Raw genomic sequence first — 141374 nt, forward strand, 5'->3', positions numbered from 1 at the left:
AAAAAATAAAATTAAGCCCTGGTCTGTTTGGCTCAATGGTTAGAGCGTCAGCTTGTGGACTGAAGGGTCCTGGGTTCGATTCCGACCAAGGTCAGGTGCCTCGGTTGCAGGCTCAATCCCTGGCCTGGGTCAGGGCGAGCGCAGAAGGCAACCAATCAATGTTTCTCTCTCACATCGATGTTTCTCTTTCTCTTTCTCTTTCTCTCTCTCTCTCTCTCTCTCTCTCTCTCTCTCTCTCTCTCTCTTTCTCTCCCTTCCACTCTCTCTGAAAAGCAACGGAAAAAATATCCTCAGATGAGGATTAAAAAAATAAAATATAAATAAAATTAGGGTGCTGGTTGGATAGCTCAGTTGGTTAGAGCATCATCCAGATACACCAAGGTTTGGGGTTCGATCCCCAGTCAGGGCACAAACAAAAGTCAACCAATGCCCTGGCCAGTGTGGCTCAGTTGGCTGGAGAGGATTTTATCTGGATGGAATTGTTCCAGCTTTCTCTTCTTTTCCAACTCTTGCTTTTCTTTATTTCTTCTGAAGTTGCTTTTCATCTCCTGTCTAGGTGACTGAGCTGCTGGCTCTTCATCAGTCCTCAACATGGATCTGTTTCTCTTTTTTCTGTCTCTTCATTTCTGGAAAAAGAAAGCTGAGAGTAAGGGGAAGATGAGACCAGGAGCCCCAAATCTTCTTCCTCATGGATGGGTGTCTCATGCTCTGACAAGTGACCTCTTCAGGGAAAACATGGCCAGAGGCAGCTGCAACCAGAGAGAACACACAGGCAAGAACTGCCCACAGGGAGAGTGTGAGACCCTGGTGTGGAGACAGCCTTCTTGGGAAGAGCTTTGAGCACAAGAGAGAATTTGGGAAGGGGCCCAGAGGCACTAAGAAAATCAGAGGACCTTCATCCTGTGTCTCCATGTGCCATGCACGAGACTTGAAGAATCAAAAGGGTCCAGGCTCACTGTAGTGAGGAGAACTCTGAGACGCCCCCTTCTTGTCAGTTTTGGTCAAGATGGTCACTCCTGAAGACTGGAAGCATCTCAGTAAAGCTGTCTGGGTTTTCCCAGGGTAGGTCAGCCCAACCTACCCAAGGATCCTTGGAGGGAGATGGCTGTTTAATAACTTTGATGGGCCCAGTGCCTGGTCACCATGACCTATCCTGCTGTTAGGAAACTTTGGGGAACTTCCTCTCTACCCAAACCTCCTTTTACAACCCTCAAGGTCCCATACACTGTACCTAATGAAACTTTTATAGATTTGCCCCCACAATTGTGCATTTACATATATTGTCTCTTTTGCCCGAATGCTGGCCCCCATTTTTCTCCCTAGAAAACTCAGATTCTTTCCTCTTTCAAGACTTAGTTCAAAGGTTACATCCTCTCTGAGGCCTTCCTTGAGACAATTAGTTGCTCCTTTTCTTTCGTTTCCCTAGAACTTAATTTTTCCATTCTCTCCTCACTGTCCACATCCATTTGTCTGTTTATCATGTATCTACACCATTAGACTAGACTGTGAGTACCCAAAAGCAAGGATCATTCCTTAATTGTCTTGGTATCCTCCAAATTTTGAAATTTGCTAAATACTCTTTAGGTATTTGTTGAGTGACGATATAATGTACTCAGAACTAGACACCTTGAGGTATATATAAAAAAGTCAAAACAGCCCTGGCCCAATAGCTCAGTTGGCTAGAGCATCATCCTAATGCACCAAAGTTGTGGGTTTAATCCCTGGTCAGGGCACATAGAAGACTCAACCAATGAATGCATAAAAAAGTGGAGCAATGTTTTTCTCTCTTTTTATCTCCCTTCTTTTCTCTCCAAAATCACCCTTTTTCTCTCTCTAAAATCAACTAATAAATTTAAAAAAATTTAAAGGATTTAAGCCTTAGCTGATTTGGCTCAGTGGTTAGAATGTCAGTCAGCCCTTCTACTGAAGGGTCCCAGGCTCGATCCCTGGCCCTGGTTGGGGCACATGTGGGAGGCAACCAATCGATGTGTCTCTCTCACATCAATGTTTCTCTCTCTCTCTTTCCCTCTCTCTCTCTCTCTCTCTCTCTCCCCCTTCCACTGTCTCTGAAAAGCAATGGAAACAAATATCCTGGGGTGAGGATTAAAATTTTTTTTTAATTTTTAAAAATCAAAAGGATTTAAATATATATATAAATAAACAAATAAGTCAAAATATAACATTCAGCCCTGCCAGGGTTGCTCAGTGGTTGAATGTCAACCTATGAACCAGGAGGTCATGGTTTAATTCCCGGTCAGGGCATATGCCTGGGTTGCGGGCTTAATCTCCAGTGGGGGATGTGCTGGAGGCAGCTGATCGATGATTCTCTCTCACCGTTGATGTTTCTGTCTCTCTCTCTCCCTTTCTCCCTCTCTGAAATCATTAAAAACATATAAAAAAAACAACAACCATGCCTGGCTGGGCGTGGCTCAGTGGTTGAGCATCGACCTAGGATCCAGGCAATCGAGGTTCAATTCCTGGTCAGGGCACATGCCCGGGTTGTGGGCTCGATCAATGACCCTCTCATCATTGATGTTTCTGTCTCTCTCCCCCTTTCCATTCCTCTCTCTGAAATCAATAAAGATATATTTTTTTAAAAAATAAAATAATAAAATAATAAAATAAAACTCATGCTCTTAACCATTATACTTTGGTATTTAAGACAAATTTTGTACAATAGTTTATACCATCAGTGTTACAGAATGATATAATAAGACACAATATGGATCAATTCAAAAATAAAAATTTTTTTCAAGGAATATTTAATAAAGTAGATAACATATGGTTTTCTAACATGTATTTTTATATCACAGAAGCCAAAGCAAAACATCCTGTGCATACTAGGTGAAAACGGCCTGCTTATTGTGCATACACTGAGTGCAATTTAAAAAATCTCTGTAATTATAGTTTCAGACTTTGGAATTTGAATAAGTGGTGCAGGTGTTCTCTCCTTTCCTCAAAAAATAAAATATTTAAATGAGGTTATTAATTGTCTTGTACATATAATAATTGCAAAAGAAGTTAGACAAGAGAAATATATGTATGGCCTGAGGTAGCCAGTAAAAGTGTTGCAAAGATAAACTTGAACTGAACTGGGCCCTGGAGAGTGGATCAGAGGGAGGGAACCAACGTGAATGTACCTCCTGAATAAGCACTGTATGTACATGGTCTCATCTGATTCCTCACAGGAACCTGTGATGGAAGCCAAGGGGAAACTGAAGCTCAATGAGCTTGAATAATTTGCCAAAATCCACACTGCTAAGTGTTGAGCTGAGACTCAAACCCAGATCTCTCTTCCACTCCATACGACCTCAGGTTGGTGGATAGGGCCAAGGAGAGTATTCTGGTGGAGGGGAGCAGCAGGAGCAAAGATAGGCTGGAATAAACAGGATGCCTGTGAAAAGGAGGAAATAAGTAAGCATCAGGCCTTCTATGCTCTAAGGAGCAGAGGGCGGGACTTCCTAGGCAGCTCTGCCCATTGCAGAGGATTGCAACAGGATAGGGTGAGGGTAGGGGTTCTGGGGTTCCTGGAAGATGACTGAAGCCCATAAGGCTGGCACTGTGCCCAGTGTGTGGCTAAAACTGGCCCTGCCCAATATTGCTGGGGTGGGAGAGCCATGGCCTGAGGGCTGGTTCCTGGAAGTCTAGCCACCATCCCCATCCCATGGCTCCCCAACTCTGCTGCATTCTAGTTCTGGTTCTCTCCCAGAATCAGGGTGCCCACTGGTTTTAGCTCTGTCCCAAGCATCTCTCTATCAATCTGGCTTCCAGATAGGCTATCCTCAGTTCCTCAAGCCCCTGAGGCACTCTGGCCTCCAGGTTTCTGAGCATCCATCTTTAAATCATAACAGAGTCACTTTCTTATTGATTTCATTTTATCTTCCCAACAACTTCACTAAATAGGTATTATCATCATTATCTCCATTTTTCAAATTCAGGTCTTAAAATTCAAGATTTCATCCTCTCTCATTCTACTATATACCATGCAACCTACTTCTCTCTCTAGATTTAGAATCAAGGGGTTATTTCTTCTGCATTATTCTGGACTCATCTATCAGCCTTCATCTATTTTGGTTCCAGTGCTGGGCTCTGCTAGCAGGGCATAACTCTTAAATGCCAGGCCTGGGAACCTCAGTCCTGCAACTCTCTGGACTCTTGACAGCAGCAAGCTGTTTTGGCCTGAAAGTGGGGCTCAGTATCCCCTCAACTCCTCAGTTAATCCTCTAAGAATTCTTATCTATGGAAAGGAACTTCCTCAAAGACTTTTCTATCTCATCCATACCCAAACTAGAGCACAAAGGGAAAATAATGGGTGGTCTAGGAGGTCTGACTCTACCATCTGGGCCTCAGTTTATATCCCCTCTTTCCCCAGCCACTTACTTTATTAAGAGGGGCCTCACTATTCCCTGGTCCCAGACCCCCTCCACCACCTCCTCCTGCCATCCGGGGTAACCGCCATGCTCTGCTGCCTAGGATAACACCCACCCCTCCCCTTGCCCCCTGTGGCTGCCTCCCCTTTCCGTCTGTTGAGAGAGGAAGCCAGGGGGTGGCGGGTGCAACACTGCAGGGCACTGATAAAGGGACAGCCTTTCCCCCGCCCCCTGGGGCCACTGCGGTCAGACCAGCAGGCAAGCAGGCAAGACAGCCAGCTCCTTCTGGGACCCAAGGGCCCTCCCCTGGTTCCACCTCTACCCGCCCTGCCCTACTCGGGAAGCTGGTTGCATAACCCATTAGGGTGTTTGGCAACTTTGCTTGTGGCTTGACCTGATGCTGGTGGTGGTGTGCACACGCTTTGGGGTGAGGGTGGGGGTGGATTGAGCAGGGGTGACAAGCAGTCAGTCTTTTGGGGGTGGGTGAGTAGTATGGATGGGGAATGGTATAGCAGTAAAGATATGTGGCCACATTCTTCTCCATGTTCTGTCTGCTACCTTTGCTGAAGTGGGAGAATCTTGGGGGATAAGAAAATCTTAGGTATCACAACTTGCCAAGCCACAGGCACTATCTTCAGGCTCCTAATGCCCTGTTAATCTTACATTAAGCAAAGGAGACTTAAGGTAGAAGAGTGTTGACTCTGGACACGAGAAATCTGAGAGGAGGGGTCTAAAGGAACCATTCTCACCCCAAGGGCTATAAGCGTGTTCTGGAGACAGTACGCAGACTGGGAACTGCAGTAATGGCCTCTTTTTACAGGAGGGCAGTGAGGGTGAGGCAGAAGAGTTACCTCCACCTGTCTCTCCTTGCCTGAATGAAGGCTGCCTGTTCACTTAGCTCAGCCTACATGACTGTGTCTGTCCCCCTAATAAGTAGTAAACTGCTTCAATGCTTCAAACACTTCTATGAATGCCTGTTGCTTACAGGATGAAATACAACCTCCCTAACTTGACTTTTAAGACACTTTACAATCTAGCGCCAAACTTCCCAAGTTTATCTTCTACTACATCTTACCCCTACACCCCACCCTAGTAAACCCAAAGTACTATGCTGTGTTTTATATCTCTGTGCCTTTACACCTTTGCGTGGAATACCCTTCTCCCCTTCTCTGCCTGGTGAACCCCTAGTCATTCTCCACAGCTCAGCTTAATTTTCATCCCTTCTGTGAAGTCCTCTCTGAATTTCACCAGGCAGAAATTCAGCTTCATAGCACTTTATATAGACCTAATCAGTGTACTTTCCCCAACTAAGCTATGAATGAGGACATGGACTATGTCATATTCATCTTCGTGTTCCTGGAGTGTGAACCTCAGTAGACAGTCAATAAATATTTGTTGAATGAATGAATGAATGATGAGGCTTGTGTATTCATAGTTGTATCTGCAATGCCACAAACTGTGTCCTAAACTGGTAGTTTTCATTCAATAAATGTTTGTTGACTAGCTGTAACTTTATCGTTATTTAATCAGCCATAAGTGTGACTATCACCACCCCTAACCCCCTGTGAGGTGCCCAAATAAAAGTATGCAGGTGAGAGAGCTATATCTGAATGTGCGAGTTTGTGACCCAGATTCATGTCTGAGTCATCAAGAGATTCTGAACCCACATGTAACATGCAGTGAAGCCATGGGTCACCTCTTGTCCTACATAAATCATACATGTAGAATCATGATCTCCTGGGATAGAGATGGAATTCAAAACATTTAACCGTGGGTTTGGCATAGGCATTGATAAATCCCACACACATGGGCTGCAGGGAGGCTGTAAAGAAGTGGTATTGCATTGCCTCGTGAATTGCTTGGTTGTTTCTGGGTTGTGGGGGGTCCTGAGAGAGTACTGGGGTGGCTGATGTAGTGGTGGGGAACATTTGGAGGACTCTCAGCAGCTATTCTTTATCAACTGGGACAGAACATTTTCATTGTTTCAACAGTGAACACAATCCTATCAGAGAATACTGGCTGAATGCCAGACCTACCTTGGGGTGGCATCTGTTTGCTTCCTCCGTCTTTAACTGTTTTCAATTTAACTTGAGCACCATAAGGAAAAAATAGAGAGAGAGAGAAAAAGTGTAAGCTGCAGCTGTAAGGACTGAAGCTAGACATAAGAAGGACTTTCCTTAGAGCTGAAAGCCACTAAAAGCTAAGAGGAAGCAAGATTCTTGTCTCCTAGTCTCTGGAGAGAGATCTGTTTGGCCTGGGACTTGGGTTGTGTGTTGGAGGCAAAAGGATGAATGAGTAACTTCCAGGGGTACTTACTGACCTGATACACAGCTGCTGTGGGTGCTGTGGGGGATAGACCTGATATCCTACACATAGGTCCTGGCCTGTCCAGGGTATGTGGCTGCCATGTGGTTGGGGTGCCTGGCAGAAAGGAGGACAGAGGGCTCCTGGGGTCCCCTTTAAGGGAGGTGAATAATGTCCCTGCTGGGTGCCCCCCCCAACTCCCCCCAGACTGACAACAAACCTGGCCAAGAAAGAGGCCTTTGTCCTAGGACATCTGAGGCTGTAGGGGGAGGGGAGAAGGCTACAGGTGAAAGGACACATCAAAGCAGCCGGCTGCCTCTCCCTAAAATAGCTCCCCTACCCTTTCCCAGAACCCAGGCTTTCCTTAAATAAAAGCAGTGCCCTAAATGCCCACCTGTCTAAACAGCTGGAACACTAGAGACCTGGCCCTTTTCATCAGCTGCCTTCCATCTTGCTATGACTCAGTTTCCCAGTCCCTAGGAGAGTCAAGAGAGCAGAAGGAAAGAGGTTACAATGTGTATCAAGTTTAGAGGTCACTTCGGAGTAGACCATCAGCTTGGAATTCACCATCTGCATGGGAGAAACACAGACCTGGCTGGACTGCTGGGCTCAGAAGGAGGGATGGGAGAAGCTTGGAGCCATGTGTGCCCCTGCTGGCCGGGATCAGGGTGGGGGTGGAGTGTGGGCAGAAACCACACAGGGCTCAAGTTTCCTCTCTTGGCCAGAAGGGGCAGGAGGAGAGGAGGGCCACGGGGAAAGGGGAGGGTTGGAGGAAGGACGAAGAACTCCGGCTGAGGGCTTCATAGAGGAGGCTGGTGCACCGCCCAGCAGCTCCCCATGCTCAGTGCGAGCCTCCAGACTACGCGCACAGCAATGGCCAGGGGGCGGGGCACAGGCCTCCCAGGTTCTCAGAGGTAGCAAGGATCCTCACGAAGGAGGTGTCAGCCCAGGCCCAGCCTCCCCAGAGACAGCACCCGGAGCCTCATCTCTCTCTGCACCCTGCTTGGACCCTACCACAGGTGCCTGAGGGGCCGGGTGGGAGAGGGATTTTAGTGGGATCCAGGGACAGGCTGGGGAAGTGGAGGAGGGAGACAGAAAATACCCAACTTTTAGCATGTTCTTTAGCGATCTCAGACCTTCCCAGATTGCCCCTGGTTTAGGAATTTGACATCTTTAGAAACTCCTCTGGGAGAAGACCTGGATGACTTCTGGAGTGTTCTGAGATCCTTGGGGTGAAAGGCTATGGATGGGGACCAGAGAGTGGTCCCCTGAGGCACCCTTGAGGAGCTGGAGTGTGACCCTGAGTGACCCTTCAGCAGACTAGTTGCCCTGGGGAAGATAGTAGACTCTCAGGTGCATAGTACCGGCCTTTCTTCCCTCCATGTCATCTTGCTGCCCCGTCCAGCTGCCTAGTGAGGTTTGGTGGAGGCTGAGGAATTGAACACACGGGATGCCTGGATCACTGGGAAGTGCTGTGCCAGCAAGATGCGGGGGTGGGAGTGGGGGATACTAGTACTCGCCTCCCTTTGCTCCTTCTCTTCTTGAGCACTAGAGATCAGCTGGAACTGGAAGGGAGAGGAAGGCATCCCATCCCTAGTGTGGTTCCTTCCAACTGGAAATATTGGCAGCAGAAAGGGAGTGGGCAGGGAAGCAGTAGAAGAGAAGAGGGGCTGGGGCTGGGACTCTCTAGTCATTGGCCCCCAAAGAACTGCAGTTTGGGGTCTAAGGACCAAGTGACAGAATGGCAGAAACTTGTCCCTCTTTCCCTAGTTCCCACACACCTATCTGAGTTATGTGTGTCCCCAGGAGATTGAATCTCACTCTGATAAGCTCAATCTCTCCTTTTCCTCCATTCCCTTTGTTTCTCTCTCACCTTCGTGGCCCTCTCCCTCTTCAGGGATCCTTTCTAATCTTTCTAAGTAGGTTGCTCACTGGCCACTCCACACGCCAAGTTTCACTGATCTCTCTTCATTCTTTCACTGCTTCTGTTGACACCTGGAAAGGTGGAGTGGTCTAATAAGCCTCAGAACAGGGTCCCAGAGTCAAGTGCCCCCTCCACCTCGTCAAGGCAGTTAGACACCTGGGACAGCAGTTGAGGACAAAAGCCTTCCTCTCCCCAGCATCTCTCCCTAAATGGTCCTCATCCTGTATCCTTAAGCAAAATGCCCCATGTCATTCTGTGTGTACACAGGGACTGTGATAAGATCTTTCTGGGTAAGAACATCAGGATGAGTATAAAGAGGGTAGATTATAGTCCGTGGAGATGGCTCCAGTCCTACCTGATACACAATGTTGGGGAGTAAGATGGCTGTGTGACTGCAAAGTGTGGGCTGAACTGGGAAATGAAACTGATTATTGTATAAGAAAAGGGACACAGGGAGTCCTGCTCCACTTTCCAGGTATCTCTGTAATTTCTGCACCATTTGTGACATTCTTTTGGATCCAATTCTGACTATACCCTCTTCCTTGATTTATACCACTGGCTGCTACCCCCCTGGTGATCCTCAGCAGGGTAAGCTCCTAAGACTCAAAAGGGCCTATGCCTGGCATATAGATGACCACCCATCACTGAGTGCCTAGGGAAAAACATACTCCTCCCCTTTGGCCTAGTGCAAACTTGCCACTGTATCAGAAAGCTGATCCAGAGGTTCTCTTCAACTCCCCCTTCCTCACCTTCTTGCCTCCCTCTGCTCCCCTTCTGGATTCTCATTTCCCTGTCCTAGGGTGAGGGGGAGATTGAGCTCCTGGTCTTCGTGAGAAGGAGCTGCTATCTGTCCAGTCTTAGCTACTGGGGCAGTCAGAACCCAGTGTTGCCTGGGTCAAAGATCTGAAGCTAAGAGAAGACGAGAGATCACTTGCCAGGCTCCTTTCTGGCATTGTGTTTTTTCCCTGTAAATCCATATGGTTGGACTAATTCAGTATTTCTCAAGGTTGAGTGGACCTCTGTCATCAGAAATACCAGGGCACTTGTTAAAATGCTGGTTGCTTGGGTACCTGCACCTATGAATTCAACTCAGCAGGTCTGGGGTGGCTTTCAGGATTCTGCTTTTACCAGTACCCTGGGTGAATGGTGCACAATAAAATTTGTGACTGCCTGAGCTAGACACAGTCTACTGCCTCTCGCAGCAAAGAGGCTTTTCAGTCCAGTTTCCATTAAATGGAAGAGACTGAATGAAGCAATTTGCCCAAGGTCATGCATCTGGAAGGCCAGAGAACCTTTCTCCTGCCTCCTAGGGCAGGATCTTTGTACTGCACCTAAGAGTCAGATCCAGGAAGATAAAGGAGGGATAAAGGGTGGGGGTAAGTGGGTGTGTGAAGGACTGTGAGGCAAGAGCCATTGTCCCTGCCCCATAAACCCCTTCTCCATTCACTTTGCCTTTGGGCAATTTCCTCCAGAACCTGGGTGGGGGAGGGTGAGTTTCCGGTGTTGAAATGGCATCCTGGACAGACATAAACACCCCACCCACTCTGTCCACTGGCCAAGGGCCTGTGTCTGTACCAACTCTCAGCTCTGGGGATGGCAATAGAACAAGGGGTTAGGGTCAGGAGCTAGGGGAGATCCTCTTTCAAAAGGATATTGCAGTTCTCACTAATTATGTTGTGAGACTCAAAGAGTGGACTCCATACCAAGTAGCTGTGATAGGCCATCCTGTGGTAATTTATGGTCATGCAATTTGAAGTCATTCCCTCTATCCTTTGTTCTTCTATAAGTTTCCCCTACTCCTAGCCTGCCTGTTTTTACTTATATGGCAGGAGAGGAGTATAGTGCCTGGCCCTAAGATTGATCAAGAGGTCCCTGCCAAATCTACTTGGAATTTCTTGCTGAAGGCGGGGAGAGCAGATGCAGGGAAAGATGGGTGTCAGAGAATAGGAAGGTAGGATGAGGAGAAGGCTGACAGAGAGAAGATGAAGGCAGAGGTGAGAGTTTGCTGAGAAAGTTAAGCTGTCCAAGCATAAAGGGACGTCCAACACCCGGTTCTACAAATGAGGAAACAGGCTCAGAGAAGTGCTATGACTTGCCCAACATCACACAGCTACTTTGTGTCAGACCTGAAATTAGAGCCCAGATCAAAAGAAAAGGGGCTGGATGGGAATGTGTATTCAAGGCTCTAAAGATATATTTCCCAGAAGAGAAAAGAGACTGAGATCCCACAGAAAGAACTGATGATGTAGACCACCATTATTAAAGGCTTGGGGTATCCAGACGGAAGAGCAGGATGGGAAGGCGCCTGGAAGGCAATATAGGCTAGCAGACTCAGTCAGTAGAGGTTCCAGACCTGACTGTTATTTACCAGCTTGGGTTTCAATTTCTGAATGAACCTTATAGGATCTTTGTGAAAATCAATCTTACAAACAAACGCTCGTAAAACACCAATACAGTTCTTGACAAAAGTTTAATAAGTCTTTGTTACAGTTGTTATATTACCTTAGAAGAGGAAAGATCCCTGGCTGTGGGTTGGGGTATGGCCAAGATGACCCTGTGGGAACACAGGGAAGAGGTTCAGTGACTCCAGAGACCATTCCTCCTCTGCTGTTTGCAGCTGATAAACCTCTTATCTGCCCCAGGCAGGAGAGTCCAGGGCCAGGATAGGAGGAGAGGGCAGGGCTGCTATCAGCCACCAGGCCTGGGCCATATCTCAGAGAAGGGGAGGGACTGTCTGCTTGGCTCTTCCCACAACACACTCCTTGGGGATCCCCAAGTACTCACTCTCATCTTGGGTAGTACAACAGAGGAGGAAAGTAGGAGTGATCTCTGATATTGCCCCAGAAAATTGGGGGGGAGGGGGTTGGAATCCAGAAGACATGACGTCTGCCCCAGCCAGTGATACTGTTTTGGGGAGAAAGAAGTAAGGTAAAGAGAACGCATCTTGTCCAAAAAAAAGGTTAAGACCTAATGCGCTCCCCAAGGAACTGACTACAGCCATAGCAGGTGAGGTGGAGATCACATCACAGAAAAAGACTTTCTAGCTTAAGGAGTTGGTTGATTAGTTCAGCATGAGTGGAGGGGATGAGGTCTCTTATTCTTTCAGGTGACGTTGGAAGGAGTCTCTCTATGGAGGTAGGCAGGACAAAATTGCTGACCCCTAGCAGGAGAGCTCTAACCCGCATTTCTCCTTTGACACAGGTTGTAGGGGCCATTTGGGCTTTGGGGGACCCTGGACCAGGCCCTGGCCCAGTAGGATGCCCCCGTGTCCTCCCCAGCAGAGCAGGAACAGGGTGACACAGCTGCCCACTCCGGAGCTGGGCGAGATGGAACTGACTTGGCAAGAAATCATGTCCATCACTGAACTGCAGGTGAGTGGAGTTGGGGGTGGGGGGCTGAGGGAAGGGAAGAGTAGAGAAGCAGAGTCTAGCTGGGACTGAGGCAGGGGGTTGGAATAAGGAGGGCTCAGGGTCTCAGACTGGAAATGTTCCAGACACTGAAAAAGAAAGGGCTGGAGTAGGAGGGAGATCTGGATGTTAGACTAGAAAACTAAGGGGAAGGGGGTGTGGAAAAGCAGGGGACAGGAGTGGTGGGGAAGGAAGGATCTGATTGGGGGTGTAAGCTCTCTCAGCAGCCACTCTGCTCACATCTCTCTACCCCACCTCCTGCCCCGCCTTCCCTTTCTCACCTTTTCTTCTGATCTCCCTCTCCTCCAATCCTGCTCATCTTCTTCCTTCATTTTCTCCCCCTGCCCTCAGCAACTGGGCCCCTTTTCCCCCAGGTAGCTGAGCAGTAGTTCAAGGGCCTCAGGAAGGGGGGGTCAGTCTATGCCGGGGTCCTCTCCTCGGGCTAGTTGGACAAAGGGGTGTCTGTTGACCTAACAATAATGTCTTTGTCCCCAGCTGGGCTAAAGCAGGGTGGCTCCCCAATGTGGGTTGGGGGCCCTGTTTCTAGCATGTTCTCTCCTCCTCTCTGCACCTGGGCAGGGACAGAGGGACTGAAGAGTAGAGGGTAGAACTTGTGCTGGCTCCCCAAGGTGCTTCTTAGCCCCCAGACCTGGCTCTGTGCCTGCCCCCTTTTGCTCCCCTGCCACCACGCATGGGCCCTCAGGATCTGCCCTAAGCTCTGCTCCCACACAGCAGCTCCCTCTGCTGGGCAGCCAGGGCATGGCCAGGACCTGAACTTGACCCTTTGACCCTAGATAACCACAGCAAGAAAGGGTTCTGAGGGGTCATCTTGGATAACAACTCCTTGTCTTCCTGAAAGAAATAAAGAAACATGAGCCATTTCAACCCAGTAAGAACTCCTGAGGAGGAGGAGAAGGAGCAGGAGGAGGAGGAGGAGATTCCATAAATGTTCGTTCTTTCTGAAATCTGACCTCAGTGACATCCATTCCTGTTTAAGCTACTTTCTTCTTGGAATTGTTATATTGCAACTTTACAAGAAGCTTTCAATGATTTTTAGCACCTTTTTGTTCGTTTGTTATTATCTCACTGGGTCTTTCAGAAGGAAGGACCCGGCTTGGTCCTGAGAGAGAGCTGCTTCTCTTCTCAGCATGTCTCCAAATCTCTTTATGTCTTTTCTTGCAGGGCCTAAATGCTCCAAGTGAGCCAGCGTTTGAGCCTCCAGCTCCAGCCCCATACCCTGGGCCCCCACCACCCTCAACTTACTGTCCCTGCTCAATCCACCCGGATGCTGGCTTCCCCCTTCCTCCACCACCTTATGAGCTCCCAGTACCCTCAACTCATGTCCCAGACCCCCCATATTCTTATGGCAATATGACCGTACCAGTCTCCAAGCCACTGACCCTCTCAGGTCTGCTCAGTGAACCCCTCCCAGACCCCTTAGCCCTCCTTGATATTGGGCTGCCAGCAGGGCCACCCAAGCCCCAAGAAGACCCAGAATCCGACTCAGGATTATCCCTCAACTATAGTGATGCCGAATCTCTTGAGCTGGAGGGGACAGATGCTGGTCGGCGGCGCAGTGAATATGTAGAGATGTATCCGGTGGAGTACCCCTACTCACTTATGCCCAACTCCTTGGCCCACCCCAACTATGCCTTGCCAACTGCTGAGACACCCTTAACCTTAGAGCCCTCCTCAGGTCCTGTGCGGGCCAAGCCCACTGCACGGGGGGAGGCAGGGAGTCGGGATGAGCGTCGGGCCATGGCCATGAAGATTCCCTTCCCTACGGACAAGATTGTCAACTTGCCGGTAGATGACTTTAACGAGCTATTGGCTAGGTACCCACTGACGGAAAGCCAGCTGGCACTAGTCCGGGACATTCGACGGCGGGGCAAGAATAAGGTGGCTGCCCAGAACTGTCGCAAGAGAAAGCTGGAGACCATTGTGCAGCTGGAACGGGAACTGGAGCGGCTAGGCAGTGAGCGGGAGCGGCTTCTCAGGGCCCGAGGGGAGGCCGACCGGACCCTAGAAGTGATGCGCCAACAGCTGACTGAGCTGTACCGTGACATTTTCCAGCACCTGAGGGATGAAGCTGGCAACAACTATTCCCCTGAAGAGTATGTGTTGCAACAGGCTGCTGATGGGGCCATATTCCTGGTGCCCCGGGGAACCAAGATGGAGGGCACAGACTGAGCTGCCCAGAGGGGTGGGCCTGGTGATGGAGGTTTCCTTCATTCCCTTCTGATAAAGGTAATCCCAACCCTGAGGCCCAAAAGAGGACAACAGTGAAAAACCTGACATTTGTTAGGTGCAAGGTGTGTTCAATGAAGCTTGCCTTGAGACAAGTATGTGAGGGAAAGGCTGGAATCTTTCTGTGATTCAGCTCCCCAGGTCTCCAACCTCCACCTCTTGTTTGAGCTTTGGTATATATAAAGCACTCTACAGAAATAGCCTTCCACTGTGTCTTCCTTCTCGAGGGAGGGTGATGAGCTGAGCTTTCCTCGGAGCTCATTTCTTGGTGATGGTGGGGAGGGAATCCTGCCAAGCTCATTTCTTTCCCCTAAAGCTCTGTGTAATAGTGGCACTCACAATTTTGGCTCTATCGGTGTGCAATCTACCATCTTCATCTTCCCTTTTAGAGCCAAGGGCCATGAATGATCTGAGGAACCCCACTCTCCCTGGTGGTCTTCTATTTATAGAGCCGGGATTGCTGCCAAAGCTGGCTAGACCCTCTATGCAAAGTCCCTGAGGTTTATTTAGGCTCCTCCTTTCCTCAACAGTTGGAACACAGAAAAACCTAGAATGCCCACAGGCTTTTTTTCTATTCCCCTCCTGTGTACTTCTGTAGGACTCCCACAGCCTGGGGCCTGATGTGCCAGAGCTCCCTCAAAAGATAGAGCTACTCTTGATTGGAATGAATTTGATTGGACATCAAAGTTTCAGGGGATTTCACACCCAAGTCTGGGTAAAACTTGCTCCACAGTGGAGTACCATATGCATTTTGGTGAAATTTTCCTTCTTTAAAATTTTTATTCATTTGAGAGAGGGGAAGGGAAAAATAAACACCAACCTGCCATTCCACCCACCCATGCATTCAATGGTGGATTCCTGCATGTGCCCTTACCCGGGGTCTGCAACATTGGCTCACTGGGACAATGCTCCAACCAACTGAGCTACCTACCTTGCCAGGGCCTGTGAAATTTCCTATCTCCCTGGATATGTTAGACACTACCCAATTCTTGTCTCCCCCACCACCCCCTTTCTAGATTCTTGAAGACCTAAGGACTTTTAGGTATATACACATACAAGTTTTTTCAATATTATTTTCTTGAGACAGAATTTTTCAGATGTCACATCTAAGTTCTTGACACCACACCTTCATCTCCTCGGAGTTGGGTGGTTCCCAATCTTCTCAGGAACTGAACCATACCAAGTATTTATTTGGTTATTTTGCTTCTATTTATACTTCAGCTTTACTAGCTCAGTTCCAATGGGGAAACCTTACTTCCAGGTTCTGATAGACACTTTTGAGACAAAAGCAGAAAAGTGATAAAAATACATGGAACTTTCATACCTACATTCTGAAAAACATGCCCAGGTTTAGGGAACTGAAAATAATGTAAAACTTTCTATTCCTAATAGATTTGAAGACAGTCCAGACAACTAGTCAACTTTGTTTTCTCAAAAAATTGAACATGTGGGACCAAATTGTAAAGTGCAGGGCCTGGGGTTATCTGTTCAGAAATTTATTAGTCCATCCAAGGCACATCACACAGATTTTTCCATTCTAACCAGGCTCAAAAAGATTAATTCTGAGGCAAATTTAGACATTTAGTCAACAAATATTCAGCACTTAAGCTCTAGTTCTAATTGGAGACACTGAACCGGACAATGCTGTGCTTATAGACATACATTGCCATGGAGAAGACCATCATATACATTGTTTGGTATGTGCCTAAAGCAGGTGGAAACTGGTTTTGGAGAGTGAACTGGGTTGTGAGCCAGTTTGCAAGAACTAGAACAGCAGTTGAGCATCGACCTATGATCCAGAAGACTAAGGTTTGATTCCCAGTCAGGGCACATGCCCAGGTTGTAGGCTCGATTCCCAGTAGGGGGTGAGTGCTGGAGGCAGCTGATTAATGACTCTCATCATTGATGTTTCTCTCCCTACCTCTCTGAAATCAAGATATGTTTTTAAAAAACAGGGTAATTAGTTTGCTTGAGTCTATTTCCTCTACCTTCTATCTGTAAAGCATCAAAATATACAACACAATAGGTCTTTTTTTATTTTTAGAGGGAATCAATGTGAGAGTGTAACATTGATCTGATGCCTTCTGCATGCCCCCTACCCAGGATGGATCCTGCAACCCAGGCATGTGTCCAGACTGGGAATCGAAACTGCCAACCTTTTGGTGCATGGGACAAAGCCCAACTGGGCCACACTGGCCAGGGCTAAAATTTTCAATAATGCTTTTAGCTCTTAACCAGTGTCACCTCAATAAATTAAAAAAAAAAAATGTACTTAGCAAACTGATAGCCCAAGTTGTCCTAGCCCACCAAATGATTGTGAGAAACCACACGTATTAACTTCAAGTCACAAATGGAGATTCTTATTAAGTAGCAAGACAACTTACTTATGGAATCACATATACCTCACTACCTGCCACCCCTCCCCTTAGCTAGATTAAAATTAAGGTGGTAGAGGGAAAATGTTGAGCATTTGCTAAAATTGTCTAAGACAGACAGCCAATATATACTTGTTCAAAGATGATACCCACTATCGTCATTAGAACTTAACAGATAAGCAGAGCTCTCAGAAGAGACTGAACGGGACAGCTCTGGCTTTCACAACCTGACTCTCTTGCCAGGAGAGCTAGTAAAAGGGCATGTTCAAGTGGAGCAGTAACTAACAGCTTACTTCTAACAGAGTTAAGATTTAGCCCTGCAGTGAGAGCTGTTTCCAGATTTTACTACACCATGGTGCCAAACCAGTTCCCACAACCCAATCCTTCCTCCTTGACCTGAATGCCAACCCGGGGTCATCTAAAGCATTTACATAAAACTGCTGGGTTCAAAATGCAATGACTATTTACACAGGGCCCTGCTCCTTTAGGTTGACCCTGCTAGAGAGTCTTCTGGTTTAGCAGACACCTGGTATACCTCCTATATTTATCATTTTCAAACTTGAAGGGTACAGTATCAAGTTTACTGTAAGGATCGTGAAAAGAGAAAAGAAACAAAGACAAGTTAAAATCATTTTATTAAAAGTCCATTCATAAAACGGAATGACTAATTCAAGCTGTAGCACAGCTAATGAGAACTGCATGGCAGTGAAAATGAAGTACACAGTGGCTCAGATAAAGGTTGTCCTCATAAGGATGTTCCTGCAAAAAGGAAAAAAGGCTATGAAGTATTTACACAAGCAGGTGAAAGACTCCCCTTTTCTTTACTGGGAACCCAGTTGCTCTATTAACTGATTTCTATTAGATCAGGTTATAGTCTTTTTGGTTCTGAGGCAAAGACTCATTCTCTTTACTTTGGCAATACCAATCACTCTTGCTTACCATTACTTTATCAAAATTTACCTTTTAGCCATGAGCTTGGATAGATGTTTCTGTTTTTTAAGACAGTTGGTAAGCCTGTAGTAGCAGACAGACTCCTCCCTAGAAAAGCAAACAATCTTTAGAACTAGCTTTTCTCTGAGACCAAGTCCCATCTCAGGCTAAACCCCCACCCCCCCATTAATGGTCCACCCACCCTCCCACCATCATTTTGGGGAAGATTCTAATTCTAATGCATTATTTTGAGCCATTGTTTTAAGGAAATGGGTCAAAGAAGGCAGGAAATGAAATTAAAGGACAATTCACAGTAGAGACAGTTAAAGTGCTCATTTCCTTCAATTGGTATCCACCAAGACTAGGGTGTCAATTTAAAACAATCCATCTCCAGAAAAACCAAGTTCAGCTTAACTGGACTAGTTTTGGCTCAATATATTAAGGAGAATATAACAGAAAACTGGATTTTAGGTAACTATATGGATATGTAAGTAAAATCTGTTCTTACCTACCAGCATAGCAAAAAAACCTTTCCTCCTGGTTCTGACTGCTAGTCCTAAGAGTCAGGTGTGCCTTACTTTGTCTGCCTCCTTCCTTGCGATGGTCACTGAAACTTCACTCCCTCCTAGCTTTCATGGAGCGTGCCGTGGCCTGCCCCTGGCTTATCTGTACTCCACATACCACAAGTGTCTACTCTCAGCTGTAGAGTGTCTGAGCTCCGAGCCATTCGCGCTATACTTGCTAGCAGTTCCTAGTAGCTGAACATCTCTCCTGGATCTTTAAAGGCATTGTCAGGAATCCTGAGGTATCTGCAAACTCCCTCAATAGTTAAGGTTCCACCTGCCATTGCAAACTCAGCCAATATCAAACCCATGGAACTGTATCATCCATCCATGCTTCCCCACCCACCTCCACCTCCCACCCACCACCCCCTACCCTCCCCCCACAAACTTCCAAGTAACACACCCATGGGATGAAATACAGTCCTAGTGGTAAACAAATCTCTATGCTACTACGTAGGTACAATGGCACTGAAATTGAAGGTATCAAAGGGAGGGCTCAAAAGAACCTATGTACAAGTAACAACGACTAGATATTAAGTAACTGTTAAAAGATTTAAAAATCATTTTCTATACAATTAACATTTTAGGATGGTTGTGTGATCTTGTGCCATGTTTAAAGGAAAACTGCAGTTAGCTTGTTTGTAAGCAGTATGGTTCCTCAACATGTCCATAGTTTTTATCTCCAAATAGGAAACTAGTGTTTAAAATCTATAAACCCCTATAAAGACCCACCCAATCAGAATAAAGTAAACTGCAGTTTTCCTTTAATGTAAACCTGTTTTTTGTGTAGAAATAAGAAATTCTTACTGGTGCTGGTCAATTTTAAAAAATGGCTCCCAAATAATTCTAATCTGTGAACTTTTGGGGTGGCATTAGCCAGCAGCTAGTTCCTATTCTTTGGCAAAGTTTTGAACTTGAATTGTGATAGAAGCATTCAACATTATCAGGGGTAGTGGGTAGGGAAAGTCCAAAGCTCTGCCAGTCCCAAATCCATACAGTTGTCATTCCATTCAAGAGGATATTAAATCGTTTATTGATTACACATGATAATGGATGATACACAAGCTTCATACCCATCTATATTTTTATCTGGTACCATAATTCAATTTAGATATATTGCATAGGATGTGCCAACAATCATTAATAACCAAATAAACTCCATGACTCTGCTTGGGTGACCCTTTTAATGGTGAACTCCAGGCCACAACACAGTAACTGTCAATTCAACTACACCAAGGTTTCTGAAGACAATGGCTTCTGTGCCCAAGCAGGTTGTAAATAAATTTCAAATGGAACCTGGCATCACCCTGAAGGAATTCTAACTTCACACTGTTGGGGTAATTTACCAAGATGGCTTCAGAGCAGACTAACTTTACACAGCACATTTAAAAAAAGACACATTTATTCAGCGTCATGATCAGACTATTACATTTAGCAATCAACAGCATGGGTGCAAAAAAAAAAAAAAAAAAAAAAAAAAAAAAATCTACATTAAAACCCTTTGTTGGAATGCTTTACACTTTCCACAGAACAGAAACTAAAATAACCTGTTATACAATTAGTCACAAATACAGTCCTCGAGTTTTTTTGCCCATTCACATGAGTATTGTCTAAAACATGTCTTCTTTGTAGCAGCTAGGCCCTGCCACCACTGTGCTTGGCTGAGTTCACAAATCTGTTGTAACCTGTAGCTTCCCTGTCACTTCTCTGGCTCTCCTCTCCTGCTAAGCTTTGTTTCCTGTTGAACAATATGGAATAAAGTTGTTAATCTAAACATATTAAGACTTAAGGCTACAATCCAATATCAAGTTGTTTCCCACAAATTTTGCTGATCTGATTATTAACTTAATATCCACAATTTTACTGAAGTTATAATGTTAACTATGTTGCACTGCTTAGCTACATTAGGGTTACTGGGTTCATTATCAATTATAAAAATTATGCCAAAACACAAAAAGGTGTTTACTTACCTGGCAGTAATTAAAACCTTCTGCCACTGCCATAGCTACTGCTGCTGCTGGAACCGCCATAGCCACCTAAGAATAAGGTTTGTTTCTTTAAACTTTTGGAAATACCAACAGTAATGCTTTTATATTTGAGGCAATAAAGTTTAAATCTGAGTTTAAGCTTAGATGATGTTTTCAACCAGATTGCAAATTACCAGTCGCTTAAATATTCAGGTTTTAAATTATCACCCTTTTATTACCAGTACTAGTTTATAAATACACTTAACCCTGTAATACTAAATACACACACACACACACACACTTTACCTTGGTTTCGTGGTTTGGCAAAGTATTGACCTCCACCACCATAGGGGCCAGAGCTTCTGCCTCCAAAGTTTCCTCCTTTCATAGGTCCAAAATTTGAAGACTGATTGTTGTAATTACCAAAGTCATTGTAGCTTCCGCCACCTCCAAAATTGCTTCCTAGGAATGGAAAGAGGACCTTTATCTGTTACTTGAGAAAGATGATTGTTCTGAGATCTATTTACTGTTCAGAATGGGAAAAAAAGTTGCATGACCTGCCTTCCTTCCTCCCAAAATCTGATGGCTCCAATGTTTATTTTTGCATTTCATCTTTTCTGGGTAAGGCATTCAGTTGAATGATCCAGTATTTTAAAAAATGTACCCAACTCACCATGACAACACAGAGCATATTCTCTAGCCTTAAAGGCCTTTATCCACCTAGGGGCACTGCAAACACATGCTGGATACATCAACTAAGTGCCTATGGTCCCAAAGAAGTTAAGACACTACACATCCTACTAGAGCTAATCTAGTTCCATTTGAAGATACCACTATTCACTTATCCAACTATTTGGGAGTGAGGCGGCCCCAGCTTAAAGCTAGGAGGTAGCATAGCAAGCCCATTAAAAAGTACCATGCAGTGTACCACACAATGCTTTAAGAGCACCTAATCCCTACATGGGCATAAAGTCTACAAGACTAATCTAGCTACTGCACCAAGTACCTGGATCACTGGATACCTACCACTACCACCGCCAAAGCCGCCTCCGCCTCCTCCGTTGTTATAGCTGTCATAGCTGCCACTCCCGCCATAGCCACTGCCCTGGTTTCCATAACCCTGTCCACCACTTCCATAGCCTCTGCTTCCTCCAGAGTAACCAGGGCCGCCTCCTCCATAACCACCTACAAGAATACAATTCTTCTCAATAAGACAAAAGTATTCAACAATCAAAATCTACTTAAGCTTAATGGGCAATAGCCTGCTTGCATCATGCTGTTATGGTCAGAGTTTAGCTTGTCATGCACTAGATGCACTCAAGTTTTAGTCTCTATCAACCTATTCTACAGGTCACCAAAAAACTTTTCACCTGTTTATTCCCAAACAAAACCAAACCACAATACTTACCATCATTACCAAATCCATTATAGCCATCCCCACTGCCACCATATCCACCACCACCACGGCTGCCACCAAAGCCACCTGTAAGAAAGCAGAATTTTAAAGCAGGTTTGAAGTACATAAATTGCATACGAACAACAAACAGCCTCGTGAGTATAAGCTTTAGGAAGTAGTTCCTGTACTACAAAAATGATTTCCATACCAGACTTTAACTTCTCGTTAGTGAGAAGCCAGAACTACATTTGGATAAAATGTAACTTTGGAAACATTGACCAGTAGTTGCAATACCGCCACAGATTGCATAAAGGACAAACCATCAGAGCTAACTAAATTACAAGCTTACTATTAATTGGTAACAGTGAAGGGTATAATCAAATATACCTCGACCACTGAAGTTTCCTCCACGACCAAAGTTGTCATTCCCACCAAAACCACCTCCACGACCACCTCCGAAGTTTCCAGAGCCACTTCGACCTTAACGGGAAAAGTTTAAAGTGTTAAACCATACAGACTGGAATTGGTATTTAAGGTTTAATAAACACAATAAACCCACCTCTTTGGCTGGATGAAGCACTAGCCATCTCTTGCTTAGATAGGGCTTTCCTTACTTCACAGTTGTGGCCATTCACAGTATGGTATTTCTGAACTAAAAAATTTGAAGATAAAAAGAACAGTATGTATCTCAGAATTTAGAACACAACCCAGATTTCAGAACCCTTAACAAATGTGTCATCGGATACTCACTGACAATCTTGTCTACAGAATCATGGTCATCAAAGGTTACAAAAGCAAAGCCTCTCTTTTTGCCACTGCCTCGGTCTGTCATGATTTCAATCACTTCTATTTTCCCATACTGTTCAAAATAATCTCGTAGGTGATGTTCTTCAGTGTCTTCTTTAATACCACCGACAAAAATCTTTTTCACAGTTAAGTGGGCACCAGGTCTTTGAGAATCCTAAGAAAAAAATTAAATTATTCATTATTACATTAGCAAAAATCTATGCCAAAATTAAGATCAAGGTTTGTTACCATCCCCAATGTGAAGTCCACCTGGTGGCACACTTCCAAGTGACTAATGGAAAGAAAAAAAAAATCACTTACTTCTCTTGAGACAGCCCTCTTTGGTTCCACAACTCTTCCATCCACCTTGTGTGGCCTTGCATTCATGGCTGCATCCACCTCCTCCACAGTGGCATAGGTGACAAACCCAAAGCCTCTGGAGCGCTTGGTGTTTGGATCTCTCATCACCTGAGGTGCAATTCATTTAATACATAGTAAGATCCCCAAAGCCCCTGTCATTTCCACCGTAAAGAAGGTTAACAGAAAACTTTATACTAGCCCTTTACACAAAGCCCTTCAGTTTTCCAATACCCATCTAGTGTAAATTTATCAAAAGGGAGGTTTTTAATCCCTTAAACCTACACCTTCCCTTACAAAGTTATTTGCAACTGTAATACCGTAAATATCCACAAGCATTCAGACAGGAACTATAGCAAGCCAAGAAAGTCAACTAGTTCCATTGCCCTTTTGTCTCTTCCAAGCCTTACCACACAGTCTGTGAGCGTTCCCCATTGCTCAAAATGGCTCCTCAGACTCTCATCGGTTGTTTCAAAACTCAAACCTCCGATGAAGAGCTTTCGCAGCTGTTCCGGCTCTTTGGGAGACTGGGGAAGGAGAGGGGGGAAGCGTTAAGAGGGTCTATAACGCAAAACACCTCTCACTTAGGAAAAGCAAACTAGACAGCAACTTATGTAGCACTTATTGTTCTTTCAGGTCTCAGCAAGCCACGTGCTTCTCCTCCCCCCCCCCATTGGGGAGATGATAGGTTCGGGGCTGGGAAAACGCTGGCGCATGCGTCCCTACTCTCCCTCCCTCCCCACGCACGCGCAACAAAAGGACTAAGCGGGAGGGGTCCATCGCCAGTAAGAGACTACAGCTGCTTTTTAAGAAACTCACTTACTGAGACAAGGGGGAAAAACCGATTTAATGTGCCTAAGAGCTTCACTGGGAGGAAAGAGCGGCGTGATAACTAAGGATTGCAGGACGGCGGCCTCATGGCCACGACGAGGACAAAATGGCGACCTGAACTTCGGGAGGGGTAGGCCCTGGGCGCGACCAAAGAACTGCCGAATGGACCGTGCAAGTAGCCAATCCAATATGCATCTCATCGCACTCAGGAATGTGCGAGAAAGAAAATTAAGCTGGAGAGAGTCTTACCCACCTCTGACTTAGACATGACGACTGCGGGAGGGGAGACTCCAACGATGCTTATACGGCGGCGTCCACCAGCAGAAAGGAGTGATCTATGGAACGTATCTACCAGCCTACCTTCGGCCTCGCTTTTTTATCCCGCCTCCGCCCTTGCAGCATTGGTAGACTCCGCCCCTGAATAGCTCTGATTGGACATTTGAAATACTTTCCTGCTACTATTGGTCTGTGGTGCCCCATTGCTGTAACGTCATCATTTTGGGCGTTCTACGTAGTGTCTACCCCTCGGAGTCCATTGGTTCCCAAGTTATGTTATTCTTAACTAGTCTGATTGGCTAGCCAACCAATCATTCATGCCTGAACGCACCGAGGGCATTTAAATAAGTTTTTAGTCTTCCACCCTTCGAATGTTACATTCTACTCAGTTGTCGGAGCATGAGTAATACTATGTATCAAAAAAATAGAATGTGACAATTTTATTTTTTGCAACAGCCGCCTGAACTCGTGTGTAGTAAAATGGCGAGTTTACGCAGGCGCATTAAGAAGTTCCGCCTGGCTCAAGGAACACGTGAAATGGCGGGCGGAGACCGCGGCGAACCTACGGCGCCTGCGTAATGGCGGGAGTTGTGCCCCGTTTTGCGCAGGCGTAATGGGCGGAGAAAAGGTCTGGTCCCAGGATTGGTAGCGCAGGCGCAGGGAAGGATCCGTTTTGGCGGGCGGTTGGCGTTGCGCAGAAGACGGCGGCAGCGGTGGCTTGTGGTCCGGCCTCATCACAGAGGAACAGGGAAGACATTAGCGTGAGTGATCGGTCTCGATCCTGGGTAAGTGGCGGACAGTCTTGCCTACCCATATGATGTCTTCAACTGACTCCAATTGGGCCCGTTATTGTGTGAAATGAATGGACCGCGGGGGTGGGGGCTAGTGAAGGGGGAGCGGTGGGTCTGGCCAACCAATGGGATAACAGGGGCGGATGTTTTGTCCGGGTAGGTTCTGTGGAGCTTTGCCACTGAAGAGTTTGACTGGCAAGCGTATAGGCCAATCGGATTTTTCTTTAGCTGCAGACTGATCGGTCCTTGGGCCATCGGAATGTGGGAGGCGGGTTTTCTCTTCGTGAGCAGCGTCTCACTGAGCCAATGAGCACGAAGCGCGCGGTAGGTTGGGCTCCTCCCAGAGGCAGCGGTTTGACTCCAATGGGGAATGAGGGAGTTGGGCGGTTAAGTGGATGGACCAAATCCGGAGCCAGTAAAAGGACAACCTATGGAGAGCGCTCGGCCGGGTTGTCCAATCAGCGCTCCAAACGACAGAGGTCTTAAATTTTGGGTGGTGGTGAAGGGTATTCAATGCCTGTGATGGCGCGTCGGGGTGGATATTTTGTCCAGGATGACTTCTTTAAAGAAGCCTTTAGGCCTCCATCCCATAAACCTCCCGGGTAGGGAAATTGTACGTTTGCTCTTGTGTACCTTGAGTTTGCCATTCCCCCCCACATCTGTACATCCCACCATCCATAGGTTTTGAAGGAGCAAGGGAAGTCTTTTAACTTTGAGAACTAGCTTCTTTAGGAAGACTGACTTGAAATGTTAGAACTAGTGGTATAAATCTCTACTGTCGTGAAAAGGAAAGGCATCCGGAAAAAAATCTACGTAATGCATATTTCCACGGACAACTCGATATTTGTAAATCCATAGAGAAAGTTTTGGAAAGCTGCGTAATACAGTGGGATCGAGGAGGCAGATTGGATCGCTAATGTTTAAACTTTTGCAGGGATAATAATAATTCGTGATTAATATTAAATTAAAAAGTGAGCAGTTTTTTGTGCTCCTATTCATAGTCACGTACTTCTCACCACCATTCTCCTTACACCTTGAAGGAGTGCTGGTTTTCCCTTAGGAACTAAGGCGATTCTCTGTCTAAAAGTATAAATAAATAAGTAACTCTTTGAATACTTAGTACCTGCTAGGCATCATGCTAAGTGCTTTAGAGTCTATTCTTTGAGAAACGTTTTCCATCGTATATGTCTCTTTACACCGTTAAAGAGTTTCTAATCCCCTCTTTTTGCTGTTCCTCTGAGGATATCTGAATATGGATAAGAAGGAGGGTGATATTTAGGGTGTGGATGGCAGGAGGGCTCATCCATCACCTGGATTATTCTGTTGCCTTTTGATTATATTTCCTTCAAAGTGTTTATTTTACTTGCAGTCCACCTCCTGTTGGTAATGCCCATTCTGCTTATTCCAAGATTTTTAGTAAAATATAGAAATTTTCATCACATTTAGGCTATATCAGAATAAACACTGTTCTATTCATTTATTTATTTAGGGCAAGGGGAAAATGTTCAAATACTGTAATAAGTTCAGCTACATATAAAATACCCTTATGATTAGAGGCCTTTCTGATATATAAAAGACAGATGATTTTAGTTGAGGCTATAGTGAACAAAGGAGGGATTTCTATGTTCTCTGGCGCTTGTAAAAGGACAAACTTATTTAATATTTGGTTATAAACTATTAGTAGGTATGCTAATAACAGCCGCTTAGTTTATAAAAACTAAAGGGACATAGGTTAAGGATATCTGTCCCTAATTTATTTAGGTTTGAAAAGGTAACAATCTTGGCCTACAGGGTTTCTCAACCTCAGTACTATTGACATTTCTGGTAGAATGAATGCATCTCACCTCTCCCTACCCCCTTTTGTGACATTCAAAATGTCTTCAAAGATTGCCAGATGCCCCAGAGGATGTTGGAGCAAAATCTCCACCAGTTGAAAACCATTGATCTAAAATGACAGATGCTGGCCCTAGTCCGAGTGGTTCAGTTGGTTGAGTGTCCTCCAGTGCACTGAGGGGTTGCCGTTGATTCCTGGTCAAGGCACATACCCACCCAGGTTGCAGATTCAATTGGGGTGTGTATGGGAGGCAACTGATGTTTCTCTCTCCCTAACTCTCTAAAATCATTAAAAACATATCTTCAGATCAGGATTAAAAGAACAGGTAAAATAAAATGACAGATGCTAGAGTTGATTTTCTTATCAAAATCTTTAACCAATTGGAAATTTGAGGGAGAGTATGGGTGAAGTGTTTAGGAAGTGGCCTTTGGTAAATGGATCACTAAATCCTAATGATTATCTCTTCAGATATAGAGTGATCTTGTTCCATTGGATAAAGGGAAAATTTCATTAAGTTTTTTACCACTGATTGCATCTTATGTTTGGCTTACAAAAATAACGGCAAATATGTTTTCTGAGAAGGTAGACTTGCTTCAGATGCTTCTTTCATTTCACCTGAGTTAAGTCTCTTTACTGGGATTCGTTTGGATCATTGTCTCAAAGTTTTTTTGACCTTGATCCTCAGTAAGACACTTTAAAAATATATATATATATCTTTATTGATTTCAGAGAGAGGAAGGGAGAGGGAGAGAGAAACATCAATGATGAGGGAGTTGTCATTGATTGGCTGCCTCCTGTATGCCCTACTGGGGATTGAGCCCACAGCCCTGGCATATGCCCTGACGGAGAATCAAACCTCAATCTCCTGGATCCTAGGTGGATGCTCAACCACTGAGCTATGCCCAGCCGGGCAGAAACACATTTTATTCTAACGCTGTGCACACAAGGAAACAAGTTTCACTGTACAAGTAAATGTGCAAAGCACTGATGTTTTTTGCCTCTACAGTACACTATTTCATTTTCTTAAAAACAGTTCATTTTCTACTGAACTGATTTCACAGCTGTGTAGAGACCCACAGTTTAGAGAGAAAAAGAAAAACAACTGATCTGTAGAATAGGCAACCAAATTATGCCACCTTTGTGGATTCCTCACATCTCCAGCCACAGCTTGGATTTATAAACAAATTAATCAGTGACCTCTTATTTGATGTCTTTTATATATTTTAATTAGAAAGATTTCAGGATTTGAACATAGAGTTTTTGGTTTACTGTGGTATGCAAGTAAAAATTGCTTGTTTTATTGTGAATTCTCTTGCAATGTCAGTTAATAGGTCTGATGAATATTTCTCTGGTGGGGAAATTTTAGTGGGTAATTTTTAATTGATGTTCTGAGAGTATCACATTGAAAATTCAAATTAGACTTTCTTTCTTGCCTTTTAAAAAAAATACTGATTTTTTTTTTTTTTTTCATGAAACATCAATTTGTTTTTTTACTTATTTATGCATTCATTGGTGGATGCTTATATGTGCCCTGACCTAGGATCAAACCTGCAACATTGGCGTATCAGGACAACACACTAACCATCTAAGCTACCCAGCCAGAGGTTTTTTTTCTTGCCTTTGGAATACCTGACTTGGTTGATAACAAGACAAAATGTTGAGCCTATGTTACAAAAATTAAATATCAAACACTTGTGCTTATTCCTTAGAGATGTGCTGTTGCAGCAAAACCTAAAAGAGAAAATAACACATCTTCACTGAAAACCAATCAGTAGATGAGCAGAATGGTGGTTGAGGAAAAGAAAGAACAAACCTCTGAAGTGACTGGATTTTTATATGTCTAGGAAAGTTCTGTGGTTTTCAGAGCCCTGACAGTAGCTCAAAAAAGAGAGAAAGGTGTCTAGGGTACAAGGTTTCTGAGGAAGACAACTACTTTTTGCTTTCATTGAGGTACAGTATTTTAGTTAAACACATAGACATGGCATGATTTATTTATCATATTGGAATAGCCCATTTAACAGCCCTTGGTAAAGCATTTCTTTCCTTTTTCATTCTTCTACTTGCTCTACTTTTATTTCCATTCACCTTACATGAAATTGCGCCTAAAGCTGTGTACTGTGGATATTGATTTTAAAAAGTAATAAATTATAGTGTGAAATATCATCAAATGGTGAAATATCACTTGTAACTGACTCAATCAGTATGGCTGCTATTTACACATTGTTATTCATGAACTTGGACTCTGGGGCTGTCATCTTTTTTTCCTGACGTAATCTTTGATTTTCCTTCGCTCCTTGTAGAGGATGGCTTTAGCTGATTATTGTACTATGGGAAGGAGTCCAGGTCATCCTGAGAAGAGTTGGCTTGTGCAGAGTCCAAGATGCAGATTTGTTGGATTTCTGTAAGCCACTTGAAGCCACATATTCATTTCTGATGACAACTTTACACTTCTGTTGGCAGAACACCCACAGTGACAACTGTTGCCTATGTTTAGTCTGTCCAGCAGCTCTACCAGCTAACATGTTTGGGGGAAACCTACACTATTTTTCTTAGCAGCTATGTAAATAGTAAACCTTTCTGAGTTTGTCCTCAGATTTGCCAATATTTTGGCTGAACTGCATCCTGTGATTGCCTCAATTTACCCTTTGAAATGAGGGATTAGAGGTTTTAGGCAATCTTTGGGTCACTTGAAGCACACTTCCTTTTTGGATCAGTAGTTTTATATATGTCCAGTTTATGATTAAAAAATTTTTATTTCCCCTGTGTGTTTGTTTTGGTTTTTGGTTTTTGTCTCCCCATGTGTTAGTTTCTTGTCACTGCTGTAACAAATTGCCACAAACTTGGTGGCTTCAAACAACAGGAATTGATTCTCTCATAATTCTGGAGGCCAGAAGTCTGTAATTAAGGTGTTCAGCCCCTTCTGGAGGCCCTAGGGGAGAGTCCTTTCTTTGCCTTTTTCAAATTCTGGTGGCTGTCAGCCTCATCTTGTGGCCTCATCTCTCTTTGCTCTGTCTTCACATTCTCTGTGCATTTGTATCAGAATTCCTTCTTCTGCCTCTTTTATAAGGATACATGTGATTACATTTAGGGACCATTTGGATAATCCAGGATAAATTCTTTCACATCTTTTAATCACATTATTTGCCACATAAGGTAATATTCAGAGATTCTAGGGATTAGGGCATGGATATCTTTTTTGGAGCCATCATTCAGATCAGTACACCAAGGATCTCTAACTCCTATCCAAATGAATTTTACCTAATTCAAAAAAGAAAAGGTTACTTAGAGAGAGGCAAATGGGGGGAGGGGTTCAGGAAAACCTGTTTTGTTTTTAATTTTAATTTTTATTTATTTTTTAAAAATATATATTGATTTCAGAGAGAGGAAGGGAGAGGGAGAGAGAGAGAGAGATAGAAACATCAATGATGAGAGAGTCATTGATCAGCTGCAGCCCGCAACCCGGGCATGTGCCCTGACCGGGAACCAAACCCCGATCACCTGGATCCTAGTCGACGCTCAACCGCTGAGCCACACCCGGCCGGGCTATTTTTAATAAAAAAATGTTTTTATTGATTTTTTTTTTTTTTTTTTTTTTGAGAGCGAGAGGAAAGGAGAGGGAAAGAGAAACAATGATGTGAGAGAGAAACATCAAATGGTTCCCTCCCGTACACACTCCAACTGAGGGCTGAACCCACAACTTGGGCATGTGCCCTGACAGGGAATCGAACCAGCAACCTTTTGGTGCACAAGACAGTGCTCAACCAGTTGAGCCCCACCAGCCAGGACAGGAAACCTGGGTTCTTAATTTCTGCCATTAAGTAATGATATAGTAACCTTAGGTGAGCCATTTGTCTTCTTTGGTCCTTAGTTTCTTCATCTTATATGGAAGAATTTGGGTAGGTGATAGCTAATAGCCTTCTAGACCTAACACTTTCATGAAGTGACTCCTAAAATGTCTTAAAGTTTGCTTTTGAAGTTAGTAATTTTAAATGCAAAATCAACTCATCCAATATTTTGGGTCAATGTAGTTTTGTGGTGTGGTCTTGCCTAGGACTTGAGAGCCAGAAGATTGAGTTGTTGGCTCATTGTCAGCTCCCTGGGGTATTATTAACACAGTATAACAAACCTGTACTTGTTAATTGTGTGTGATTTTTCTAAAAAGAGAATAATGGACTAGCTGGGCCATTTTCTACTTTAATGCTAATGAGGCTGTAGACTTTGTAGTCTGGATTTCCTTTCTAGTAAGAGTAGTTTGTCAAAATTAAACACTGACAGGTTTTTCTATCTGAAACTAGGTCATGGGGCTAGTTTTAGATTTTTTTTTTAATCCTCACCCGAGGATATTTTTTCCATTGCTTTTCAGAGAGAGTGGAAGGGGTGGGGTGGAGAGAGAGAGAGAGAGAGAAACATCAATGTGAGAGAGACACATCAATTGGTTGCCTCCCGCACTGGCCCCAACCAGGCAGGGAATCGAGCGTGCAACTGAGTTATATGCCCTTGGTCAGAATCGAACCTGGGACACTTCAATCCCTGGGCCCCTTCAGTCCTTGGGTCGACTTTCTAACCACTGAGCCAAACCGGCTAGGGTTAGAATTAATTTTTTAAAAATATATCTTTATTGATTTCAGAGAAAGGAAGGGAGCGAGAAAGATAGAAACATCAATGATGAGTCATCATTGATCGGCTGCCTCCTGTACACCCCTTACTGGGGATCGAGCCTGCAACCCGGGCATGTGCCCTGACTGGGAATCGAACCTCGATCTCCTGGATCCTAAGTCGATGCTCAATCGCTGAGCCATGCCCGGCCAGGCTAGAATTTTTTTAAATATATTTTTACTTTTGACAGTATTACATATGTCCCCCATTTCCCTCCCTTTACCCCTCTCTGTCTACTCCCCAGGTCTTGCTCACCCTATTTTCTGTATCTACGGACTGTAATTTTAGAATTTTTGATATGCAGTTTTATTCTTTAATCTTATTGAGCCCCTGTTCATTGCTAGGAAGAACACTAGAAAGCATGGGGTTAACTGTTGAAAGGACTATTTCAGGATCAAGTTTTATAACACACTCATGTATTTCTTCATGGAGAGGAGGAACCAAATTGAATTAAAGTATTTTCCTGATTGTAATCTACATTTCTTAGAATTAAGCAAATTTTTATCTGAGCCAGCAGGCATAATTTAATTATGTCGGAATAAAATGCCCTGTGCTAAAGAGTTCAACCAACAGGTTAGGAACTCTATCTTAAGTTTGGTTTCTGAGGCAAATACTTGAACTTCATGTACCTTGTTTCTCATCAGGGCACATGGAGTAAATCAGTAAGACTCACTTACCTCAGATGGAGTTGTGGAGTGTAATATACTGCTAATTTGTTCAGTACTTTACAACAATAAATTATATCAAAGAATCTGATAAAACATAGGCAAACCTCATTTATGTAAATAGTTAGAGACAAGCATAGATAAAACTTACAGATAGTTCAGAAAATATATTAAAGTTATTTTTAACTTCCTCTATCATCAAACATTTTACCTTGTGTTTCCTGTATATTTTCCAAAGTGTTTTCTTGTTTTTCCAAAACAGACATGAGGTAGGTAAGGGAAATAGATAACACTAGGTTAGATGATAAAGGGATCAATTCATCAAGAGGACACAACAATCCTAAGTTTTGCACAACTAATAATAAAGCTTTGAAATGTATGAAAGAAAAAACAATAGAACTGAAAAATATACATCTGCAATATGTTAAACAGCACACTTCTGAGTAAACCATGGGTTAAAGAAGAAAAAAAAGTTAGAAAATATTTTGAACTGAATAAAAATGATAACATGACATACCAAAATTTGTGAGATGTAACTAAGATAGTGCTTAGAAACTTATAATATTAAGTGCTTCAATTAAAAAAGCAAAAAGGTTTAAAGTTAGTGACCTGTTTTTCTGTCTTAAGAACCTAGAAAAAGAAGAGCAAATTAAACCCAAAGTAAGCAGAAGAAAGGAAGTAGTAAGTAGTTGATGAAGTATAAAAAAAAAAAACAGTAGAAAAAATCAGTAAAATTGAAAGTGGGTGTTTTGAGAAGATCAGTAAAATTAATATAGTTGTACCTCGGTTTTCAAACGTCTCAGTTGGCGAGCATTTTGGTTTATGAAGGCTGTAAACCCAGAAGTAAATGCTTCGTTTTTCCAACACGCCTCGGAAGTCGAACGTGCCACACCACTTCCACCAAGTGCAAGATCCTGAGGCCTAGCTGTCGGCTGTGGATCCCTCGGTTTTCCAACGTTTCAGAACCTGAATAGTCTTCCAGAACAGGTTACATTCGAAAACCAAGGTACCACAATAAACCAAGTCTGATCAGGAAGAAAAAAATGAAGATACAGATTACTAGCATCAGGAATAAGAGAAGGGACATCATTACTGATCCTACAGACATTAAAACAGTAATAAGGGAATATTATGAACAACTATGCCAGTACATTCAGTGTCTTAGATGAAATGAATCACCTCCTTGAAAGACAAACTACTAAAGCTCACTTCAGAATACAGAACTTCACTAGCCCTCTTAAGGAAATAGAATTTATAGTTAAAAACTTTCCCACAGAGAAAAGTCAAGCCCAGATGGCTTTACTGGTGAATTTTAAGAGACAGTTTAGGAAGAAATAATATCAATTCAACACAAAGACTTCAAGAAAATGAAAGAAGAGGCAACACCTAAAGCATTTGTTATTTTTAGCTTCACCTACTATCAGACATTTAACTTCTATTACTTTACATTTTTAAAGAGTTTTCTAGTTTTTTTCTCACACAGCACATCTGTGAGATAAGTAGGGCAAATAACTAATACCTGTAAGGTTAAGTGAACTGCCCAGTTCAACCTTTCAGTGATTTAGTTGGAACAGGACCCACAGCTTATTCCTAGTCCTTATACATATATTTTTGTAATATGTTTTTATTGATTTTAGAGAGAGGGAGAAAGTGAGAGAGAGAAACATAAACATCAATTGGCTGTCTCCCGCATGTACCCCGACCAGGGATCAAGCCAGCAACCTGGGCATGTGCCCTGACCTGGAATCAAACAGGCGACTTTTCGGTGCACAGGAATAACATTCAACCAACTGAGCCACACCAGTTGGGGTCCTAGTCCAGATCTTGCCATTGTTAACAAGTTACCTCTTTAGTAGCATTTTTATAACAACCTTTGGAGACAGGGCTAACCACTGACTTATCCAACGACAAACTGTTAGACTCCTCAGCCATTGAGTTGAAGACTGGGCTAGGCTCAGTGCCCCTGCAATGCTTGACACTAAGCCCTCAATAAATATCCCATAACCAAGCAAATAATTTTAGAGCAAAGATAAGAATTACTATATTAATCATCCATTTGGTATAGAATCTGAATCAGGATTGTAGTTGGAAACTAGACAAAAAGAGAGGAACATATTGTCTTCAGTAACACATCAGAATGCTCGGTGGAAGAGCTGGGTGGTCTGAGATTGGCCATCCCTTTAGCCGTTTATCTGATGGTGGCCTTTCTTTGCATTTAACTATCAATATATCTGAAGTGTAGAGCACACTTTTATGATATTGTGGCATAGTAACTCATACTTAAATGTCAATATAGATACTTGCAAAGATCTACAAGGTTCAATAATTTCTGGTGTGGGTTTGTTTCTCCTGTCATCACCCATTATGTATTTTTTTTTACAGCTTTTAAATTGCCACAGAGAGAAATTGTTCAGGATCATAATAGATGGCCAAGGAGCTGCCAAGGATACTGTTGTATGGGATGGGAAAAAGTTCAATACTGGCTTGATTTTATTTATCTAAATTGTAGGCTATGACTTCAATATAATTCATGTTGCAAATATACCAAGGTAATGGCAAAGCACAGAATTATGCCATATGTTGAAGGAATGCTCTCTTTTACTCCCTGAAGTTTTATAATCTGAGATATCTTTCTTATTCCAATTGTATAAAACCTTTTTTGTCAGCATTTATTAATCAGATTTTAGCATATTGATTTAAATTCTAATACCATCTCAACTGTTAAATTAGAGATATTTTAGAAATTTTAGTTATGGGTAAGCAAATTAATTTTTATATCTCTTGAATGTCTTCACTAAACTTAGATTATGAGAGAACATAAATTGTCTGACATAGTGGAAACTCTTCATTAAAATAGAGTATTTGTTGAAATGACCTGAAGGGTCCTTTGTAACCCTTAAGTTGCTGATGTCCAAAATCTATACAACTAGATGGTGCCACGGTAAGCACCAAGTCTTAATTTTATGGCTGTTTGAAAAATGCTTTATGACCATAATTTTATTTGGGGGTGGATACTAGTTCTTTTAACGCTTCCATATTTTGTGAACATGCTCTGCTAAAGTGGTATGTAAAAATCTAAGACTCATGGTAATGTACTCAAACATGGCTATTACTCATTTTTCTTAAGGTTTGTTTATGATGAAATCTCCAGGTTCTTTATGAAAGATGACAGGATCTAGTTCATGCATCGTCACATTTAATTAAGAGAGGGTGGGTGTGAGATTTAACACCCACCTGAGGCCGTGGTGCTTTGAGATGAGTTCGGTACATTCCAAGGATAGAGTTGTTGGAAAGTACCATCTGGAAGACATTTGCCCATAGTGCTGCCAAATTCTACTTTCTCATAAATCTTGGTATCTAACCTATTGCCTAGTGATGGTTTAAGTGTGTCCTAACTGAATTTAACAAAACTGACACTTGAGAGAAGAAATTCGGTAGATTTTAGTAAAGGAAAAACACAAGTTCCACATAAAATTATTATTTTGTGGGAATGTGATCTGGTAATGAGATATCAAGAATCTGTGTGTTACTGCTAAATATACCAGTGAACCAGATTTCCAGCTTCAAGCAGTTCTGAGCGTTGCTGTAGTACGTATTCATTTGTATTTTTTAATGGTGGTCAGATCTTAAGAGGACAGTGCAGCCAAATAAAATTTATAAGGCAGCCTTTATCTCCATTTATGATGTATATGTTTTAATCTAAAAGAAAAAAAAGTCCCTTTACTCCCTTCCTCAGTGGAGCAGGAGGCTTGGATAATCAACAAACAGGATACTTGGCCCCAGGATCATTCTATGACTGGTTGAAGCAGTGCCTTGGCCTGATTTTTAAAAGATCGCAAACTGGACCTGTGCTAGCCAAAGGGAGAACATTTCTTCCATCCTCTCTATTAATAAAGTTTGTGTTGTCTATATGTGGCTTGTTAATGATAGGGGAGTTAATGACGACAGTTAATCTTCCTTCTCAACTCTTTCCTAATCCAAGTCTCTTAAATAGACATTTAAAAAGCTTTTAACTCCTCTTGAATTGGGTGCTCATGGGCTTTTGGTGGAGGTGGAATGATAGTTATCAGCCCATTTAACAAACCTGAGATTGCCAGGACAGCTGTAATGTGCATCTCTATGCTATGTTTTTGTTAAAATGCCGCATGGCTGATACTTTGGAAATCATAAATCTAGTGGAAGAAAACAACTTTATAGAGGGTATTTTAGTTTTATGCAGTACGCGTTACAAACCTGAAATCACTAGTACTTATAGATCCTAGAGAGCAAAGAATATAGACCTGATTACAATGGTTTTGTAAGTTTGGTTTCTTTTCATGTTTTGTTACAATAAGGCTAGCTAGAGGACACTTTGAAGACAGTGCTGTAGCTGACAATATAATCTTTACCTAAATCACTAGCCTTCCCCATGGGCCTTGGGGGAGAAATGGGAATTTCTCAACCTGGGCCTAGTGAAGTCACTCATCAGTGGCATATTTAATTAACACTTATGATAGGGAGCTTTGCATATACCCTCATCCTCTCCTACTCTTTAGAATGGCTTTTTTTTTTTCTTTCCCCTGGAGAATTTTACCTTCTGAGTAGGCTTGTAGAAGTTATATCAAAACTCTAAAATGAAGAGAGAGTTTATTGATTATGCATTTTGACAGTTGGTCTGATTACCACCTCCAAATAGTTTAGTGGGTAGTTCAGTGAAGCAACTTACCAGTTATTTTCCATTACTTTTAAAATAATACAAGAAAGCTTAGAGAAAGATTTAGAATTGTGATATATATCTATATGCTTCTGCTTGTAAGCAGTAATGAAAATAAAATTTGCCACACCAAGATCTAAGAAAAGCCACCAAAACAGCTGGCATTGAAAAGGGTCTGGAGGGACTAGAGCAGAGCCTGAATTGTACAGAGCAAACAGATATCAGAGACCCAGTGTGGGTGGTTCTGTGGTTCCAGGATTGATTGGTTAATGCAAATGTTAACCATCATCTGTTCTGGATTTCCCCAGCTTTCCTCTTTAATTTCTGGGGATTGGCAGTTTTAACACGTTTTTTCTTTTATCCTTATGATGTGTGGGATTTTTTTGTTCCTCTCCTCTTTCCCCTTCACTTCCTTACTTCCCCCCCTTTTTTCCCCCTGGAAGATTCATCTGTTAAAGGCCTCTCCTGTCATCAACTTGGAATGTGGGTTCTGACTGTGCCTGACTTCAATGCTCTTTGATGTTTTTCTAAGGCTGACTCTCACCAGATCCCTGGGTTAGGTGTCTTCCGTGGCACTCAGAGGCCTGTATGGTGAATTTGCCTCGTATCGTTGATATGAAGGGTTGGTGGGGCCTGCTCTTTTCTTGTATCCTTATGGGCAGTTAAATTGTTGGAATCTATCTGTAGATGTTGATAACTTTAACAGAGAGTTCCTGGGTATGTTCAAGAAAGGGGTAAGAGCTGTTACGCCTGAAAGACTCTAGAAATTTGAGAAGCTACTCACCCCTTCCCATGGAGATTTCCACAAGGATAAGGTTGCGCTCAGAGGCTCATCCTCTCTTCCTCCTGCATGGTATCAGGATTCTACCTTAATCACTCCATCATCCTGCCAGCCTTGTCTCATTTCTCATACTGGAACACTCCCTCCTCCAGCTCAGTGTGAACCACCAGTCGTGATGCTTTATCTGGTCCAGGCTCTAGCCCTTAAATTGTCTGTCTGGCTTTGTGTTTCATTTGACCCTAATACACTGGGTCACACTGTCTAAAAGAGAATTATGTCCCCTCCAGTGTCTGAGTGCATTTCTCATTTCTTACTGCTGCTCCTGAGCAGATCTGTAACTTCAAGGTTAAGATAAGACACATTCCATCAGAACTATGTCGTCATCCTTGCCAGCTTCTGATCTGTGACTATCCAGGAGATTTACAATACAATTGCATGCCATTCTTTACAGAATATTATGGTTAGACTCTGACTCCTGGCATCAGGCCCAATTTGATTTGTCAGCTGTTACAAAACCCATTTCCTAAAGAATAAGGGACCTCAGCCATGTGCCCTTTAGTCAGGTCTTAAGAATGGGAAGGAAGGAATTGATCTGACTCTTTATTCCCTGCTGTTTTAGGGAGAGGGGTGGACTCCAGAATATTTTTTGTCCCTTTCCTCCTTGAATTCACTTTTTTCCTAAAGTGTTAGTGTTGCTCTCATTCTTTCCTGTCCTTTATTCCTTCACAGAATTACTATTAGTCTTTTCATTGTCATCTCCTATGCTTTTCTGAGTTTTAAGGCATAAGAATAAGTATTTTACCCTTGAGATAGAACGTATCTGCCTATTCCCTGAAGGTTTATTAGTTTACCATTGCTTAACTGACAGGGACACTGTTCCTCCTTTCTTGCTGTCTAACATGTTGACCTGCAGGAGTTACTGCATGTGATATGGTTTAACTGCTTAGGAATTTGGAAGGTCATATTTCCTGCTGCTGTTGTATTCGGCCCTATAATATTTTTACAAAAGCTTCTCTTTAGGGGACTGAACAGCTCTTTGGTTTCAACATAAACTCACTCTTTCCCTAGGAGGTAGGCAGTGGAGATTTATTTGGCCCATTTTAGTGATTCTGGGGTTAGATAAAAAATTTACTCAAGATCACACATGGCAAGTTAATCACAGAATCAGAACTCTGATCTAATTCTTTGGCATTCTTTTCAAATACCAGTTAAACAAAAATTTAGCTTCCATGGCTTAAAGTTTTTTTAAAAGAAAAGGTTTATCAGGCCATTGCTAGCAGGAAAAAAAAAAAGAGACCGATCTTGGGGTATGGAGTCTAAACCACCAGCAGCATGGCTAGGTAGGATAGACAAAATGTCCACTGTCCTGGAGTTTTGCAAGCATTTTTATGTATCAGGTAGGGAGGAGAAAGATGTAATTGTTCTGAAAGGATTTATATTAGCTATAGACAAAGGGGGTGGGAGAAGGTGAAACAGGCTAGTTCTGGGATAGATGCAATCGCAATAGAGTCCTTAAAGAGGAAGTGTCCCCTCTTGTGGTTAACTATGGGCAGCAGATTGGAAAGTTCATGTGTAAATAAGATGTGTAGGCTTCTGGGATTCTGTGGTGCCTGGCTTTATTTCTCTTGGATAATCTCAGAAATAGCCACCTGGAAATTAATCCTAAATTCCAACAGATACATATAGGAAATGTGAGCAGTTTTTTGTCAGAGCTAGCCCACAGCTATTAACAGACTAATGTTCTCTCTCTTTCTCTCACTCTCTGGCTGCTGTAATTTTAATTTAGAACATCTCAGGATATTTTTCTTATCATCCCTTAACTCTGAGAAATTGAAAAAAAAGGCAGGAAAAGTAAAAAAAGTAAACTTTTACTCAGAGATATCATGATGGGTTCATTTAAAGTTAAGGAAATCTGTAGTTGAAAACTGTCTACTTTGCGCTCATACTCTATAATTTCTTCTGTTTGATAACCAAAATAATTACCATTCTCTGCTTTTTCCTCAATCGGGTTGCTTTTGATTGTCCATTTCTATTACTCTCCTAAGGCAGCCACCTCTGACTCTAAAGACAAGCTATCTATAAAGCAGAGCAGGGTTTTGGAGCTCTCTAGAATGTTCTTTTGGGCCAGGAGAAATGCAGATTTATGGGACTGCAGGTTCCTAAGTATCTTTTCTTTATCTCAGTTCTCCTTTCCTCAAATATTAGGGGTTATTGATATACATAATTTTAATTATATGTTGTTTGAGGTGGGTAGTAATTATTTTGAAATTTGTTACATAGCATTACAAGAACTAATAAGAAGCGGTTTTAACAGTATTAGTAATGGTTGTGGCTGGACTGCTTCCCCCCCTTTTTTTTGTTAATCCTCATTGGAGGATATTCTTTCCATTGATTCTTAGAGTGGAAGGGAGGGGAGAGAGAGAGAAAATAGAGAAAGAGAAACACAGGTGTGACACATGGTGAGTTGCCTCCAGCACAGGCCCTGGGTGGGAATTCTGCAACCCAGGTATGTGCCGTTGATCTGGAATCGAACCCTTGGCCCAATGCTCCAACCACTGAGCCAAACCGGCTAGGGCTTCCCTCCTCTTTTTTAAAATTACTTAAAGAGTAAGTTATTTTTTTCTATCTATAATTTCAGTTGAAAGGTTCTTTGATAATGTTTCAAGGCTCTTGGTTCTCTTTCTGTATCTAGTAATCTCCCAAAGAAGGACAGTTATATAGTATCCCAAATACTCTCCTTCCACTTTTTGTGTTATCTCTCCCTTCTCCCCCCCCCCCCCCCCAGCAATTTTAATTAACTGTTCAGTGACAGATGGTAGAAAAGGCCTTGTGTAAAGTGCTTCTGGTGGGCTAGATTAGGGGGTGGTTGGTTTGCACTGATTCTGTTGTAGAAGGACCTAGCCTTCCCCTCCCCCTTCCAGTTGAGCTATAATCCTGTTAGATGATTTTAAAATGCTATTGATTAATTCCCAGTGATCTTAGAGGAATAAGCGAAAGTTTTGGATTTAAAACCCAGGAACCAATTCCCTTGAGCTCTTGAGGCCAAGGTAGGTACCTTCCAACTTCTTCGTCCAGTCTTCACTGAAAAGGAAAGTTAAGGCTTTTAACTTTTCAGTTTGCCTCTCCCCTCTTAATCTAGTACTGCTGCCAGTTGCCATGGCAACGGACTGGGACAGCTGCGCAGTGGCGCCCAGGCAGCTGGGTGGGGGCGGGGGAGCTGTCTGCCCGCCAAACCCCAGATCTGGGAGGGGAGGCCCCTCCTGTTAGCCCAGAGGGAAAGAAAGAAGTGGGGCGATCCGGTAGGTAAAGGAGGGAACACCCATTCATTTTCTCCCTTTGGGGAGCCCCTTCTGCATGAAGGTATAAAGGGAGATTTCCTCTTTTCTCCCTCAAACTGAAGAACACATATGTAAATCCTTGTTTTTCCTCGTGAGGCTGGGGAGGCCATAGCCACAATGCTTAACTGCATGCATCTAACTCAGGGCTGATTTTAACCCCAGCGCTCTGACCTAAACTGCTCAGCTCCCGGAAATTCCAAGGTGAGTGGGGGTGGGGTGGGGTACTCTCCCTGGAATATGACATTTCCTGACTCTGGTGAGATCGGAGGCAGTTTTTATTTTAAATAAATCAAATCTGATATTTTTTTTCTTACAGTTTAGAACTCTCTTCTAAATTCATGGAAAAATTATTTTGAAACCCCATACTTAGATTCTCCCGCCCACCCCCTCTTCCAAATAAAGTATTTTAATGAAAACTTAGTTTTATTACAAGGCAGTAATGGGTACAGGCAGTATTTTTGGTGAGCAGATCTACTGCTAGCAAGTTCTGGAAATATGGTACCCAACTATTTATTCTTGGAATAATTCCTTAAATTTTGCTATTTGAAATAAATTAGATGCAACTTTTTATGCTACTTGACCTGAACAAAATTCTGAGATTAGTAGTGGCCTTCCCTAATCCTGGAAATGGTCTTCTGGTCAAGATGGAAATATTTTTATAGAGAGTGCTGAAAAAATTCTTTAAAGATTACAGCAAAATAAATATGGAGTTCAGCTAAGAAAACAATTCCTGCTAATTTATAATCCAGACCGTAGGCACCATTTAACATGGTTAAAGAAGAATTCTTAAAAATGATTATGGTAACAACGTGGGAATTTAAAAAAAATAGATTCTCTGTTGAGTACCCCCTGGTTGTGCATATTTCTGAGCTTAACTCAATTTCCATTTGTGTTGCCTTCAGCTTTCCTTGGGCCAATGAATGGTTCCTCTGTGTTTTGAGGCTTCATGTTGATGTGAGTCTGGGGCCAGACTTCTCTTTCTTCCTCCTCTTTCTTTGGCCTGAAGTCAACTCAAGTTAAGAGGGGAGGTACCTCTTTAACTATTTGTATTAGTTGAGCCTTGAGAATTACTGAGCAATCCAATGACTAATTTTGATTTTTAGGACTAAAAAAATTTTTTCTCCTCCCTGCCTCCCTCCCATACCCAAATGAAAAAGGAGGCTTAGTGTGTTTGAGATGTCAGTCTTGCTTTTGTGAGCTGATGGATGTACCGAAGAGACAGGCTCAATTTGTTAAAGAGAAATGTACCGAGACACTGAAAATGTGGTGAAGATGCCAGAGCAGGCCTTTTTTGTGCGGCTAAGAAACTGACCCGTCAAGATGCTCAGAGCAGAAAGTTACATTTGGTGGCTTTTCTTTTTTTCATTTTTATAAAGAACTGTATTTACCTTGGAGGGAAAGGTTTTACTTCTATCATGGTTCTTTTAACTGCATGTTTTCCACATTTTTGTTTGAGTTCCTGGCTTGTAAGCAGTTACAGAAGTAGCCAAGAGAAACAAATGACACTACTTGTCTTTTGGAATCTGAAATTAGAAGAGTTAGACAGTTGTGCCATCTAATTTTGGTCCTGTTAGTTGAAGAGAAAGTTGTGCTTGGGAAAGCAGGGATAGATCCATTTTTATTAAATTCTTAGGATTCGTATGTAGAATGTTTCAACACCTGAGAAAAGGGTACATAGCAATTGTGTTATATCCTCTGCATCTCATCAAGAAGAGACAAACTTGTCCTGGCCTATGCTTTCTCTGCTTCCTTGTGCTCAGTTGTAACGGGAGCCTGGCAGGATACACAGCAGTCTCTCTCTCAGTTTAGGAGGGCTGTCCTGAGGCTTAGGGCTTTTAAAGGCATGAGAAACCTGGCCAGGTGGCTCAGGTGGTTGGAGCGTCATCCTGTGCACCTCAAAGGTTACAGGTTCGATTCCCAGTCAGGGCACATGCCTAGGTTGCAGGTTCAAACCCCAGTTGGGGAGCACACAGGAGACAACCAATGGATATTTCTCTCTTACATTAATGTTTCTCTCTCTTTTTCTCCCTTCCTCTCTCTCTCAAATCGATAAACATATCCTCAAGTGAGGATTTTAAAAAAGAAGAGACAACAAGTTTTAACTCCTCACATGGATTCTGACCATTTTGTCCTTCCCATTTGCAGGAACCCAGTGGCCTTAGTCCTTCAGGTGGAACAGCGTGCACCATGGGAAAGAAAACCAAGCGAACAGCTGACAGTTCTTCTTCAGAGGATGAGGAGGAGTATGTCGTGGAGAAGGTGCTAGATAGGCGTGTGGTTAAGGGGCAAGTGGAATATCTACTGAAGTGGAAAGGCTTTTCTGAGTAAGTGCCTGCTCTTAGGCCTTAGGACTCTGCAGAGGTAGACACTTTTGGTTTATTTTCCTGTGAACCATGGCCATTTTGTCGTCCCCTGTCCCCCCACCTGCACTCCTTTCCTAAGAGAAGACACAGCAATAAGCTAAACAAAGTCTTCTCCCTCTTTGGTGCTGGTATTCCAATGATAATACTTTTGAGAGGCAGGATAATGAATTGGTTAGGAACATAGTCTTGGGAGCCAGATTGCCTGAGTCCAGGTTCTTGTGCCACCACTTATGATATGAGCTGGGTGACCTTGGTTAAGTTCCTTAATCTTTTTTTCTTCTCAATAAAGTAGGGATAAGAAATAATACTTGTAATAGAGATGTTGGGTAGATATAGAGAGCCTGACACATAAGCTCAGTGTAAGTAGAAACTGTTACTGTTCTTTTGGATATAACTAAGCTAAAACACATACACTGAAGAAGAAGATGATGATGATGAAGTAGTAGTCATCATCATGGATCCTGTAGCCCACAGCTTTCCAAAATGATCTCTGGACCTCCGAACTGTCTTTAGGATGAAGCACTTACCTTTTTTTTTTTAATGTTCCTTCAGGTTCTATTGTTACTTGATTTTTAAAAAAATTGATTTTAGAGAGGAAGCGAGAAAGAGAAACATCGATTGTTGTTCCACTTATTTATGCATTCACTGGTTGATTCTTCTTTTTTTTTTAATCCTCACCTGAAGATATTTTTTCCATTGCTTTTCAGAAAGAGTGGGAGGGGGAGAGAGGGGGGGAGAGACAGAAACATTAATGTGAGAGAGACACATTAATTGGTTGCCTGCCACACATGCCCTGACCAGGGCCGGGGATCGAGCCTGCAACCAAGGTACATGCCCTTGGCCAGAATCAAACCCAGAACCCTTCAGGCCGCAGGCCAATGCTCTAACCACTAAGCCAAACTGGCTAAGGCTCATTAGTTGATTCTGATATGTACCCTGACCAGATTAAACCTGCAACCTATTGAGCTACCCAGCCAGGGCTGAAGCACTTATCTTTTTTTTTCTTCTTTTTTTTAATCCTCACCTGAGAATATTTTTTCCATTGCTTTTCAGAGAGAGTGGGAGAAAGGGAGGGAAACATCACAGACAGACATCAATTGGTTGTCTCCGGCATGGGCCCTGAGTGGGTCCAGGGATCGAGTCTGCAACTGAGGTATATGCCCTTGGCCCGAATCGAACCCGGGACCCTTCAGTCCACAGGCTGATGCTCTAACGACTGAGCCAAACTGGCCAGGGCTGAAGCACTTATCTTTTTTAAAAAATATATCCATATTGATTTCAGAGAGAGGAAAGGAGAGAGAGAAAGATAGAAACATCAATGATGAGAGAGTCATTGATCGGCTGCCTCCTGCACACCCCCGACCCGGGATGGAGCCTGCAACCCAGGCTTGTGCGCTGACGGGAATTGAACCCCAATCACCTGGATCCTAGGTCGACTCTCAACTGCTGAGCCACGCCCGGCTGGGCAGAAGCACTTATCTTAATGAGACTTAAATCTGAGGCCACAGTCTCATGTGTCTCCCCCTACCACCACCAAGTATGTATTTATTTTTGAAAATTTCAAATATACAACTGAGGCCAAAGAAATTGAGTGAGCACGCAGATACATACCACCTACTTTCGGTGATTAACATTGTAATGTAACCTATCCGTCTATTCCTTTATCCATCATTCTATTTTTTTTAAAAACCCTCTTTTTAAGTCAGCTTTAAGAATGATACTGAAGTGATGACTAGCATGTCTGTTAGGCAGTAACTGGCTTTATGCTGATACTAAAGTAGGTTATTATTTTCTTTGAAATAAATAGAACTAGACACATTGAAGCATAGAAGTAGTACCTTGAAAAGTAAAATATGAGAAGCTGTGTAATCATTAGGCATTTTGCCTCAATTGGCGATTCTTTTCTTATGATGCCTGATAACAAAGTGGATTTCTCAGAACCCCAATGAACTGATAAGAAATGGATTAGACTCCTTAGAGTGGTGCTGGCCAGTAGAAATATAATGCATGCCACATGTGTAATTTTAAATATTTGGTGGCCACATTAAAGAAACATGAAGTTAATTTTAATAATACATTTTATATAACACAGTATACCAAAATGCTATTTCAACAATAATTTTAGAATTGAGGTTTTTTACATTGTTTATTCATACTAAGCCTTCTAAATCTGATGTATATTTTACATTTTATAGCACATCTCAGTTCAGACTACTCACATTTCAAGTGCTCAGTAATCACATTTGGCAAGTAGCTACCATATTGCACGTCTCAGCTTTAAAGTGTAGGATTTGAATATACTAAAAGAGTCAATGTTTTGACAGTACCTTTGGACAAAGGTATGAATCAAGAGCCTTCAGAACATACTTAAGGTTATTTCATTACATGAGTCAAAGTTTCTTACCCATAGCACTGTTTTAGGTGGGATGGTTTGTGCACTACAGGATGCTTAGCATCTCTAGCACACAGAGCACTAAAGGTGGGTAACACAGCAATCAGAATATGCCCCCTATATTTCTAAAGGAAAATAAAAGAGGAAGAGACAAGGCTTGGGTTAGACAGATTAAGCATTTGTCCTTTGTCAGAAATGCCAGGATTTCATTAAAGCCTGGAACAAATTTTGCCCCCTCAGCATTGTCTACAACTAAGTACCTACTGTTTGCTAGGCAGTGGTCAGATTCTACCTTGGTTGATATAGAAACAGCACTATCAGTATGGTAGGAAAAGGGATAATCGCATTATAGGACTGGCTTTTTGTGCTATGAACAGAGACTCTCCTACCCCTATATGTAGTGTTGGCATGCCTCTTGATTTTGGTACCTTAATTTCTTCTGGAATAGTAAACTATATGGTCTGTGGATTTGGGAAAAGTTATTGTGTGAGGAATTTTTTTGGCTGAAAAGGGGCTATGAACGAGAGGCTTTTCTAGTTCTAGCTCAAATGTCTTAAAAATAAATTTTGTCTCATTCTTAAGTTCCTTTTGCAGAAAGTTGTTTAAGTCTAGAGTATATCAGATTTTTTCATCATTCTGCTTCTTACATTTGAGTCAAGTTATGTCATGTATTCAAACCATTCCTAACTAAAGATTCCTTATTTTAGCCCGGCCGTTGTGGCTCAGTGGTTGAGCATCAACCTGTGCACCAAGAGGTCACCAGTTTGATTCCCCATCAGGGCACATGCCCGGGTTTCGGGCTCGGTCCCCAGTAGTGGGCATGCAGGAGTTGTTTCTCTCTCTCCCTCTCCCTTCTCTCTCTAAAATCAATAAAAACATTTAAAAAAAAAAAATAACAAAAAACAAAATATCTAAAATGGATAGTACATAAAATAAAAAAATGTTTCCAAGTCAATGAAAGAAAGTATTGTAGAAACTGCTTCTCTGGTATGTTTACAGATGTATCTTAATGTAACCTAGTTCTTACTATATAACCAAAAGAACCTCTGTCACTAGCTAGGGGTGAAGAGGATGCCTGGTGTAGTTTTCCCATGTAGATACATTTGTTGCTTTGATTTCATAAGCTTATGATGGAGTTGGGGGTTTGGTTTTGTAAAATCTATGCCAGGAATACAGAGAAAACTGAATACCAACTATTTATTTTCCTCATAATAGGACTCTTGATCCAAGTTTAATTAGACCCAATTATTTAGTTTGGGTTATTTATTTATTTTACTTATTACTATAATAATGTATTTTTAACTGCTTAGTAACAGTAGACTTAAATCCAGACCATTGAATTAATGCACTCCAATCCCCACTTCTGAGTCTTCACCTTATAGTTTGTCTATATTCTAATGATTTAAGCTCTTACTGCCTTTTGTCTAAATAACTATTTCCAGCCCTCCAATAATTTCTTCAAAATATAAGTAACATTTCACGGGGCGGGCAGTGTATGATTTATTAGATTGCCCTTTCACGGATTTGCATAGATGACTGTATGTATGAAGTCACATTATTTTGTCACTTATAGAGTTCATTTTGAGTTTTTAACACCTTTATTTGGGTATCATTTACAATCTGTAAAAATCATTCATTGAAAGTGTATGGTTTGTGATTTTTTTTAGTAAATTTATGGAGTTGTGTAACCATCCCCACATTCCAGTTTTAGAACATTTCCATAGCCTTCCCAGATTTCCTTTAGCCCATATATAGTTAATCCCTAGACTCATACCCAGACCCAGCATCAGGGAATTACTGATCTGAAATGCTTTCTATCTCTAAAGTTGTCTTTTCTAGACATTTCATATAAATAGAATCAGACAAAATAGTCTTTTGCATCTGGTTTCTTTCACTTAGCATAATGTTTTTGAGGTTCTTTCATGTTGTAGCATGTATTAATTAGTATTGTCTTCCTTTTTGCTATTGAATAGTAGTCTTATTATATAGATATATCAGATTTTGTTTATTCACCAGGTCATGGACATTTGAATTGTTTTGTCTTTTGGCTATTAAAATGCTGCTATAAATAATTGTGTACAAGTTTTTTTGGTGGAGATATCTATGTGTATATATATACACATATATATATACTTTTTGTTTGTTTGTTTGTTTTTCTTGGATAAATTCCTAGGATTAAATTTGTTATCTCCTTTAAGGGTAGGGTTTCTTTCCCTTTTGCCTACTTGTCCTCTTTAAACTAAGGCTTTGGATTCCGGCCCCCCCCCCAATTCTTTTCCTTTTTTCTCTGTTCTTCTTGCCCAGGGAGCACAATACTTGGGAACCTGAGAAAAATTTGGACTGCCCTGAGCTAATTTCTGAGTTCATGAAAAAGTATAAGAAGATGAAGGAGGGTGAAAATAACAAACCCAGGGAGAAGTCAGAAACTAACAAGAGGAAATCCAGTTTCTCAAACAGTGCTGATGATATCAAATCCAAAAAAAAGAGAGAGGTAAGCTTTCTTTCCCCTTTTCCCCACAAATTATTCTTTTGCCACCCCCTCCCTCTCTCTTCTCCCCACTCCTCAAAAAGAGCCTTATTTTGTTTATTTCTGTTCTAAGGATGACCTGCAAGGTAAAATTGTTGAACAAAAGAGCTTCCAGGGAGGTATGTTGATTAACTACAGCGCCCCCTCCTGGCTGAATGAGAAATGTAATATATGTACACTGAATTGTATTAAGGTGACAAAATTAAATCTGGACAAAACATTCAGCCACTCTCTGTCTTCTCCAGAGAAGAACGCTAAGCTGTCTTAGAGAGGAAAGGTTTTTGGTGAATTTTAAGAATAGAAAAAGGCTTTAAAACGTTCACCACTTCCTTTTTTCTTTTGGTCCAAAGATAGCCCTTATTTTCAGTCCTTTATATTCTTTAATTTTGTCATTGAGATGAAATTCACATATATACAATTAATCATTTTAAAGTGTATAGTTCAGTGACATGTATATTCTCTTTTGATCTTATTTGTATGTACTTTACATTAGAAATTAATTTTCGTCTCTTTTTTTTTTTAATCCTCACCTGAGGACTAAAATTCATTGATTTTTTTTTTTTTTTTTTTTTTTTTTAGAGAGAGGTGAAGGGGGGAGGGGGAGAGAGAGGCATTGATGTGAGAGACAAACATTGATCATCTGCACCCTGACTGGAGCCAGGGATCAAACCTTCAACCTAAGTATATGCAGGGAACCAAACCTGCAACCTTTTGGGGCACCGATGATGCTCCAGCAAGCTGAACCACAATGGCCAAGGTTTCATCTTTTTTAATCTTTTTATTGTTCATTTTGGAAAGTCTTTTTATGAAATTTTGGGTTGATTCAGTTGCTTTAGATCTCAAGTAGCTAGCATAAGGAGTGTTATTACCTCTTTTTTTATCTATATCTTTTCCATCTGTGCACACACATACACCCCCCTCCAGCTTCCACTCCTTTATTTCAAGGTTGTGAAACATTTTATGGTGAAGGATGTATCATACCCTTAAAGTTTAATAAAATAAAAGCATAAGTCTGCTTCTGAATCTTCTAGCATCACTGTCATAAGCATCCCTATTTATCTTCATTCTACTTGGATACCTGTCTTTCTAGAGCATTAGTTCTCAGTTTTGGCTGTACTTAGAACCACAAGGGTGGGATGGGGGGCTGCTTTTAAAAACCTCCAGAGCCCAAGATGTACCCCAGACCAAACCAGTTAAATTCAAATTTCTGTGGGTTGGATCTAGGCATCAATATTTTATAAAGACTTATATAAGTGATTCCTGGTCTCCATAGGAGAGAAAATGGGAGACCAGATTTCCCAAAAGGATTGATGTAAGTGAAAGATTGGAGGCTGCAAGTGAAAAAGGACTCTGGGTTTGTGTCTGTCTCCTTATTTGTTTCCCTCGTTAATTTTATTTTTTACCTTATTTTTAAAACTGCCCTATTCTGGTAAGGTATGTATATCATTATGATAAACTATCTCATTACAATAAACTGCCGATAAAGAATTTGAGAATGCCTTCCCTTCTCTAAGGAGCTAAGATTTGAGTCATTCTTTTTCCTTTCTAAAATTTATTGGGGTAACATTGGTTAATAACATTATATATGTTTCAGGTGTACACTTTCATAATACATCTTTTATTTTTTTGGTCCTTTGTAGTCCTGCTTTTGTCATTTGATTAATTCTCCAGCTAAGTAAAGAGACCAAAAAACAACACAGCATAAGACTTCTAACTAGCCATTTGTGACATATAGTGTGTATTTCCTCTACCTAGGTTTCTGTCTTTTTATTTTTTTAAATTTTTATTTATTTTTATTTTTTTTGTAAGATAGAGTTCTTCTTTGTTTACTTGTTGTGCGTGTTTTTTAAATTGAATTGCTGGTGCGGCAGCGGTTCACAACACTGTACAGGCCCCGGTGCCCAGCTCTCCAGCACAGCGTCTGCCCAGAACTGTGTGTTCACCGCCCCAAGTCGGGCCCGTCCGCGGTCATTTATCCCCCATACCCGCACCTCACCCCCTCACCCCCTGTGTACAAACACAGTAGCGTCCTTCAGATGTGTCTCGGGCTCCCGTTCCCTCACGGCTGCTCTGCCTCTTAGGACCTTTCCTTGAGTGGGCTGGTCTGGTTTCTGTCTTTTTAAAAAGGAGCAGTCTGGCTTAGAACCACCGGCCAATGCAGAGTTTTGTTCCTAGGCCAGGTTCTGATGCTACTGACCTTGAAAACAACCCCCACTCGTCCCTTACATTGTAATGCTCATCTGGGGCCCCTGACAGCATTCTCAACAGTGCTGGTGGCTGTCAGCTAGGCAGCTAGGAAGATAGGTGATTGTATGTTTTAAAGGTACAGGAGGGGATTGCATTTCTTTTCTTTAAACCACTGCAGAAAAAATTTGTTAGTTGGCATTATGCCTGATTTAAGATTACTGCCTCTGTGATGATTTTTGCATTTTCCTCACCTCGTCTCCTATTCAGCAACTTGAACATTTTTCTTCTCTTCCCTCCCTATGTGGCAGACTGTTTTCAGCCGCCAGCTATGATTTACGACTCAGTTCATGTGCCAGCATTCCAGCTGTGAGCAGCTGTGTGCACATCTGGGAACCTCCTCCCCTTAAGAGCCCCCAAAAGAGGCTATGTTTTTGAGTCAGTATCTCCCCTGATTCATGCATGGAATTTCCTTCCCAGTGTGGGTTCTGGTATCTTTGGGGACCACTTGGACCCTGAATGTTTGTATGTCTCAGAAGAGAGCAAGGAAGGTGAATGTCAGATCAAAGAGATTTTATTATGAAAATCAGATATTAGTTCATTTGCACAGTCTTTATCTTCCATAATAAGGTTTTTTTAAGTTACCTGCTTTGTGCCCTGGCTGCTGTTGTTGGAGCATCATCCTGCACACCAAAAAGTGTCAGGTTCAATTCCCATTCAGGGCACATACCCAGGTTGTGGGTTTGATCCCAGGTCAGGGAATGTGCAGGAGGCAGCCGATCAGTGTTTCTCTCCCCCCTCCCCCCCCAAAAAAATATAATTTTTTTTTTTTTTAATTACCTGCTTTATATAAAATTTTGCCATTTTATTCTCACCAGTGGCATCACACCTGAATCAGACCCTGTGCTCCTTATCTAGACTGCATGATTGCATTCTAGCCAAATTTGAATACTCCCCTAGAGAATAATCAGTTTGTTTGTTTGTTTTTAAGCACTGTCCAGTTCTGTTCTCTAATGCTAATGACTCATCCACATCAGGAGCAGATAGGCGCAGACCAGGGCCTCCTCTCTAAACGCATGGGTAATACAGTATGTGAGCTCTGAAAGAAATTTGTTGTTTTATGGTACTTCCTTGAATCATTCTTACTTCTGTTCTTCCATAAATATAGATGATTATGTGAAAAGAAATATTAAAAATACTGGCCAGTGTTAAGGTAAACTAAAGTCTGAAAAAATAAATAAAGATGGAGAGGTATGGTATATTTGAAGTTTATAATATGAAAAAGGGTTCAGTTTGGGTAAACATGGACTTATCATCTCAAGCAATTTAGGGGTAATCACATTATAGCATTAATGAGATTGGATTAGAAGAGTTCCCAGATGATGACTCCAGGATATTTTAAGGGATATTTAAGAGTTTTAGGGGCCACTTTTAATCTTGAACGACTACTGGAGGGACAACTGCATCTTCTTGCAAAAATATATTTTGGCATTACTGTCACTGGGTGACCCAATATTGTGTTTATTGAATTTTAAGAATTTAATTACAAAAATGGTATCAGGTGGTATTAAATTAGGTTGTGCTTTGTTAAGCTGAGAGATAGGGAGGTTTTTAACTCTCCAAGCTGTAACTTTTCTTCATCTTCTATTTATAGCAAAGCAATGATATTGCTCGGGGCTTTGAGAGAGGACTGGAACCAGAAAAGATCATTGGGGCAACAGATTCCTGTGGCGATTTAATGTTCCTAATGAAATGGTGAGAGCGATTGGGTCTTACTCTACAATTGTGGGGTTTTTTTGACCAGTAACTTGAATTTGTATGGAAGATAGATAGGGAAGACTGAGTATTCCCCAACCAAGAATGTTGATTGTCAAGGATCTCTAATTGACACCAACTGTCAGTATTAAATGGGAATTTTGGTTTGGAATGAATTCTAGAATTCAAAACATTCTCAAGCTTTAGTATTAAGCCAAATTATATTATATTAGCCCACATACCAGAAAGGGTAGATTTGAGGTTGGAAACATAAACATGACCTACCCATTATTTTTTACACAGTTCTGAATCATTTGCCATCAGACCAGGAGCTTGTGGCCACGGGATAGGAGTTGAGTGGGCTTTCTGCCATCACTGAAGACCAAGACCACTGAATAATGTCTAAAAGAGAAAAATAATCGAGCAAAAAGCATTACGAATAATACTGGCCAAAGCACAAGTTATTTCATCCAGTAGAGGGAATGGCTTTTAGAGGAAAGCACAGTTACTTCTCCTCAATATGGTTTCTAAAAGATAGGGTGATTTATGGTCTGGCCCCCACTGCCTCCTGTATCCAAGTCTTCTGCGCTTATGATTTAGATTTGGTCCCTAAATAGAGGGTTCATGCTTTGGTGCCACTTAGGAAGCTAATTACCTTAAACATTGTATAATCAAAAGGTTTAACATTTTATTTGATCAAAATTTTGCTGGTAAATTACCCAAAAGCCTATTTTTGAAGAATAACTATACTCTTTCAGAAGTAAGGAGCTGTATTGACTATTTTTCCCACTCAGTCATATGTGCTACATAAGATTTATAGTCGCATATTAACTAGCTCTTTGCACCACAGTCCAAATTTGAGTATCTTCTCTAAGCTGTGGGTCCCCCCCCCACACTCAATACTTTCCTCCATGAATTAAACATCTCAGTTTTCTAGACAAGGAGGTAGTTGTCTTTGCTCACATGTCAGTGGAATTTTGATTAAATTTTTTTTTCCGTGATTTGGAATCCTGGTTAAGGAATTTGCTATATTTTTTGTTATACATTGTAGTAAAGCCTGTGTAACTTGGATAATTGAAATTTGCAGCTAATTCCTACATTTCATTTTAGTAGTAGATTTTACATTTTTCCTACTCTCCCTTTTATAACTACTGTTTCTGACTTAAATTTCTGTTTTCTTATTGCTCCAATCCACTGTTCTGACCAAAAGGATAAAGAATGTTTAAACGGGCACCAGATGTTAGGACTCTTTCACTTATGATTGAGAAACTGGATTGATCAATTTATGCATAATCAATAAGGATGAATGTATGTTTGATTGTGCGTTCGTTCACAGGCTCACACATACAAATAAAAATTATGGGAGCAGAATTTATATAATATAATTTTCAGCCTTTTGATTAAACCTGCTATGTTTCCCAACTAAATTCTAGCTGTGAAGATTTCTCTTTCTGTCTGATATAGTAATGAAATGATATTCACTAACACAGTAGTTAGTAATACAATCATCCTCCCTTATCCGTGGTGGATACATTCCAACCTGTCCCCCCCGCCCCCAGCCCAGTGGATGCCTGAAAACTGCTGATAGTACAGAACCTATATGTACTGTGATTTTTCCTATACATAGATACCTATGATAAAGTTTAATTTATAAATTAGGCACAGTAAGAGATTAACAACAATAACTAATGATAAAATAGAATAGTATACTGTAATCAAACTTATGTGTCTCTCTCTCAAAATATTTTTATATATAGCTTGGATACTCTGGACAAAGGGATGATTTACATCCTAGGCAGGACGGCATGAAATTTCACCATGCTACCCAGAACAGCACACAATTTTAAACTTGGGAATTGTTTATTTCTGGAATTTTTTTTTTTTTTTATGTCTTTATTGATCTCAGAGAGAGGAAGGGAGGGGGCAGAGAGAGTTGAAACATCAATGATGAGAGAGAGTCATTGATCGGCTGCCTCCTGCACAACCCCTGCTGGGGATCAAGCCCAAAACCCAGGCATGTGCCCTGACTGGGAATTGAACCATGATCTCCTGGATCCTAGGTTGATGCTCAGCTGCTGAGCCACACCAGCTGGGCTATTGCTGGAATTTTTCACTTAATATTTGTGGACCACAGCTGGCCTTGGGTAACCAACTGCAGAAAGCGAACCCACAGATAAGGGAGGACTAACGTAATTTAATTCATTTACTTAAACTTCTCTGAAAATATTGAACTGGATCCCAATAAATTCAATAAAAATTTTTAAAAGAAAATACCGAACTGGAAGGGTTCTTCTCACTTTGAAATCAGGATGAAGAGGAAATTACAGTAATTAAATCCAGAAATTGACAGAAACCTATATTTGCACAGTCTCTCACTCTTCATCTCCTCTTAAGTCTCCTTCCTATTCTTTCTCTCCAGGAAAGACACAGATGAAGCAGACCTGGTTCTTGCAAAAGAAGCTAATGTAAAATGTCCACAGATTGTGATAGCATTTTATGAAGAGAGACTGACGTGGCATGCATATCCTGAGGATGCGGAAAACAAAGAGAAAGAAACAGCAAAGAGCTAAAGGAGGGGGTGGTCTCTGTCATTTCTCTTTGTACATAATACATTCACCTCCCTGCCTCCTCTCCCTTCTACCTACCCCCTTCTATCCTAAACACATTCATAAAAAATGTGCTTATCACTGTGCTCCAGAGGAGAAATGTTGATATTGGTTCTCTTGTAACATAACTGGTGGTCTGATTCATGATAATTGTCTTTCTGTGAAGACCGGGCATTTGCATACTGTGTGTAATTCCCACAATTTTTTCCTTTGCCCTGATCTCTTTCTTCTGCTCCCCTGTGACCTCTAGATGAGTTTTGACTTTTTAATCATCTGAGAGTCTTGATCTTTTCAGGGTTGGTCACTTTTAGACTGGGGGATTTTGTTACAATGAGGGTGAGTTTTGGTTCTTAAAACATGTTGATGACCAGCTAGCCTTTGTTTGAGATGTTGGGATGGAAAAGATATTGCCCATCTTTTTAGAAAGCCAATAGCAACTGCCTACCTGTTGGGGCTTTCCCAACCTCATCCAGCTCTACCCAGGAGAATACAGGGTTCCTGGTGTGGTCTTCTGGGCCACCCTCTGTTGTTCATTCTCACCCATTCTCCCAGAATAGCTCCATCCTTGGAGGACTTGAAATTTTACATTCAGATTTGTCAAGGCACTCCTTTTAGCCCCAGGACTTTTGGCTTTGTTTCTTAGTAATCCCTGCTTTTGCTTCTGCAAGGTGGTGCAGTCTGTCATAAAGTGACAAGATTATTAACTGTGGAACTTTTTAGCTGTTAGTATATGAAAATGATGGGGTAGGATACAATTGTTGTTATCACCTATGGTATATATATGTTATTTCCTTCCATCCCTCACATTTGGACTATATATTTATGTAGGTGCGAATGACTGCCGGGTGCTTGCTTGTGCCAAGGTGCTAGGCACCCTCCAACCCTGCCAACTTCATGGCCTCCCAAAGCATTCCTGTTAACCAAAGAGGCTTCAAAACTGACCCTCACTTCTCAGTGGACACAAGTTTCCCCTCTATGCCACTATTTTCAGTGAGGAATTCTTGGAGGGGAGCCATTGGCCACACTATTAGTTTTCAATATTCATAGAGTTTATAGTCATAAATATCTTGCTTTGTTGACTCCTGGATTTGTCAAGAGTCCCCAAAGTATTAATGCTTTTGTTTTTCCATCCTAAAACTCTTTGTATCTTCTTTTTAAAAATGCATTTCCATGGAAGACTATCACCTCAAGGGTGGCAGGCCCTGGCATTAGCATGTTGACACAACCATCTTTCCTTACTCAGCAAAGCATTTCCCTTTTAGCTTCCTCCTGTTTTGCCATTATATTGAGAGTTTATTTTTCTGGTATCCTGTCTGTCTCCTAAGAAATGCCCTATTTCCCTTCACTCTTTTTTTCTTGGGGGGGTGGGGCGCTAGAAAATCAATCCAAAAAGTAAGGCAGTAGCAGGGTTTCGAGCATCCTTGTCCTAGCCCAAAGCTGAGGGAGTAAGAATAAGTGCTTGAAATAGCCTTAACTCTAGAGTTCACCATCATAAAGGTGGTTTTTGTCGTTGCTTTGATTTTTAAAACATAGCTCACAGGAGCATTCAACCATTTCTAGATTATTTTGAGTAATGAGGGGAATGACTAGGTTGCTCTAGTCCACAGGTGAGCTGAATAATATGCAAATCATATACCCATTCATAGCATTTGTTAACATTGCTTCCCTGCTCAGCTACTGATTGAATTCTGTGTGCTTCTATAAATTATGTCAAAAGTTATACTGCACAGTTGAAAAGACAGCTGTTGATGCAGTGACATGACAGATTGGAGCAATGAAGATTTTGGTTTAAGTCATCCAGGAAAATCCTTCTGAATGGTAATGTGATTAGGTAAGAACTCATAACCCATACCTCAAGTAGGTAGGGGGTTTATCTTCATCTTCCTTTACTCTCTGAAGGAATTAAAGACCTAGATCAAATGCTAAGTAATTAACAGTTTTTACTACTAATCTGATGGGCATCTAAAAGAAAGGATGGTCAGGAAATAGATTTGTCATACAGGTAATCAAGGATATCAATTAGGGTAGTCAAGAATACGACAACAAAAATAGGCCAGAGCCCCTGAAGAAGTGATCTGAGTCTCAATGTGCAGCTGGAAAAAATGGCCACTTACCCATGTAGTCATGTGTCTACATGTAGCCATGTGTCTCCCAGGAACAGTGGGCATGTAAAATACAGCAACCATATTTTGAAAACCAAAATCTAGCATTTGGACATTTTTTTGTACGGAGAATGATTCTGAGAAACCTGGGGCATGTGGTTGCCAGGGTTATAAGTAATATTTAAGATATTCAGCAAAATCTGATTTTCTTTTAACAATGCCAGTATTAGCTATTCATCACTTTACTCTTCATCATTTTCTGTCCACAGTTTATCGTATCAAGGTCTTGTACTAAGTGCCACCAAAACAACTTTTATTCTCTCCTATAGGAATGTAGGGAGCCTGAAGCCAAAACTGATTTCAGCCCTCAGCAGAAATGAAACCAGATGCGTCCCTATGCCTCAAGCTTTCGTTAATGCTGAGTGGCTGTCCTGGCCGTTGGAGAATTGTAACCTCAAAAAGGAAACTTGTTTTCATGGGGTTTCTCCTCTCAGAAGAGTTAGTAGCCAAGGCCCTCAGTATACTTTTCTGTGTTGTTCTTTCAAAACATCTTTCTAATAATTTCTTTAGTAATCAGCATTCAAGGATCTTCCTTTCATAGAATGTAGTAGAGCTTTGCCCAGCAGAGTCTACCAATGTCAATGTAGCCACTTTTCTGAGCCCTGGACGGGACTGATACCCTCACGTTAAGGTCAGCTGTTAGGAACATCAGCCCTAATGGAAGCACCCATTTTTAACCTAGAGAGAGCCATATCATTTTTCCTCTGGCAGTCAGTTTTTGTCTGCGCAAGGGAACACTTGGACCTGTGCTGCTCTCAACACTCAAAAGTCTAGGTGGTCCTTGGCTGTCCCCCCAGTCATATCTCTGTGTTTCTGTTTTTCATGAAAAGCCTGTTCCCATAGGTTGGCAGTTATTCTTAACTTTATATTCCTGTTCTGTAGCCACCCTGCCATCCATTTACTTTATATTTAGGCCTAAATCATAGGACCTTGGAAGAGGTGCTTGGGATCTTACAATTTTGTTGAATCTGTGTTTAGGTCAGCCCACCTAAAGTACAGAGAGATCTGTGTTTGGGTTGGAGAGTGATTGTCTTTGCCCTTAGGGTTTGAAATCAAGGGCCTAAAATACTACTTTGCAATGACTTGAGAACCCCAGAAAGGGTTATGTCATTAGATTTAAAATGTAAAAATTGTTTTTTACAAATCAGGTTAAAGGAAAAGCTTATTTTGCACCCATGACTCCATCCTTTTGGTTTAGATTTTTAGAGAAAAAATTATAGTGTTGCGTTCTGTACCTTTGTAATCGTACCACCAAGCAATCATACCTTTAGCGAGGTGGAGAAAGGAAGGGTCTGGACCCAGTATATTCCAGTTTCATGTTGGCTTTACCACTAATTGTCAAAGTTATGTTTCCAAAAATAGAGACTTTACCAGCCTTGCATCCAAGAGCATATGCTAAGAATTGGGTAACCCCCCCATACCCAATTAATAGTGGTAGATTTGTATTGAGCCACATTAGTGTATATCAACATTCATTCAATACTTTTCGGCCCAGCAGATATAAAGCTCAACAAGATGCAGTCCCTGACTTCAAAGAACTATCAGTGCTGGTGTGGGGTAAAATGACTATTAATAGCAGTGTAATAAATGCTTTAAATGAATACACATTTCTGATTTGGGGGCAGAGACAACTGTTGTTACAGTTTGTGGCCCTAAAGTAGGAGCTAAACGATTGATGTGTGGACTTTTTTCTGTGACCTTGGATGAACTGAGTTAACTGGTCATACATAGGCCACAACAAGGGCTTGTTTTATTCCAGAAAATAAAAAGAACTGAAGGTTGGTTAGAAATGCTGCTGTTAGAGAGAACAACAGGTGAGTGGGGATTGAGAACCCCAGATTTCAGTCCGTATTTTAGGCTCTTTGTCAAAGTATCTAATGGTATAGTTAATCCTTGTGAAAAGTATTAACTGTGTTGCAGATCCAGTTATGTATTGTTAAGTTATTTTGGGTCTGTAACATTTATGGACATTTTATCAGAGTTCACACCTTTTTCATTTTTCTCATCTCTTTCAGAGGAATTAACATGAGGCTGGCTTTAAGCCTAAAACAGACATATTTTGCAATGACAAGAGATTTGCTAAAAAGGAGGCCTGAGGCACATCTGTTAACACCTGGGCATCTACTCTGGGCAGTGTAGTTTTATTCAACACTGCAAGGTGGTGATTTCTAAGCAGAGAATTATGTGGAAACCCTCCCACAAATATACATAACCTGGAATTTTAAATTTAATCAGTTTAGGGTGAGGCCTAGCCTTACTGAGTAACAGGCTGACCTTAAGATTTAGTTCTGACCACAAGAAAAATATGCTTTCCTCTGCCTGGACAGTTGAGAGTTGACTACTGTTGGAAGTCAGAATTCCCAAGAATTAGAATAATTCTGGAAAATTAAAGTGTGAAGGTTTTTTGGAAAGCTTCATAAAAACAATTCTCCTTTCGTTTTTGCTTGCTCCGGATCTCTTGAATTTTAAACTACCTCATCTTGTCTTTCTAGAGTTACTTCAACTTGTCATTGCTTCTAACTTGCTTGACTTTGGCTGTTTTTTAAGATGGACTTTTTCCTATTCATTGACAGTGTGTTCTCTTGCCTTTTCATCCTGATCCTCATTTCACCTATCATATTGTTTCTCTGTCAGAGAAACAGTTTAAAATCTTGGTTTATGGGAAGAAAGTGATTCTCTGAGTTCAGTAAGAGAAGGAGTTAAAATAAAGTTGGGGGGGGGGTGCACACAAGTGCACTGGAGGCAGCGTACAAGGGAAGAGCCATTAATTAAGACAATTTCAAAGTCAACTGATTGTGATCATTAATGTCACAATAGATCAAAACCTAATTATCACAGCCTAGGTAAGAGCCATCAGTATTAATCAGAAAATCTAATAGGAAACTATTATCAAGAAATTAGGTCAAATTGAATGCAATGAACTTTTAATCTTGTCATTCTGTGTTTTTGTGTGTGTGTGTATATCCCCTGGCGTTGGCATGTGTGATCCTCACAGTTGATCCAGGCCCCAGTGGCCAGTTTGTCACACTTTGAGGAGTTCCAAACACAGACTGAACCTGAACTGTCTTTGCCACTTTAATCAGTTTTGAACTTTATCATTTGGACTTGTTTGGTGTGATCAGCAATCAATGAAAAAAGGTTTATATTTTAGGTCTTGGAATGGTTGGTCCTTTCTGGAAATAGAGTATCCCTGGTGAATATATACTGTGTGTGTTGATAAATCATTCTTTAAGCTTTTGGTGTATGTAGAGTCCTGCAGCTCTGGCTGTTGCGAGGAGGTATGGCTTTAGTATTTGATTCTAAACCAAGGCAGGCTGTAGATTTGGTCTCTCCTCCCTCCCCCACCACATACAGACACACTCTCTCTCTCTCTAGTTTAGGATAAGGGTCATAGTGATTTCTGCCAGAATCCACTGTAAATGCAGGGGGGGGGGGGTGTATTTTTGTTTTGCCTTTCTTTTGTTAAAGGGCTATGCCTCTGGCAGGAGGAAAGAATATTGCAAGAGTCTTAAGACTAGTTGTAGAGAATGCTTTATCCCCTCTCTAAAATGAAGGGGGGGGGGGTGTCACCTTAATTAAGGATATCCTTAATCCTGAGCTGTTTATGAAGATGCTACATCTCCAGAAGTTGAGCTGAGTCCAGCAAGTTTGGTAAGATGCTGTCCTCTAGGAATTGTGGGGAGGGACCAAAAGCTGCAGGAGGGTGATTGGTGGTGCTGGGATTCCTATGCCCCCAGTTTAGCCTGTAGAGGATGTTGCTGTTGTCACTACTATTGCTGGCCTTTCCCCACCAACCTTGTAGCTAGAGCACTACCAAGACCACTACTGGGAAAGTGGTTCTTATCTTCCTGGTTGAGTGTGGTCTTGCTTCATTCTGAATTTTAGGAATTTGGGTTACTCAGTACAGAACTTTGGGAAATCAGTGTGACTTAGGCCTTCACCTTACTATTTAAAATGTAGTTTCATTTTCAAAACATCCATCAACAGATGGCTTTCAGAAGAAGTGTGTTTCTCCAAAGTTTCTTGCATAGTAATAGCCCTCAGTTAATACTTGTGGGTTGATTGCATTTATCTGCTTTGCAGAGTGATGTGTACTTACCCACTTCCTTTTGCTCCCAAGTGCTCTCTAAGAAGTCAGATGCTCTAGGGGGTGGAATAAGAATTGAGTGGATGCTATGTGCCAACCTCCTCAACTGATTCATAATGGCTGACCTTGGGCAAGTCACTCCTTTCAATGCCTCAGTTCCCCATCTGTCAAATGGGGGTAATAATACTGACCTACCTCACAGGGGTGTTGTGAGGCATTGTAAATCAGAGTTGATAGAATACTTGAGGGTCCTTGCTGGAGGATGCTTTGAGTTGAAATCCAGGCCTGACACAGGCTTTAGTCCTCACTGAGCTGTCCCAAGGTTGGAACTACTTAGTGACCTCAGAAAGTTTTCTGCCCCCCCCACCCCTCATCAAAGCTGCTAGTACAGATGTTGACAGTGTTTTTGTGAATGTTGGAGACTTAATAATCCAGATTTAGGATGTTTTGGGGGAAGGCACATAGTATTTTCTACATCTCGCATCCACAAAGAGAGGCTATTTCAAACCCAAGAGCATTGGATTAGGGAATCATGAGGCAGGGATACTACTGCTTGTTTCTCTCTGCAGGTTGGGAATTAAGGTCCCATGCTCCATGGACTTGGAACAGACTCAGGCTGTCTCAGAAGCAAAGCAGAGACATTGGGTTTGATTTGTATCATTGCTTATCACTCCCCAAACTGACCCACAGACAACTGGGACACTGCAGCCCTTTGTGATATCTGTACCCAAGCCTCCACCTCCCCACAGGAACCAGCTGGTCTCAGAAACAGCCACTTTCTCCAGTCCCCACCAAAAAAAGCCACATTGGAAATTTTTTTCTAGAGGTATGTTTAATACTCAGAATTGGGCATTGATATTCTTTTTTTTTTTTTACTATATCTTTATTGATTTCAGAGATAGGAAGGGAGAGAGAGAGATAGAAACATCAATGATGAGAGAGTCCTCTTTGATTGGTTGCCTCCTGCACGCCCCTGACCGGATTGAGCCTGCAACCTGGGCATGTGCCCTGACCAGGAATCAAACCTCGATCTCCTGGATCCTAGATCTCCTGGATCCTAGGTCGATGCTCAACTGCTGAGCCACGTCTAGCTGGGCAGGCATTCATATTTGTTAAAGCTTCATCCAATTCACTGCATTTAGCATCTGTCAACTTGCAGTGTCCACAGCGTGAACCTGACTGACCTTTTTTTCCTCCAGATTGGGGAAACTTCGGACACTATTTCTATTTGCCCAGGTGTGGGCTCAAGAGCCTTACTGTCCATCTCAGTTGAGGGGCTCACCCAGCTCCTTTTCCCAATAGGGCTCTTTCTCCTTTCCCTCTCCTTGGCCTTAGATGTGTAACCCATGAAAAAGCACAAGGTCCTGGCCTCCTGCTGCAGTCACATTCTGGTTCTCCATGTTTTGTGGACTCTGCTCCTCTGTGCGCCCACCACTGGTGACACCAGGTGGTTCTGTGGCGTTCTGGAGGATGGAGAGAGCACTGTCCGACATCCTGCCAAGTAGCCCGGAGTTGACTCGCCTGTGGCCCACAGCCTTCCCACAAGATGGGATCTAAGAGACTTGAGGCTGGGTACCATCCTGAGTAGCAGAACAAATCATACTTTGTAGCCAGATTTCTGAATAGAAAATGGGAAATTGAATTCTCTATGGACTTTTTGGTTTGTGGGGGAGTATTGGTGGTTTCTTGGTTTTATTTTCGCCAAACATGTCTGCTTTTGATTTTTAATTTTTTTTTAGGATAAGTGATATATATATATGTTCACCTTTTAAATGTAAATGTTCCAAAGTAGGCAATTTATGTGTTTCCACAACTGACATCCAATGCAGACCTCATTCTCTCCCCCTCTTCCACCCTCTTTTCCCTCTTTTCATACTCTTGTATTGATTCTAATAAAATGGTTGCTTTTCAAATATGGATCCTGAGTGGTGGTTTAGAGATCTGGGTCTTACACCTGTTCCTTAATTTGGGTCCTGGAATGTCAGCCAGTAGTCACACATGTCTTTCTGAAAGAGCAGTGAGTTTTGGAGAAGAGCTTTTTCCTAAAGATTGTCGGTCTCTGACTTTCTGCAAATAGCCACAGGGTGGCGCAAGCTTGAGGGAATAAATGTGCATCATGTTCCTTCCTTGGGCCTTAACCAATTCAAGTTGTATGCATTCCTGGTGTTCTTGTCTCTGCTCCCAATGGCTCAGAGAATAAACATTACCCTTCAGGAATCCAGGACTCCTAAGAGAGTCAGCTCCTGGTTGTTAGAATTTGTAGAAAACCATATTGACAATCTAAATCAGGTTTGAAAATCCCAATATGTACATAACTTTTATTATCTTTCTGATTTGCTTCATAAATACCAAAGAAACTGTCTTTTCTGAGGACCAAGTGATTGTAGGTCAGGAACATGGGGGTGGGTTAGGAGGGAAAAAGTATGTAGATAATCAAGAATTTATTGGGTAATATAAGCCTGGTGCAGTTGTGACTCTAATGGAGATGGGCAGAAACAGAAGACTGAGAAGTGAGGAAAATAAAGATCCTAGAACCCAGACATCTTCCCCCTGAGATGTGTCTCCTCTGAAGACTGAGCCCTCTCATTTCCACCATCTCTCACCTAATTCTCCCTTCTCTTGTTCCCTTCTTGCTGTTGAGTTATAGGGTCTCCTCAGTCTAATCTTGTAAAGTCTTATGAAGACATCTGTAGATTGGCTGGTTTAATGGTCCATGAACCCATAAACATGGGATAGGAGAGCCATTTGGTCCACTTCAGAGCCAGACCCTTCTGTACATTATTTATGTCCTAACTCCAAAGCCTGGGACTGCTTGCCCCCTTCCCTTTCCATCTCTTTCTAGTTCTCTCACAACACCACTTCGTCTCTAGGGCCCATCTGATGACTAGGATTTTGACACCCGCACTACCACTCCTAAACAACTGTGTCTTGGTTCTTGTTTCTCTCCAGTGTGTCGGGGTCTGCCTGCATGGCACTCATTCAGATGAGCTCATCATCGTTCATAACTCTTCTCCCAGAAACCTTGCCACTCGGTGCTCTGGAGAAGCCCAGAGCTGGGCAGTTCTGCCTCCCCCTTTGTCTCCACTAAAGAGCTGCAGAGCCAGTGAAATCGATGCAGCACTGACAGCTGGGGGAAAATGGAGGATCACTGTGTGGGAGCCTGTGCTTAGCTGGATCACTGAGCACACAGCCCCCAGGCAGCCTCTGCCTTTGTGAGGGAGTGTGTGCTGGGGGTGAGAGCCTAGTGCTGGCTGCTGCACATGAGCATGTGCAGAGGGGAACACATTTCAGCCTGTGGACGCGCCAAGCTGCTACTCAAAACCTTGAGTGTGACCTGGGGCAGGGGAAGGCGGGGCAGGCGAGGCCAAAGCTGGAGCCAACTGGTGTATGAGCATGCCACGCAGACACTGGGGCTCTTATTCCAGCAGAGACGGAAAGAAATAAGCAGCAAGAGTAAGAAACCTTGTGAACTCACCTGCTTAAAGTCATGGACTTGCAGGCACAGGAAAGGAAGGGTCTGGTCCTCAGTTCCTTGGCTGCTTCACCTTTGTTTCCTCCTCCCACTCTGCTTTCCTGCTTCCTCCACCCCCTCTGCAGCTGTAACATCTTGCTTTCCAGGTGCTGGCTCCCTCTTCTCAGCTTCTGTCTTTATTTGTGTATCTGTATTTTTTTTTTTTAATGGTTTCTCCCCTTTGTCTACTATATCATGTGTATTTTTCTCTTTCTTTGTCTTTTTTCTTCTCATTTCTGGTCTCTCCACCCCATGTTCTCTCCACCCCCTTCAAATTTCACAAGCAGCCTCAATTTCCACATTTAATTTCAACCCCATCAAATTATTGTCCTTTTGCAACAGTCTGGGACTCTTTACGAGCTCTTTCTACCCCGTGCCACCTCTCGAAACAGGTGCATCTCTTTCTATGTATAATGTGATGCCCCCTCCCAGATGGAGAGAGGCAATGCTGGCCCGACAGCCTCACGCTTCACAGCAAACCCTTGTGCGATCATTTGGTTATGAGCCAGGGAGAGAGGAAGAGATGCTGAGAATTTAGTTTGCTGATAAATTGAGAGGCTGCTGAGATGAGAAGGTTTGGGGTTATTGTGCTCTTTGCTGGTTCTCCCCCTTCCCGTTGCTGCTGTCTCCTGGGGAAGGAAGCTCGTGGGGAGCTGGGGTACTGGCCACAGCCACTGCAGCTTATGAAAGTCTCCTCTACATCTGCAGCAAGGGTGGGTGGGGGCAAGTGCGATCTGCAGCCTGAGGAGGAAGGCAGGTGAACCAAAGCCCTTGCCTGTGCCATGTAAGAATGGGACGGACCGTTCCCTCATGCTTTTTCCAATACCTAGCAGCACCTTCCTATACAGCCTGGTTCCCCTCACTCCCGCCCCCCACTATAACTCCGCTGCTTAATGTTCCAGTGATTCTTAACATGAGCCAGGGAGCCCAGCTCCCAGAGACCGGGGCCTGGCTGGGCTCCTTTGTCCTCTGTCACCCCCTTTCTCTAGTTCCTGCCTCACCATTCCAGTCATGTCTGCATGGAGCTGGGAGGTAGAGGGATGGAGCTGCCATGATTCTACCTGGAGAGAGCAGGGCTGGGGCTACCTGATCCTCCAGGGTGCAGGCATGGCTCTGGCTTCTAGACAGGACACAGAGAGTGCACCCTCTTTCCATGTTTTCTCTACCCTTCTTTTTTTTTTTGCTTCTCCCTTTTACTCTTGTTCATCATCTTAGTTACTATTTTTCCCTTTTAATTGCCTCAGTTTCTTTTTGCATTTTCCCCCTCTCGCTCTGTTTTTTATTTCCATATTTTAGGAGTAGACAGCTAATAAGAGGGCTTGAAGGAAGGAATCGAGAGGGAAAGAAAAGTTTACATTGTTTTTTCCTTTCCTCTTGGGAGGTGTGGGGAGTAGGGATATTGCCGTCTTTCTTTTCCTGGATAATGGAGCATTTCTCCATTCTTAGATCTCCTAATTCTCTCAGCAGTGATGTCTAAACCAGGGATTCTTTTTTTAAAAAATATGTTTTTATTGATTATTTCTTTTAGAGAGAGAGGAAGGGAAGATAGAAACACTGATGAGAGAGAAACATCAATCGTCTGCCTCCTGCACAGCCCCTACTGGGAATCCAAGCCACAACCTGGGCTTGTGCCCTGACTGGGAATTGATCCAGTAACCTCTTGGCTCATGGGTTGATGCTCAACCACTGAGCCACACAGGCTGGCTAAACCAGAGATTCTTAACCTTGAAAACCAGTTTCTATTTTTATTGGGTTCTTTGTGATTTTGTATGTGAGAGAGATCCTTGCCATCTCCCCAAAACAAAGTCAGTTCTCTTGTATTTTTCTGTTAAAATTCTTTAGTTTCTATCTAGCTAAACCAAGTATATCCTTATTTCTGTTTGAGTTTTTTGCTGCCTTTCACCATGGGAATAACAACTTCCCTCTTTGGGGGTTTCCTGTGGCTCCATTCATTAGCATAAGGGATCATGGGCAGATAGAAACCATTTCCTTGATTTCCTCCCCATCCGGAAAAAGCTGGCCAACCTGCCTATAGAAGAAGGTGAGGAATGGTGATTGACTCTCATTTCCTCCCTTTACTCCCCCCATGCTGCTTTCACTCAAAGCAGAGGGAAGGGTTTCTGTTTTGGTTTAAGGAACCGGGTCAGGAATGGTTGGGGTTAATAGACATTCTGTACTCAGGCACACACACATGCCCACACAGATGCATGCGAGGAATGCAGTGTGGAAGCTCACCTTCCACGGAGGGGTCTGCAAGGCCCTCTGAGGCTCACCCTCTGCCTCCAGGCAGAATGTCTTCTTCACCCAGAGACTGATGGCTGGAACTTCACTTCTGAAGAGCTCTGGGCAATGAGTCAACTTAGCACTTACCTTCATGTGTTTTGAGTTAGAATAGTCTTCGCCCTGGACTAGATGACTGCCCTGAAAATCTAAAAAATGTTTTGGTTACTTCAGGAGGCCCTTCTGCATCCTGAATGATTGCAATTTCCACTCTGGTGTAGGGGGTGTGGAGGGCCTGGAATCCTGATGTTTTCTAACCTCCATCCCCCCACCCCCCAATCTCAAATCCTGCTTTAGGTGGTCCCAGGAAGGGTGTGAGAGGGGAATTATATAGGGGGACAGCTTGAGGGGTTTGGCAGGACAGGTGTCCCTGGTTGCAGATAGGGGTACCCTAATGCGCATCAGAGATTTTTCAGAACTGAATAGCTTTTGCTGTCTCCAAAGATGACACAGGGCAAAGAGCTTCCCTCTTTCCCCCACCGGAATGACCAGTCTGTGTGTATGAGAGTTGGAAGGATGTGTTAATTTGAATATAACCCTCTGAATATATGTTTGTGCTATTTGAATGTTTCAATTCCACTGAGTCCAGTCTGAGTTACTCTAATGGAGGGGAAGCAGTGGCCTAGGTAATTCAAGGCAGCAGATAATCCCCAAGTCATTTATGTGTATGACTGAATGGTGCTTTGGATTGCACTCAGGATGGACTTTGGAAGATTCCTTGTGGACTTCTCTGGGCCAAGAGGAAGAAGTCATTAATGGAGGAAAAGGAAAACTGCTCTTAGATCTGCACTAGGACAGCCATACAAATCAGAAGCAGAAAGTTGCAGGCAACGTGCCTCTTCAGGTGGAAAGGCAGGGAGGCCAGAGAGGGCCTCAGGGGCAGCATGCTATTGGAAGGCCAAGGGCATACAGAGTGGCAGGGTGAAGTTTAGAGAGACAGGTTAGGAAGCAATATAAGCTCACAACTGACCTTGCTCCCAAATTAGGCAAAGTACCAGCCCAGAACAACTGGGCACTGGGAAAATATCTGGCTCTTCAACTCAGCCTGGTACCTTTGAAATAGTGGTTCCCATGTTCCATTCTCAGCTCTTGTTCTCATCCCACTGTTTCTTGCTTCTGAGATAGCTCATCCACTCTCAAAATTTCAACCACTACTTATAATAAGGCTCATTAACCCCAAGCCTGCTCTGTGTTCCCTCTGTATCCACTTGCCTTCTGCTGCCTCTTCCCAAGTATCGTGGGAGGAGGCTTTACCAAAGGAGTTACATATCACCCCTGCCTTCTGGAGCTCACAGTCTAAGACGTAGTGGGTGTTGGGGGATGGTCATTACAGACAGATGGGCAGTAAACAGGATGTGAATATTATTTATTTATTTATTTATAAATATATCTTTATTGATTTCAGAGAGAGGAAAGGATGGGGAGAGAGAGAGAAACATCAATGATGAGAGAGTCATTGATCGGCTGCAGCCCGCAACCCAGGCATGTGCCCTTACCGGGAATCAAACCCCAATCTCCTGGATCCTAGGTCGATACTCAAACGCTGAGCCACACCCGGCCGGGCAGGATGTGAATATAATTTAAAGAATAACATGACATCGAGGAAGGTTGGATTTGTCTCCATCGTCACCAACAAGTGTGAAACTCACCAAGAACACCAACAACTGTTGGCAGGACCTTCACTGTGCAGACTGTGGCCCCTTCTGGCTCCAGCCCTACAAACTTCCCTCCTGTCCTGCTTTCTGCATGGGACTGCCTTGGTCTCACCCTTATTCGTGAGGCTGCCCCACCAGCGAGGTTGCACATTATGTCCCTTGAAGCCCTAGAAGGTGCTGTTTCTGAGTCTGAGATCTCCAAAAAGTGGTCATAAATCATTAGGGCCCTGGTAGTGTCTCAGATCTGGGAGGGGACAGAAAGGGGACTTGAAGGGAGATGATGGAAAGCTCCCCCGGGAGAGCAGGGGAAAGCATTTGGGATGGAGAGAGGATAGGATTTCTAGAGGATAAGATGGAAGAAACTAAATCCCAGAAGGATGAGAGAAAATGGAAGTAGAAAGGGTAGATATATAAAAGGAGAGGGAAAGGAAAGAGAATAAAAAGGAAGGCGAGGAGGAGGTATGGTAGGGAGTGAGGGGAAAGGCACCACACAAGGGAGAGGCACCTGAGTTGTGTCCATGCATCTCCCGTACACCATCACCATGAAAGAAGGTGGTGAGAGTCTCAGCAGGGACAATTTCAAGTCCTATCTGTGGGCTGAGGGGAGAGGGATATCCAATGGTGCCCAGCCTCTTGGATGTTATAATCCCTGACACGCACAGACCAGCCTCCTATAAGGTAATAAGTTGTTAGTTGTCTCACCCAGAAAAGATGCCTGGTGGGGCTCCATAAGTAAGAGTGGGCTGGAACCCTATGTTGTTCCCTCAGTGTTGGGCACAAGCCCTGTCTGGTGTGAAGTTGGATCCAGACTGCCTCTCTTGGTGGGATGGGACTCGGCGTGTATATCCAAGGGGATGTTAGGGTTGAGGATGATGGGTCTTGGCATCAGTGCGAATAAGTTGGCCAGACAAAATAGGGTGGGTATGAGGAAGGCTCTGGACTTAAGCAAGGGTAGGGTGAATCCTGGGCAGAGTCAGAGAAATCACTTGAACAAAGCAAGCATACAGCAAAGTAGAGCTTTCCATGCAGTGAATGCCTTTGTACCTCACAACTCTGAGAGGAGTCTGAGCCCTTTGTGATCTGCCCAGGGTGTCAGAGTTGATTAGTGGTGGAGCCAGGCCTGGAACCCAGGTCTGTCCTCCCCAGAATTCCCTGCTATATTCCGTTTCCATAGGCTTTGGCTGTGCCCTTGCTGTTCCTGGGATGCTTACTTAGGGCAAGATTGGACATAATCAAGGGCAGGCTGGGCAATTAGGAGGCCTTGGAGACTGCTATAAGTTGGCTACGGAAGCACAAAGCCACCATAAAAGACAGGAGACATGGGAAGGTGGGGGAGAGGAACCAGACATTAAGACCTGCCTGGTAGCCCTAGCTGGTTTGGTTCAGTGGTTAGAGCTTCGGGCTGTGGACTGAAGGGTACTGGTCTCAATTCCAGCCAAGGGCACACACCTCGCACCCGGGTTGCAGGCTTGATCCCCGGCGCCGGTATGCGAGGCCACCAATCGATGTGCCTCTCACATTGGTGTTTCTCTCTCTCTCTGCCCGTCCCTTCCACTCTCTCTGAAAAGCAGTGGAATGGAAAAAGTATCCTTGGGTGAGGATTTAAAAAAAACACCGACCTGCCTGGGAGGGGATCGTAAGAACTGGGGAGGGAGGTGGGGGCCGGGACTCAGTTCTCAGAGGACGGCTCAGAAATCTCTCCAGCCTCTAGCTCCTAGGCGGCCTGAGGCGATTTGGGAGTTTGTGCTGCCCCCTGGTAGCCACTGAGGGAACAGCAGTGAAAAACACTGCAGACAGGCCGCGGTATACAGGACATCCATCTTAGGGATGAATGTCTTGTGTTCCACACCGTCTTGCCGAATGCATACTGGTGAAATTTGAGGCTCTGGAAACCTTAATCTCTTAAACTTCTTGGCTTTAGATGGTTAGTGGAAGTACTTTCCTCCCCAGGGGAAGGGGGCAAGATGGATCCTCACATCTGCCTGGAATCTTAAAGAATCCAATACTTTCTGACACAAAGTAAGCATTTCGTGAGCTATTTCACTCAATTATTGTGAAGTCCCTATTAAGTGGTCAATATTATTGCCATGTTACAGTTGAGGAAACAACCTCAGAGAGAGGAAGTTAGTATTTTTCCAAGGTCAAGCTGTACTAGAGTTTGAACCCAAAAGGAAGGGGTTAGGAGGAGCTCTCCTATGGGCTCACAGATGCCATGTAAAGGCTTCTAGGGACCAGCAGATCCCTGGGTGTCTTCTGTGTGTGTGTCATCTTCCAGATGCCTGGGAAAATTACAGCTTTATTTATTCATTCACACATTCAGCATTTCTGAGCATTCCCTGGTGCCAGACTGTGTGTCTGGGAACTGGGACATGACACCAAACAGGCACGGTCCCTGCCTTCACTGAGCGAGCTCCACAACCTGGTGGGTGCAACTTACCAACCGTTTATGCAGCAAGTGCTAATAGATATCACTACAAATTGCCAGAGGTGAGAGAAATTAGGGATATCTCTCCAGAGGAGGGAATATTTTAGCACTGATTTTAAAATGTGTTTGCCAAGCAGACAAGAGGCAGGGGCAGTCCAGGTGGGAACAAGATGCAGGTAAAGGCCAGGCAGAGGGAGAAAACTTATTGGGAATTAAATGAATCTGCTGCAGTTTTGTGTAACGGAAGCACAGGCTGTGGTGTGCCTAGGTCTGGCTACCCGATGCTGGAGATAAGACTAAAGATGAGAAAAGAGGGATGCCGGCCGAATGTGAGGCTTTCCTTGGTGAGAGTGAACAATATAAGCTTTATTCTCATGCCTAGGAAGTCCACAGAGTTTTAAGCTGTTGACCATGATTAAGCCTGTTTTATAGCAAGGAACCATCGGAGGCAGGACTACCACCTTAGGGGGTACCCACTAGTACCGGCAGGAAACTGGACCAGAAACCTGGCCCGAGGAGCCAGGGTAAGGTGAATACATTCAGGAGACACTGACCAGGTGGAGCCCAAGAGTGAAGAGGAAAGGGGATATGGGGTTTCGGGTAGGGCCTGCTGCTCGGCGAGGTAGACAGATGCCGGGAAGGTGGTGTGAACCAGGGCAGGCGGGGCAGGCAGCGCAGGGCCGGGGCTGCTCAGGGAGGCGTGAGAACCCGCCGGCACCCGGGGCGTGAGCAATCGCCGCGGCGTGCGGAGAGAGCGTCCACCCCGCGTGGAGCCCCTGCGCCCAGAGCCACCCGCCACGAATTTATGGCCCAAAGCCGGATGCAGCTGTGCACAGCTGGGTATGCAAATATATGCAAATTAGTGTTGCGTCCGCCCTGGCTCGTTCGCTAGCGGCGTGAAAGGGTGGGGGAAGGGTGCAGCATTGTTAGTGCTTTCCGGTTCCCCTAAAGACTTTCTGACAGGGTGCATCTTCCCTGCCCTGAGGGTCTCGCCTTGGGACTTTAACAGTCTATCATGACGAACGTTGGGTCCCCTCCCTGTTTCCAATGACCTTTGCAACCCTCCCTCATCTCACCTAAGATTTGCGCAGAGGGAAGGCCCCAGGCTCGGACTCTCCCTGAGAGCTCCCCCCCGCATAGAAGGCCCCCTTCCTACCCCGTGACCCAGGGCAGGGTCTGATAATCCTACACTCGCCTCAGCCCCTGAGAATTCTCTCTCCCCACCGCTGGGTAACGGAAGGGTCGGAAGACCTGTCTTTTACCCCTTCATTGCCATCCGTCCTCTTGCTTCCTATCCGCTTTAAAGAAGTCCTTCCAGAAGTCTAACCACAGTAACACTTGCTGTTTGTTTTATTTTTCCTTGTGATTTGGCGAGAAGGCTGTATTCTCGAAGTTCCTGTTGTTGGGTTTTGAGGGTATGGGAATGACGTGAAGGATTTCTGGACACAGTTAGCCACCAAAGCCCCCTAGGGAAAATGTCCCTATCCCAGGCGAGACCTAGAAGGGAGTCTGGGCTGGGGACCGTCATCTCCCAGATCTGGTTCCCTTCCCTTGCCTGCTCTTCCCACAACAGCCACAAGGGGTCTTCCTTGCGCTAAGAATGGGAAATCTTTCGTCTGGCTCCCGCGCTGGGAAGCTGGGGCGCACCGCACCGTGTCCTCTCTGCGGTCCCCGAGTACCCAGACCCGCCCTACCCTGGTGGCTAACCCAGTTGCAGATGACCTTTATCTCTGGACTGGAGATCGACACTCCAGGATAGCCCGCTTCTTCCTCTAAACCTAGGGAGCAGTCAGAGGGCTGGGAGTGGAGTCGAGGGGAGGAACTCAGAGAGGACACATAGTAGGAGCTCAATAAATGTTTTTGAGATGAATAAAAGAATGTGGCAGTGTCCTGTTCAGTAGCTGGGGGAGGGAGGAGATGACCTAGACCAGGTGGAGCGGAACCCCTCCCCCCACCCGCCCTCCAACAGGAGGGAGCCACAGGGGCCATGCAACTCCCTACAGGGGAAATTGAGGCCATCTATGGGCCCAGGAGCGTGCTATTTGGGTATGGCAGAGCTGGAGAGGTCCCATAGTAAACAGGGAAATTGGAGGGAGGGGGCAGCCAATCAGAAGGCGATCTTGAATTACCTTGACTACAAGGCGGGAGAAATGAAAGATGGGAACCCCTAAAGGGAAGTCTTGTCAGGATGGGGAAATGGGATATCATTGTGGAAAGGGGGCTGGAGGTTTAGATTATTTAACTAAAAGAAGGAAAGTTAAAACAACCCCTTTCTCCCATGAGAGCAAACTTGTTAGGTTTAGCTGCAGCTGCAGCGGGAAGAATGGTGGTCAGACACCAGAAAGGACTTACCGGTTGGAGTCAGACCTGGGGTGGGGGGAACGGTGTAAGGAGACTATGTTGTTGTTCCTGGGAGCTGGAGGCGAATTACCTGAAACCCGCTTACCATGAAAACCCGTCAGTGGCGGTGGGAGCGGGAGAGATAATATACAGTTGCTGGAAGCCTAGGTGGAGGCAGCAGCCCTTCCCCCACGGAAGCGCCTGCGGGGACGAGGAGTAGGCCGCCTCGGACCAGGTGCTCTCACCCTGACCGCCCACGGGGACAGACACCTGGGAGGCCCCGAGACACCTCTCTACGCCACTACCCCAGCCCGGGGCCCGCCGGCGAGTTGTGTCTGGATGCGTCCGAGCCCGAGACCGCACGCTGGCGGCACAGACCTCCTCGAAGATCCTACATTGGCTCCTGCAGCACGTCTGCAGCCCGCCCCCCACTTTGGCGCGCTCTGGGCTCTTCCTGAAATGTCCTTTCTCTGTCCTTCCAGAAGTGTGCCCTGCTGGCGGTAGCCGAGTTCGGAGTCCTCTCGCTCCTCTATTAGTTTCCCTGGTGACCCTTCATCTGTGAATAGCGACCACAGCTTTGATTAACACGCAGTAGGAACATCAATATAGCCTTGGGGTGGAGACCTGGGCTTAAGTCTTGCATTCACTAACTGTGTGACCTAGCTTTGAAGCCCCCGTTTCCTTATCTGTGAAATGGGGATGTACTCCTGCCTTGTCTGGTTGAAAGGACTGCATGAAGTAATATAAGTAAAAACTTTTTTTTGTTTGTTTGTTTTGTTTTTATTTTTTATTTTTTTTTAAAACGTTTTGTTTTATGCAAATATGAGCCCTGGAAAGTTCGAGCCACTCAGACACCCACCCGCGTGCGCAGGCATAGGTACACTCACATTCACACACACACATGTTGAGGCTCTTGGAGGGGCCAAGTCCCAGTCCCTGGAGGCAATCAAGCAAAAGCTGGAGAGCCAACTGTTAGAAATGCTACAGAGGGAACCTGAGAATGCGACAGGTGACCCCAGAACTGAATCTCCCAGACCTAGGATACAATTCTCCACAGCGGGACCTTCGTTCCCTGCGGAACCCAGGGTGTAGTCCAGCGAGCACAGATCCAGAAACCCGGAATGGGAGACCCCAGTGTGGGAGCCGCGAGTTCGGCCTTGCGGGGCGGACCCCCAGCAGAGGGCGCCCAGGCCGGCATAGCCACCTTGCGACAGCCCTAGCAAAAGCCCTCTCCAGGCCCGAGCCGCCTCCTGCGCGCCCTCTGCTGGCCACAGGGGCCACCGCCGCCCTGCTCCCTCCCCAGTGGCCAACGCTGCGGCGGGTTTCTGCTCACCTGGGTTCTCCCGACCACGCCCCCCTTCGGAAGCCGGACCAAACCGTGGTCTGATCCTCCAGCCAGGCCTGGCCCTATCCCTCAGCTCTGCGGACTAGGGTCCAGCTCCTCCCCACCCTTCAGAAGTGTGGCGGATCAAAGCCTCAGGTTTCCTACCCATCTCTGCACCCACGCTGGACGATGGGGCGGGTGGGTGGTGAGGAGAATCTCAGCAGCCTTATGTGTAGAGTCTCTATCCACACTTTCAGAGGACTGAAATCCAACCTGCCCGCTCCCAGCTTCCTGGCCACCGCCAGGTTCCAACCTCTTTGTCCTTCAGGATCATCAGCTCTGACAGGCTTCAGCCTTCTACCTTGACCGACCCTTCTGCCTACTTCCTCTCCTTTGCACCATCTCTCTAAATCGCAGGCTACTCTCCTACTTAAATCTCTAGTATTCCCCATTGCCCATAAGAAAAGGTCCAGACTCAGGCTCAGGCTACCTCCATCCTTCATGACTTGGCGGCCTCCTGTCTCATCAGGTTGCCTCCCTGCCTCCCTACTCACAGTTCTCCAGACACATGCTACTTTTCCATGTCTTTGCACATACTTATCCAGCTTTACTTGGCAAACTGCTATGCATTCCTCAAGGTCCAGTTCAAATATTCCTTCCCTGGGATTTTTCTCTCTGACATCCCTCTGGGCAGACTGCTTCTGTGCTTCCATGGACTTTATACACACATCTTTTTTAATGACACTTAAGCTGGGGCATTATATATTTACAAGCCTGTTTTCCCCCCACAAGTACTTGAGCTCCTCTAGGGCAAGGCCTGATTCTTATTTGCCCTTGCCATACTGGCAGTCCAATAGAGGCTCAGTGACTGACCAACTGGTACCTCAGCCCCAGGCATCAAGAATCAGTGTCTTGTGTCTGCCTCTTGGCCTGGAACATGGCAAGGATACCCCTGCCTGTTTAAATACTGACTGCACATGCCAGTCATCTCCTTAGCTCTCAGTTGGGGCAGGCCTCTACCGCCCCCGCCCCCCCCCCCCAGGAGATCAGCTGTCCCCTCTCTCTCCCAGCTTTTTGATTTCCTCCCTACTGGGAGGGGTTGCTGCAGACCTCTAGGTTCTGGAGACCCAAATCTAACTCCAGTTAGAGCTTTATTTCTCAAGAGCCCAGACACAGATGGTAGCGGGAGGCTTCTCCCTGCAGAGTCCTAGAGATACCCACTGATTCTTGGACCCCACCCCAAGTCAGCCCACCCCCACACCAGAACTCACTGGGTCCTTGCTTGTCTAGCCTGGTGCTTAGGGGCAAAATCATAAATTTGGGAGACAAGAGGTGAGATAAAGATCATTTGTTGAAAATAGTGTCATCAATCATTTGCTAGAGAGAATACATCCAAGAATTTTCCAAACATGGGTGCTCAGCTACCCCCAAGCTCCCTGTTATGCTTTCCCTGTTCCAAAAAAGTTTCTCCCCCCACCCCCACCCCCACCCATGCCTCCCTGTTCAGCTACTTCCAGGTCTTGAGGTTGCCTGGCCAGCTAGTTTCAGTCCTTCCTATCTTGTTCTCAGGCCCTCAGGCCCTCTCCTCTCCTACCTTGGGAGGGTCTCAGGATGGAGAAGTCCCATCCCCCACCCTTTCCTGCCCACATTAATGAGTACATTTTTGAAAGAGCCTGGAGGGGTGATTCCCAAACTCCGAATTTCAGAGTTCCAGGCTGAGGATGAACAGATAAATAATGTCTTGCCAAATTAATTAATTATTTTATTAGCCTGAGTAATTATTAATCAGGTCATTAATCACCCAGCTGTGCACTATGAATAGTAATTGAGTGGTGGTGGAGGTGGTGGAAAGCGGGGTGATGTAGGTTATGGCTCTAAGGTCCAGCAGCATCTGGACCTCCTCCTGGTCCTAGGCAGGTTTGGGAAGGCGTACAGGCCCCATCTCTCCCCAGCCCGCATGCTTAGGGGTTAGGAACAGAGCAGTGTCCACCTGGCCCCTTTGCAAGGGCGAGCACCAATGTCCTCCTCCTCTCCCCACTGCCAGGGCTTAGATGGATGCAGGATGTTGAGGCCGGGACACGCACGCAGAGGTGAGAGGAAAACGAAGGGAACTTGCACTGGGAAGTGTGTGTGAGTGTGTATGTGTGTGTGAGTGTGTGTACAGGGTGAGGACAGGGTGGGACCCAGTGGGGAGAGACAAAGGCAGAGCCAGATGTCCAGATGTCCCCACAATGTCAGTCTGACCCATTCGTTGGCATGTAAGAGCAATGCTGGGAGTGACTCAGAGTTTTGTCTTTGAATCTGACGCTTTGGGACTGTGCAGATGCCAGCAGAGAGGAGGGGAAATAAAGGTAGAAACCAGAGGAGGTGGGGTGGGGGGCAAGATGAGATGGAGTGGGGTAAGGGGAGAGGAGGAGGAAGGAGGGAAGGATGGACCTGACTCTTCACCTTTGGATTTGGGGCCCTGCCAACTCCAGGATTTTGTATTTTTGTCTTGCTGGGGTGTCTGATGATTCCCTCTGAGCCCTCTTTTCCATACATCCCACTCTACTCAGAGCCTCCTCCTCTCTCAGATTTGGAGTGGGCCTCAGCTCCTGAATCTTTCCCCTTGGCTGTCTCCTGGGAATCTGTCCACTGCCTTGTGGGGTCGGAGGGAGGGGAAATGTGAGGATAAAAGGAGAAGGTGAAGTGGTGGCAGATTATACTTGTTCTTGACATGAGGAAGTCATTCTGTAAGTCTCGCTTCCATCCCTCTTGCTGTTTGGAGATCCCATCAACCTATATCTTTGTGTAGTGTCCCTTCAGACAGCAGCAAGCTCTTGTCCCTTATGTTGCCCCTGTCCCCAGGCCTCCTTTTCTCTGGGCCAGGTGCTCCCAGGTCCCCTTCCCTTCACTGTTCACTTGGGCAGGGTCCAGTGATCATGTTTTGACCACCCTGATCCCTCCGTTATAGCCCCCTCACTTTCTGTTTACAGTGACTTTCACTCTTTATTTACAGTAGGTCCTGCTTTGTTTATGACCTGCTTGGGGTCAGTTTCATTTTGTGTCTCCGGTTCCTCTCCCATGCACTGTGTGTTTACTTCTTCTCTTGGCGCCCTGTTTGCAGGCCCTTCCTCAAGGCCAGGCTCTGAGGGGCACAGGGCAGGGGAAGGCCTGGGTCTGAGAACCTGAGCCCTGAAGCTTGGGGAGACATGGGGCTGAGAGGGGACTTGGGGTGGTGGCAGCTCCCACTCTTGGCCTGGGGAGGCTGAATGCAGGGATACCTACGTAGGGAGAGGGAGGAGCTGGAGGTGGCCCTGGCATCCTGAGGAAGCCTTTCAGGAGAAGAGACCTCACAAGCTGAGCCCCACCTGTTTGGGGCTCAGGCACTGTGAGAATATGGACACCCACAGTCCTCAGGCCCTGGCCCCTGCAGGGCCTGTCCACTGGGCATCCCTGTTCAGTGTATCCTCTCAGCAGAGCTCAGGGGGCAGGGCAGGGGGTCAGGCACAGGGGCAGCTTCTGACAAGACAGAGCCTGTCATGAGATAAACACAAACACGGGGCCTGGAACCCAGCCTCTTGTTTGGAATTCTTGACTGTGACTGGGTGGGAATGGGGGGTGGGAAAGGGGTTGGAGAGGGAGAGCAGACCTAATTCAGGGTCTAGGGGTGCAGAAAGAGGGGGCCACAGCCCCACAGCCCTTGATATTGCTCAAGGACTTGTTGCCGATGACTTTGAGGAAAGGTCTAGCATTAAAAATCCCTGAGACTGACCTACCTACTTATGAAATCACTCAGTGGTGGGCCTGGGTAGGGGGGCAGAGGGTGAGGAGCTCTGGGGATTCTGTGTCAGGGGTCAGGAAGGGGGATGCAGCCCAGTCTCAGCCATGGTTGTCAGTTCTCCCTCTTGTCTGACTTCCTCTTTGTAAGGCCTGAGGGAGTGGGGAGGGGGAGGGAGAGAGCAGGAGGCCAGGTTCCTTGCTCTTCTCTCCTGTGATTCTCCCTGGGAGTTGTTCATCTTCAGCCAGGTTCTGAACATTTTCTGGAAGACACTCCAGGGAACCTACTCCAGCTCTGCCAGAGTCTTTATCTTGCCTGAAGACAGACTCAATTAACCTCTTCCCATCCTGGGGGTGTGTGGGGGCATCCTCCTTCACCCCTAGTGGCCCCCCTTTCTGTGTGTCTCCTGGGCATCACAGATATTCCTCCTCCTTGTCCTCCCTGTCCCCAGGCTTTGTCAGGCTGGGACATCCCTGGAAAGGAGGTATCTTATATTTTCTCTCACTCCCTTCCCCTGAGCTCTCTCTCTGCCTCGCTGGGAAACCCTCTTCAAGGTCTTCCTGCATCTGCCCTCTTCCACTCAGTTTCATCTGCCAAACTTTTTCTTAGAACACAGGTGGTCTAGTCCCTGATTTCTACTCCAACACCTCTCTGGGCTCTATTGCTCTTGATCCTGTTAGGATTCCATAGAGCTTTTCCCAGACTCTTGGAACACTGGAGAGAAACTCTTGCCTTCCTGGGTCTCCTCTCCTTCCAAAGTCTGAGATTTCTAGGCCACAGAGGGGAGAGGAGTATGCAGTGCTTCCCGTTGACAGCAGAGGGCAACACGCACAAGCCCAGGCAGAAGAGTGCGGAGGCTGAGGGGTCTGGGGCGGGGTGACTCTGGTGAGAGATGGAACAGAAGCTTATAATATAGGTAGTGGTTTGGAGACAGAATTAGTGGAAAATTCTAAGACCACTAAATGGGGTGGGAATCTCTAGTTCTCTACCTTATTTACACATTCTATAATATCTGCTACATTTGGGGCTGACACTTTATATGCAATACGTCAATTCTCAAACTGACCATGAGGTACTATTATTTTCATTTTACAGAAGGGTAAACTGAGACTGGGGAAGGTTAAATCACGTTGAATCATGTGCCCAAGGTCACACAGCAAGGAATTGGCAGAAGGGGAATTCAGTGGTCATTATGAGGTGGCCCATGCCTGGGGGTCTTCCTCTTCCTCCCAGACACTCAGTAAGGAGCCTGGAAGGGGCCCTCTAGGCGCCCACCCAGCCCCTTCCTTCCGGAGTCCAGCAGGGTTCAAAGAAGGGATTGGGAGGCTGGGCGTTGGGGGGGGGGACCTCTGCCCCCACAAGCCTCCCTCAGCCTGGCCAGATGCCTTTGGGGCCTGGAGACAAGGGCTGGAGAATGGGGCTGCCATAAACAGTGTCCGGCTGCACCACAAGGCTGTAAAACCAGCCCAGCAGAGGCTGGAATGTGGAGGGATCCAGGAAGGATTTTCCGGCAGGGTCTGGCCTGATAGCATCTTTGGGGCCCTGGGGTCAAAGGGGAGCCCGCCTCCCTCCCCTCCCTCTCTTGGCCATTCTGCTGCTCTCTCCTTTTCCTTCCCTGCCCCCTCTTCTCCCACGTTTCTGTAGTTGCATCCATGTGTCTCTACTTCTACTTGGTCCCTCTCTTTCCCTTCCTCTCTGAGGAGTGGTACAGCCCCCATGTGAGCTCCTTGGGTGTGTAATTTTGGGATTTCTTTGCCTCACTCCTTTCATCTGTAAAGTGGGGAAACATGCTAGTACCTATCTCAAAGGCTAGATGAGGTAATATTTGCAAAGCACTTAGGACAATGCCTGGCTCACACAAGGTGCCATCTAGTTGTCTGCTAATAGAATAAACATCAGTGTGTGTGTTTATTCCTGTTTCTTCTCCCTGCTGAGGGAGCTGAGTTAGCCATGAACCTTATTCCCCTGATTTCTTCTCACAATCTTCATCTGGGTCCTGGAAGGGAAGTGGCTGAAGGGGAGCTTGAATCTAAGGACAGAGCGCATGCTGAATATCCACCAGCGCAGGCTCCTAGACCTGGCTCTGCAGACCAGGCAGCCATCCCCCTTCTAGCCAGCAGGGGGCAGCAGACGCCCGGGCTGTGGTGCGCAGGAAGGGTGTGCCTCCGCTCACCTGGCCCTGCTGAGCCGCGGCGCCGAGGGCTAGGAGGAGAACCCGCGGTTGGAGGCTGCGGCAAGGCCAGGCTGATTCCCGGGTGTTTTCCTCCTGCCCTTGCGCCTCGGTATGTGTGAGGGGGTGTCTTGCCTTGTGGTTACCCATGTTGTGACATGTACAGGGCAGGCGAATGTTTTAGAATGTACCAGACCCACCAGAGCAGCATGTTAGAGCCAGAAGGGACTCAGATTGTCTAACGCCCAGTTTTCTTCAGATGAGGAGGCTGAGGCCCAGAGAGGGCAAGCTGCTTGTTCAGGCTTGCACAGTGAACTTGCTGCACAGCTTTCAGGCTCCAATTCCTTTGCTCTTACAGCCTTTATCTGTGTGCAGGCACGATCTAGGTGTGTGCGCTGTTCCATTCGGAAGCCTGAGCTTCCCAGGAAGTGCCGTTCAGTCCCCAGCCACTGAGGCTGCCCCCTGGAAGTGGTCCTCTCTACATCCCCCTTCCCTGGCTCCCCTGCCTCTGCCCTGGCCTCTTCCTCGTGGCCCAACTGGACAAGGAGATTGCCTTCTTCCCTAGATTCTAGGTCTCTGGAGATCAGGGCTCTCATAATAACAACAGTAAAAACATTTGTAGAGTGGTTATTGCCACATGCATCAGATCACTTAATTACTTAACCCTTCAACAACCTTACAAGGAAGGCACTCTGAATATTCTTAATCTACACATGAGATGGAGGCACAGGAAGGTCAAGGACCTTGCCCAAGATCACATAACCAGCAGGTAACCAGGCTGTCTCAAGGAGGCTCCAAGCACTAAGCATAATGTATCATGCAATGGTGCGGGCTCTGTCCCAGTAACCACTCTGACTGCTTGCTGAGCGCCAAACACTTCTTATCCATATGGGCTCTAATCCTTGGGAACCTTGGGAAGCAGGTTTTATTGTCACTTTGCAGATGAGGGAACGGAAGCACAATAAGCAGAGGAGCCAGACCTCTGTCCGGGCTACGTGTAAAACCCACACACTTAGCCATCTGCTGTCTTGGTGCTCTCAAGCTTTACATCCCTGGGGATCTTGTTAAAATGCAGGTTCTGGTCCAGTAGGCCTGGGCGGGACCTGAGACACTGCATTTCCATAAGCTACTTCTGGTATGCTGGTGATGCTGGCGGTGCATGATCATGCTCTGCGCACGAGGGTCTATGGCTCCTCCCAGTCCTGGCATGAGGGGCTTTCTCTGGGTCTCAGTGTCCCAATCTGTAAAAGAAGAGGATCCCAAGAGTCCAGATTCTTAGTTCAGGCTCTTCCCTTCCTGTGTCGTGCCCCCTCCCCCCCACCGCCATTGCCTTATACCATCTCTAAGCACTTGGCTTCATAGTCTCTCAGAGTGGAGAACAGGGAGAAGATCTTAAAGACCTGGTGTGTCCCCTGTTTTTTAACAGCTGAGAAAACTAAGACTCTGGTGGGGGTGGGTCCTTTCTCAAAATCACAAAGCACATTTATATGGCAGATATGGAACTGGAACTCATATTCCTGACTTCCAATCAGGTGCCCTATGCTCTTTCTGAAAGAGCCTTGGGTGCTCTAGAAATCCACAGGGAGGCCCAGGCACTGGGCAATGAGAGGGCTGGAGGCTCCCATAAGAAGCTGCATGATTCAGTCCTTGTTGGAAGCCAGTTGCCCTCCTTGCACTGGCGCCATCCTGTCTGTCTTGTTTCTCTTTCCTCCCCACCCTTCTTTGCTTCTTTGCTGTCGCTACTCTCTCTGCCCTGGCATCTCATCCATCTCTGTTCCAATCTGGCTGACTCGATCCTACTTGTTCCCAGTCTGCCAGCATTCAGAGTCACAGGTGTGACTTTGAATGGCATTGACCAATTTGCATGGACAGCTCCACTCTCTCTTTCTCCTGCTCAACCCTATCTTCCCATGATCTATGCCCGCTGGTCTTTGTAGCAGAAGAACTTTGGGGCAGACAAACCCCCTGAGACTGACAGTGGGGGGCCTTTCTGTCTGGGAGGGCCTAGAGCAGCTTCCTACAGGGGGTGGAGCTCCTACAGGAGCCAGGCCGGGTGGGGACCCCCAGAACCTCACCCTGCACCCAGCAGTGTGGTGTTCAGGTTGATCTCTCTCCAGGCCTTTTGCTGAAGGTGAGGTGGGGTACCTGTGGCCTTTGGTCTTTTCATGCCACTGCCATTGCCTGACCTCCCAAGGAGTCTGCTGCCTCACATGCTTACTTGGAAGATGAATAAACCAGCAGCTCACCAAGGAAGCCCGTAGCAGAGCTGGGTCCTGCTGCTCTCCTGGCCCCAGGTGGGGCTGGCTGAGGAAGGACTGGGAGCCAAGGCTCCCTACAGGGCTCAGATTGGAGGGAACGGGAGCAAGCATCTCTCCTCCTGGCTTTTTCCCAGGGACTCTGGGCAAATTCCTGCCCCCTGGGTGGAGGCCAGGAGGGACTGACTGATGGAGTCACTCATTCTACAAATGCCTATTGAACACTTTCCATATGTTTGGGGCTGGGATGGACATCAGATGCTCAGGCCCAACTCAGGTCCTGGTGAAAGAAGAAGGGTCCTTACATGGGCCAGAGAATGGGAGGGAGGCCCCAGTCACATCAGAACTGACAGGCAAGGCCAAGAAGACCTTTCCTGGGGTTGGGTGGCGTAGAGGAGAAGTGAGAAGCTCTCCCTGTTTGCACGTGTGGGGTCCAGTGTGCAGATGGTGACCTGGGCAGGTTGCTCTGCTTCTCTGGGCCTAATTTGCCTCCCCTGAAAAATGACAGCATAAAGCTAAGTCACCAGTTCTCAGGTGCTGACTCAGAATCACTTGGGGGCTTAAGAGTCCAATTCCTGGGCCCCTTTGATCCAGGAGCTGTTGGGTCAGGGTTTAGCTTTGTTTCTAGGCCCTCCGTGGTTCTGATGGACAGCTAGGTGATGGGTGGAGGTGTTGGAAGGCTGGAGGGCTTCCTAAGGTCCCTCCTGCCTCCTACTCTGATTCACTTGCCCACTGCTATGGGGAGGAAGCCACTGTGCTTGACTTTCAACAGTGCCAGGCACTGAGCTGCATTCACTTAGACACCAGACAGGAACCATTCCCTCCATCTTGGAAAGGAAACTGAAGCCCAGAGCTGTTATGTGGGACAGTCCTGAGCTTTTTCTATTATAAAGCCCCACCGCTTCAGGTCTATGGCTTTTCTCTCCACTCTCTGTGTGTTGGGTTCTCTTCTCTTTGTAGATAAGACACTTCCCATTTTATCTCCTGCTATCTTCCCTTCCTTTTCCTTTCCTCTTTCTTCCTGTCATCTCCAGTTTCTAATAATCTAAAGTATTTTCAGAGAATGTCCTCATCAACCTTTTTTTTTTTTTTTTTTTTGTTAATCCTCACCTGAGGATAGTTTTTTCCGCTGAATATATTTTTCAGAGAGAGGAAGGGGGGGAGGGGAGAGGGAGAGAGAAACATCAGTGTGAGGGAGACTCATCAATTGGTTGCCTCCTGCACGTGACCCGACTGGGGCAGGGGATGGAACCTGCAGCCCAGGTACATGCACTTGATCAGGAATAGAACCCCTGACCCTTCAGTGCACAGGCCGACGCTCTAACCACTGAGCATGCTGGCCAGGGCCTCATCAATTCTTTTTTTTTTTTTAAAATATATCTTTATTGATTTCAGAGAGAGGAAGGGAGAGGGAGAGAGAGGGATAGAAACATCAGTGATGAGAGTGTCATTGATCGGCTGTGAGCCCGCAACCCGGGAATGTGCCCTGACCAGGAATCTAACCCTGATCGCCTGGATCCTAGGTCGACGCTCAACTGCTGGGCCATGCCAGGCCGGGCTCAACTCTTTAATGGGAAGTCCTACCTGTCATCTGCCCCAAGTTACTCCTCCAAAGGGAGTGCATATTCCCTGTTCCTTCCTCATACATGGTGAGGAGAGAGGGTCATAAACATCACCTTTCTGACTCGCTTCTCTTACCCAGCTCCCCCTTGTCTCCTGCTCCCTCTCTCTCATCTAGTGCCAATTTTTGTCCCTCCTTCTTGTTCAGGTTCCAGAACTACCTGTTTGGTTTATAACAGGGGCAAAAAGCCAGAGTAATCCCCAGGGAGAAATCCTTTCGAATCCCAGCAGGAAGGATTGAGGTTAGATGCCTGGGAGAACTTCCAGATAGCCAGAGGGCAGTCCTGAAAGGAGGCTGTGGATCCTGGGGGAAGCCTGGCCTCTGTCCAGGCTTATGATTCTCTTTCTTTCCCTAGTTCCTCCTCTTCACACATGCAAGCCCTGTCCTCTGACCTCTTCGTGGATGCTGGGGGAGAGGTCAGTGGTCTTGGGCTCCTCAGGGCCCCTCTGATGCTGAAGGATGGGCTGGGGCACCCTGCCACTCTGGCTTAGCCCGTTGTCCCTACTCTGGCATTCGTGTCCTCACTGTCTGCTACAACTGTTCCTCCCCTTTTCAGGCTCTTCTGGTCTCTGGCCCCACCCTTTCCATGGGGTCAGCTGGTGGGTATGATGAGCTCTGGGCTGCGGATTGGGCTTCTCTCCGCGGGTGGGGCACCAGGGGCCACTTCCCCCGGGCCGGCTCTGACCGCCGGGGCCGCTGGAGGCAGAGCTGCCTGTCCTGCCTCCGTGTGGCCACAAGGGGGCTCCACGACCAGGATTTTTCCTAATTTTTGCTGGAGCCGCAAGAATTCCCAGCAGCCCCAGCCCTGGGAGCTTTTCTGAAAGTGCTGGCCGTCCTCCTGCCACTGCCACTGAAGGGTCTCTGCCAGGCTGGGAGGCCGCCAGAGGGGGATACATCCTTTGCCCTTCATAAGTCTATTCCAGAAGTACCTTCCTTCTCTGTCAGGAAGTCCTTCCAGCTGTCTACCCTCCATTTCTATTGCTACTAGGGGGAAGAGATCAGGCTGAGCGAGCCACTCTTTTCTCTCTCTCTTTTTTTTGCATTACCCCTCCTCCCTTCCCCCAGGCTTGAACTGAAGTACTTAGTCTCTTCAGAGTCCCCTAGACTTTACTCCACCGTCACAGCTGGGGATTGGATAGGCAGCAGCAGGAAAAATGTAAGCTAGACATTAAGGAGGACTTCCTGACAGAGAGGGACATGGACCACTGTGTTTGGCATCTGAGGGAGGCTGAACACAGGGAAGTTACCTGTTCATCTGGGGTGGGGCTCTGGTTCTGCAGGTTGGGGAGTGTCCTCTGTGACCCACAGCCACCACCTGTGCTTCCTTAGTGGGTGTTAGAGAGGGGGGCTGGGCACAGTTACTTGCCACTGTACATCTCCAAGCCTCAGAGAACCATGGATGTTGCTGAATCCTTGGGTTTCAGGGATGGGAAGAGATCTGTGTGGGGCTTTTTGAAGGAAAACACCTGAGCCACCCCCTTCCCTGGCGGGTGGTCACTGGCAGGGGGAAATATGAAGTGACAGCAGTTTTCTTCAGCCATTGAAGTGTCTCTTCAGGGCCCCTGTTAGGTCGTTAGATTCTTAGTTTGAACATCATCAACTTACTAGGCAAAGACTAAGTTGATGTAGGGGGGTCCTTCTTGGAATGGGAGATGACACCGCAGCTTCACACATCTCCACAGGGTATGGAGGTTCCTGGCTCCCCTCTGTCCTCTGCACCTCAACTTTCCAAGTGGGATGTGAAATGTCATCTACCTCTCTGCCTTCAATGCTGAGACGGCCCTGGGGTTGTGGGAGAGAGGAGTTTTGGAGTCAGGCTCCACCTCTGGAGGCAAATGGCAGGTCTCTCTGCCTCAGTTTCTACATCTGTAGGGTGGGAATAATAACTCCTACCTCTCAGGCGAGCTTAGCAAAACAGTGTGTGTGAAAGGACCTCAGGGCACTTAACACGGCAGGTGCCTTCCTCCTCCGCACCCCTCCCCAGCCCTCGCTTGTTCTTGGAGAAGGGGAGATGCACCCATTTTCCCAGACAGGAAAATGGGGGCAGGAATGATATTAAGGCCCAAGGCTCAGGCTTCTGCTGGACATGCTTGAGGATCAAAAGTTTGGGTTCCCTCCTCCTCTTCACTTCTGTGTCCTCCCTCCCTCTTTCCTCATTGCCCTTCTCTAACTTTCCTCCCTTCTGCCCCCACCTCACCTCTTTCTTCCTTCTTCTCCTTCTCCCCTTCATTCTATTCCTCTGTTCTCCTTCCTTCCTTCCTTCCTTCCTTCCTTCCTTCCTTCCTTCCTTCCTTCCTTCCTTCCTTCCTTCCTTCCTTCTTTCCTTCCTTCCTTCTGCATTAAGCTAGGTGAAAGGGATTCTTTTAAAAAAAATCAAGAAATGCACATCCTGTACCTCTGGGCTATCTCCTGGGACTCCTCTTGCATGTTGCCCCAACTTCTTGGTCTTTCTTCTTGGCTTCCCCAATAGATTGATACCACTGTTCCAAGGACCTGGGTTGGGGAAGGAAGGTGGTAATGAAATCTGGTCCAGTTAAACAACATGCTTCATCTATAAAATGGGGCTAGTGCCTGGTCTGGCTTCGCAGAGGTTGAGCATTAACCTAGGACCCAGGAGATCGTGGTTCAATTCCCGGTCAGGGCACACGCCCCTGTTGCAGTTGCGGGCTCCATCCCCAGCAGGGGGCGTGCTGGAGGCAGCTGATCAATGACTACTTTCTCATCATTGATGTTTCTCTCTCTCCCTCTCTCTTCCTCTCTCTGAAATCAATAAAGATATATTTTAAAAAATAAATAAAAATAAAATAAAATGGGGATAGGTGGCATCATCTCCCTGAAGACAGGTAAGACAAACTGTGGTTTCTTGAGGTGCCTTGCAGTGTTGAGAACTATAGTTCTTTGGTCACCCTGGGCTGTATGACCAGGGGAGTCTTCGTGGAAGAGGAGGGCTTGGTGCCTGGCCTTAAGCTACAGAAACGTTGAGCTAAACAGAGAGGGGTGGAGAAGGCTGGGGGAAACATGGTGACAAAGGTCAGAGGCAGGACAGTGAAAGTCATGTCTGGAGGACAGTGTGTAGCTAGCACAGAGAGGCGCTGGGGGGCTGGCTCTAGGGCAGGAGAGGAGTCATCCGTGGCAGGACGGAATGTGACTTGTGCTGGCAGGAGGTGTGGGAGACTCATGGACACATGTGTGAACCCTGACCTCACTCCTACCCACCCTCTGTCCACCCCCAAGACTTTAGGGGCCAGACTGAGCTGGAGAGAGACTGGAGTTGGGAAGGACTGACTGGGATTCAGGGACATGCAAATGAGATGCAAACAGCATGTAAATTAGCCACTCCCCACTAGAATCACTGCTTGAGGCCTGTTTTGTCTGAGGCTGAGTCACAAGAGGGTGGGGCAGAGGGTTCTTTCACCTTCCCTACTGGGGCTCCTCCTGCCTCATTGGCTAAGCCTCTCCAGATATGGGGACACAGTCCCGAGCTGCTCTTTCCCTTCTGTAGGCCTGGGAGCTGTCCTCTGGGCTGGAGCCCTTGCCCCTCCTGTCCATCCCTGGAGGGTTGGCCCAGTTCCTATGGGAGCCTCCCAAAGCCCACAGGAAGGGTCTGAATCTGCCTGAGAGGGAAAGTGAAGGGCAGGTCAGAAAGACGGCCAGAGACAGAAAGAGCACTGGGATGGGACACAGACAGGGAGATTGACGGGTAAGGGACAGGGCGTGGAGAAAACAAATTCCCAGGAAAATGGATAGATGCAGACCCAGTGAGCAGACAGCCCCAGAGACCCTGAGATTCCAGCAGAGACCCTGACTGACAGAGACAGATAGAGACCCCTTCTCACGTGCCCAGCCTGGGACACGCAATACCAGCACCTCTCTGTTGGCTTCCTATTGCTTGTCTGCCTGTCCCTGGCTGACGGTCCCTTTGTCTGTCTAGCTCTTTGTCTCTTTGTTTGCCTGTCTCTCTCCCAGCTCTCTCTTTTTCCCCCTCTCTGCTGTCTGTTGGCCCAGACCTCTCTATCTGTTGCCCTCTGCCTTGGCCATCTCTCTGTGGAGAGAAAACTACCCACTGGAATCGTGGGATCCCTGGGTCTTGGACAGGTTCTTGCCTTTCCTCCTCCTGAATTTGGGTCTCAATTTCCTCCTTTCCAGGGTGGCCCCACCATCTGCTTCCTATCATGTTGATAAGACTCAGGAGTGTGGGCAGGTGACTATATTTATGATTGCTCAGGCATTGGAACAAAGGATTTAATTCATTTGAAAGACAATACTGGATTTCAATCTTCTAAGGCCAAAGCAAGAAGAAAATAATGACTGCAGCATGAGGCACACTGGTTAGACATTCAGGGGGACTTCCCAAAAGGGAGGTGTGGGAAATATTAGAATAGGTGAGCTAAAAGAGATTAAACAACCGCCTTCATAATCTCCTGTGCAGGAGCCCCATGGAAGGTGTGTGTGGAGATGGGCAACATGACCATCCCTCTCTGTGTAGTCTAAGAAAGGGCCTTTTGATGTGAGGTAGGCGGATGTGCATGAGAAGGCTAGGGACCAACCCCTACCAGCACCTACCCTAGGGTCCCACGTGCACAACCTCCCAGGTGGCTGGGGAGAGGGCCCAAGGGGAAAGGGGCGTGGAAGAGGTGCTGTCTATCTCCCCACCTCCACCTTGTTTCCCCACCATCTTCCCAAGCTCAGGACCCCCCCCCCCCATCCATGAGAGATGGCTGCTGGGGACGGAGTGATGTATGTAATGCAGATAAAATGTCAGCAATTCTAAATGGGTCCGGAGATGCAGCCGTGGGGGGGTTGGGAGGGAGAGAGGGTGGAGCAGGGGGGAGAGAGGAAGGGAAAATGAGATGTGGGCCCTCACCGGACCGCGGCAGGGGCAGACACCCCCTCCCCCAGCAAAGGCCAGAGGAGGGGTGGGCCCATGCGGCAGGAGCCCAAATGAGGTTTTGAAGAGGGAGCTGGAGGGTGGGGGTGGAGGAGAGGAGGCGGCGGGCGGGGGCCGCGGGGCCGGAGCTGCTGATGTATAGCGGTTTCATAACTTCCTCAGTATTAAAGGCAGGTTCATGGGGAGGGCAGCGCCATTAATCACCAGGCTGAATGGGGCTGGGATTTGCTGAGAGGCGCGCTTGCTGTCTGCTGCGCCTGCCCGGCTCAGGGCGGGAGGGGCGGGCAAGGATGTCCCTCCTGAACTAGGGGTAAGGCCCCACGAATCTCTTCTGGGTGCTGGGCAAGTGGGTCCTTGCCAGTAAGGAAGGGAGGGGGGCGCTGTGGAGCCCGGCAGGAAGAGCGGAAAGGATGAGGGTTGTTACAGGGGCTGGGGGATGGCGGGGGCAGCAGCTGAGGGGACCCCGGGGGAGAAAAGCTGGGGAGGGAGGATTGTGCATTTGAACATGAAATTGATCACATGTAAATATAATGCAAATGACATGCAAACGAGCACAAGATTTCTCTGGGTCCACAGCTCAGGCATTCTCTTTCTCGGACTGAGAATTGGGCCCAATTTGCATCCAGTTCCATGCCCACTGCCTTGTTTCTTTATTATTAATATTTTCAGAGGGAGAACTCAAGCCCTCACTTGTTAAGGGGGTAATGGAGCCAAGGTGGGGCCGGTCCTCTGGGCTCCCTGGGAAAGGGAGAGGCCACCTCTGGGAATGGCAGCATCAGGAAGTTGACAGGCCCGAGTGAGAGTGAGGGAGCCGAGTGGAAGGACTCCTGGGCTCCGTGCCTGAATTGATGGGGGTCAGGGAGGCAGAGGCTCAGCAGTGAGGCAGAAAGATGGAGAGAGACAGATCCCCACAGCTTTAGAGACAGACCCTGAGCAGATAAGACAAGGATGCGTCCCATGTTCTACGAGGTAGGCACTGTCACCCTCTCCTCCAGATGAAGAATGACAAGATCAGCCCAAGGTTCAGAGAGGTAATGATCTTCCCAAGTTCACGTCACTGGTAAGTGCAAGACCCCCAACTCCAAGTTTCCTTGGAAGTTCAGTGCTCCTTTCAACCCACCAGAAGAGCATCTCTGAATGATGCTAAAAAGTAGAGAGCAGATATTCATGTTGTCAACAGGCATTTATTGATCACCTAATAGATACAAGGCAGGGGGCCTGTGCTCAAGAGACTCAGTGTCAACCTCTTAAAATACACAATCTAGTAGGGGCCATATGGCATTTTAGCAATTAGTGAAAAACTTAACAGTTGGGGACAAGGGTCACCAAGGAGGCAAAAGCAAAGGGAGGATCAGAAAATGTTTCTGAGGGGATATGGCATTTGATGTGGGTCTAGGGGAGTGGGTAGAATGTATTCAGTGGCAGTGATGAGGGAAGAATGTTCCAGGTGAGGTGGACAAGATGGGCCCCCGTGCAAAGGCAGGAGAAGATGAGGAATGTGTTGGAGTGGAGTGTGTGGAGAGGTGTGAGGGAGGTCAGGCTGAGATGGTAAAGGGGGGTCAGGGTGTGAGAGGGTTGAGGGGCCAAGCCAGGGATGTGGATGTTACCTGGAGGTCAGCAGGAAGTAGAGAATAGGCTAAATCATTCATGTGATCCTTGATTCAGTAAAGAGATATTTATCGTACACTAACCACATGCCAGGGCTGCCCTAGTAGCTCAGGATGCAAAGATCAGTTGTGTCCCTCCTTAACCTGTATAATTTTTTTAACCTGTGTCACCCTGATAAACTCAATAAAAAGGGGGGAAAAAGATGTGTTCCTCCTTCAGGAGGTTCAGTCAGCAGCAGTGTCATCAGTAAATGGGGTACAAAAGTGTTAGCATGACTATTAAATGGGAGAATCCATGTCAAATACTTAGGGTGCTGTCTGACGTAGAAGGGGCGCTCAGTCAAGTTTAGCTCTTATAATCCTTCTCACTCTCTGGACGGTGTGGGATGGAGGGCAGAGGCAGGGAGAGAGGTCAGCAGTCCGCTGCAAAACTTGGGGCGGGATAGAGTGGGGCAGTATGGGTGGGAAGGAGGGGACAGGTTCAAGAGGGCTGCAGGGACAAGAGAAGGCAAGTGACAAAGCCAGAACCTGGGGCAGAGAAAGTGTGGTCTGGGAGCACTGCCGGCGGGGGAGGGTGGGGGGGGGGGGTGGTGGGACGGACAGGGCTGGGAAGTCTCATCCTTGGTCAAGTCCCTGTTCTGTTGCTTCCCTGGGAGTGCAGGGCAAGGCAGGGCCTGGATGATGGTTTGGCTGGAAGCTGGGGTTCTTGGGTCCTCTTCCCACTTGGCTACTTGGCATCTCTCCCAGAGTCATCTTGACTCCTCTTCTCAGCTGCTTAATTTGGCTCAATCTGTAGGAGATACTTCCCCCCCCCTCCCGCCAAACGTGTAACTTTCATCCTTCTGCTGCAGATCTTGGGGACCAGTCCAGTCCCCTGTCTGTCTGTCTGTCTGTCTGTCTGATGTCTGTGTGGTCCCCTCAGGATAATTGCTCTGGACAACTCTAACACCACTCAGACAGATTGGCTGGCCTCCTGGCCCGACATTTCCCACCACTGCATCAAGCCAAATTACTCAGCCCCCCCAGCCCCAGGCTCTGGTGAAATCCGATTAGCAAGGAGAGAGCTGCGCTGAGCTGACAGCTCCTCCAATAATTGCTTCCCAAGTAAGCGATGCAAATCAGCCCATCCAGCCTGTCCCTGCTCCTCCTGGGAACCCAGGCATCCAGGCCCCAGGAGAGGGAGAACAACTGAGTTGGGGAGACTTGGAAGCTGTCACCTGCCTCCAATTTAGTGGCCATCAATCCTTAAAGCTCCCCTGTGCTGTCTTGGGGTTGGAGATGGGGGTGTTGGGATGGTGGGGCTGGACGAGGGACCCCACTAGCTCTGTATTTCTGTCTTAACTGAGAGAGTGTCATTCTTCCCCTCACTCTCACCCCTTGGAGGAGAATCCTGTGTACCCATTTCCCAGCAAGGTAGATGAAGGCAGAGATACAGAAGATACAGAAACAGGAAGTTGGCTGAACCTAAGGAACAAATGAATGAATTCACAGCCTGGCTCTCCTGGTTTTATAATTCTAGGAGGGAGGTGGGAATGGGACCTGTAGGACCTTCAGAGAGTTTTCTCCATTTGTGAGTCTCCTCTTCACCAGGCTGGGGGAAAGACTTTGAGGGTTAAGTCCCCACAGAGCTGGGATGGGGCTGTAATACCTTATATCTTGGAAAGCTTGGAGAGCCTGATCAAAGCTTGAGACTTTGTGCCTGTACTTGGATGCAGTGGCCATCAGGGACCTCTCTCCACTTTCCTAAATTAGGTTTTTTTACAGGCCTGTTCATGCTTCTTCCTTAACCCTTTTCCATCCTATATCTTTAAAAAATTTTTTTTATCCTCACCTGAGGATATTTAAGAGAGAGAGAGAGAATCATTGATGTGAGAGAGACACATAGACTGGTTGCCTCCCACATGTGCTCTGACCAGGGCAGGGGATCAAGCCTGCAACCAAGGTATGTGCCCTTAGCCAGAATTGAACCTGGGACCCTTCAGTCCACGGGCTGACACTCTAACCACTGAGCCAAACCAGGTAGGGCTCCTTCCTATATCTTTATATCAAGTTCTTCCTTTCTTTGGCTCTGCCATCCCAACTGCTGTTGATCTTGGAGATCTTGAAAGTACTTTCTTTGCAGTCTGGAACTTCCAGCCCCCAATCCTAGTCTGAATAGGTCACTGTCTTTGTAGAAATAGCCAAGGATGAGTTGCCCAGTCTTATCCTCTGTGCCCATGTGTCTGACATGGCTCTACAGCCTGGCTCTTGGGGCCTCAGACTGACATCTGCCTGAGAACCTGGCACATGGTCATAACAACTAACAGTATGGAGCAGCAACTCTGTACTAGACACCATACTAAACACATTATGTACTTAAGTCATTTAATTATCACAAAAGAAGACTTGGATTACAATGATTATCCCATTTCACAGCTGAGTTAAGTGAGGCACAAAGAAGTTAAGTAATTTGCCCAAGGTCACCACTAGTAAATTGGAAAAACTGGGATTCACATCCAGGCAGTCTGAGTCCAGAGTCCACACTCTAAAGGCCTCTGCTGTCGCCTCTCCTCTCCAATGTTCTTTCAGTGTTTATTTTGATGACTAAGAGAGGGTGACTGCCCAATATAGTGGAGCTGGGGGAAAATGGCTATGCTGAAAGTCAAACACGAAAACCTTTGGGGTTCCCCAGGCCAGAGGTGGCAGGAGCTGACAAGGGTGACACCTGGTATTTGGGGAGGGGAAAACATGACCCTCATTTCTCCAACCCCAAATGTCTATTTCTGTGCTGGAGCGGTGCAGCTAGACAACTCCCCCTTCTTACTCTGAGAGCATGGAAGCAGGGGAAGGGCTGAAAGATCAGCCTGGAAGCCTGAGCTGGGAGTCAGAGCTATGACCTCAAGAGGCCGATAGATGGCGCTCATCGCCCAACACTGCACCGCAGCCCAAAGAAACCAAAGGAAAACAAGCTAGCAGGTTAACCCCTTACAGCCTGGGCTCAGGCCCCAGGAGTAGGCTGGTAGGTGGCAGAGGGCTCTGTCCCAGGGCTGGCTGACCCCTAAGGAGTGACCCAATTCTCTAGGCTCTGTCCAAGCCACAGCCTGAGTCTGCTTCTGCTCATGGCCCACAAGGCTCTATCCATAAATCAGCCAGCCAGTCACTTGGAGACTTCCCAGAGGGCCAGGAGTCTAAGACATGGACAAGGCAGGTTGGGAGGCATCCACCTCAGCCCAAGTTCATCTCTCAGGTTCTATCTCTTGAAAGTTTATGGATGTCTGATTCGAAGCAGTAGACACAATGGAGGCATGGAGCGCCTCACTTCCGTCTTCCCTCAGATGGACTCATTAGATAGGGAGGAGTAGCGTGGACTAGAGGCAGAGAATGGCTTCAGGTTCCTCTGGGGTCAGCTATAGGGACGCACTGTGGGTTTCCCAAAACTCAGCTTCTTCCTATCTCTGGGCTCCCTGGGGTGAATGGGCTTAACCAAGTCTTCCAGGAAGTTGAAATTGGGCGTGGGGGTCTTGGGAATCTCCACTTGTCTGTCCCTCATTTCACTCATTCCTCTCTTGTCAGGAGACTTGAAGTGTGCAGGGGCTGCCATGATGAAAAACTGGAAGTGCTTGGCAAGCAAGCGGCAGAAGGGTGGGGTGGGCAGGAGGGTTGTCTAAGGGGTGGTGAGGCTCCTAGAATTCTTAAACAATTGTTCCCCCTTCCACACTAATTTTTGTTAAGACACACACAAGTACATAGATTTAGAGAGACAGAGGAGCCTGAGGGAGGCGTCAGTTCTGGAACCTCAGGGTACTCTTATTTCAGTCATTCCAAAGAAAGAAGCAGAGACAGGGAAATCGATGTACAAAGAGAGAGACAGAGACACACAGATTACAAGAGACAACTAGGGATAGAAATATATTTATATGGGGAGAGAAAGGCAAAAACACAGAGAGGGAGAGACTCTGACACAAATGAAAGCTCAGGAAGTAATGGACTTTGTGAGGTGGATGATTAATTCAGTTTCCAAAGTCTTGAAAGGGTGAGAGTAGTTTCTCACTTTTGGTATCAGAGCATCCCTGCTCACAGTTCCCTGAAGCTCCTGCTGCACCCATTAAATTTTTGTCTGTTGGTAGGAGAGCAGAGGAGGCTTGGGAAGGGGGTAGCATTCTTGTTCTCTCACTTTTTCCTGTGCTGGGTTTATTGGTCTCCTTCCTTACTATCTGCAGGGAGACCTCGCTTCTCCCTGATCTGTTATGGCTGTGCGGAAGTGTGCAGGGGATGGGGATGGGAAGAATCTAGAAGATAACTGACTTTAGGGAGGGTTCCAGCCTAATGAAAATCTTATAGTCAGGATACAGAAACAGACCCAGAGGACAAGAACAAAACTAGGAGTGGGACAGTTTTGCACATTAGTATTTGAGGAGGTGATCGGGAATGGACTATTAGGTGCAGCCATGGGATTGGGATGCGTCAGGAAAGGTATGGGGTGGGGTTTGGGAATGATAGGAGATTATAGGGCTTGGCAAATAGCAGGGCAGAGGAGGGAGAGACGTCAAATGGTAAAGCCATGGAGACAAGGGCTGGAAGAGACTCAGAGCCACTATTAAGAGTTTTTAGGAGATGACAGAAGCGCCTCTGTGGATGTTCTATATAGTCCTTGGAGGGCTGCAAAGGAGAGCTCTCTTATACCTGGGCAGCAGGAGGGCTAGAAATGGTCTTTAGCCATTGCTAATATCCTCAGGCGAGTTGAGAGGTTGGGGATGGTTGAAGCTCCTTGATTTACAATCCCTTTGGGGAAAGCGCTGTGGATGAGTTATGGAAGGGTGATGCCCTTTAGGGCTTGAACCCAGGATCTCTGAGATCCTTACAAAGCCTGGCCCTCACCTCTCAAATCTTGATTTAGCCCTGTAGTAAGGAATAAACTACAACGCCCAGAGTCGCTTGGAGCTAAGTTAGCACGCTTTCCGGGGATTTGAGTATTTCCGGCGGAAGTGGTCGCGGCTACGCCAATCTCCTGCCCCATACACCGTGGACTACGATTCCCACTGTCCTCCGCGCCCGGGGGCGGAGAAAAGGAATCGGAAGCCGAATGGGGAGCTGGGCCAGGTGAGGAAGTAGGGGGCCGGGGACCTGGGGTGCCGGAGGCGGACTCGGGGTTCACAGGGCTCTGGGGCGGCGGAGGCGGGGCGTCGCAATGTCTGTGTTTCGGGGTCCCTCGCGCTGTTTGGGGCTCGTCCCGGCGCAGGGAACGCGGAGCCCGTGGAATCGCCCCGGAGGCCTGCGAGGAGGAGGCTTTCTTGTCGCGCGGGGCCCGTGGGCGGACGCAGAGTTTCTTGCGGAGCCTTAGTCTTCTGCCCCTGTGAACCAAGAGCAAGGAGGAGGTGGTATTTTTGAGTCCGTGATCTAGGATTTTTATTATTATTGGTTTAAGGATTTTCTGATTGTCCCTGTGGATTTCTGGAGCGCCCATAAGGGACAGGGGAGTGGAGAATGTCTTCGATTCTTTCTTCACTCCCCGGGTTTAGTGTCAGAAAGCCTCGGTGGCCGGACGTACAGCTGGATCACCCTCCGCTGCCTCTGCACTTAATGTAATATGACACTGTAGTTTGTAAAGTATCTGTGTTTCTTAAGCCTCTGGCTCTTGGTGACTTTAGATAGTACCTCCAAATTCCTCTTTGGGGTTCTTACAGTAATTTGTTCGGGACATTAAAGCTTGAACCACAGTGTATTCCAGTTTTATCTGTCGTCTTAGTGGTTTATGAGCCTGGCCTACATTTTTTTCATTTTGGATTTCTTCCCCACCAAGAGACAGACTGTTACATACCTGTCATGTAAGAGACTCATAAATATTGAAAAAAATAAATGAGTTAACTACTGGTGGTATGTTGGGTGGGATTTCTCATTTTAATTTCCTAGATAGAGTTAAATGACTCATTAAGAGAACCTTCTTAGAGTTGAAACTAGGACTAGAATTTGAGTCAAATACCCAGCCTGTGGCTCTTGCTATCACATTAGGCTTTGAAACCCTGGAACACTGAAAATAAGGCCTTGTCACTTTGTGTACTTCCAGCCTTGCTGACTCCAGCATAGGTCTCTAAAGATCAAAGGTAGGTCCATCTTAAGGCTTGAGGGAGATCCCACATCTGGAGCAACTGATCCACTAATGTTGGTGCTACATGGGGAGATGCAAAGCAGGAGACCCTGATACATTTGAGTTCTCCACAACTTCCTTCTCAGCATGTGTTTGAGCCCAGTTGGCCCTGGGTAGCCACCTGGGTAAATCAATTAAAGACTTCTGAGATCAGTCTGGGGAAGGAGTTCCTTAAGTTTGGCCCCTGATTTTTTTTCCCTTTCTCTCTTTTCCTCCAGGCTAGGCTCAGAGAACAGGTTGATGGATCAAGCTGTTGTGTCAACCCTGAATTCCTATCTTGGTTATCCTTAACCTGGGCAAGGGGTTGAGAGGGAGAAAGAACCATGGTCTACTCTGTGGGAGGTCCAGACGTGATGGAAACATGGGCAGAGCCTGGCAAGTCCTGGGAAGGAAGCAGAGTACAAGTGGGCAGCTGAGCCTTCAGTGAATCAGGATATAGAAGTGGAGAGGAGTCCATGAGGAAAGGCTCCTTGGTAGAAGGTAGTTTTAAACAGGGATGGACAGAGCTGAGCAGGTGTTTGTTGACTTCCTAATAAAAGCTAGGACTTTGGAGATGTGGAGGTAAATTGAACATTGACTGGCCTCTGATCTCAAGTATATTGGGTGGGTATGAGTTCATGAAGAAGACACTAACCATGGTGACACTCAGTGGTTCTCGGTCCTTACCAACCATCAGAAACACCTGGGCAGTTTTTTGAAAATACAGATTCCCAGGTCTTGTGCTAGACCTACTCGTGTGGGGTGGGGCTGGGAAGTTATGGCAAATGCTGCAGTGTGTTGAGGAGGGAGGGGTAGTTTGAGCTGCATCTTAAAGGATGGGTATAATTTGTAGGTGTGGAGAGTGGGGGAGTTACAATCCTGGTTGACTTAAGGAGTGTTTGTAGAAATGGCACATGCAAAGTTTTGAAAGTAGGGGTCAAAAAGGCATTTTGAAAGTGTGGTCAGGCTGGAATACTGGGTTTGCATGGGAGTGGTGAGAAGAAAGATTGGAAGGAATGGCCTTTACAGGTTACAAAGCTTGCTTGAGTACTCCCTCTGCATCCTGTCTTCTTCTTCCCTCTCTTCCCTTCTTCCCTCTCCCCTTTCCTCCCCCACTTACACATAACATCTCATTCTATCTCTTATATTAGTAGTAGTAGTATTTTAAAATATATCTTTATTGGTTTCAGAGAGAGGAAGGGGGAGAGAGAGATAGAAACATCAATGATGAGAGTCATTGATCGTCTGCCTCCAGCATGCCCCCTACTGGGGATGGAGCCAGCAATGTGCCCTGACCGGGAATCAAGCCGCAATCTCCTGAATCACAGTCAATGCTCAACCGCTGAGCCATGCCACCCAGGCAATATTATTTTTAAAATAATTTTTATTTTTCAATTACAGTTGACATACAATATTTGTATTAGTTTCAGGTGTACAGCCTAGTGATTAGACATTTATATAACTTACGAAGTAATCACCCTGATAAATCTAGCACCAATCTGACACCATACATAGTTACTACAATATTATTGACTATATTCCCTATGCTGTACTTTACATCCCCATGACTACCAATTTGTACTTAATCCCTTCACCTTTTTCACGCATTCCCCCAACACCCCTCTCATCTGGCAACCATCAAAATGTTCTCTGGCCCAGCCAGGCGTGGCTCAGTGATTGAGCATCGACCTAGGATCCAGGCAATCAGGGTTCGATTCCCTGTCGGGGCACATGCCCGGGTTGCGGGCTGCAGCCGATCAATGACTCTCTCATCATTGATGTTTCTATCTCTCTCTCTCCCTCTCCCTTCCTCTCGCTGAAATCAATAAAGATATATTTAAAAAAAAAAAATTCTCTGTCTATGAGTCTGTTTCAATTCTGCTTGTTCATTTATTTTGTTTTTTAGATTACATATGTAAGTGAAATGGCCCTTATATCAATATTATTAAGTGGATATTATTATTTTTAGTATTTGGATGAGGGAACCAGAGACTGGCCATGATTACATAACTTGTAAGAGTCTATTCTAATAGAGTCTGGTAGTCATTCCACTCACCACTGAGGATTCTTGAATGTGGGCAAGAAGCTGGACTGGACTGGGAGGTTATAGAATTAGCAACCTCCTGGGAGGCTGGTTGAACCATCTAAGGCAAGATGGTTGGGGTGATTAAGAGCTCAGCCTTGAGTCAGATAGTTTGGCTTCAAATCCCATCTTCCTGACTTGCTAACTGTAACTCTGGGCAAGTTCCTTGATCTTCCTAAGCCTCAGTCTTCTCACCTGTAACATGGGAGCAGTAATACTCACCTCATGGGGTTGTTATGAGTATCGGTGAGGTGTATCTGGCACAGAGCACTTGCTTACCACCTGGAAGCTGTTGTAATTAGCCGCCTGTAATTAGTCTCTGAGCTATGGCTTTGCATGTGCATTTTATTCTTTAGCACATTGGTTTCTAGGACACAGCTCATCCTGGCTGGGCTTGTTTTATTAAGGATGACATTAAAGGTGCTGAAATTTTGCCACCAGTAAATATTGGAAACTGACCATATCTTGGCATGGTCTAGGAACTAGTGACTCAAGACCTATTCCTGATGGAAAGGAGGTTTGGAGTGGGGGATGGTTGGTTATGGGTTATTCTCACCAGGTGATGAATGAAGAGGAAGGATACTAGAAACAGGGAGAGAAGGGGTCCTTTCATTACCAAGAACTGAGATGAGCTCAGTTTTGCCTGGAGGTTGGGGGATGATTGATACAGTCTTTTCTGAGCCCGGGAAATGGTAGGGGGGGCCCTGGCCACTTTGAATCCCTCCCACTCTAGGGCTGAGGGGGCCTCTCTCCATCTCTTTTCCAGGTGAAGGCAACATGGCTGTGCCCCAGGCTTTCCCACTGGGACCCTTCCATGAGCCTGCAGGTGCCCTGGTGGAGCCCCAATCCTCCCCTCGAAGCTTGGCTGAGGGCTTCCTGGAGGAGGAGCTTCGGCTCAATGCTGAGCTGAGCCAACTGCAGTTTTCTGAGCCTGTGGGCATTATCTACAATCCGGTGGAGTATGCCTGGGAGCCACATCGCAGCTACGTGACCCGCTACTGCCAGAGCCCCAAGGAAGTGCTCTTCTTGGGCATGAACCCAGGACCCTATGGCATGGCCCAGACCGGGGTAAAGGGCTTGGCTGCCCCTGGTGGGTGAGGTGGGAGGCTCCAAGGTGGATGCTTGATTGTGTGTGCTATGGAGGAGGAAGGTGTGTGGGGCTCCTTTCCCCTCCCAATACACACACTGGCTCCTGTGGGTCTCAGATATTCTCTTGGCCTCACTGCCCATAGTTAACCAAGGACATTAATGGTAGTTCCGTTTCCCCTGTGAGCTGTCCACTAATTGCCTCTGAGAGCCCTTCCTTCCGCCAGCCTCATCCTTACCTCTTACCTTACCGGATCTCCCCTCTCCCTAGAATGTGGTTAGGATCAGGAGGGACCAGGGCTAGTAGGTCCTCAGGAGAGACTGGTTGATGGGTGGGTATGAAATCGATGCAGGCAACCTGGGTTCTGTTTCTTAGCTGAGGAGAGGTTCAGACCGGAGCCAGGCTCCAGGGTCTGCCTGCTTATCTTTCAGACCTCAAGATGAGTGTCTTCCCCTTGGTTGGGGTGCTTGGCAGGTGGGGGAGGGGAAGAGGCTTCAGGGCAGAAGGCTCAATCGCTTTTATTGACCCCAACTGGGGGATGAAAGGTGATCAATGATGATCGATGGAAATGACAGCCTGAAGCTTGGGGCTGAGAGGGCACCCAGAGAGCAGTGGTCAGCCCTGTCCTTGTGCCTCTTCTAACCCTGGCGGCCTTTCTGTGTCAGACCATCGGTCTTTCCTCAGTACTACCTATCATGCCCTATGAAGGGCCAGATATCCCTGTATACTCCCTGTACGTGGTCCCAGAGGCTAGTGGGGATAGAGGCAAACAAACAGATTCTTCTGGACCACAGTCCACATGAAAAAATGGAGAAAGAGGGACAGGATCAAACCACAGGGCCAGGAATCCTTGTCTCAGGCCTTTGGGTGAAGTTGTCAGGGTGTGCCGAGTGTTCAGGCTAGATCCTCATGGAGAGTGAAAAGGGGTCAGTTGGTCCAGAGAACAGGTGTCAGGTGTCCAGTTTGAAGCCCTCATGTCTCTCGCCTCCACAGGTACCCTTTGGGGAAGTGAGTGTAGTCCGAGACTGGTTGGGAATTGGGGGCTCTGTGCTGACCCCTCCCCAAGAGCACCCTAAGCGCCCAGTGCTGGGACTGGAGTGCCCACAGTCAGAGGTGAGTGGTGCCCGGTTCTGGGGCTTTTTCCGGAACCTCTGTGGACAGCCTGAGATCTTCTTCCGTCACTGTTTTGTCCACAATCTGTGTCCTCTGCTATTCCTGGCTCCCAGTGGGCGCAACCTCACCCCTGCTGAGTTGCCTGCCAAGCAGCGAGAACAGCTTCTTGGGCTCTGTGATGCAGCTCTCTGCCGGCAGGTGCAGCTCTTGGGGGTTCGCCTGGTAGTGGGAGTGGGGCGGCTGGCAGAGCAGAGGGCACGGCGGGCTCTGACTGGCCTGATGCCTGAGGTCCAGGTGGAGGGGCTCCTGCACCCCTCACCTCGGAGCCCACAGGCTAACAAGGGTTGGGAGCCAGTGGCCAAGGAGAGACTAAATGAGCTGGGGCTACTGCCACTGCTGACAAAATGAGTGCCCCTGGGGCCTGGCAGAGGGACACATTCAAGGCCCCCAAGTCCTTGGGCAAGCAGATGACTGCACACCTGATGGAGTGGAGCAAAAAGGTCCTCCTCGGCTGCCTGGTTGCTGGGACCTGCCGTGGCAGTTTTGACACTACTCCGACATGCCCTACTGATTCCTGCTTTCTTCCCCTTCCTTTGAGCATTGCCTCTTTGGTCCTGTGATACCTAACTCCACAGAGAGGCAGCACCTGCAAACTGCTTACTTCACTGTTTTGGGAGCCTCTGTTCAGCTGAGCGTGACCTCCAAGGTCATATTTACTGTTTTAGAGAAAAGATCGTGCCAGGATTCTCACCCATTCTCATATGAAAGTGTCCTTCAGCTGACCCTTTTCTCACAGGGACCCGGACAAAGCATGGGACATGGGTATTAAGAATGAACTTATGGAAGACTGAGGCTGAATCAGAGAGAGAAAGAATTGAGTGTGGCAGAGTGGGAAAGGCCCGAAGACCTTTTGAGACTTGTGAACTTTGTGACTTTGGACATGTTGATTAACCTCTCCAAGTCTCAGGATCCTCATCTGTAGAGTGGGGATCCCTGCCTCATGGGGTTGGTGTGGGGATTAACTGATATAACACTTAAAAGTGCCTTGTGTGGTGCCTGGCACATGGATGCTCATTACACCTCTTTTTTCTTGTCTCTGGGTTGGGGAGCCACTGCACTATGAGGGAAGTGCTCCCCCTTGAAGGCCTTGCTGAGCAGGCGGGGGTGGGGGAGATGTCTCTGCCTCCACCTGTGGCCTGGGTGAGGGCAGATTTACTCTGCCAGAGGTGGACCAATGGCTTTATGAAAAATCCAGCCTGTGATTTTTCAGTCTAAGCATTAAAAGCTCCTAAATCCTTTTGTGTTGGTGCTTTTTTCCTCTCCTGCATGTCAGGGGTGGGAGGTGGTAGTTTAGATTTTCCCCTCTTACCTCTTTACTGTTTGCAAAGGGTTCTCTTGGGTGGCTGGTGATGATGTAAACAGGTCTCCAATTGCCTTTCCAAAGCAGTGGGGTCTCTGTTAGGGGTCTGTCCAGTGGCTTGTCTGCTATTTAGGGCACTCTGGGGAGCAGGTGATGGGTGGGTGGGAGCCTGGTATCTCCAGCTAACTTATTTTTTATGTCTGTTGCATGGCTGGTTGCTGTGCCCATTTGGTAAGTGTTGGGAAAATGAATCAAGTTGGGAGCAGAGAAAGTCTTAAGACCACCTTAATGAGAAACACACAGACTCTCCTGGGACAGGTCATCTCTAGCTTTTAAAATTAAGATTTTTAGTATAAGTGTCTGAGTCCCTCCCCCATTCTCCCCATCCCACGTTGTTTAATAAAGAATTTGATTGGTCTTTGTCCTTGGTTCTTTGGAAGGAACCTCTAAATCCTTGGAATTTCCCAAGCTATAGGAGTTTCTTTGTTATTCATGGTGGGTCCCTCAGACCACACCTGAGTTTATGATGAAGTTTGACTAAGGATGAGAGTGACACTGCCAGAAAGACCAACCATGTGATTAGAGGGTTGGGGCTTTGAGCCAGGTGATAGCTTCCTGGATGGAGAGGGGTTAGAGATTGAGTTCAACCATGTGGTCAATGATAGCTACATAACGAAACCGTAATGAAAACTCTAGGCACTGAGGCTTTGGTGAACTTCCTGGTTGGTGGACACATGGAGGTGTGTGTGTGTGTGGTGATGTGTCATGATTCTGTGGGGAAAGGGCATGGAAAGTGTGTTTGGGACCCTCCCAGATCTTGCCTTAAATGTCTGTTCATTGGCTGGTCTTGATTGGTATCCTTTATAATAAACTGTAATTGTAAGTAGAGTGCTTTACTCTGTTCTGTGAGTCATTCTCGCAAATTATTGAACCTGGGGGGCTCATGGGGATCCCTGAATTTGTATCCACTTAGAAGTGTAGGTGGCCTGGAGACCCCCAAACTTGCAGCTGGCATCTGAAATGAGGACAGTCTTATTGGGAACTTTGCCCTTAAGTCTGTGGAGCATGGGCTAACCCTGGCAGTTAGCATCAGAATTGGATTACAGTTTTGCATGCCCACATGCCTTAGATGTCTTTTCCTCTCTCTGCTGTCAGTGCTTTAGTGGTAAGTAGTCATTGCCCCATGTTGCAGAGCACTGGATTATGCACTGTGTAATAATGTCACGGAGATAGAAGCCATGGTTCCCTTATGTATTTAGCTGAGGCAGTCAGGAAATCTCTCCAGAGGAGGTGGCATTTCAGGTGGATGTAGAGATAGGGAAAGTTTTGCAGAACTTAGAGAAGAGTATTTTTATGTTCAAGGGGTGGTAAGTAGATTAGCATTGACTTGACCCAGTTGGGAGGAAAAGCTGGAGAGGGAAGTTGCGCACAGCTTATGAAGGTTCTTGAATGCTGGACTAATCTTAGAGAATTTAAAGTCCAGTTGAGGAAGGGAGATGTACAGAAAACACCCAATAATAAGTGGAAACCCACAGATGGCAGAGTCACTATTCTTGGGGTGGGTCTTGTCAGGTAGAGGCTAATTAGGGTCCTGGCACTGCCCTTTCCCAAGGGCATTGTATTAGTTGCTGCCATAACAAAAATACCACAGATTGGGTGGCTTAAACAACAGAAATTTATTTTCTCACAGTTCTGGAGCTGGAATTCCAAAATACAGATGTCTGCAGGTTTGGTTTCTCCTAAGGCCTCTCTCCTTGGCTTGTTGATGGCCGCCTTCTCCGTGTGTCCTCCCATGGCCTGTTCTCTGTGTGTGCACCTCCCTGGTAACTCTCTTCTCATTTTATATTTTTGTTGATTTTTAGAGAGAGAGGAAGGGAGAGGGAGAGACATGGATGTGAGAGTGGGACAACGATTGGCTGCCTCCTGCATACCCGCCCCCTACCAGGGATTGAGCCCATGCAACCTGGGCATATGCCCTGATCGGAATTGAACCAGCAACCTTTCAATGGACAATGCCCAACCAACAGAGCCACCCTGGCCTGTCATATTGGATTAGGGTCCCACTCCATTTAATCTTAATTATCTCTTTAAAAGCCCTGTCTCCAAATACAATCCCATTGGGAGGTAGGGCTTCAACATATGCCTTGGGGGGGGGGGGAACGACACAATTCAGTCCATAATAGGCACCTAAAATCATGTCACTGCATTTTCTGTCCCCCACCAATAGTGACCTCTAACAAAAGGGGGTACTCAGAGTGACTTTCTCCTGTCTGGAGGGGTTGAGGCTGGTGAAGTGGCTTAGCTAGCTGATAGGACTTAATCCACCAGACTGGCCCCTTCCCTCCAATTCATTCTAGAGCAGTTTCTTCAATATAAATAAGAATGTCCCTGGGGAAGAGAAGCTCATTGTTTTCTCCTGAGCCAAAGGGAATGGACACTTCAGCTGCTACGAAAATATTTTAAAACCAAATTGAAGTGATTTGGGATCATCTAGAGTTTTACAATCTGATATAGTAGGCACTAGCCATATGTGGCTGTTTAAAGTGAAATAAAAATTTCAATTCCTCAGTCACTAGCCATATTTCAAGCGGTCAATAGCCACACATGGCTAGTGGCTACTGATTGGATGGCACAGGTAGGGAACAGTCCATCATTGCAGAAAGTTCTACTGGACAGCACTGATCTAGAGATCAGTGGCTTACAACCCTGCCTGTGAATCAATCCACCTGTGGAGGTTTTAAAGAAGACAAGTGTCCCAGCTTCACTTAAGAGATTTTGATTTGGGAGATCTGAAGTGCAACCTTTGTACTATGGACATGCAGCCAAGATTAAGGTAGGATTGCACTAGTGCCTTGAAGGCAAGAAGTGGGACTCTTCCTTTCCCCAGTATGTAGCCCCACACCTGGCATGAAGTAGGTGTTTAGGACAAATGTGCAAGTAATGCATGAATCTTGTTTTGGAGACCTACCCCAAGGTGCCCATGCAATAACAAGAGTATCCCTAGACTTTGTTGCCTTTTTCCAGTGACAAAGATTCAAATTCTGGTTCAGAGGAGTGATAGAGGCTTAAAAATCTCACTGCAACATGCACATGTGCGTGAACACACATGCACACACACATACCCACTCAACTGTGCTTTGGGCAGGCAAGAATGGTTCTGAGACTCGGAGGGATGGAGTGTGTTGGGGAAGAAAGAGACTCTTCCTACTCTTTTTTCCCTTACTGACACAGAATGGCTTAAAGAAAGATTGAGTCTTGAGTTTGACCACTGTGTCTTCCTTCATTTTCCTTTCTCAACTCAACAAACATTTATTGATGTCCACTGTGTGCCATTCCCCACGCTGGGCACTGCAGGTGGTGACAGAGGTGAATTAGGTGGATCTTTGCCCTCACGTTGCTCACTGTCTGGTGCTGGGAGATACAGGCATATAATTATAGTATAAATCAAATGGAAAATGTGCTGTGAATAAGTTCTAAATGCAGCGTTCTGGACACACTGACTGAGGAAGTGATTAGCCCTCAGAATTTGGCTAGGAGGTATGTGTGCCTGAGATGGGGCGGCGATTGGGGAGTTCTTCTCTCATCACTTGCTCAATCTTGCTACTTTCATGGACTGGCTCTTCAAAAAGGGGGCCACTGTGTCATATCTCTCCAAGAATTTCTCAGCCCTAACTGCAAGAGGATAGAAAACAGGATGAGGGGAGGAGAGCTCCAGGGTCTGGAATTGGCAAGAACCAAGGGTTGGGCGTGGCTCTATGGGAGACAGGAAGTGGGGCTTCCTCTTTGATCTCTTATTCTGTGAACCTCTGGGATGGAAAACTGCAGCAGGCTCTGTCAGGGGATATACAATTGCTGGAGCCAAAAAAGACCAGAAACCCAGCCTGGGTATAACTGGGCAGAGAAAATAAATGGAATGGAGGAAGGGAATAGAGATTGTGGCCCAGCACAGACTAAATCTGGACTCTACAAATATTCTCGTTTAGGAGGATATAGGCCAGCTGTTTTCTATTTTTTCCTAATGCCCCAAAGAAGGAAATAATTTCAATTGGAGCATGAGACACTGAGGTTAGACACATGGATAAACTTCCCAGCTCTGACCATCAGGTGATGGAGAAATAAGTTGCTTTGGGGGAAGCTGAATTTCTTTCTTCTACAGAAGCCTTAATGCCAGCCTGGCCCCAGCCCAAGTTTACCAGTCAAGGTTGAATTATAATGTTTTTGGGGAAACTTTCTCTCCCTCCCTGTTTTGACCCACATTCTGTCAAAAACAAAGTAAAACAAACAAAGCAACTGCAGTAAAATTTTCCTGCATATCTTCTTGCCCACTGTTCTACGCCTATATCCAGTTCAAAGCTCAGCCTGATGTCAGTCTCGAGGCCCAGCTTGCAGAGGGGGTGGCTGAAAGCCCAGAACAGTCCTGCACCGTATAGCCTGTGCCAAGTCAGGTTGCCATTTCCATTTCTGTTAATTGAAGCAGCTTGACCCTTATCATTTCAGGCCAGCAATTTCCTGTCTGCCTGTTGGGAGTGTGTGGAGGACAAGCTTCAGCAGGTCATTCTGTCCTTCCATCTACCTTGATGGTGCTAACTAATTTCTAGTCCAGGCTGCAAAAATGGCTCTCCTGTTGCATTTGGTAGGGGAGGAGAAGCCCAGCCTCACACAAATTCCCACTTTCACTTCTTGGGATCTCAAACTTTCTGTCTTGTTAGGAAAGCCTTCCTGGTATCTACCCTCAAGCCTACCTGTTATGATTTTGTCTCAGTTTTGTTTCTTTGTTGAGTTTTAAAAAACGTGATGACTAATGCAGTTGCCTCTCAGCACCTCATCAGATGGTGCTTTCTGCTGTGGCCTGGGAGAACAAGAGGTCTTTGAAGGAAGGGTTTACCTTCCAACCCTGGAAAGGCACACAGTGGAGCAATTGGGGTGTGATGGTTTTGCTCCTTACCTAGCTTTGAGAAAGGTGTAGGTGTGACCTTGTGAGGTCACTGAGTTAGCAGGATCTGGTTGCTGTGTGAGGTAGTGTCACTTTGTAAGAACCATTTTAAGGGGCAGGGTGAGGATCTCCAGTGTATTACATGCATTTGTGTGCTTTTGTGATCCATAGGGATCTTTTTTGTCCCTGCATTTTTTTTTCTTTAAATCTCCCAGATGGACACTTGTGTAATTTAGTTTGACCCATTTTTGCTGCTGTTGTGTCTTTGTGTCTGTAGTATTTTTGTGTAGCCTCTGCGTTTTCATGCATCTTCAGGGGACTTGTCTTTCTGAGTGTCCTCTGGCCTGTTGGGGAGGGGAGAACAGAAGAAGGAGCCCAGACACGAAGGGGAGCCGTCGGGGTGGGGGGAACGTGTTGGGAGGGAGTGCGCTGCAATCTGTGACTTGGAAAACAGATTTGCGGAGGAGGCGAGCAGTGAGGGCGGAGGCGAGCAGCGTGGGCGTGTGGAGCATGCGGGCGGGGGCCGCTCTGGCCCCCAGCTCCTCCGCAATCCAATTAAATAACATTTAAATGCATAACCAGCCCGCGCGGCGATGAGGCTGGAGATTGGAGCGGGCGCGGCGCGGGCCGCGCGGGCGGCGTTTTGTGGAGCTCAGCGATTCTGGCGGCAATTTCCCCGCTCCGCGCGGCTTTTACGAGCCCGCTCCCGGCGCCCGCCCGCTCCGCTGCGCCCGCCCCGCGCCCGCCGCTTCCCGCTCCTCCCGCCTCCACTCTTTTTTCTCGCTCGTCGTCTTCGCAGCCTTCTGGCCTGTCCGTGCGCGCCTCTCTCTCTGTCTCTCCGTCTCTCTCTCCGTCTCTCCGTCTCTCTCTCCGTCTCTCCGTCTCTCCGTCTCTGGGTAGCTTCTGCCTCCCTTCCTGCCTGGCTGCTCCTCAGCTCTTCTGGTCTGTTTCTGATTCCCTCAGTCTCACCGTCTGTCTGTCTCTCTCTCCGGGTGTCCGAGTCTCTCTTGCACGTCCTGTCTCCAGCTCTGCCATCTGTCAGCGTTTGCTTTTCTCCCCGTTTCTGCCTCTGACTGTGACCCCGTCTCCTGGCTGATGGCCTCTCTGCTTCTCTCTAAATCACCATCTCATTACAGCTTCTGTTTCTCTTTGCTTCAGGTTTTTTGTTTTTTGGTGTTTTTGTGTGTTTGTTTTTTCCTCTCTGGCCTTTGCATCCTCCTGCCCCCAAACCCTTCCCCTGTAGTCCACGTGCCTTTCCCCTCGGCTCAGTGCCTGCAGCTGGGCTTTATGACCTCACCACACCAGCCTTTACTCCTCTGACTGCCTCCTCCTACCTGAGAATGGGAAGGGCAGGAAAGGAAAGAAGCAGAGGTTGAGAAGAGGGGGGAGCATGGTGGATGGACTTGATGGGCTCAGGCCCAACTGACTGATGGTGGAAACGAACCCAGAGAGGGCGTGATTAGAAGAGGCCCCTTCTTCCTTGCACCCTTTAGGAGCTGAGCACATTCATTGCCTGGGGACTGAGGTGTTTCCTTTTTAGGAGGTCTGGGAGAGTATTGGAGGGAGGGGATGCCCTCAGAGCCTGAGCCTCTTCTGAGGGTGGGATGAACCAGGGTGGGGCAAGTCCCCCATAAAGAGGAAGACAGAGAAAGCACAACGAGCAATTTTGTTTCTTGTGTGGGATCAGACTCCACTGTCTCCTCTTCCTCTTCACTCCCTTTCTTATCCCTGCTCAGTCCCCTCAACATATGGAGCCTGCCATTTACCAGATGCTCCATTGCTGTGCAGATTCTGGGGAAGAGCATTCCTGACAAAGAGAACAGCAAGGGCAAAGGCCCTGATGTGAGTGTGTCTGGTGTGTTGGAGGAACAGCCATGTGGCTGATACCGCTGGAGCAAAGAGAAGGGAAGAGAGGTGATAGGTCTAAGTGCTCATGAGAACCAGATTATGTCAGGACTAATGAGTCACAGGGAGGCTTTAGCTTTCACACCTAGTAAGAGGGTTTCACTGGAGGGTTTTGAATAGGGGAGTGACATGATCTGCCATATATTTTTACAGAAAATTCTTACTGTTTTATTGAGACTAGATTGAGAAAACAGGGGCAGAAGCAGGGAGACCAGTTTGGAGCTTATTGTAGTGCCAGGTAAGAGATGATGGTGGCCTGGACAGGGAGGTGACAGTGGAGGTGGTCAAATTCTGGATATACTTTGTAGAGAGTCAAGGGATTTTCACATGGGCCAGATGGAGGGTGTGCGAGAAAGAGTGGAGTCAGGATGAGACCAAGAGATTTGGCCTAAGTGATCAGAACCATGGAGTTGCCATGGATTGGTATGGGGAATACTGTAGGAGGAACTGAGTTTTGGGGGAGTCAGTTTTGGACATGTTAGGTCTGAGATGCCTATTAAGCATCCAAATAGAGGTGTCTAGTAGTCAGATTGATGCACAGGTCTGGAGTTTAGTGGTGAAGTCCAGGCTGGAGATATGATTTTGGTAGTCATGAGTGGCACTGAATGAAATCCCTTAAGGAGTAAGCACAGATAGAAATAAAGTACATTCATTGATCAAGTCCAGACATTTCAATATTTGGAAGTTATGGAGATGCAAAAAAACCCCAAACACCCCAACAAATGCTGAGATATCACAATTCTCCAGTCAAATGCATCCCTGTTCCTGATCCAAGCCTCCTCCACTCTGGGGAGCTGGGCTGGGACAACCAGATGAGGAACATTGATCTCATCCTCTTCAGCCTGGTTGGATTATTCACCATTTTGCACTTAGTAGGTGCTTATTAAATATTTATTGAAAGGATGAATGAATGAATGAATGAATGAATGAATGTCTTAGGCATTTAGCTTCCCTGTTGGGTCCCTGGCCTGGCCTTTCTGGTTCTTTAAACTAGTGCTTTCAAACTTTAACATGTACATGAACCACCTGGGAATCCTGTGAAACTGGAGAATGGGATTGACCAGGTTGGAGTGGGGCCTGAGAGTGCATTTCTAACGTGTTTCCAGGGATGCTGATGTGGCTGGTTCTCAGATCACAGTTTGAGTAGCAGGGCTCTAAGGAGAGGTGTCTTTTAGGCAGAAGGACTCCCTCTCCACCTAAAATTGAAAAAGAGAATGATGAAAATTGAGAGAGACTGAGAGATAGTGAAAGAGAGGAACCAAAGGAAGAAAGAAAGCCTGCTGGTTCAGTGGCCCCAAAGCCACTCAGAAGTACCCATCCCCACAGTCTCAGGATGCCTGGAAGTCCCTGCAGTATCTCTTGCGTCGGCCTAGCCTTTCCAAGGCCCTACCTCTGACTTAGGGGAAAGGCCTTGCCTATTGGTTTACCTGACCTCCCATGGAGGGCCCCTTCTCTGAGAGAGTTGTCTTGTCTGTCTGTACTTACTGGAGGCTCAGTCAGGCTTTCAAGGTGAGAGGGTGGTGCCTAGGATTGGAAGGTGTTGGGGGGGGGGGGTGTGTCTTTTTCCCCCACTATGGGAAAGTGCTAATTTTGTTATGTAGGAAGTTTTATGAACTCCCTTAATTCCAGGTTCTTTTACCCAGGAGCCTCTGATGAGGACAATCTGTGCTTCAGGAAAGGGAGAGGGAGGGAAAAATAAGGCCAGTTCTTCATGGTAGCTGAGCAGTAAAAGCATGGCTGGTCCACGTTGGTGGATATTTGTACCCACCTACTTGCTCAAGATTGTGCTTCAATCTTCAGTCCCACCAACCACTCAAACCCCCTGCAAAGTGTTTCAAGACCTTGGAGTGGGTGCCCTGGACATGTCACCAGCTCCATGTGCTTGGAGTCTTTCCTGCTTAGATGCCTCCAGCACTACCAGGCCAGGTGTTGACCTTCCTAGAACCAACTTTTAAGTTTAACCTGTACGTATGTCACACGCAGGCATACGTAGGCCTTCACTCTCTTACTGGTCTTCCTTCTTCCCGCAGGCTGAAAATTGCGCCAACAGGGAGAGCAGACATTGTTTCTGTGGGAGAGTATGGGATATTACTTCCATCTGATTTATTTTGGTTCCTGATGATCCCCATGCCAGTGTGCTAATGAGCAGGAGCAGCCAGGAGCAGCCATCACCAATATTGCATGGAAGGTGGATAGATTGATGGGCAGACAGGGACTTCGTCCCAAATAGGCCATTCAGGTGAAGGAGGGGGGCTAAAAGGGCTTGGGGGCAGGAAGCCAGTCTGAGTCTCAGTTTCTCAGCTCTGACACAACGTTGTGTGGGCCCTTCCTCGCCCTGGGTCCCATGGCCTCCCACCTGTACATTCCCCACTGTTCTCAAGCTCTTCAGCCCAGAGCCCCGCTGATTCTTCTACAGCAAATGTGCGGAGCACATCTCAGTCAAAATCTCTTTGAACTTGTAGAGTGAGGAGAAAAGTCTGTGTCCTTGGTGTTGATCACATCTTTGATGTGTGGCGCATAGTAGGTGCTCAGTGTACAATCAATGACCAAATGAAGGAGCTTCTGGTGTCAATGAGGAAGTTTTTAAACTACTATCAGGTTTCATTTATTTTCAGTGTTAGAAAGCTGAGGGGTACGTTTTGGGTTCCTCTGCAGTAACTACCCATCCTTAGGTTTCTTTTCTGGGAACATTTTCTCACCCTTACTTGTTTATCTGTTCCTACTCTTTCACGGGTGTTTTAACAGTTCTGTTATGTCTGTGTCTTATATGGTAGGTCATCTCAGACCTTTTGGGGAGGGAAGTGGGGAGCAACCGCATCTCTAAAGATATTGTCACATTTCATTTCAGCTGCTGTATGATTTTTTTCCTTGTTGCTACTTTCCAGGTGGCCCCCAAATGAAGGGATGTGGATCACATACCATCACACCAGGTCTTGTTGGTCACTGGGGGGAGTGCTCAGAGAACGAACAAAAAGCCAACCTGAAGTTTGGTGAGGCAGCATGATTGAAAGAGCAGAATCAAGGGAGAACAAGAGAAGATGGGAGAATTGAGAGTCAAGCAAAGATAGGGGAGCAGAGATGAGGCAAAGGGGGTAGGGCATAGGATCTAGGCCTCAGCTAGTCATCTGTAAAATGGGGATAATAGTGTTGTTGTCGTCAGGAATAAGAGTTAACATGTGTGAAGTGCTTGGCAGGTAGTAAGTTTTATATAACTGCTTGATGATAAAGATAATAAATGGGGGTAATACTGTCTATATCAGACTCAGGGCTTGTAAAAATGCTTTGTAAACTTCAAAATGCTAATGTTTTAGCTGAATAATTATTATTCCAATCTGGTAGTTCTGTTGCCACTGTCCTGTCTTCATGCTGATGAAGAGGAAGCTGCCAGAAGGAGGCATAGACCCCTGGGTTCTGTTCTGCTTTGGGGACTGTTTCCTTCCTGCCCTTCTCACCTCCTCCTGAGCAGAGTCCAAACCTCTCACCCTCCCTGCTGCCTCAAATACCCTGAGGCATGGTTCTGAGAAGGTAGAGGCTGGGGGGTGGTATGCAGGAGGGAGGTCTGGGGGAAGCCAAGCTGAAAATGAAAGCTGGGAGGGGGCAGTGGAGCAGCGCCTGCCTGAATCATGTTTGTGTAACAAGCCTACCAGCTCTGGCTTGCTGTTTTTCCAGATAGGTCTCTTCCTCCTTTGTCTCTCAGCCCGTATTTTGGTCTCTTCTTTCTTCTCTCCTAGCCACTTTGCCTTATTTCCCTTGCCTGTCAGTACTTCCCATAGTCCCTCTTAGCCCCTTCCACTTCCCTGACTCCTGCTCTGAGACTCCGTTCATTTTGTGCCCTGCTGTCTGCCATCCAGTCCCCTCCCCATAGGGTTCTCCTCTACTCCCTCCAGCACCAGCCCAGCTCTCCCTGACCTCATCTCTGTGCCATTCCCTTTTCTCTCTTTCTGCCTCCAAGTCTCCCAGCTTTCCCTGCCTGCTTCCATTTTCCTCTTCTGGTTTCTGGCTCCCTTTCCTTATTGGTCCCTCTGCCCCCTGCTCCCAGCCTTCACCCCTGCTCTCCTCCCTTTCTTCCCCTGACAGCTTCACTGCTTGGATTTAGGGTCCACTGCATAGTCCTCATTCATGTGATGAAATAATAGTAATAATAAGACTAAAATTTAATGAGCACTTACTATGGACAAGGCACCTCTAAACACTTAATCTCCTGTAATCTTCTCAATAATCCTGTGAGGTAAGTATTATCCCCAATTTACAGATGAGGACTGTCAGGTGTAGAGAAGTTAAGTAACTTGCTGAAGGTCTTACAGGTAGGAAATGCTGGAACTCAAAGGCAAGCCTGTCTGCCTAAGGAGCCAAAGCGCTTAACCACAGGAATCCATACTGGCCCTGGGAGAAGCTGTTCCTACTTTCTCTCCCAGTGAGGTTAAAAGATCCCTCTTTCTTTAAACATCATCTTGGCACCCCCAAAGGTCATTTGGTCCCTTCTTCTTTCTCTGCACAAGACCAGGTCTAACCTAGCTGGGAGAGCTCATTCTATATGGCAGCGCTACTAATGATGCATTGCCAGGCACTGACCTAGCACTCGCTCTACACATATCATCTCATTTAACCATCACAATAACTGTGTGAAGTAGCTACTCTTCTCGTCTCCATTTTACAGATGAAGAAACTAAAGCACAAGGAAGTAAGTAACTGGTTCGCGGTCACACAATAAGAGGCAATGCCAGAATTTAAACCCAGCAGTTTTGCTCTGGAGAACCCGCCCTCCTCAACCATGGACTGCTTCACCTGCCTCCTGGGAAACAGGTTGCAGTCTCCTACTCATTGCTACTAGCGCAGGTGCTTTAAGAAGTTCTTGTGGTCCATCCCATCCCTCAGATACAGCCGGTTTCTGTGGCCGTGCCCTGGTGGTGTAATCCCTGCCACCAGCACTGACAGCCCTAGAGATCTGGTCAGACTATCAGCCCTAATCTGTGCCTGAGGGGATTTATTGGCTGCTGCCCCCAGGGAGCAGGGACGAGTGCTTCCCCCTCCAGCCCTGCTGTGCTGCCTCCTAGCTCCACCGCTCCCTAGTTCTGGCCCATCGTGGCAACTGATTTACCTCTGTGGCTGGGGGATTTACCTCTGTTGCTGTCTCAGCTCCTACTATAAATCCCTGGGCAAATAATCAAGCTCTGCATCAAATTGGCCGACAGGGGAGTGAGTGAGTGAGCAGGGAGCAGATGGCCACTTTGGCCATGGGGTGGGGAGGGCAGGGGTAGGCAGGGAAGGCTCCAAGGCTTGCTTCTGCACCCCTGGCCACAAGGCCAGGCTACGCCTTGCTTAACTTTCAGAGGATTTAACTAGCATCTCCCGACCCTCAGCACCGGCAGGTTCTGGTTGAAATTGAGTCCTATCCCCTCTGCCCCATCTGAAGTCTATTTGCCTGACATGGCTGCAGAAGGAGAGAACTGACTGCCATCCTTGGGTTTGATTATGCTTCAAAGAGCTGAGCATTGCTTGGGTTCCTAGGCCCTGCACCGCACATATTTGATGTAGGTTCTGTCCTTCCTGAGAGAGGCTCAAACTGAAGCTGAAAGTGGTAAGAACTTCCCAGTCAGAAGTGGTGAAGGATCCCAAATGCAGGTGACTTAGGGTGAGGGCAGAGTGAGGTTGGGTGAGCCCCAAAGGGTAGAGGTACTTCCAAAAAGAGAAGGAGGGAGGGCTGTGGTAGCCATGGTCAAGACCCCCAAACCTTCCACTTTGTGGCCCAGACGCAGAAGCACAAAATGGCTGCTCTGGAGTCCACATTTGAACTGCGGACAGGTGGGGCTGGGTATGGTCATCTTTCTATCAGTGCCCTTGTTATTTTGGTTTCCTCTGACCCCTCTTTCTCTGAGTCCTCCATCACCTTCTCCCTGCCGCCCCTGCTTGGTCCCCTCTGTTCTTTTCCGTCTGCCTTATCCTTCCCATGGTGGCAGCTCTCTGCACCCAGAAAGCACTTTTGTCTCTTGATTGACCAGCGAGAGGTGGTGGGGTTGAGCTGAAGCTTGGGGCTCCGGCTCTACTCCCTGGAACCTTGCTCAGCCTGGAGCCTGCCCCTGGTGTCCATGCCATTTTGTTCTTATACTCCCCATCCATCTTCCCTGTCCCCCTCCCTGCCCCCCTGCCACTGCCGCCTCTGCCTGGGAGATTACAGACACTGAATCAGCAGCCAGCGCCACTTTCTGCTGACAGGGGACTTTCTGCCTCTGAGGGCTCCTTGGTGGGTTCAGGGCCCTTCCTGGGGCCTGGGGATTCAGGGTGGGGGGAGGAAGGGCTGGGAGGAAAATAGGTGGGTGGAAAGGGAGAGGTGAAGGGCAGAAGGTAAAGGAGAAAGGAAGGAGAATGGAGATATAGAAGGAGAGGGGGAAAGAGATCTGGAAGAAGAAAAGATAGGAAAAGATAAAAGAACAGTGAAAGATGGGGAGAGAGGGTGCAAGAGGGAGAGGGGGAGGGTGTGGAAATTAGGTGGGGATGAGCCCCATTCACCAGCCTGCAAACCCAGACCTGCTGTCTCCCCTCCTCTAGTGCCCACCCAGGCAGGCCCTTTGGAGGCCCAGGTTCATTGGGACTAGGCTGAAGGGTGCAGTTGGGGCCGCAGGCCCTGGGTCTGGGGCTCTGCCTTGCGCCTCCCTCTCCCCCTCTCACGTGGTGGTTTGTACTTCATCTTGTTTGTGGGGCGGCTGGGCCTGCTCTCGGGGTTTAATGATCTGTGCCATTATTTATAGCTTTGCGCGCCGAGAAACACACTGAATTTATCGCTTGCTTCTATAAATAACCCTGGCAAACGGGTGCCCAGGGAGGAGGGTGGGAGGGGGAGGGAGAAGCGAAGAGAGGAGAGGTGGGGGGTAGGGCAGGGGAGGTCTCTGTAGACTGTCCCCAAAATGGGGTGATATTAGTGCTCAAGGACAGTGGAGGCTGGCGGGACTGTTTGAGTGTGGGTGTGTGTCTAAGGTCAAGTTAATACAAATGGGACAGTGTGTGCCCCTGTGATGAGGTGAGTGATTGCATGTTTCTGAGGGCGTGTGAGAATTGTGTGTGTTTGCGTTTGTCTCTGGTGCCATGTTGGTGGCAGTGAGGTTGGAAAAGCACAAGGCAGCCCCAAGGAATGGCTGGTCTATAAATGGATGTGCAGTGGGGCTGAGAGGCAGCAGCAACTAGAGTCAGGCTCCTTTCTCTATGATTGAGATAACAGAAAAATATTACAATGAGACTTTCTCTGGGTTCAGTGGCAGAGGTGGAAGAAGGAAAAAGTGAGGCCTAGGATGCAGGCTGTGTATTAGTCTGCCTGTGTGTCAGGTATCAGGGTCACCTGCTCCAAGATCCAGAGGGGTCCTGGCTTTGGGCTTGCGGGATAGAGAGGTGGTAGGGGTTGTGCACTTGGCTGCAGTACTCCTCAAAGGACCCAGCTGGCAAGTCCTGGCCCAGGATGAGGGGTGGGGGCTGCTTAGGCCCGCCTGCCCAGCACAGCTGAGTCCCGCGCTGTGGCCTGCGGATCGGTCTGTGCCTGCCTATAGCAGGCCTTAGCTGCTGCCATGGGCTCCTCACCCCACTCCCAGGACTGTCCAGGACAGGTCTTGGGGAAAGGGAGCCCTGGAACTGCTCAGCCGGAAGGCAACGGTCCTGCCTCCTCCCTGTCTGGCAGCCCGCAGCCTCCTGCTCGGCACTTCCACACAGAAATGGCTGCAGCAGCCATTAGCTCCAGGAAGCGCTCTGCATCTCTAATGAGGACATTTGCATATATAATGAGGAGCCCTCACAGGTGTTGGGAAGCTTCCCCTCCTCTCTCCCATTTCTCCTTTCTTGCCAGCTGCCGCCTGACCTGTGGCTCTAGGGGGGGTGGTCCCTGCCCACTCAGCTGGGAGATGTGCTGAGGGCAAAGGAGCAGGCAAGTTGGGGGGGGGCTCCCTTTCTGGGTCAGAAACAGGCAAGGTGAAAGCCCATTATGTCAGTGTGCCCGGACTAGCCCAGTGACATTTATATATATGTGTATGAGCCTGTTGTGCACAAACATAGAAGGTCAAGGTCAACACGCCCATCTTTGCCCAAGTGCTCTGCAGCATGCTGTAATGTACCCAGGTCAGTGCAAGCATGCAAAGCACGTCCCAGGCTGCACCCAGCAATGCACCATGCGCACGCTGCCAGCACACGCTCCTTCACACTCATGCCCTGGCACCAGCGCCGCAATTAGAGGAAAATGCACCTGCACCAAAGCTCCTCCATCCAAACAGGGCCGCTCTTTCCCTCCTTCTCTTTCTCCTTACAAACTGAAGTGTGTCTCATGGATCACAAGTTGTTATTTAGGCCAGAAAACTACCCACCTTTCACACTTACTCAGACCTATTAAGCACACAAGAGGCTATTTTTATTTTTTTTAAAAAATGAGTAAGAGGGACCTTACACCCTAGATAAGTGGCATTGAAGGGAAAGAGAAAATGCCAAGGCCAGGATGGCTGGTAGGGCTGTGGGTTAGGAACTGAAGGAAGGTGGAGGGTTGTCTAGGGAGGAGCAGAGACTGGGGTCTAAAGTCCCCACAAGGTCATTCTCAGGTTATCCCCTACAGCCCTGACTCCCAGTTGCAGACCAGCCTATCTCCAGCCTGAGGCCTCCTCCCGCCCTCCTGTTGGTCCTGCAGAGCCATGTGACAGTCCCCCTCTCTGGCAGCTGCCCCGGATAATGGATGCAGCTGCTCAGCTGTACCTGTTGGGGGACAGGGATTGTGCAAGCTCCTAATTACCTCCTTCTTGAGCTGGGGCTGGGGGCTGGGCTATACAATGGCTCCCTTTTGCTCCACTGGGGCTGGGGCTGACATCCAGAGCTAGAGCCAAGCCAGGCATCCCCTGAGTTGCTCTGCAGTGCTGGGGTGTGGGGGCGCTGGCCTGGGGTGTGGAGAGGGGAAGGGCTTCTGGAAGGCTGACAGAGGGAACAAAGCACATCACAGCTACAATATCAGTTACCTGGAAGCTGGGATAGGACTTTAAATAAATGACTTTTCTCCAAGTCCTTCCCACTGAGGGTAAGATTCAGGTTAAATGTCAAGGAGAACTTCCTGGCAGTCAGGGACGAGACATACTGGAACAAAAGCCAGAAATGTGGAGGTAGAGGTTTGGAAGGTTTCTTAGGCAATTCAGAGCACTCTGCTCTGTAGGAGGCTCAGGACAAACAGCTGTAGAAGAAGTCAGCTGGAGTTAAAGAAGCAGGGACTGAGGTTGAACTTGGAATGGTTTCTTAGAGTGGTGAGGTTGGGTGACCCTGAATTGGACGTTCGAGGAGGTTGTCACAGATCAGGGTGGGAGGCTCTCTGGGCTGGCTTGAGGGGGGATGGGGAAGATCTCAGGATTGTAATGATGGCAGAACTCCTCCAGACTTCTCCACGTGGGCAGACACATGCATTCAACAATTCGCCAGTACAGTGAATGCCTGGGGGTTGTGAGTGCTCAGGTTGGAGGTGGGCAGAGATGGTGACAAGCAAATGAAGCTTTACAAGATTTTTCTGACTCCAAGATCCTATGAATCCCAAATTAGGATTCTCCATGAGTTGTAAGAAGGGAAACCAGGACAGGGAAAGCAGAGATCTGGTGAAAAGCCCAGGAATACTGGCCACCAGCCTCCTTTCCCTGGGGGCAATGGGTATGACAGTGTGGCTGTGATAATGCTAATCACTGCTCATTGATACAGTAACGCAGCTCCAACACAATTTATTAGTCACAGTGCTGGGGGGTCTCTTGTCTGAGGGAAGAGAGGGAAAGGGTGGCCTGAGCCCCTTGATGCCCTGTCCCAAAGAAGGACAAAATAAAAACAGCTATCCGGCAAGGCTGGTCTCCCTCTTCTTCAGTCAGTCTTGTAGTGAAGAGGATAGTGGGCAGGGAGGTTCCTAATGGCCCCCAGCGACCTTTCTTCCGAATTGTTCCCCCATCTCTACTCATCTCTCCAAGGCATTTCTTCCTCTCCATGTTTACATGGGCCTGGATTGGTTGAACTGTTCTCATAACAGTGCCCCCTATCGCCCACCATTCAACTTCACTGCCTGTCTGAGCTCTTGGACTGCTCCGCAGTCAGCCCTCCCCCACCTTTCATAGCACCCTGGGTGTCCTGTACCACTGGCGTGAATTTTGGGGGACATGCCAGGTGAGGAGATGCTCTCTCTGTTCTGGGGGTATCTTTTAGAAGGGTTTCTTCATGTGCATGCTGGGGTGCAGGCCCGCAAAATGTCTGTGGGATGGGGGCGGGTGGCAACGCTCTTACCCATTCAGGGCAGTTATGAGAGGGAGATAGAAGGGGCGGGGAGCTGGCTATCCATCATTTTCCCCCCTAGAGCAGATCAGGGCGGTTTTGTGAAACCAGGCTTTCCTGATCTTAGCATCATGCTTATGTGTGCATCCATGCATGCACGCACACACACACACACACCACACACAATATACACACCCCTAGAGATAGCATACCGATACTCAACCTGACATACTGGGTGCCTCAGATTTTCTCCCAGGAGTCTGCCCTGTGAGCTACTTACAGGGTAAAGTTCTTAATTTCCTAATAAACCTCTTTGCATGGGTGGGTCGTCTTCCTGCTGCAGATGAAAACCTCCCATGACTCCCCAGTGCCCCTGGGTGAGGCTCAGCCTCCCTAGCCTAGCAATGAAGGGGATCTGATCTGTTCCCAACCCGACTTCCCAGCCTGGTCTCCTATAATCCTCCAACAGGAGTGTCTTCCTCAAGAAGATGGGTCAGATGCACTTACATTTCCTCTTCCTGCATGAGCCACCAGGGGACGTGCCCTTTTCCCACTCACATCTCTATTGGGTTAGACCCACTTCCTCCAGGAGGCCTATTTGATTGCTCCATTCCTTTTTTTTTTTTTTTTTTAAATATGTTTTTATTGATTTCAGAGAGAGGAAGGGAGAGGGAGAAAGAGATAGACATCAATGACGAGAGAGAGTCATTGATCGGCTGCCTCCTGCATGCCCCCTACTGGGGATGGAGCCCACAACCTGGGCATGTGCCCTGACTAGAATCAAACCATGACCTCCTGGTTCATAGGTCAACACTCAACCACTGAGCCACACTGGCCAGGTGATTGCTTCATCTTTATAGCAACTTCTTCTTTAGCTTGGTCCTTGACATTTGGAGAATAAGTCTTTCTAGAGGTTGGGTGGGAGGATCCTTTCTCTCAATTTTGAGCCTCATCTTTATTTCCTGGTGCCAACATGGTGCCTGACATCTGTATGTGTAAATAGCTGAGAGCCTGTGTCCCCGGGAAAAGCATTTATCTGAATCAGACCAAGTCCTTGCTCTGGCTCTTCCTGGCTGTGTGATCCTGCCTGAGCAAGCAGCTAACCCTCTCTGGACATCAGGTTCCCAATGACATGGTAAGTAGGTTAGATGTTCCTAGTCTAAGATTCTGTGTTTTTGTGGTGGTGAGGATGGACACGTAGAGGCACATACAGTCCTTTCACCATAGATGGTGAGGAGGCTGAAAGTTGTAACTAGGTCAATGGCAATTAAATTCAAGTTCCAGAGAGTACCCCTACCCCCACCCTGGGAGATTGGTGTCAGGTCTAGACAGATCCACGTGATCTTAAACCACTTCCTTTACTTCTTGCACCCTCAGCTTATTTATATGAGAACTAGGATTAATGTTGGAGGCTTCTTTGGGACATTAGAGAATATCTAGTAGGTAGAAGCTTAATTCATGCACAAAATCCATACAGGGACTCAGTTACTTGGGAAGTTGTGTCAGGCCCCCTTCCCGTTTCCTTTCTCTTCATGTGGGCTCTGCTCTGTTTCTTTTCTCCTTGATTATTCCCTGGGAGGACCCATCCTTACCTCTCCTCCAGTCAGCTCAGGAGGGTGGCATCAGACCTTAGTGGGCTCCCTGACTTGTAGCCTGCTGGGAGGGTCTGGGCTGCAGAAAGGCTCAGTGACCTTCCCGTTAGTTCCCCTCCTGGAGTCTCCCATGCAAATGCTGCTCTGCAGGAATCACGGGATTTCCCATCATTTCAGGTTCCCATAGTCCCAACTCCCCTGCCTCTAGGACATCCTGCCCCCCATCTGACCCTGACCTCTGGGATCTCTCCCAGCCTGAGACATGTCCCCTTTGCCTCATCATGCTTTCCTTGGAATACTGAGGCTGGACTTGTCCACAGAGGCCAGGAAAATTCCTCAGAAGTGTGAGGAAGGGGGAGGTCTTCAGTAAGGGGAGATCCCTGTCCTACATCATGGCCTCTGGCTCCCCTTTGCTTCCCATGTCACCCCTGGGAGAGGGTTGGATCAAGGCCCCAGGGGTTGTACCTCTAAACCCCTGTGCTCTCAGCCTCCCCACAAGACCTCAGAGGCAGGAAACTTTCTTTGTAGGGAGCTGACGGGGACCTGGAGTATGTTCAGGGGACTCAGGATCTTCCTTCCCAGGCCCTCCTCGGTCTGTGCTCTCCAAGGACCTCAATGCATCCAGACTGGGGGGCAGCTGCTCTGTTTATGGTGTGGGAGGTTTATCCTACTGACGCCTCTCAGCCCAGGGCTCTTGAGGGAAGAGAGGATGGACTGTGGGAAAATTGAGGGAAAGGAACCGAGCCCAGCTTTGGGAGGAGGAGTGTTGGTGACTTTTCCTCTCCTTAGAGCAACTGGTAGGATCTAATAGAATCTAGCACTTTCTCCTAGGAAGGAAGGACCTTGAAAACAATGGGAGATTGAAGGGGGAAACTGAGGACAAAGAAGGGCCAGCAGTCTGTGGATCAGGGTGTGAAGCTACTGGAAGTGACAGAGCCAAGAGCAGAAAATGCCAGTCTGGACTCCGTGAAATTGGTTTGGCTGTGAATACAAGTTTCTGGGTCATTGTGAATAAGTGTGAGGGCCCTTGAGCCTGGGGCTGAGACACAATGTTTCATTTTTATGACTGGGACTGGCCTGTGCTTATGGGAGGTGAAGAGAGGGAGGAGGGTTGGGCAAAGTCACACGGCACTTACCTCTGACCAGGGCCTGTCTTATTCTGATTTTCTCTTGCTCTTAGTTTCCCAGCCACTCTTGATCTGATTGAAAAATATGGACTCTCTACTCTCCACAACCTCCCATGCTCTCTCCAACCCCATTTTCCCCTAAATAGTTATGTATGAACTTTGACCCTGGGAATCCGCTTGGGGGGAGCATTTTGGGAAAACATGATAGAGCCTCATAAAGAATTCCAACAGCTTGCAAACAGCCTGTGCTAAATTGCCCCTTCAAGTGAAAATTAAAGCAAATGTCTGTTTTATGGCCATGTTTTCTTGGGCTGCAGTTATGGCGGGAGAACGGGAGCCTCAGAGCTGGGATGTGTGCAGAGTGCGGAGGTATTCAGGGTGGTGTATACCTGGGCAGGCAGACAAGCAGCTCTAAATGGAGGCCCTCTGTTCACTCCCTGTGCCCCTCCCTCCTGGGTCCCTTTTCTGTGCAGAGAGAGTGGACAGAACCCTGGCCCCAGAGGTCTCTCTTTAGGCTTTCCTTCTCTCCCAGTGTGATTTTGGAGAGTTTTTACTCTTTGTGGGACACCAGCCTCCTAGAGTGCCTGTGTTGAAGCCTTGGGATCATCCTGGCCAGGGTCTTGACCTAAGTCTTCAACGCCCCAGTTTCTTTGGTGGGCTTAGAGTTGCTGCTAGGGCAGAAGGAGGGACTACTGCTCAGGCTCCAGACCACCGCCTGCCCTTGCCCTATCTTCTCCAGACATAGCCCACCTTTGTGTATTAGGATTCTGAGGGAGGCTGGTTTGAAAAGTGGTTCTAAGGCGATGGTGATGATGGTGGTGCTGGTGAAGGTGAAGGAAACCACTGACCTTCTGTAATCTCTTCATTGTACAAATGAAGAAACTGAGGCCCACAGGGGACGTGTTGAGGGAAAATCTTCAGATTGGGTGAAAGGAAATCTGGGTCTGGATTTTGATCCAAGTGATTTCTCCTCTCTAGGCCTCAGTTTCCTCATCTATAAAACTAGATAATCAGATTCCATGAACTCCAGGGTCCTTTTCAGGCCTGTGAAATCCTAAATAAGTCCATAATAATGACAACAATAGCCCATGTTTATTGACCACTAAGATGTGCTAGATCTTAAGTGCTATGCATTTTCCATGGGTCATCCTATTTAAGGTTCATAAACTGTATACGATATCATTATTGCTATGAGAACCCTAAGGCTGAGGTCCTTCAATGGCAAAGATGGAATTTGAACCCTGGCAGTCCATCTCCAGGTCCTGGGCACTCAGTCACTACTCACATGGGGACTGGATCCAGGTCACCCACCTGGGGAGTGGGTGCCCAGCGCTGCTGACCAATGGGCCAGTGCTCCTTCCCCTGGACCAGGCTGTCTGGAGGCTGCTGGAGGCTGCTGTACTTGGGCCATGAGGCACACCTTGGAGAAGGGGATACCCTGGAGAAGGAGACTTCGCAGGGCAGAATGGGACTTTTTGAAGGAGGCTTTGAGAGGCTGAAAAGAGCTTTTAACTGTGTTATGAGGGACTCCAGGAAGCTACTAGGATTCTTGGCCAGGGAGCAACTATACAATATTATATCAAGTCCCCTCCCTGCCCCTCACCTAGTGACTGTCCATCTAGGAGGAGCTCCTGCAATATAGTAGCTGGACTGGCCCAGCCTGCAGAGCCACTCAGTGACCCCCCCACCCCATACTTGTCCCTTCCATCCTGGCTATTCCGGCCTCTTCTCAGGGGCCTCACAGCTAGACCTGGATGTTGGATCTGGCTTCCTCCTCAGAAGACAATTTATGGCGACATGTCGGAGACTCTGTTTTAATGAAGTTGCAGAAGTAGGTTAATGGGCTGTAGGTGCTTTTCATTCCCTCCCCCCTGCCCCGTCTCCACCCCTGGGCGGATGAGTGATGCCTCTCCCAGCATGATGCAAAAGCCGGCTGAGGATCTCAGGCCTGTCCTCATCCCCTCACACATCCCTCTCCTGGCCTTCTGCTCGGCTCCTCGCACTCTTCCTCCTGCTGCTGGGAAGGTGCTGAGTGTCTGGCCCCAATTCCTTCTGTTAGTGCTGTAGCCCAGAAGATGCTCCAAAGTCTGCCCAGAGGGAAAGAGCATGGCATGTTTGAGTGGCAGGGACCAGGGCAGGGGCTGGAGCAGAGGTGGAACCCTGGGGAGGAAGGAAGCTAGAGTTATAGGTAATGGACTTCTTTTGGGTTGGAGAGGCATGGAGGTGGAAGCTTAGCAAGCATGGACCTGGAGAACTCTGCAAGTTCTGGGGGAGGAACTGTCTCCAGTTGCTGTCCCTGCCTCTCTAATTCATCTCTGTGTCCCCTGGTGCGGTGCCTGATACATGGCTGCCGTTGTAAATGTTTACTGAGTGAATGAATGATGGATATAAGAGTGAGTGACTTTTTTCCCTACCCCAAGTCTCTGGGGCTAGAACTCATCCTAATCCATGCTCACCTCTGAAATGGCTCTCAGCCTGTTCCTGCTTGAGACCGCCTCCCTTCGCACCTCTCTGCCCAATCCTTGCTCCACACTGCCATCTCAAGAAATGTTCCATATTAAGCCGCAAGAACAATTCTGTTTCCCTGGGCCCAAAATGAAGGTCTGTCATCCGTGGAAGACAGGGAGAAGGGTTGATACCTTTTTCCTCCAGATTCTCTCCTACCTCAGCAACACCCAAGCTGGGCTCAAAAACAGGTGGGAGCTCAGGGCCCAGTCGTTGTTGAGGACACACACCCAGGACTGCCATCCTGCTGCCAAGGCCCTTCTCCCCGGTCTTTCCTCCCTACAGAAAGCTGGGAGTGTGCACAGTATCTGGCCTTCAATCACTCCCTGGGGAGCAAGGATCCTTCCACACTCCCAACCCCTCGCTGTCAGTAAATGCTGCTGGTGACCAGTGTTTGGGACCTGAATACAAGATGGGGTGGAGCAGGAACCTCAGATTATCCCCCTTTTCTGGGAACGTGGGTCACCTCTGTCCTCCCCCACCCCCTGGCTTTCTTTTGCACCTTAGCTCCCTCCCCAATCTGGGCCCAGGTAGAAGCACAGACTTGTGGCCTTTTTGACTAACCCTATAGAAATTCCAGAGAAACCCTACCATAAAGCCCAGAACACCAACCATAATCCCCAGGGCAGCTCCACAGTAATCTCCAAACCATGCGTCAGCATCCAGGTACTACAATTACAGCCCCAAGCCCTATGGTAACACTCAGAACTACCCAGCCGAGGAAGTGCTACAGGGCCACTCAACATGCACAGTAACCTCAGCCTGGGTCCCTGCAGGGGCACCGGAGCCTCCTGAGCTGGCCTTCTTGCACCAGCACACTATTTGCTTTCTCTACCAGACAGGACATTATCCTTGAAGTCTCCAAAGCCCTCCCACTCAGTTTCGCTGCGGCCCAGGGAAAGGCAGGTGCCCAGGACTGGATGTGGGTTGGTTGGAGCATGGAGGATGTCTGTCCAGGTCTGATAAAGGGACCCAGTTGTCTGTCACTTTGCCAGGATGTCCGAGGAGCTCAAATAGGACACCTAGAGGTTAGACCTTGGGAGACCCTGCCTGAATCAGTTGGGCCCAGTTTTATTCAGAGATGGGGGAGCTGACTGAGGATGTGACTTCTCTTTCACTCAATCCCAGCTGAAGGCCCCCCCTCCCAAGATGCTGAGGAAGGGGTCTGGGAGGACTACAGGCCAGGTGGCCCCTGGAGGGCCAGAGAAACCCAGAAGACATGATGGTTTACACCTGATGTGGGAGTCCTGGGGCTTCTGTGGGAATGCCCACTGATAAAGAGAAACAGGACTGCTGGGTTCCCAGGGCCATGGGAACCAGACACTGTACATGTGTACATGCGTCTACTGTGCAGATCTGTTTGGGGTATGAATCGGGGGGTGGGTACTGAAGGTGAAAGTGGTGGGAGGGCTGGGGAATGCAGTTCAGAGGGAGGGCACAGAGGTCCATCTCCCTGGTCTGATGGTGGCGGAGACTCACATCTGGGGCTGACTTAGTAATAGTTGGAGGAGGTTGTTCAGTGCAGGGAGGAGCAGGAAAATGCAACCAAGGGTTTTAAATCAGGAGGGCTTTATGGAGGAGGAGAGTGGACAACAGAGTCGGAAAAGAAGAGAGCAGAAGAGTTGGGGAGGAGTCGTCATGGATTCTGCAGCTTTATTGCGGGGTGGGGGTGGGGTGAGGGCTGTGAGTTCAACCTGCAGTCATCAGAGGTTAGAATCTCTGGGTGTAAAATTGTAAGGAGAGTGGAGTCAAGAGGCATAGGGACTCCAGGCTCCGCCCTCAGCCCTCCACCTTGAGCAATTCACATGCACTCTAGTGTCCTCTTTCTCTAATCTTACAGGATAAGAACTTCAAGTATTCTTGATTTTTTAAAGAACCTTCTTTGACAGGCGAGAAAACCACTTGGGAGGAGGCTCTTTGGGCCCACTATTGAATAGAGTAAAGTGGTGTCAGTGCCTGCCCGATTTGTGAGAAGGAAAGTTTTGATGGGGGCTTGGCCAGCATTCTGGTCCCAGCTCTACTCTTCAGCTCTGTCCTTTCTATAGGCCTCGGTTTCCCTATCTGTGAAACAAGGGGGCTGCACTGCTGATCTTTCAGAGCCCCACCCTTCATCTGATATTTGTTTTATAAAGTTCGAGGTCCTTAAAAGAATCAAATAAGATAATGAATGCTGGGAAGTATTGCCAAAATATAAAGCAAGCTCTCAACATGAGGGGCTGAGGGGCTGCCTGGAGCTGGGGAAAGGTGCTCCTGAGGTGGGCCATGGGTCACAGTCCATTGGGGCTGGGACCCCTGCACGGCAAATGGAGGGAGCTCAGCTCAGGTTGATGCCACCCCCCTTCCACAGCCCTGCCTTTCCCTTTCTAGCCCAGTCCAGGCTCTGGGGACCAAACCCTGCTCAGGCTGAGGGTGGGGCTCCCAGGGGCAGGGGCAGAGGGGGTGGGAGCCTCCCTTTCGAGTGGCTCCAAGCTGGAGCACAGCAATTACGCGGGAGGATTTATGTCCCTTTGCCTTTAATCGGAAACTCCGTGTCAAGAAGAAAAATCTGCACTGTCCTCCGGCCCGGCTTCCTGCTTTATCATTATTATTGGAGGAAGGTTGATTTGGAAACTTAAAGAAAAGTGGGGTTGGGGATGGGAGCCACCAGGGAAGGGGAGGTGTGGGGCAGGAGGGTGGCCTTCCTACTGTTTGTCCTGGTTTGTCACAAGGGGACAAAGGGCAGGACAAGGATTAGAGGTTATGGAGGGCAGGTGAGAAGAGACTAGAGGGGCACTAGGGGAAGGATAGAGGCTGGGGGATTGTGTAAGGAAGAGGTTTTCAGAAGCTGGGGGGGGTACCAGCAGCAAGGGAAAGGGTGGGTGACCATAGAGGACAACCAGGGGTTGAAGGGATTTGGGCAGAGAAGAGAACTAGGGCTCATGGTGGGGGAAGGGCGGCCAGGTGCTGGACGGACATAGTGAGGGAGGAGAGGATGGTGTAAGCAGGAGGGGTGCCAGGGCTCTCAGGGATACTGGAGGAGAGGGAAAGTATGGAGTAACCAGAGGGGGCACAGGGTGGGGGAAGAGGAGAGCCGGGGGTCATGGAGGGGAGAGGCAACCAGGGGCTGGAGGAGGTAGGGGGTACCAGAGGGAGAGCCAGGGGGTGGGCCAGGGACCCTGGGACTGTGGCTGACTCAGCCTATACCTGCTGCCCTGCCCTGGATAAGGCCATTCGTGCCCTGGCCCACGGAAGACCTGTTGTCTTCTGGTCTCCTGGGTGGAGGGGCTGACCTCCCTCAAAGCCCCAAGTTTCCCCCTTCCTCCTTGGGGGCTATTTCTCTGGGCAATGGGATACAGTGACTGGGAATATGCTGAGGGGAACCCCTTGACTCTCAGGCCTTTTGAGGACTGGAACAGAAGTATCCAAGGGGGAGAGCCATGTGCTCTGGGGAAAGGGAAGGATCTAGGAGAGAAGCCATCTGTCCTGGCCTCCCCCACTCCTTTGATGGAAGTCCCCCTAGTGTCTTACCTGTTGTCCCTCCTGTTGTGGGGTTTTGTTCTGACGTGTGAAAAAGTGCCAGCTCTGGAATCAGTCCCTGGCACTGACACCACGTGCACCTCTGTGAATTTCAGGTTTTGTGTCTATAACATAGAAACTAATATCTACATGACAGTAATATCAACATGTTGTCAGGATTAGAGACAATTAGGTAAAGTATTCAGCATGTAGTGAACATTCAAAAAACATGCCCTTCTAGGGCAGTGCCCAATATATGCAACTTCTTTCATTTACAAAGCACTGATTAATTCTCTATACCTTTCCTCATTTGATCCTCATGACAACTGTTTTTAAAAATATATTTTTTTATTGATTTCAGAGAGGCAGGGAGAGGGAGAGATAGAAACATTAATGATGAGGCATTGATCGGCTGCCTCCAGCATGCCCCCTGCTGGGGATCGAGCCAGCAACCTGGGCATGTGCCCTGACCAGGAATCGAACTCTGGATCCTAGGTGATGCTCAACTGCTGAGCCATGCCACTGCTCTGATCCTCATGACAGGTTAATGAGGAAGCCTGGGTAGGTGTCATTATCCTCTCTAGTGATGGGAGCCATGGTACAGAGCTCCTGAGTGACTTGTCCAAGGCCACACTGCACATTGCTGGGGCAGCCAGATGAGACAGCCCCATAGTATCAAGTGAGGGGCTTGGAGACCTTCCCCTGGTTCTCTTTCCTCCATCCTGCCCGCAGAGCTCCACACGCAGCCCCTCATCCCTGGGATCTGGGTCGAGTTTGGGGTGCTTAGTGCAGTGGCTCTGCTTCCGATCCTCCTGCAGCCTGGGCCATGCCCACCCTCACACGCCTCTTCCCCAGCTCAACTAAGAGGTTTTATAGCCGTTTACGAGCAATTTCTGTCTATATATCACCGGAGATATATAGCCAGGCAAATATTAGGGACCCAAGCGGAGGTTTTAAGAGGCGAGTTTTACTGCTGCTGAAAGAAGGCGTGATGGACAGCCTGCGGAGACACACCTCCCTCCTGCACGCGGCCGGCCGGGCGGTGGCAGCATGGACTGGCGTTCAGCTGGGAGAACTGCCTGGGAAGCTGGAGTGTCCGCCGGCACCCAGAGGTGCCCTGGTGGAGGATAACGGTCCACGTGTGGACTCTGTTCTTCAGGGAGTCATGTGAGTGGGTGGAGGAGACCAGAAGTCCCAGGCTGGTTTGGACAGGACACCCTCTCCAAACCCGAGCAGGAAGACACTGAGTTCCAGTGGATTTGACCACAGAAGCAGGGATTGGAGTGAGACGCCAGGAAAGCACTGGCCCTCAGCCGCCGGAGGAGGCTGCCACCTTGCCATCGCTGGGAGTCATTAAAAACGATCTGAACGAGGAAACCCCTGGCCAGAGGCAGAGGGCTAGACAACACAGCCTCCTACACTCTTGGGTCCTGCTTGGTGACAGGTGTGTGAAGGAGGTCATCCTTGCTCTCCTCTGCCTCTCTGCCCCAGCCCCCAGCCCACCTAGCCCTGGCCCCGCGTGGGCTCGTGGGTTTGGGTGGGTACAGAGGGGTGAGGAGAACCTTCTTGGCTTGCGGCATATGGTGAGAAGATGTCCTGGGGAATCCTCGCTCCTGATTTAAGCGGCTCCGACAGCTTTATGGCGCCTCCTCGAGTGAGCCCCCAACGTTGGCTGTTTAACTTTTTAGCGTCGTTTAACGCTTAGGCTCCAGCGGACAGGCAGGCCCCTCGGCCCCAGAGGCAGCGGCACTAAATCAGGACACTCTGAGGCCCCGATAAATAATTTTTACAGGGCACGAAGCCCATAGATCACCAGTGGGGGTGGGGGGGGAAGAGCGGCTGTGATATTTCAACCGATTGTCATATATGACTACCCTGTGCTCTGATCCAGGTCATCCACATGGCAGCCGGCTTCATAGCCATAGTCAGCTCCAGGGCCCCTGACACAGGGCATGGGAGGGGAGGTGGGGAGATGATACCTCCTATAGCCCCACAGCCAGCAGCTGGCCTGGGAACATGTAGTCTGCTCAACCCGCCCCAGTCTGGAGAGCATGGGTGCCCCAATCCAAGCTCCCTCTGGCACCGGGAAAAGGGAGGACTGCAAGCAGGATGGGCAGAGAGGAAGAGAAAGAACTTTCTGTAGCCAAAATGTCACTTTTTAGACCATCTTCCTCATTCTTCAAACAACTGCAAACCTGAGGGCTGGTGAGAACAGGTGCCCTGCGCAGCCAGAGGGAGGGCAGTGCTGGAGGGAACGGGAACTTCACAGCTCCAGTGAAACAGACAGAGCTACAGAAGGACAGAGGGGGGGAGGGAGAGACAGGAACAGTGGAGAGGGGGGAGAGGGACAGGAAAAAGGTGGAAAGACACAGAAAGACTCAGAGAGAAAGAGAAAGAAACAAGGGGGGACAGACAGAAACCCACCTAGAAAGGACACTCTGACAGAGTCCTTTTCTAAAACCTGGTACCAAGCCAGAGAGATGGTGGTGTAGACAGGCCCAGGGAGGGGTGGCATCCATGCCAGGCTAGAATGCCTGTGCCCTCGAGGATGCCCTCCGACTGGCTGCAGGCCTGTATCTCTGCGCCAGCTCCACACTGCTCCCCACACACCCCTCCCCTCAGTGCCCTTGCCCCGTCCCCTCATCTGTAAGATCCTGGGATTTGCAGGGACACTTAATCCATATGGAGCTGATTCATTCCCATCTAAATCATCTCCATGAGCCTCCCTAAGAGCCCTCTGATGTGCCAGCCGCCATTCTTCTCCCCCGGCGGTGGCGGGCTGGGGGCTGCCAGTAAACAAACCTCAGCCGCCATCCATCCATCCTGGCATCGTCCATCAGTCCAGCTGAGACCATTCATCTCTCCCCCCTGGCTCCCCCAGCCCTGTCCTCCAATCCCCCCATCAGCCTGTCAGTCCCCCTGTGTGTCCCCTCCTCATGCCCCTTGACTATAACCTCCATTGCTCTGTCTTATTTTGGGTAGGATCTTGAAGGGTCATCTCTGCTACCCATCTGCCTGCAGACAGGAGCCGTCCCTACCCTTGGCACAGCAAGATGGGGGCTCTCCTGGTTCACGGCCTTCCTGGAAGAGAGGCCTCCTGGTGACTTCACTGTACAGCATTGACGACCCTCGTTCAGGGAAGTTCTTTCTCCTGTCTAGCCTGTGTGTCTGAGATTCACATATGACCACGTGTCTGGATGTGGGTGATGGTAAAATTATGGGGTTCTGTGCAGGTGTGAGTCTCCAGCGTTTGTAATATGTACCTCTAAGGGTTAGTGTGGTATATGGAGCAGAAGACCAGTAAAACAGCCCTTCTGCCTTAGCCAGTTTAGCTCAGTGGTTAGGGCATCAGCCCTTGGACTAAAGGGTCCTGGGTTCGATTTTGGCCAAGGGTGTGTACCTCGGTTTCAGGCTGGATCCCTGGCCCCCATCAGGGTACGTGCGGGAGGTAACCAATCAGTGTTTCTCTCTCTCTCTCTCTCTCTCTCCCCCTCTCCCCCCACACACACTCTCTCTGAAAAGCAATAGAAAAAATATCCTTGGGTGAAGATTAAAACAAACAAACAGAAAAACAGCCCTCTTCATGTCCCCCCAAGCAGAGTCCAGCCCAGCACATAGTGGGTGCACTGTGTTGATAGCTTGCTGGCCATGATCTTATTTATTAGCTCCAGTGAATCCAGTGGCCTCACATGCATCCCAGGGGTGTTTTCAGTGGAATGTTCCAGTGGGTCTGATGCAGGACCCAAATCATGGCAGGGTTTGCAGGAAACACTAAGGAGAGTCTCTCACTTCCTCCGTCCCATCCATACTTCTTAGCCTAGGCCCTGGGGCTGAGCTTTCCAAACAGCTCTGTCTTGGCAATAATGGGGCTGAGCAGGAGAGGCAGCAGGTGCTAGTGGGGTCTTCCATGGCATCGAAGCAGAACCTTCCTGGGGGAAGCCCTTATGTTTAAATGCACTGATAAGGAGGGGGCATTGCTGCCCCAGCCCCAGCCCCAGCTTTATGCATCATGTCCCTTCCCCTCTAGTGTCTTCATGTCAGCCTGGGAGTGGTGATTTGGGGGAAAAGCTGAAGTTCTGCTAGCCCCTGAGGAGAGGAGACAGGGGCAGTTCTTCTGGTCCCATCTCAGTTTCTCCATCCACAGCTCCAGTTGGGGGGCAAGTTTGTCTCTGGAGTAGAGAATTGGGGTTAGACGGTAGTTACCCTGCGGAGGGATGATTTGAGCATGGGTGAAAGGGTTTAGTGCGGTGGAAGCAGAGTCACAGGGAAGGATGAGGGCAGCATGTGTGACAGGAATGTTCTCACTTGGATTCCACAGTAGTGATGAGTGGGAGAGGCAGAGGAAAGGGAGGTGGGGAAAATGGGTCTTCAGATGCCCCAAGTCTCAGAGCCCCTGACCTCCCCCAGACCAGACCAGGTAGGGAATCCCACCGTGTGAGTCCCAGCCCTGCCCTCGCTCTCCCCACTCCCCACGTGATTTCCCAGCACCTTTCCCCTTGTCGTTGGTCCCCTCCAGGGAGCCACTGTGAGTGCATAGAACAGGTGGAGCTCTTCTAGCTGCCATCCAGCTGTGAGGATCCCTGACCATGCCTCTCCCCCTCTCTGTAGGAATGAAGGCCTTAAGTCTAGTCTGAAAGATGAGAAGGGTAGGACGAGGGGAAGAGAGGCCAGGGGGCATGGGGGAGCTAACTGCTTGCCCCAGTTGTGTGAACATACGTGTGGGAGGGAGGGGCCTGCAGGTGGCAAGGCCCAGCTTAAGAATGATGGAGTGCTTCTTGGTTCTCTGAGCTAGAGACATATGGGGTATATAGGGCCAAGCAAAATTAGAAATTATTGCCTAAAAGCGAGAGGACATGGGGGAATAAGAAAAAATTCAAGCCAGGAAGATCCAGTGCCACCTGCCCCCATTGCCATGGTGACGACCCATCTGTGCCTAACTGGATCAAAGTCCAAGAGGAAGAAGAGTCCTGACGACTGACCCTCAGGACCTCCAGGGGAAAAGCTGATCTGGAAAACATGCATTTCCCTGATGTTACATAGAGCCAGGGGAGCAGGGCACAGCTGCTCAAATGCTCCAGGTGGGACAGCTGGTGGAGCTTTTCCCACCTTCCTCCTTCCTCTCTCTCCATCCATCCCCTCTCTCTAGTCCAATGGAGAACCAACGCTCTCTTCTCCCATTGTTCTGTATCTCAAGGTTCTCCCCAGCCTCCTGCACTCAGTAGCTCCTACCCTTTCTTGTCTCCTCTGAAACTCCCCTTCCTTCAAGAAGCCTCCCAGGCTTATTCTCTTCTTACACAGCCCCACCCCCAAATAAGAAGAGTCCACTTACCCAAATTTGTGGCTGATACAAATCCTTTAGGACTACTTGTGGGCTGGCACCTTTGTCCAGTTTCTTTTGTCTGTCCATTCTCTATCCATGTGTCCAGATTTGGCCACGACCTCCACAATGCAGACAAGAATCCAAGGGTTTATGTGGTCACCAACACAGCTCCAGGAACAACCTGCTTTTTATAGAGTTGACAGTCCTCCTTATGACTTCATGAGGCAGAAGTGTCTAGAAGAATGTCGAGGGGCCTCAGAGGACCACTGAGTGTGACCGATGCACTTCCCCTGGGGGAGCACCTCCTGCTGCAGCAAGCAGTGACTGAGGCTGGGCAGTGGGAAGACCTTCTGAAGGCTCTCAAGGTTGAAGGAAAGATTTATAGATTTCAGTGAAACCTTTGAGGAGGGATGACCTTGACCTTTCCAAGCTTTGAGGGAGCAGAGCGGGTGAGTCCCGGAGAGGTTTACTTCCACCCTTGAAGGACTGACCCAAAAGAGGGAGGGCCACTTTCTCTTTCAAGAGCCCTGATTCACTCACTCTCAGTGTCATCCCATTCACATTTTCTTAGATAATTGTTCCTTGGCCAGAAATCTGGTCTTGGACCCCTCTCCTGTTCTTCCCATGATCTGGGAACCATCTTGGGGGACCAACTCCAGCTCCATCTGAAGGAGCCAGGAAAACACAGAGTAAGAGCCATTTCTGGACAGTGATGCAGCAAACATACCAGGTGCTGGGACTGCCCCCTTATGGGACTGCCCTCTCCTCTTCTTTGAATGTGAAGGGAAAGGATGTGATCCTGGGGGAAAGGGCGGGTTGACCAGAGCAGGCTATGGTATCAGCTAGAAGAGCACCCCCTTCCAGCTGGCCAGATCCAAATGTGCACAGATGGAAATGTCTTCACAGCCAAGGGCCCCTTCCTCTCAAGGAGAAAATCCCACAAGTGGGGAACATCTGGATCAAACCGCAGCCATGAAAGCCCAACATCAAACGAGGGTTTCTGAGCTACCCTCCCCACAGGCCTTGCTCCAAGAGAAATTGCAGATCTTCCTGCTTGAAGCTTTTAAGTGTCACCGAAACCCTCAAGTTTGGGATCGCTCCTTATTCACGGAGACAGATGTCCTCGAGTGAGCCGGTTGGCTTTGATTACCCCCAGCGGGAGAGGGTGTGTGTGACTGGATCCTGGCTGTGTTTGGGGCTAGCCTGGGATTTTGAGTTGTGATGAGGGGCTCCAGCAGTTCAGGCTGGGGGCTGGGGAGAGCAGGGACAGGTGGGCCTTTTAAAACGTGTGTACATCAAAGGTTTGAGTAGGCTCCCTTCCCAGCATTGGCGCCTCCGGGCAGGAAAGCAGTGATTTCACCACATAACTGCACGTAGGATGGATCTTAGTCAGAGAGCTTCTGGGGAATGTGGAGAGGGGAGGGAGGGTGCTCCCTAGAGGGGAGGAAAGGGCAAAGGGGGTTTCTCATTTCCAAAATAGCTTGCCCAGGCCAAGGAAAATGAGGCCATATGCTGCCTCCCTCCTGCTCCGCCCCTGTGGTGGGAGAGCTGAAGGGAGGGGTGCATTCTTCCAAGGTGAGGAGGGGGGAGCAGCTGCAGCAGTGGGAGGTGGGAGCAGGATCTGGATGGAGAATGAGGGGGAAGCAGGAGTGTCTTCCCCAAAAGCAGGAGGAAGGCCACAGAGCATGTAATTCTAGGAAACATTGGGTTCTTCCCTCCCTGCTCCCCAGACTCCCTCCAGGTCTAGGAATCAGAAAGCACAGCCCTGGGCCATCATCCTAGGAGGGGGCATGGACTGTGTGGCCAACAGGTTAGGGAGGTGCCAATGAGCTGGGGTCCCAGTTCACATTTGAGTAATTTGCCTGGGGAGTGGGTGAGAGAGAGTGCTGACATATTGACACCCCACTGTGACCTTGGTTTAAGAAGACAGTGGTTTATTCTTGGGGCGGAAGGTGACCTTCAGTTGGGAGCGGTGTAGGGAGCAGAGGTAGTATCTGCTTGCAGTTGACATTAGCTCCCCCTTCAGGATGCCTTCCTGTCCCTCTCCTCTCCCCTTTCCAGAGAGGTTTTGGGTGTGCATGGTGCTCCATGATGCCTGGGTGTATGTACCTTCAGTGTTGGTCCATCCCACACTGTTATAAAGAGCTATTTATGGTCCCCCCTCCCCCCCATCTAGACTGCCAGCACCTTGAAGGCATGGCCTGCGTCACTTTTCCTGTGTTCCTAGCGCTGGCACAGTGCCCTGCAGAGAGTCGTGCTCAACCATGCCCCCTGCTCCATCTCCCAGCTGGGCCCATTCTCCCATGGCCAACATTCTGGGGAACAAAGAACAACCCATATGATGATTCTTCAGCAGCCTGCAGGCCTCTGAGGGGCTCCAAGGGCAGCTCCTCTGGGAGTCTTTCCAGAGGGCCCCAGTTGACAGCACTTTCTCCCAGTTCTGAATTTATTGTCCACAAGGTTCACTTTCATGGTCAGGTTTATTGTTATTTTTAAAATCTGGGATGGATACGCCTCTTTTTGTTACAGGAGACCCAATGTTCTTTGGGACCAGCCTCTTTTACCCCTGCTCTTTACACGGCCCCAGCAGAGTTCAACAAGGCTGAGGACTGGTTGACCCCCCCTCTGAGTGCTGCTGTGTCAGTCTTTGGTCTTTGACATGATGGCTTCTGATGGCTGAGCATCCAGGAGCCGCTGAGCCAGGATGTCCTGGCATGATGGCTGAATAGGACCCATGTAGGAGCCCCTGTCCCAGTGAGGTAAGGACGCAGGAGGCATGAATGACTGCAGGCTGAGAGACATGTTGACAGGGATGTTGTGAAAATGGCAGAGGCCAGTGGGCTTAACTCAGAAAGACTCTTTGGGAGAGGAAAGTGCGAAAGAGGTTGAAGGGAGAGAAGGGAAGGGTTAGGCACAGGATGAAGGACAATGTGTTCAGCTGGGATAGATTTGGCAGAGGGAAAGGAGGCTCGAGTAGTTTTGCCTGCAGGTGAGGGCCCAGCTGTGAGTCTGGCCAGCCCTGTGCCCAGGAGGGACCCTGGTGATGGTAAACATCCTCTCTGAACTCTGAGAATTGTACCCACCCCACCATTACCAGCTCCCATCTTCCCTAAAACTCTAGGCCAGATGGGATCTCATGTCTCACTGTGATTTCTAGGCCCAGCCTGACCTGTGCTCTGGCAACATCACCTGACACCACACTCAGTTCAGATCAGCTTTGCTCCACACCCTCAAGTTCCTCCCTGGGGCTGGAGCTGCCTTTGAAGTCGATGGAGAGAAGATTGGTGAGCTGTGTGCTGAGCCTAGATCTCCCAGCCGTCAATGAGGTGGGGAGGATATCCACTTTGAGCCCTTTTTCGGGGGCTGAGGTGTTGACACTTTAGTTGTCAAAACTTAGGTTTTTCATCCTTGAATGCTGTGTGAGGCTGATTAAATTGTCAGGCATCTCTGGGCTGTAGGGTGGCAGCAATGCTCAGTTCTAGGGACCACTGCTCACTGTACTCCTGGAGCACAACTCTAGGTGGTTCCATTCACATAGAATTCAGTGTGCATGGCAGCCCCCCCCTTGGTTGTGTGACAGTGGGCTGCCATCAAGCCCTTTTTGGGTCATGTTCTGTTTACCAGCCCAAACTGGTCAACCTGAGAACCAGGAATATTCAAGTGAGGCTTTGCCTGGAGACAGAGAGATGGACAAAATGATCTCCCAGGTTAAGTCCTAGTGAGAAGTGGGCACCAGGAAACTGGAGCTGCCCTGGAACTACCAGGTCAGGGAGCAGTATGCAGCCTTAGACTAGGAGGCAGGAGAAAGGACACCCCGGGCATCGGGGAGGGGATGCTGCCTTAAATCCCCAGATTGAAAAGGAAAACCCATAAGTAAGCACCCATTGGGGCTGGCACTTAGTAGGTTTTCAGTTGATATGAGGGAATGAGAATCAGTGTCTACATTCCAGCCTCTAGATTTGGGGTTCTTGGAGACAGAAAGGCATGGGAATTTGCTGAAATCTGAAATGGGAGCCTGACCCAGATGGGGGTCAGGAATTCGTTTCCTTCCCTTTTTCTCCTTCTTAGGGAAAGCTTAGTTCACTGTTTAGGATGAAAAATAACAACCAGATGAACGAAAGAAGGATCATCAGGAATGATAAATAATACACTCCAGATGTGGCTTCGGAGCTCTGCATCTGAGCGAGCGCTGCTGCCTCCAGTCACCTTGGGAGATCCCTTATTCCACATGGTGGCAATGACACGATTTTTAACTCCTCTTTTGGAATAGTCTTCAGGGTGTGTGACTCCGTTTTTGAATGTCCTAATTGGTGACAAATCTTCATCCTTTGCTTTTTGGGAATCAGTCAAAAAATAATTCATAGTTAACAATGGTTATCTTTACTATTATGTAAAATTCTATTACGTCCATTTTTAAAGGAGACTGCAGAAATGTTTTAATACAGGCACATAGGGGATAAGTGTACGTCCTCCTAAGGTGACATATTCTTTTGAAGGACAACCCTGGTTTGTTCGCCCATGATTGTTTAAAAAACTAATCACAGATATATATCCCATATTGTATTCTGTATAATAAAATAATGTATTATGATGTTGAAGGCTCTATGCTAACCACTTCCTCCTCTTGCTGCTGCTATGAGTTAATGCCTTTGGTGATGTACAATGCACTTGCTTTGTCCAAGAGAGGGAGGGAACAGAGAGTCATGGGGCAGACCCAAGTGAAGAACGGGTTCAGTTATCCAGGGTGAAGGTTTGGATCCCCACCTGCACTTGAGAGTTGCCTAATTCTGCATTCCTCTCTGGACTAGCTCTGCGTTCATTCTTTAAGGGGATTTGGCCAGCTGGACAGTGTGAAGATCCACATCTTATCCTGGCTCCCTGTCATTCACCTGCAAAAATCATCACTAAGGTCTAAGAGAAGGAACCTGCTGGTTCATGAATTATGTTCGAATGCATTTTTTCATAAAAATGTGTGTGGGAGGGTTGGGGTAAAAATGAACCTACATAGCAAACCTGTTTATAGCAATTATTAGTTAACCTAGACGAAGAACCCTCTAGTGAAGAAGTTTCCAGGAGCTTTCCTTTCCTGAGGGAAGACCAGGAAGAAATGGGTGAGCACCAGACCAGAAAGACTGAGGCTCAGCCTCAGGAATACTTGCCTGCTTTGAGCAGTGGCTTCTCTGTCCATTTTGGGGACTCCTGTCTCTGGGCTTGAGTTGGGTGTGTGAGGTGGAGGGTAGGGGAGGTGGGTGTGATCGCCTGGGCTGGGGGGTGGAGGAGGGATGGAATGACCTCCAGGAGGCCTAGCCAGGCAGAACGCTCCGTGCTCCTTCACTGATAGACCAAGCTGCAAATCAGGAATTTATTAGGAGCTGAGACTCATTTTCCCACCCTTTATAGCCCTGACGACTCTGAGCCAAACTCTGGCAAGGGGCTTCCTCATGGTTTTAATTAGACAATTAATTTTTTATTGGGTCGTTTGATTTCCAGAGCCGATTTCACTCTCCCTCTTGTCCCCCACCTGCCCCCCAGCTGTGAACAGCCAAGGGGAGATGGGGATTCAGGGAGGGTGTAGAGAAAAAACATGCTGTCTGCCTTTGAGCTGATTTAGGCGTCAGGGAGTGGGGAGAGGGGAGGGAAGCGCTCTGCCACCCTCAGCTGGCCTAGCACCAGAGACACTATCCAGAGCTTAGTCCCGGGCTTGCGGGGCCTGCACAAAGGCTTTCTCAGCTTCCCCTCCAAGCTTCTCCCAGGCTGTCGGGCTAATTAGTAACACAGCGTGGGAGTGGGGGCAGGGAACAGCGCCCGAAGTACATTAGCAGCATTTCTGTGGTTAATCCTCGTGTGTTTGGAGGCTGTTTACCCTCTACCCAGGGATTAGGAACCTGTTTGAGTTAGAAGGGCAGAGAGAGGCCAGGGCTGGGCTCTGTCCCCCACCTGCTTCTAGGAGCTGGGGCGGGGGCGCTGAGCTAGCAGGAAAAAAAAAGAAGTCCCAGAAACCTGTCTCCAATCTATCTCCCTTATTGATCTCCCTGCCGCCCAGCTGCTGGCCTGCTTTTGAATCTTGGTACTCTCCATTCCTGCTTCATCCCTGGGCATTGCCCTTGTCAAATAGCAGCCTGGCTCAGAAAGGTGGGGTGGGGGGGAGGTGGGAGCTGCAGTGTTTAGCAGGGGGTATGAGCCCAGGTGGAGGGGTCCCAATATGTCATGTGTTCCCTTGGAGGAGGGAGGTTCCCCTCCCAAGAGTCCCCACCATCCCCATACTCCACCCTGAAAGGAAGGGAAGGCCAGACTGGAGGAAGAACTTACTTTCAGCAGCAGAAACAAGTAGCTCCTTCTTTAGAGCTTTATGATATGACAAGACCAATATTTTATTGAGAGCAATGTTGCTCAGAGGCTTGAAATTGTGAGGAGTGAGAGAACTGTTTCCTCAGGTGTCCTGTTGGTGGGGACATTGTCACTTGTTGTTCCAGCACAAGAATTCCTGAAAGTGTTCACACACACACACACACACACACACACACACACACTCACTCACTCACTCACACAGAGTGACACAGCCACTTAGAAACAAACTGACAGGCACCTGCAGGCACAGAATTGGGCTCGGAGGAGCCTCTGGGGATGGCTCTGAGGCCCTCCTGGGTTGAAGAAGCCCCCAAAGGAATAAGCCAGGTTACCATTCAAAGAGAGGGTCTCTGGTGACCCTCCTCCCTGCCCACTTTCTCCTCTAGTGTGAGTGCAGTGCCAGTGTTGGTGAGTGTGTGGACCCTCCGCTGGGGGTGTGAGGAGAGCATAAGCTTCCCTCAGGGCCAGAGACGGAAAGAAATAGCACAGATTTATACTGGATTGTGAGGGACACAAAGATAAAAGGACCCAGAGATAAAGTGCCCCCAGAAGCTCAGTGTGCAGACCTTTGTATCTAGGATTTGTGCTCTAAACAGATTTTCTTTTTTTCTGGGAAAACTCATACTGAGTGATCCCTCTGCTAGGACTCAAGGTGGTCCCATGCTAGGTGCAAGGGGATAGCCCCAGAATGGGCCTTCTTGGGACACAGTCCTGCCTCCTGCTGAGGGACATCTCTGTCAGCCTGTCCACCACCTCCCAAGCTGTGCAGGACAGTATTAAAAAATCCAGAGAAGAAAGGAACAGAAAGATTGCATGTAATGGAGGGGGGTGGGCAGTGGGGGGTGGGCAGAGCAAACCCAAGATTATCCATTGACATTGTGTTTTCATGTGGCTTCAGGGTGGGGAGAATTCAGATCTTCTGGACCCAGAGCCCTGTGTGAAGGGGTACAGTATGTGTGCGTGGGGTCTGTGCAGGGAACCTCTGAGACAGTGGGAACAGGGGCCAGGAGTGCAGGTAAACCTCTGTCAGAGAGGTCATCTGTGTGTGTGTGTGGGGGGGGGGTGTCAGCGTCCATCTGTAGGGAGAGGGGAGAGAAGAAATGGTAAAAATAGGAGAAAGAGAAGAAATAAAAATGAAGGCACTGAAACAGAAAGAGAGAGCAAGCTAACATCCACACAAAGAGGGCTGAGAAACACATGTGAGCTTGGGGAGCGGGTGGCAGGCAGCAGGAGGCAGGGAAGAGAGAGCCTCAGGAGGGTCAGCAACCCAAACAATTGGCCAGGCTTCTGCCTGGGAAGGTGGGCAGGAAGGCAGGGAGGGGAAGGGGCTGCAGAGAAAGCCCCCACTTGCTGTGCAGAGGAGAAGGGCGATGATGGAAACTGCCTCTCCCAGCGCCAGAGCTGACAGCATTCTCCCCCTGCCCTCTCCCTGAGCCCAGGGCTGAGATTGACGGGACTGCAGCTTCTCTGGGTCCTGGGTGGATTTGAATAATTAAGTCATCTGGATTCTTATGATTTACCATTTTCAATGATAAATAGACAGCGCCCAAGCCAGCCAGTTGGCAAAACTCTGGCTGCTAGTTATAATTTGTCAAGCTGCCAGCAGATTCATGTTTTATGCTAATGGAGAGAGACTCATTGACTAGGGGGAGGCAGTGACCGGGTCAACTCTTTCCTCAGGCACCCCAGAGGTCGAGAGGTCGGGGGAGAAGGGTTGAGGCCAGTATGGATTTTCTGTAAGGGTCAGTG

The 141374-nt window shown here is 47.2% G+C and overlaps 4 protein-coding genes and 1 non-coding gene across 10 annotated transcripts; 4 read left to right on the top strand and 1 right to left on the bottom strand.

Annotated features, from left to right (window-relative positions):
* Window positions 1-10191: 10191 nt before the first annotated feature.
* NFE2 (nuclear factor, erythroid 2) lies at window positions 10192-14242 on the top strand. Its single transcript, XM_087813897.1, has 3 exons — window positions 10192-10208; window positions 11798-11969; window positions 13188-14242. Exons 1-3 carry the CDS (start codon window positions 10192-10194, stop codon window positions 14193-14195), a joined length of 1197 nt encoding a protein of 398 aa, XP_087670023.1. The 3' UTR covers window positions 14196-14242.
* Window positions 14243-17244: 3002 nt separating this feature from the next.
* On the bottom strand, window positions 17245-23817 carry HNRNPA1 (heterogeneous nuclear ribonucleoprotein A1). Of its 3 annotated transcripts, XR_001603581.2 has the most exons (12): window positions 23711-23817; window positions 23037-23153; window positions 22591-22737; window positions 22234-22444; window positions 22043-22135; window positions 21871-21963; window positions 21496-21570; window positions 21114-21272; window positions 20394-20549; window positions 20091-20156; window positions 17588-17665; window positions 17245-17386 (listed from the first exon to the last, which is right to left on the bottom strand). XR_001603581.2 is itself a non-coding variant. In XM_016218001.2 (11 exons), exons 1-10 carry the CDS (start codon window positions 23723-23725, stop codon window positions 20101-20103), a joined length of 1122 nt encoding a protein of 373 aa, XP_016073487.1. In that variant the 5' UTR covers window positions 23726-23817; the 3' UTR covers window positions 19130-19858; window positions 20091-20100. The 3 variants fall into 3 exon arrangements, 2 of the variants coding, with proteins under 2 accessions (XP_016073487.1, XP_016073488.1); XM_016218001.2 differs by lacking the exons at window positions 17245-17386; window positions 17588-17665 and adding an exon at window positions 19130-19858; XM_016218002.2 differs by lacking the exons at window positions 17245-17386; window positions 17588-17665; window positions 21114-21272 and adding an exon at window positions 19130-19858 and having other exon boundaries at window positions 23711-23816.
* Window positions 23818-24412: 595 nt separating this feature from the next.
* Window positions 24413-62484, top strand: CBX5 (chromobox 5). Of its 3 annotated transcripts, none has more exons than XM_016217995.2 (5): window positions 24413-24518; window positions 42637-42815; window positions 47551-47737; window positions 51612-51712; window positions 54132-62484. In XM_016217995.2, exons 2-5 carry the CDS (start codon window positions 42679-42681, stop codon window positions 54280-54282), a joined length of 576 nt encoding a protein of 191 aa, XP_016073481.1. In that variant the 5' UTR covers window positions 24413-24518; window positions 42637-42678; the 3' UTR covers window positions 54283-62484. The 3 variants fall into 3 exon arrangements, with proteins under 3 accessions (XP_016073481.1, XP_016073484.1, XP_016073482.1); XM_016217996.2 differs by lacking the exon at window positions 24413-24518 and adding an exon at window positions 40455-40692; XM_016217998.2 differs by lacking the exons at window positions 51612-51712; window positions 54132-62484 and adding an exon at window positions 47847-48332 and having other exon boundaries at window positions 24436-24518.
* LOC148093846 (small Cajal body-specific RNA 11) lies at window positions 42213-42347 on the top strand. The gene has a single exon (XR_015714159.1).
* Window positions 62485-95453: 32969 nt separating the features above from the next.
* SMUG1 (single-strand-selective monofunctional uracil-DNA glycosylase 1) lies at window positions 95454-102087 on the top strand. Of its 2 annotated transcripts, none has more exons than XM_087814631.1 (3): window positions 95454-95482; window positions 99356-99657; window positions 100670-102087. In XM_087814631.1, exons 2-3 carry the CDS (start codon window positions 99367-99369, stop codon window positions 101195-101197), a joined length of 819 nt encoding a protein of 272 aa, XP_087670757.1. In that variant the 5' UTR covers window positions 95454-95482; window positions 99356-99366; the 3' UTR covers window positions 101198-102087. The 2 variants fall into 2 exon arrangements, with proteins under 2 accessions (XP_087670757.1, XP_016073504.2); XM_016218018.2 differs by lacking the exon at window positions 95454-95482 and adding an exon at window positions 95644-95964.
* The last annotated feature ends 39287 nt before the right edge of the window (window positions 102088-141374 follow it).

Source organism: Miniopterus natalensis, chromosome 2 (genome assembly GCF_054644295.1).
Source record: "Miniopterus natalensis isolate mMinNat1 chromosome 2, mMinNat1.hap1, whole genome shotgun sequence".
Lineage (NCBI taxonomy): Eukaryota > Metazoa > Chordata > Mammalia > Chiroptera > Miniopteridae > Miniopterus > Miniopterus natalensis.

Coding starts and splice junctions, on each gene's coding strand:
- NFE2 (XM_087813897.1), top strand. Junction 11,970..13,187: donor TGTCCATCACTGAACTGCAG/GTGAGTGGAGTT, acceptor CTTTTCTTGCAG/GGCCTAAATGCTCCAAGTGA.
- HNRNPA1 (XM_016218001.2), bottom strand. Junction 22,445..22,590: donor AGAGGGCTGTCTCAAGAGAA/GTAAGTGATTTT, acceptor TTTTTTTCTTAG/GATTCTCAAAGACCTGGTGC. Junction 21,273..21,495: donor TAATGGATTTGGTAATGATG/GTAAGTATTGTG, acceptor GTATTCTTGTAG/GTGGTTATGGAGGAGGCGGC.
- CBX5 (XM_016217995.2), top strand. CDS start 42,679: ATGGGAAAGAAAACCAAGCGAACAGCTGACAGTTCTTCTTCAGAGGAT. Junction 47,738..51,611: donor AATCCAAAAAAAAGAGAGAG/GTAAGCTTTCTT, acceptor TTCTATTTATAG/CAAAGCAATGATATTGCTCG. Junction 51,713..54,131: donor TTAATGTTCCTAATGAAATG/GTGAGAGCGATT, acceptor CTTTCTCTCCAG/GAAAGACACAGATGAAGCAG.
- SMUG1 (XM_087814631.1), top strand. CDS start 99,367: ATGGCTGTGCCCCAGGCTTTCCCACTGGGACCCTTCCATGAGCCTGCA. Junction 99,658..100,669: donor ATGGCATGGCCCAGACCGGG/GTAAAGGGCTTG, acceptor TCGCCTCCACAG/GTACCCTTTGGGGAAGTGAG.